This window comes from Gavia stellata, chromosome 2 (assembly GCF_030936135.1).
Source record: "Gavia stellata isolate bGavSte3 chromosome 2, bGavSte3.hap2, whole genome shotgun sequence".
Lineage (NCBI taxonomy): Eukaryota > Metazoa > Chordata > Aves > Gaviiformes > Gaviidae > Gavia > Gavia stellata.
This window is the reverse complement of record NC_082595.1, coordinates 105,234,350-105,337,825: the sequence shown is the minus strand read 5'-3', so window position 1 is coordinate 105,337,825 and position 103,476 is coordinate 105,234,350. Positions and strand designations below refer to the sequence as shown.

General features: G+C 41.4%; 3 protein-coding genes across 4 annotated transcripts in view; 2 read left to right on the top strand and 1 right to left on the bottom strand.

Annotated features, from left to right (window-relative positions):
• Positions 1-3,685: 3,685 nt before the first annotated feature.
• Positions 3,686-56,132, bottom strand: FKBP1B (FKBP prolyl isomerase 1B). 2 transcript variants are annotated; one of them, XM_059835580.1, is made up of 4 exons: positions 56,016-56,132; positions 52,024-52,071; positions 7,014-7,126; positions 3,686-4,384 (listed from the first exon to the last, which is right to left on the bottom strand). In XM_059835580.1, exons 1-4 carry the CDS (start codon positions 56,050-56,052, stop codon positions 4,256-4,258), a joined length of 327 nt encoding a protein of 108 aa, XP_059691563.1. In that variant the 5' UTR covers positions 56,053-56,132; the 3' UTR covers positions 3,686-4,255. The 2 variants fall into 2 exon arrangements, with proteins under 2 accessions (XP_059691563.1, XP_059691564.1); XM_059835581.1 differs by lacking the exon at positions 52,024-52,071.
• A 14,166-nt stretch (positions 56,133-70,298) lies between these two features.
• LOC104252192 (WD repeat and coiled-coil-containing protein) lies at positions 70,299-84,995 on the top strand. Its single transcript, XM_009811705.2, has 3 exons — positions 70,299-72,218; positions 80,992-81,112; positions 84,829-84,995. The coding sequence occupies exons 1-3, from the start codon at positions 70,299-70,301 to the stop codon at positions 84,993-84,995; spliced, it is 2,208 nt and encodes a 735-aa protein (XP_009810007.1).
• Positions 84,996-97,778: 12,783 nt separating this feature from the next.
• LOC104256336 (WD repeat and coiled-coil-containing protein) overlaps positions 97,779-103,476 on the top strand; it is a 9,557-nt gene continuing 3,859 nt past the window's right edge. Inside the window, exons 1-2 of the mRNA XM_009810722.2 lie at positions 97,779-97,798; positions 99,910-101,791. Of these exons, the coding sequence (XP_009809024.2) occupies positions 99,929-101,791 (1,863 nt within the window). The 5' untranslated portion in view covers positions 97,779-97,798; positions 99,910-99,928. The remainder of the gene's footprint in view (positions 97,799-99,909; positions 101,792-103,476) is intronic.

The window sequence follows — 103,476 nt, the reverse complement described above, 5'->3', positions numbered from 1 at the left end:
ACAAACCTAAGTTTCTCAGGCAAAAACCAGCTTGCCTTAAAAATGTTTAAATGAATGAAATCCTGTTAGCGGGTCTTGCTTCTATGTGAACATCTATAGCTTTTTAAAGGTTACAGACTGCCCCCCCATATATATGGATATGCCTTATGTATATATATATGCATGCCATGTATATACATACACGTGCCAAACACTAGGATAACTGGGGCCATTTACAGCAGTTGTTGGGCATTTAGAAAGCCCCTTGCTGTAACAGGAACTGGAGGTGCTTGTTGCCATGCTGGATTTATGCTTCCGATAAATAAAAAATACTGATAATAAAATATCAAAGTGCTCCTGATGGTGCCACATTCTGCCAGCCTTGTTTAAAATCATATGCAAATACCACATTGCTTCTGTCAATAGTGGAGAGCATGGTGCTTGCACTACAGTCTGTTTTGATGAGGATTTGATGCTGTTTGAAAAACATATATAAAAAACAATTCTTTAGGGTAATAAGATTAATAAAAATTCCTTCAGTGAATCCTCAAGATCAGCAGCTTTTGATTTCTCTGAGAGCTCAGCTGCTGCCTTTCATTAAATATTCCATTTCATACTTTTTCTTCTAGTGCCTGTTCAGGGCTTTCAATGTCCCTGCACATGTAAAATGAAATAATAATTTGTACCTGCAAGACAGAGGGAATGGAAATCGAATGCCCGGAGGATTGTTTTGATGAGGTCTGCTCAAGATTTTGTTTGAAATGTAATATCAAAGGACAGGGAAATGAGTTCAGTTATATGAATGGCAGAGGGGGCAGCAAATAAGGCAGATGTTACCAGCCTTGTACTCTGCATCTGTGCTGGTTTTTGTGTCTGCTCACTTCCCATTTAATTTTTCAGGAAGTAGGGCATGAAATTAAGCCTGGAAGGTCATTTTTTTCCATTGACGTTGTTTAGAAATTAGTAACAAGAGCATATCTGATTACACAGGCAATGACAGTAATTTTTTTCCAATCCATTATATAGTGGTAATAATTTTATGTACTGTGTTGATCGATGATACAATTAAATAAATTAACGCATTTGCAGTCAAATAAAGAGCTGAAGATTACATTTCCTTGAAGACTTAATTTCTCGAAGTATCACAAAGCACAATTAGTTTTCCTTTCAGATTTTTTTTAATGAAATTGGCATGAAAAATGTAATAATCTCTGCTTCCAACAAAGGTCTCTGCAGAGAAAGGGTGGTGAGGGAGAGAGCTTCATCAGCCAGCTGTAATAAGGATTTTACAGACTCGATAATGGCCGGGTTGTACTGCTGAGGGCAAAAGGAAAGTGCACAGCAGCTCTGCAGATAGAGACGATAAGACGGAATATGATCAGCTCTTAAAGCCCAGCAGGAACACGTTTTTCACTGGTGGGAAACCTGGCAGAAGTGGAAGGGCAGAGCGATGCCCTGCCTGTTGCTTTAGACACAGCAGAAGCTTGCCAACAGCAGGACCAAGAGATGGTGGAGGGAACGTGGGGAACATGTACGTGTTCCAGGTACACTGAGTCAATCCTTCGCATCGCTGTTCGCTTTCGAGGCATTCAGGAAAGGTCCCAAAACAGATCCTTTATGTTGTTTTTTTTCTTTTTTTTAATGTGCAATTAAAACCGGGCCGTCAGTAGGAGCACCTTTAGACCAATGTGCTGAATCAACCTGTGTTTGACAGGCGTGACAGGGCTACCTTACATTTAACCGAGACATCTATAGGAGCTCACATCTGCAACTGCCGCAATACAGCCTGCGATCTGTAACCCAGTGCTGCAATCAAGACCAGTGACAGAGGCCAGGGCAGTGGCAAAGCAGACTGGGACCTTTGAAAATAAATTTTTTTATTCTTTTTTATTGTGTCCAGTTCTGGGCTCCCCGGTTCAAGAAGGACAGGGAGCTACTGGGGAGGGTACAGCAAAGGGCTACGAAGATGATTAGGGGACTGGAGCATCTTTCTTATGAGGAAAGGCTGAGGGACTTGGGTCTTTTTAGTCTGGAGAAGAGAAGACTGAGGGGGGATCTTATCAATGCTTATAAATACTTAAGGGGTGGGTGCCAGGAGGATGGGGCCAGTCTTTTTTCAGTGGTGCCCAGTGACAGGACAAGAGGTAACGGGCACAAACCTGATCATAGGAAGTTCCACCTAAACATGAGGAGGAACTTCTTTACTTTGAGGGTGGCAGAGCACTGGAACAGGCTGCCCAGGGAGGTCTGGAGATACTCAAAACTCGCCTGGACGCATTCCTGTGTAACCTGCTCTAGGTGACCCTGCTCTGGTGGGGGGTTGGACTAGATGATCTCCAGAGGTCCCTTCCAACCCCTGGCATTCTGTGATTCTGTGATTTGGGAGAGCTAGTGGGCATCACACTGGCAGGTCTAATTCCCTATTTATTAACAGGAAATTAGCTTGTCCTAAATAAAAGAACTACTAGTGAAATGTGGATGTGTAATCTCGCTGCTGCAGTGACCCTAGATTTCCACTAAAAAAAGGGTCCTGAAAGGCCTTTCATTTCTTTACAGCGAGGGGAGCAATAAAAACATTTACTCCACCAACCCTCGGTGAATAATAGTCTGTAAGAGATGGGGTTTATGGGCTTATTAATTAACAAACTCAAATGCAGCTTTGTGGGTAAAACGAACATCTAGGGAAAGAAGAGGGTGAGCTGTAGTCACTGGCCAGATTGCCAGTCTTGCTTTTCTGTGCTCCTTTTCTCCCTCATCTCCAGGAGGTATCACCTGAAGATACCTACGTAGCTTTGCGGTCTGTCTGCTTGAGCTAGGTGTGTTCTCCTTACACAGACTCAGAAGAAAATAGCGCAACAACTGTTTGAACTCCTTCCATCAAAAAATCCATTAGTTGAAAACTATACAAATAGTTTACAGTCAAGTTAAATAAAAATAACATTGTGACCCAATGATGCTCTTTTTTTTCTACAGCAAAGGGGAAAAGCAAGCCAAAATGTGAGAAATCAAATTTAGAAAAACCGAAACAACAGCACAGAGGCAGCTTCGCTGATCAGGTCCTGCTCCTAAAACCAGGTAAATGACAGTCTATGCATCTTTCTGTCTCCAGGGGAGGAACCAGCATTTCGTGAATTCATATAACCATCACATGAAATAAATATTGCTCAGTCTCGAGTGCCAGGAGCCCAGCACACAAAGTAAGCTTGCAGCCTATGTAAGCAGCATGAGAAGATGCAGCCTAAAAAAACCCAGTGTGTTCAGTGGCCACATCATCCCACAGTTCAGATTTGTTTTGTAAGGTTAATTCTGCTCTTCTCTAGCCTTTCTCTGCTCCAGTAGAAAACTTTACACTAGTTTTACTGTTGTAAAGGCACAGAACTGGACCAGCACTGCATGTCTTTGAGAAGCATCACTTTCCATCTCTTCAGCAGCCAAATTTTGGCCATAGTTGAGGGGCCACCAGCAAGGCAGGGGAGATGGAGAGTCAGGAACCCTCTCTGTCCCAGCAGCCCTGACTTCCACATTCCTGGTACTGCTGGTCCCGCAGAGATCTTCCACTGTGCCATCTATAACAGAAGCAGCACATAGAATTACGTGTATTTCATATAAGAAGAGAAATAACAAAAAATGGGTTGATGATTGTTTGAAGAACTTATACACCAAAAAGAATTCCAGTGGCCAGAGGAGAAAAACAGGAATCAGAAGCTGTAAAGTACCAAGATTTTATTGTTTTATATATATAATTCTAATTCTTAAATGAGACAGTATTTTTTAAAACAGCAGCAAGCAGAACGTACAAGTTGAGAAAAGTGGCAGCGCAGGTAACTCTGTTTGGCTAATGCCCGTTCATGTACAAGGCGTACATTGGATTTTTTTTTTTTTGAGCACCTTTTGTGGTTTTTTTTCTTGGTTTAAGTGTACAGTAAGGCAGTGGTTTTTCAATAAGGAATATATAGATATATTTATATTTATATATATATTTTCAATCATCACTGTGAATTCTTCTTACATGCAAATTAAATAAAATGTACAACTTGAAAATGCCACAAAGGTAGACATTTTTCCAAAGCAAAGCTTCTAATAAAAGGCAAATACGGACACCACAAAGTTAAAAAAGAGAATGAAGGCGTAAGAAACCGAACGGCAGGCGCTATTGACAGGACAGCTTGAGCAGGGAAGATTGGGATTTCCAGTGACAATTTCTCCCACTGCTGGCAAGGCGAGAAAGAACGGATGGTTATTAACAGACGTCTCCAGCCAACTCCCTCGAGAAGATTCACTCTAACCTGAGAAGCTCCACATCAAAGAGGAGAGTAGCATTGGGAGGGATGACCCCAGGGTGGCCTGTGGCTCCATAGGCCATCTCAGGTGTGCAGGTCAACTTTGCTCTTTGTCCTAAGCTCATCTGGGTTTTGGAGAAAGAAAAAGAGAAGACAAAAAAAACAGTATTAGGAGGAAAACAAAGAATAAATCACTATGTGGCAGATTTATAGAATCGAGGACAGTTGGGACCATTGGATTCATCTTTCAGCTTCAAGCTGAAGCTGCCACAAACAGCTCAGATGAAGGTCTCCTGACTCCTCTGGCTTCTCACAGCACTTATTTAAATTGCCAGAGCCAGTCTGGGAGTCACACAGAGGCTTTTTAACACATACTTCAGGCCATACTGCCTACGCTGGAGCCAGCTGTAGGTGTGAGTTCCTTCTGCAGAGAGCAGGGCGCATGTAACACCATCAGCAGGCGTGAGAAAAAGGCTCTCAGCAGCAGATAGGACTGGAGCTTTGTATTCATGAGAGATCAGTGCTGAAACGCAGTTAGGTTCAGCTTCTGAAAAGCGTTCAGCAACATTTTTCTCTCTTCAGCCACTGCCAGGGATGACTTCAAAACCACTGCTCAAATGCTAATGCTGTAGGCACCCAACTTTCTGCTGCTGGGCAGGTGCAAAGCAAGCACTGATGCAATCCTAATTAAAAGAGGTACTTATTTCCCTAAACTCAGCCCAAGCCCGAGGGCAGACAGCTCACCTCAGGCCCTGCTTATTCCGGCAGACAGTCCTTGCCCCTGGGATGGACAGAAATGCTGATTTCTCTCACTGCAGACTAGCTCCGGAGGTAACTGTGCTCACTGAGTTTTGGGGTATCAAGATTCAAACTCCTGCTCTTCCAACAGATTATTTTGGGGTGGAGCATTCTCAAACTGCTGTTCATGCACCAAGCACTGGTGATTGAATATTCATTGGCCAAGAAACAATCCCTGATTTGAAGCAGTGATTTTAACTCAGACCTCTCTCCCAAGATCGGGCACATCACGGGACTACAGATTACGCAATATCTTTGGTTGAATTTTTGTCAGGTCCTAGAGAATATGCCAAAGCTAGAGCTTTCATCGCTTTAGATAGAAGGAAAATGTGAACATGAACTTTCCCACATTCTGGGAGTATTCATATGATGGGGCTGAGGGTATAAGAGCAGATGACCTCCCCTGGTCCCTGCAGGGCTTCGCGTGGGGCAGGCTGTCTGCTCCTCTGACGAATCCCTCCACGCCAGACAGCTGGTAAGCCATGCACAGCTTTTAGGCATGGGGCAACCTTGAACTGCCAGAAGTTAAGCAAAGAAATGCAGATGCTGCTGACACCTGACAGTCATTAAACCAAGGTTTGAAAAATCTGTGTGCTAGACATAGCGAACCGCCTTCTTCCAAGTGCCTTGTGTCAATCACACTCCCAAAACCCCTCAAAACCCTGGGGTGGAAGGAGACAGCCGCAAGCTCGATTCCAGTCAGCGACCCACTAGGAGGAGCAGGAGGGCAGCGTGTGGCCACACGGATTGCTGGAATGGCTTTCGGCCACTTATTAATTAAGGGACAGGAGTCAGGGGGCGAGAACTGTGGAGGAAGGGATAAACCGATTCACCCAGCGCTTGTTGCCGCTGCTTTATCTGCACAGGCTTCTGGTTTCTACAGCACACTGGGGTCCTGAGCTGCTCTTAGGCCTTATGGCAAAGCAAATAATAAAGAGTCCAACTCAAATCCTTGAGAGGAAGGTGGGCGTTTTTCAGAGAGTCTAGGATTCCGCAAATGGACTTCTCCTTCTCTGGCTGGAGAGAGAGGGGAATGCTTGCATTGCTTTCTCCATAGGGCTGGAAACCATTTTCTCCTCCATCCCTCTCTGGAAAAGCATGGTTACATCATTCCTCAGTGGATTGTTTCTCATTTTCCATTCTTCCCTTCTCTCTATTTAAGCATAAGAAGTTGTTCCTGTAATAAAATCTGAGCAGTTTCCTCCTACACGGAGCTCTAGGATCCCGGAATGGGGAGTCACGAGGCATTTGCACCCTGATCTCATTCACTCTTGCACTCAAGCAGCCTGACCGCACTCCTCACGTAGTGGGCCCTCAGAACACCGCAGACAAAAAGCAGGAGTTGGCAATGAGTTACACGCTGTGTCTCTTTTAGGGTTTTAGTGTGTTGGCACTCAATCTGTAATTAATGGAGGGCAGTTTCCTTTTTCTCAGCATAGGGTTGGTCAGTGAATGTTAAATTTTATAGCTGGGAGCCTGAAGTCATAAAAATTTAACCATGCAGTTTGGTACCTTATTCAGTAAGGGTCAAAATCTGTAGCTCGGTCATGGATGTCATAAAAAATGGCAGCTTCCACTTTTACGGAGTAGCTGAATAGAGGTGACTCCATAAAATGCTGCCACCTGGAACATTTTAGAGGCCACTGTTGTCTATTTGTGGAGCTGCCCATGGGAAAGGGACAAGGCTTGTGTGGCACCTTGGCACCCAGGGAGGGGACTTCACCTCTCCCCTCCCAAACGCATACCACGTGGAAAGCCTCCTGAGCGGAGGATGTCCCCGGATGGCCGGAGGAGAACTACAGGAAATAGTGTGCTTGAATGGACCACGCTTTCAGAAAACCACTCCGCACCCTACGCTGTGATTTCCACTTGGTCTTGTCACCATTGCACTGGACATTGCTGTGCTCACACACCCTTCAGCCAGCTTGAAGTTCAGCCAGAATAATTTCTTTGTACCTGTGTAACACCTTCTTCAAATCCTTTAATGACCTCTTGCCTGCCAATCTTGAACCTGAAAGGCTTGTTTCTGTCTCTGGAGGAATCAAACTTCTTTCCATTCTGTAGCATTCCTGCCAAAACAAGACACACAGTTTCAGTCTGGGCTACATCTAAATTTAAGTGCCGGCGGGGAGGGAAGGAGTGAGAAATTAACGTCTTGGTCACATCAGCTGCTCATTTCCATTTTCACTTTCAAGCCTCATCCAAAACAGATAAGGCAGGAGAGTCAAACGCAGTGGTACCATATTGTTACCTTTGCCTTCTAGTAATTTAGGCTCTAAAATGGAAATATATTCTTATTATTCTTAATGCAGTAGGTTACAACTCATACCGTACCAAACGTTGCACAGACATACAGAAGAGCTGTTGCTTGCACAGTGGAGCTTCCTGGCTAAGTAGATAAAAGCAGGCAAGGAACAAGTGGGAAGCAGCAGCAGAGAGAATCCCAACGCAGGTGCCTGATCCAGGCCTGCTCCTAAACACGAAAAAGCTCCCTAAAACAAGCCTACAGACAAAGAAACCAAATTTAACATAAATTTGACTAGGTTTACTTCTCGTTAAATACTTACCGTTTATTTTAAGGTGTTCTTTTAACAGCGTAGCTAACTAAAGGGAATAGTCCTCGCGGAGTACATGGAGACTGTTGCTATGTGTGGCCCAAAGCTCACCACAGCCAACAGGAGCTTTCCACCCACTTCAGAGGGTGGGGACATAGATTCAGGTTTGGGAACTGTTGAGCCAAATTTTCTGCCAGTTAAATGTCTGCAAGTACAGAGCAGCTCCTTTGACGTGTTCCTGCAAGTTTATACCAGAATACCTAAAAGGAATATTTGGTACCTTGGACTGTTTACCGTCCCTACTTGATTTACTCAGGAGTACTCGAATAAGGTGCATGACACAAACATGGCCATCCCACACCATCCATGTGAAACTTCTACACAACATTACGACTGCATGTGTCTCCTTCTCATACAGAAAGAACAGGAAAGACTCTGCATTCAAAAATACAAAAATAGCAAGGACATTTATATGAGCACTCTACTACCCCCATTCTTTATATTTGCATTCAGCCACAAGAGACAGTCACAGGAACACCTTACTCATTCCTTTTGATGGGCACAACACTGTTTCAACCCATGTATTATGAACACATGCCCAGATTCTACAGCAAATGAATAAACCTTCACAGACCACTACGTGATTAGGTATTCTTATTCTCTTTTCAAATGGTGGATAATTATGGTAGCTTTCAACTTTAAAGTACCTGGTAATTGCTCTTTCAAAATGCTGTACTCTGGATATTGCAAGGTTGGGCTGATATATTAGAATATTAAAATATAGACTATTAGAATATATATATTAGAATAAATCCTTTCTTTGTAATGCTGTAGTGCCAGTGTTCTGGGCATATACCATGACTCTTCCATGCAAGGTGCTGTACAAAGAAAAGTTCATTAATAAGCAAATACCTGAGAAAGTTTCTGGTTGAAAACAACATTAACAAACACAGCTTTGACAGAAAATGCTGAGAAATACTGCCTTTATGATCCAATATGAAAAATACAGTCTTACGAGTTTCTTTTCATTAAAGCAGCTATACTAATAGAGCAGCTTGATGCACAAGTTTTATTTTTCAGTGAAAAACAACAGTCATTGTCCAAACAAACAAACAAAAAGCATATTTTGCTTGCTTAAAAAGTCTGTGTCATGAATCAAAGGTAAATATAAAGCGATGTGCCAGAATGAAAACAAAGACCAAAAGGGTAGGATTCATCTTACCAACTTTTATGCTTCTAGGATGTAGCCAGCTACTTTTGAGCTAATTACTCTGCTTTCCTTTATAATCAAGTCAGAGAAAAATGCTCTTTCAGGGGGCAATTCATCTAACCAAATCTAGGGTTCTACATTAGGACATAATGAATTGCATCCTAGCAGTGCCTAGTTCTTTGCAATGAATATAAGGGAAGTCCAAACAACTAGCTCAGACATAGAGGTCTCCAGATTTATTAGTAGTTAAATCAGTGGTGATGGCGTTCTGGCCTTGCAGTAATGAGTACACAGCATTTGATCGTTCCAGTGGGGTTCTGTGTCTAGATATTTTACATCAATATTAAAACCAAATGCCATATTAAGGCAAATTAGCTGTTGACCACGTCCAACATTTGTCAAAGTTGGTACTGGAAAGATGTGTATAAGGCCTTAGGAGGAAAATTATGGAATAACCTGCCCATAAGGTATGTATCATAACCTTCACCATTAGCGCTTGTCATATTCCTTCAGTTTTTCACAGTATAATAGTGACGTATTTTATGTATGCTCCGATGCAAGTACATACACATATTATGCAATATATTCACAGAATCACAGAATCACTAAGGTTGGAAAAGACCTGTAAGATCATCAAGTCCAACCTAAAAAAAAAAACCACAACAAAAAACCAAAAACAACAACAAAAAAACACCCACAAAAAAAAAAAAAACCAAAAAAACAAAAAACCAAACCACAACACACCAAAAACCAACCGCCCAACACCACACAGCACCATGCCCATCAAGCCACATCCCACAATGCCACATCCACACGCTCCTTGAAAACCTCCAGGGAGGGTGACTCTACCACCTCCCTGGGCAGCCTGTTCCAATGTTTCACTACTCTCTCAGAAAAGAACTTTTTCCTAATATCCAGCCTGAACCTCCCCTGGCGCAACTTGAGGCCATTTCCTCTTGTCCTGTCACTAGTCACTTGGGAGAAGAGACCAACACCCACCTCACCACAACCCCCTTTCAGGGAGTTGTAGAGACGGATAAGGTCTCCCCTCAGCCTCCTCTTCTCCAGACTGAACAACCCCAGCTCCCTCAGCCGCTCCTCATCAGACTTGTGCTCCAGACCCCTCACCAGCTCCGTCGCCCTTCTCTGGACACGCTCCAGCACCTCAATGTCCTTCTTGGAGTGAGGGGCCCAAAACTGAACACAGCATTCGAGGTGCGGCCTCACCAGTGCCGAGTACAGGGGCACGATCCCCTCCCTACTCCCACTGGCCACACTCTTTCTGAGCCAGGCCAGGATGCCGTTGGCCTTCTTGGCCACCTGGGCACACTGCTGGCTCATCTTCAGCCGGCTGTCGACCAACACCCCCAGGTCCTTTTCTGCGGGGGAGCTTTCCAGCCACTCGTCCCCAAGCCTGTAGCGTTGCCTGGCGTTGTTGTGGCCAAAGTGTAGAACCCGGCACTTGGCCTTATTGAACTTCATCCGGTTGGCTCAGTGATATCCCTAAACCCCTCCACACAGGCTGGGAAGTCACACCAGCTGCCTGCAAAAGGCTTTCTAGCTACAGACAAACATGGGTTCCTCTGTAATATAGAAAACCAGCCTGCTTATGGAGGAGGGCAGGCAGGGAGAAGCAGCTCGGGGGAACTCTCAGGCATATCATATAATCCTTTTTGAAGTATTTGATCTTAAATTTAAATGGCAGTCCTTCCTCACAGCAATTTTATTTTTAAAGACATCATAAAACCTTATGATTCTATGAAATGGAAGGAGACTATTACAGAATCCCAATATTTAATAGTTTTAATAGTAAAACTTAGTATTGTCATTACAGTCTGCATGTTCAAAGCAGTATGCAAACAATAATTATTCTTCACAGCTGCCCAAGGAGGTAGAAGAAGATATTTATTATAAAATAGCCTCAGTCTGGAAGTTCAGATTCAGGTGCAAAGTTCCACAAAACTTTAGTATGCTTTCACTTCATTTTGTAACTAAATCCTATTAAAATACTTAGCTTAAAGGTCTGGTGGTTTACTAAATATTACACATCAAAATGGTGGCAGAACCAGAATTAACTCTTCCAAGATCCTGACAACAGCTACTGGACAATGTTTCCTATCTAAAATAATGTTTCTATCTGCCCATGAGCTTGCTAGTCTAATATATATATCATATAAAGCCTGACTCCCATTTCACCATCAAAAGTCTATAGAAGATGTGTTAGGCCTTGTAGAAGAAAACAGGCTGCTTCTCCTACGTTTACAGCATCATCCTATTTTCAGCAACGGCTGAAAAGTCATCAGGTGATGAATTCAGGAATGTAACCTCCTCTGTCATCACCCCACCTTATTGCTTTTGGAGGACAAACTGGGATTCAAAGAGTCAGATGTGTCCATATTCGCCGAAGCTCTGGCAGGAGGGTCAATTTTTATATGACTGCCCTTTAAATGCACATCTAGTTTAGAAATGAGTCAGAGTCCCCACGTGCCCTGGAGAAGTTCCGATCCGGATTTAGATCTGAACTTTAGATATTTTTTATCTCTCTATTTCTGACAGTAAGAGTCGACTATTCAGACTCCCGGGAGCTAAAACAGCATAATGTTTTATTTTCTCTCTTGCTAATGCATCAATTGATTTTCTTTTTGTGAAAAAATTGATTTGGTTAATATTCTTCAACAAAGACAGATGCCCGTCTTCGGCCTGCTAGCACCTTTATTTATCTAGCTAACAAGAAGGAGAAAAAACCCCACAATCTGGAACTGAACAATGACATTGTTTTGCAAAGTCAGAACAATCAATAAGAGTTTTGACTGAGCAAGGAGACCTAGATGCCTATACGCTTACTTGTTATAATAACCTTGCATTTGATTCTAAAAGGTAACAACCATTGCATTATTAATTGTACAAACTCAATTATCAGAATATTGTGCGGATTTGAAAACAGTCTGATCTACAAGGTGTCCTAATTAATAAGTAGGTTTTAAAAATTAGGTGGCTGCAGAAAAGGAGATGTTTCAGATCATGGGTCATGCTGAATCATTGAAGTTGAAGATCAAAGAGTAGACGAATCACTTGGTTAAGGAACATGACTAGGGATCCATCTAAACTGCCAAAAATACAATGCCATTTGGGCTAAAACAGCTGTGAAAACAAAACTTCAGTCTAGGTTTAACACAAGCTATTGTTTCTTATTAAAATACAGGTGTGTCTGCACTACTCTTTTAACATGCAAACTAACTGAGGTCAGTCAACCTCAGCTAAGATCACGTCATTTAAGCCTGTTTCCTAAGGGGAGAGGGCTAATGACACTCTCTGTACTTGCCTAATAACTTTTGAATCTTTTAGCCAGTTTCAACCAAGTTTGACAGAGGAGTAGCGTTCACATGACATAAAGATCCTATGCATGTAATGAAATCTGTGTAGGAAGAAGATCCTGTAATTGCTTCTACCAAGAGAAAGGCTCAATCTTTATTTGTTAACAGAGAACCTATATTATTGAGGAGAGGTCAGGAACAGACAGACATAAATGCTGCAGCTGGATCACAGTCTTAAGTTTCTTTTTACCAGAGGGTTCCTTCACCTGAGAATGATGAATCAACCAACCACATAACACAAATCCACAGAGCCAGCCCAGCTATTTAGACACCTAACTTACACCTATGGTCCCAACAAAACCATGCCCCAAACCACACCCAAACCATTATCTATACAAAAGATGGATGGAGAGACAGAACACCGAAGGCCCTCCATAGACAGCCTGTCTAGCTTACGTGCCTGAATCTGGAAAATTTATGTGTGAAATTCCACTGCTAACGTCAGCCATCTCAAAGGTAGAAACTGTGTCTCAACCTCTCATCTAGGCTACTTCTACAGTTAATGGAGAAAGAGACGTATCTCCAAGAAGGATTCACCCCACCTAGATTTAGATGTTAGGACTGCAATAACCTCCTGGAATTGTTTATCATTCTTCTCAGTCAACTAGCTTACAAAAGTTAAAAAAGTTAACAACATTAATTTTAAATGTTAGACTGCCAGTTTTTTATAGGGCCCTAGTGAGGAGATATTAACTCATCCATCCATACCTAAATGAAGTTGATCAAATTGCATCCCAGGCTTCAGTGGCTCCAGTGTTTACTGAATTATTTGTCTTTGCAGTGTTGACACGTTCTGGGAAGCAGAAGACGGACAAATCCCTTGATTTCACTAGTTGCTCTCCTTTTATCCTGTACAATGGAATTCACTTACCTTACGAGTATTAAAGGGATAAATTGAATAGATGACTTTTAAAAAACAGCAACATTCATCTGCAAAGTACTCCATTACCTTATTTTTTCAAACTGTAGTTACCTACAGAATGTAAAGGCAATACATACACTTGAAGACAGCTATTTTCTGAACATACGTTGGCAGCAGAAAGAGGGGCAGATATTCAGAAGGTGTTTCTAGGACACTAACCTCTTTCGTTTTATGTAGACCAGAAGTTCTTCAGGACAGGGACTACATCTGATGCCCTTTAATGCAAGCACCTTTCCAATTATGCCTTTTAATAAATCTGTGCTGTTACAAACTTGTCATTCAGTTTGGTTCCTAGCACTCTTGGAGGCAGCAATTGCTGCAGTTAGTGTTGCTGTGGGTTAAGAATTTTTGATCTCAAATGCTTCTTTTTTTCCTTAAAAAATATTGTTTCTATGTCAAAATACGTCAATCTTCTGTCAAGATAAAGTCACAAAGGCTGGAAATTCTGATTTGCCCCCCATTTACAATCTGTAACTATTAATAATATCCACTTTTAGTCTGGAAAATATATTACTGGGAAGTTTCTAGAAACTGTACAAAAGCCTTTGTGTCAACATTGACACCTTCACAGTGTATAGAGGAAGACACAGTTCAGCAAAGCAAAGGAGTTCAGCATAATTGCATAGGAGTGGTGGGAGAAACACATCCATAAAGTCACAAAGCACATCCCAGATTGTTTTACACCAGCAGAACTCCACTGATTTCAGTGGTGTTATTCGCATTTTACATTAAAATAGGTCAGTTCGCTTCAAGACTCAGTTCTGACATACTGCGGTAAAGCAGAACAACTCCTCTGCGTTCAGTGGCATTCCTCCCTAGCTCGTGGCTGAGTCTCGTGCTAACGCACCTGAAAAAGAAAAACTTGTGGTTTCCCATCAGGAACAAGAACAGTTCCCGTATGTCTTAGTGTTAAATGGAGAGATCTGGGCAACGCTTTTCTAGGCAAATACAGTCGGTGCCTTGTGTTTCTGCTTCCCAGGGAATTGCCTAGAGGACCTAACATGCCTCAGCTCCCCAGCTCATTCCATCAGAATCCAGATCTGCGTAAGCCAGATATCTCACACCTCTTAAATCTTCATGTGCCATTTCATTATTACCTCAAAACGCAGTTCACTGTTTTACACCTTTTCATCAAAACTACAGCTCCCAGTAGTCTGTAGTTCTACCTGGCCACGAGCCTCCTTCCAAACAACCACGCAGTAAGTAGCGTACACCTCTGATTTCCTTGATTTGACTTCCAAAGCAAACTCTTTTCTGGACAAATTTGGCGTCGCATCAATTTTACTGATGAAAATTGTTTTCATCAGAAATGATGATTGTTGTAATGGAAATAAAGAGTGTTGAACATGAGCTGCAGGATGTTTTCATTTCCTATGCTATGTTTGAATAGCGGGCCATCTTACTGTGTCCTGTACGGGGACTGAAGAAGGGAAGTGTGGCTTTTCAAGGGAAAGGTTCAACAACAGAGGCTTAGTACCACTGTAAACACAAACTCAGTTTTTCCCTGCTAACTTTTCCTCTGCTTAATATAAACAAAGCCTTATGAGAAAAAAAAAGGATTTCCTGGATTAGACTGGATTTTTCTGACAGTTTACAGTCACTTAAGAAAAAATTATTCATCTTCTTAGGTGAATTTTCAGTCTAGAGGGATAATAGTTGAAGAGACTGGGGGGTGCATCTCTGCAGCATATCAGCTCTTTACCACAATTATTTTTTTGTTTTAAAAAAAAAAGGCAACAGCAACAATTTGAATGTGCCATTTGTTGCCATGACAAACAATCACTGACTCAAAGTATAGAAATGGGAAATGGATAGTGGTGGTGGTCACTCCTTAGTTCCTGTTACCACAGTGCACTTCAGTAATGGTTGATCTTTTCAACACAGGCAGCCTTGCTGCTTCATTTTCTTCATGTATTATATACTCATATATCTTTAATGTGAAGTAAGAGCAACACAATCAATTATTTATTACACAGCTGACAGCATGCAATGAAGACACAACAGCTATTCAATAATGCATTACCATGCACTATGTATCAGTGTTGCGTACAACTACAAGACAATATGAAAGAGCCTTGCACTTAGCTTGACTACACAGCCAAGAAAATTACATGCAATTGTCTAGTTCACTCTACTGAAAGGCATTATTCTGTCCTAACGGCTTTATGGATTTGTATATTTTTAAAAGAGAAGAAAAAGTAGATTTACCCTCAAGGCAGATATGAGGCTCAATAAGCATATTCTACATGAATGGTAAGGAGACCAAACAATTCCTCTGGTATCCTGTTGCCTTAAAACAGTCATTTTATTTTAGTGTTTGATTCTGTTACCACTACAAAGTTCAGCTGTAAAATACACGTGCTCTGCAGCATAAGGCAAATTTCATTTGAATAAGCATGGCAGAATCAGGTCAATTTAGGTATGCTAATGAGTAGGACAATAGATGTCTACAGCAACTTTTTAGAGAGAATGTATTACTAGAGAAATACTTTGCATCTCTATCCTTAAATACCATGTCCTATCACACAGGTTTTGGAGGGAGAGGGAATGTTCCTGACTAGGCTAGGTCTTTCTGTCCCTGCCCTCTGGCACCAGCCAAGAAGCACAAAAAGCAGTTCAAGAGCATGGCTGGAATACAAAGAAGACATTTTCCAAGTTTTCCCACCTGAACACATGGAGCAGAGCTTGGCCAAAGAATTCTGGCCATCTAGGGCACCGAGATAACAGGACAATAAAATTAATCTCTTTTTTTCCTTCTTGGTTTCATTCTCAGTCTCATCCTATGTCACAACACACACAGGTATTTCCTTCCCCCCTCATTTTTGTTCTGTGAGTGCCTGTGCAATGGTGGTATGGATTTGATATTTTAGCCTGTAGCACATGTATGAATGTGCAGATGACCTTCCACTGAGAAGTTACAGACTGCAGTAGGGGTTAAACCTCACTGAGATAGGTGAACATGACAGTCACCTGTTTTTCAGTGTACAGCACAAGAAGGGCCCAAGCTAGGTCACCAAAGCTTCTGAATATAGATCTGGGTGCAGGAAGCATGGAAAAACATCACAGAAAGCAGAAAAGGATTTTCGGACATTTCTTGGGAAAGCTCTGAGCATGGCTCCGAGATCATGTGAGAGAGGGGTTTTGGGAGCAAAGAACCAGCTTTCCCACTAGTTAATTCCTCCTCTGCTCAGGGAAAGGGGATATTGAATGACCTGCCAGAAGAAACTCCTTCCCAACCCAATATGACAATACTGCATCAGCGGTTAGGTGTGCTGTAATGATGAGCTGTTCCCAGATTAGGCATCCTTTCATTTTCAACTATCTAGACTTCCAGTATGTGCCTCTGTTTCCTTCTGAATAAAATCTGTGCTGAAATCTTAATTTATCAGTGCAATACTTCAGCTTCCCTTGGCTAGAGCTAGCAACAGCCTAGTGAAAAATCTACTCATCTCTAGTAGAGCACTGCATTAAGAGGCTGTGCATGCCAAGGACAATAAATCTGAACATGGAAAAAGTATATTCTTAATGTGTTACCACTTAACACCAAGATGTTAAATGGCTTTTGGGGCATTTGGAACTAAAAAATAACATTTCTCCCCACATGCCTTGTGAATGAATGTTCTTTCTCTCCTGCAGGCCCCTGTTTAGCCCTTTCTTTGTCACATCCAACTTTCTTAACACTTTGCATGGCCATACCTCATTCACAGAGGAGTGTTTTACTGAAACTCATCTTGACAAACACAGCAACCACCTAACATCGTGCAAAGGACTTAGCAACTACTCTGTTCTCAAATAAGAAGGGGAAAAAGAAAAACTTTCTTGGAAAAAGAGAGACACACACGAGATGCAACCAGAGAAGAAAACAGTTTATACAAATGGGTGTTGACTGAGCCATGTAAGAAGGCACAGTCAATATGCCAAGATTACATATACTCTAAATAAGTCAGAGGCAGACACTGCCGTTCCATCATGATCTCATATGTACATAAAACATACATAATGCAGAATTCAAACGCTTTTTATTCAGGGTATCCAACTTTTTGATCCAGACTGGTCAGACATTCCTGTAATGTGTCTTATTTTAGAGATGCGGTATAACCTTCCTGGATAGCATTATGCAATATCCCCCTCCCTTCACAAGTGTTCGGAGAATTTCTGGGGAATCATCTCCTCCCGCCTGCGATTCCATGTGGGAAAATGAGACATGACTTCACTGGCACCAATTTGGGGCCGCCATGGGGCCTCACTTCAGCGTAACACTCACGGTTTCCAGGATAATCAGGTGAAACACACTGCTGTTTCACTCAAGGAACGAATCCCTTGCTCAAGAGTGGAGAAGGACAGGCTTCTAGATGCGGCGCTCTCTCCATTGACATGGACAGACCATAAACTTCTAGGTAGCTAAAGACAGTTGAGATTAATTCCACCCAAAATGACTTGATCACAGTCAAGATGATTAGTGAAAAAATGCAGTTTAAAACCAAGTTGGTTTTGGTTTGCCTATCAAACGCCTTCCTATGGATTATGTTGCCTAAGGTCCTTTAGACTCGGTGACTGCAGATCTACCTAGTCGCTTATTGTATAGTAATACATACAGTAAACATGCTGTAGAAATAACAGAAGACAAAAGCCACTTTTAGTCTTTGAATGAACTCTGAGAAGGGTTTATTAACAAGTTACGTGTTGGGTAACCCTCATTATGTTGTCAGAAGTTCAGCCTACTATTAAGATTAGATAAACCCAGTATTTTGCCAAGCATTCTTTATCATTGGCTGCAACAGCTCAGTGGAAGAATGTCTTATTCAGACACCATTATTTTTCTAGGCTGTCTTTTTAAAAGGTATATGAGATACACTCACCAAAGGAACAAATCTTTCTATAGATGTACAGTTTGTTCTTCCAACCTACTAGGAATGCACTTGCTTTCACAAAAAGGAGTATTTTTGTAGTATTGTTTTCAACGTAACCAGTGTCTCACGCACTCCAAGGCAGATCCGAGCAGTGTCATAAATATCCCTCTGCCTGTAAACTCTGAAAGTATGTTCTGAAATAATATTAGCTATGAAATTCCTCTTTTGCCACATTTGTTTCCTAATTTTGTTCACCCTTCTTGTTGTTGCAGATCCTCATTGGTGTAAACTAGCACAGTTCCCCTGACAGTAACAAAAGCACAAAAATATATGTAGCAGTTTAAGACCTGGATCACGGTAATTTAAAACTAAGTTGAATGATGCACTCGGGACTATTCTCCAGAGCATCCTGCAAAAATACAGAACAGTGTAGGTTTGTGATCAGCGCAAAATGCTGGATGTCAAAAAGAACAGGTTCTGTCACCAGGCAGCTGTGTAAGTATAACTCACCTTCATTTTATTCCCTATGAAATGACAACTGTGGTTTCACCAAGGTCAGAAAGAGAGCTGCTAGCATATCCAGCAATAATATTATTAATTAATATACTTTGCCTTAGGTATCTTGAAAGGCTTCATTCAGTAAGCCTTTAAAGTATCTTCAGAGCCACAGTGGAAAGGAGCTATTAACAGCACAGTTTGTTAGTATAAATAGGTCTTTTCCATCTCTAAGTTTTGATCTCGGTGATCTTATAAACTAACTATGGAAAAAGTGGCAGCTGTTATCTTGACAGATGGGTCTCAGGCATTGCTCTGCTGGACATTAGACAGTCGTCTCTCTGGAGAACAATAGGAATTTCCAAGTGCCTGTATCTATTTTCATCTATTTAACAAGCCGCTCATGTCTTGGGCTAGTGAAGGGAAGAAGCAAGGAGAATGTAAAATAAATGTTTTAGGGGAAACATCTTAGAGAAAGGGGTGAGATTCAGATAAGTATCACCTACTAGTGACTCTCCCCTTGAGTTTTACTGAAGTGACAGACAGAAAAAGAATCAGAAGTTTCTTAAAGAGGCAACGGAGACAAACAGGCACTTCCAGAAGGTGAGACACAGCAAGCCTGCGTGCTGAGCGAAGTGCAGCCTATAGTCAGCTAGCAGGACACGGTAAGTACAAGGATGCACCTCAGCTTTCAGCTCTTCCTGGAATTTAACATCATCATCCATTTTGGATGTAGATGTTTGATTCCGATTTTAAGGACAAACACAAGCCTGAGAAGGGTTCATCTTTCTTAAAGGGTGCTTGCCAGAGAGGGTGCAACTGCCCACCTTTTCTATCATAAACACTTGCCAAAAGCACCAAGAGTTCAATTTCACCTCCAGCCTGAATTTAAACCCATGCCCTTCACATTTTCTGATGGTATTCTCATCATCGGACAACCAAACACTCCTCTGCGCTCCCACTAGAATCTGTATGGTAGCTGGAAATGGAGAATGATGAAGTTAGGAGAAAACGAAGCAAGTAGTAATTAGGGAGGTCAGTGGGATCCCAATCCTTGCTCCCAGGACTTGTTGGCTCAGCTGTGCCTGACGTTGTGTAGGGTTTGTCCCTGCATTGTTTTTACAAAGTTCTCATTGACTTCAGCAGGAGTCGGAGAATGGACTGCACAGAACATAACATTTTTCGAAAAGCAAAAGTATTTTCACACTCAGGACTGCTGCAAACAAAAGACACTGTAAATTAAGCCAGTTTAGATACTACAAATAGAAATAGTAGTCAATCCATAGACACAAACAACAAAGATAAATACAGCCAAAAATACCCCAATAGCACAACAGAGTGGAAAACAACACAAGCTGAGAGTGGACCTAACAGTGAAGCACTACATAAACAAATGTATTATTACACCAGCAAAGAAAAGCCGGAAGATTTCAGAGTCTACAGCAAAACGTGTAATATTATCACCTGTAAAAGCAAAGACAGAGATGGCGAATACATTGCATAACTCACAGGAATTGCTGTAGACCAGACAGCTCCCTATCACAGGTCACACTATCTTTTATCATCCCGTAAGTGTAACTGAAAAAGTAGCATCCTATATGAGTAACTTGCCATATGAAGTCAGTAAAAATCTGTTTCTAACAATCAAATGGCCAAAACATACATATCATGACCACACTAACAAAGGATGTTTTTCTGCAGAAAAATAACGGATTGTTCTGTTCAATTTTATCCAAAATTCTAAAGAAAATACAGTTCAGGATTGAATGGAATGAAAGAGTGAAACATTTTACTTTAGAAAATGAAAAAAATTTGCTTTATGTCCATCTGAAATGTTTTGTTCTATTGAGAATACATTGCTTTGTTTTCAGTTATTAATATGAAGTATTTAAATTGAGCTTCCATGAGGTCTAGAGAGTTCTTGAACACCACCACCTTTCCAATTAAACATCAAGTATTGTTTAGTTACATCCAAGCTAAAAGACACTGGAGCTATTAAGGAGAAAACATAAAAGGAAAAGAGAGAAGTTAAAATTCATAAGGAGCATGCTGAAGGGGAGGCATAGCAGATAAAATTCAAGCATCCAGACAGCCAAACTAGACAAAAGAAAGGCAGAACTGACCTAAAATTTGGATCAAAGAAGCTGAAATTTATGTGAGAGGGATACAGTTATCTGGTCTAAAATAATAATTCACCCCGACACTCAGAGGTATTCTACATCACTTTTGAAACTAATTGAACAGATCTTCCCTGACCAGGTAACATGGCTTACTCTGTAATCCATAATACATGATGTTATAGAACATGTAAAAGCTCCATTCATTTAGGCTGCTGCCTCCATTTTCCCATTTTGCACAGCAAAGAAAAAGGTTTGTGGGAGTTCACTTATCTCAGTTTTGTGTACCATTTTAATGCTTAAACACGTATCTGCAGATTTACTGGCTGCCTGCATAGGGAGTTCCAGTGATCCCACTCACAAGGGCAGCCATCACCCAGGCTACTGAGTCTTTCGAAATCATTCCTCAGAATTACAAGTATTCTGGCTGTTCATGTTATCAAACAGTTGCCAGGAAAAAAAGGAAATAAAATGGAAAATTACATAAAACCAATGAACTTAGGTAATCTAAGTTTCAAATAAATTAAAAAACCCCTTCTGATTCGACTCAAAACTGACATGGGTACAAATCTCTCTCCTGGGAAAACAAGTTTATTTGTGGCTTTTTCAAGAAAAAGGATGCCGAGAATTTAGATTTCTTGGTATATCTAATCTGTGTTCTCTAACACAACCGAATATCTGCGAGCTCACGTGACCAAAGACCGCTAAAGCCACAGCCAGGCATGCTGAAGCCATAATTCTATTTTAACAGGAACAAACCACATGAAAGCATGTTCTGCATCTCATTTCACATCTCACGTGCTCTGCACAGTCTGTGGGCTCAGGCAGTATCCTAGAGACACAGAGCACCATATATTGCATTCCTATTTTGTCTATTATAAGCATCCACCTAGCACAATAAATATCACTATGTAGTAAAACCACCATTTTCACCAAACCCACCTACCATTTTTGGCATCATTTTATTGCTTTCAACTTAATGATCTGCCCTAAAGACAGGGTACTTTGATTCATGAGAACCCCCTCATCATCACTACTTGGTCTTTACCCACACATAATTTGGACGTCCACAACCTCGGCTAATGCTCCAAATAAACCTGTGCTTTATAGCTTATGATGTGCTCCCAAATGATGGCTTTCAAATTTTTTGTGTCTTTCTTTGATACTGGAGTCTCTGTCGAGATCGTTCATTGTATTTTCTTGTTGATAAGCTGAAAGGCTCAGCTGAGTTTTGGTTTTGTCTTGTTTCACATCAGCGGTTCCTCTCTTGTACACATCATGGTGTGATGAGGGTGCTCAGGCAATACCTGCGGCTTTTCCTGACCGCAGGCTTTGCAACAATACCACGCAAGCTATCTCTCTGCTGCCTTGCGCAGCTACTTCATGCTTCCATCACATCCCGTATGTCAGGGAAAGCTCCGTTTCTGCTATGAGCAAGTTTTTCAATTCTGAAAATGCTCAGTGGAGAACTTCATGTCAAGCAGGTTGTGGCATGTAATCATGACTTCTGTTTCTGAGCTCCTTCCACCCTACTGTACAGGTTTCATGAGAGCAAGACCACTATTCTCTGTAGGCTTGCAATATCAGCCTCTTCTCCGCCTTCAGTAAAGTGTGGTAACTCACTAATGGATGGATACCCAGTCTTACATATAGGGCACTGCTGCTTGCCCCACACCCTGAATGTCAGCCTGAATACTTGCTGAAGGAGAGATATCTAAAGCTATCATACTATTTGCTGGATCAAAGTCTAAGCCAGCCATAACAATTCTGGTATTGCATTCTAGATCTATGCATATTTCTGCAATTTTTGTGTGCTTTGCCTTTTTAAGTCAAAACATCATTTGCCTTGCCTGCGCACTGTATGCCCTGGTGTTTACCTTCTAGCAAGAAGATTACATACCGCCTTCTGTCCTCATGGAACTTCACTTTTTTACTTGCTGTTCACGGCCTTCTTAGAGAGCTGGTCACATGTTTCAAAGCCCAATATGGTTTGTATTTAGGAGCCAATTCCCCCAGCAAAAAATTGCACATAAATTTTTGCACAGCTTGCAAATGAACCAGCGAGCCCTTCTGTGATCTGCCCTTTGTACTAAGGTGGTTTCCTTAATGTAAACAGCCTTTTCTGCAACGATCTGAACACCTGACTCTGGAGATTATGACACCAGACTCCTAGATACCAAATCTCAAATTAACATTTTGCTAAACAGTTTCAGAAATATGTCTTTCAGCAGTGCTTTCCCAAGGGTTTAAAATAAAGTAGTGTGATTTTAAAAAAGTGATTTTATAAACCAGCCGCGTTTGGATTGCAACATTGCATTAAGCAGAGAAGTAATTTTTGGAGCAAATATAACAGCCCGCTTCTGTTTAGTGTAATACTTTTTCTACTTCTGTTACAGCAAATTATGTGGATAATACAGGCACAGTGCATCTTGCAAGGAGCCAGAACTCAAACAGTGTTTAGTTGCGTCTCTGAATGGAACTGCTTTATAGGACCATGAAACCTAAATATTGGTGCATTGCAGATTGTCATTTTTAGCTGCTGCAATACCACATCTTGTTTTGGTGCCTACTGCCAGATGACATCATCTTGTAGCAACTTTTTCAGCGGAGCAGTCAAAGCTGCTTCTCCCAGGATATTGCTGACTAGAAATCCAACAATACCGTATTTTATTTTTTTTTTAGTCTTCCTGTTGCACGTAAGACTGGAAGGATGGGAAGGAAGAGGAAATTATAGAATCATATCAGCAAGGAAGATCACAGATGGCCCTGGGAAAGGCAGTGATGCAGATACTGTTGTAGTACAGTCTAAAGGTGGGTCACATCTACACCCAATAAACACAAAAGCAGTATCAGTTCTTCAGAACTGGTGCATGCATGGATACATACAGTTCTATTTTCTCACATTAGCTTGAGCTCTGTGCCAGGTTCTCTATCCAGTAATCTAATAACGGCTAGAGATGAAGCCCTAACAGCGAAAAAAAAACAACAGAAAGGCCTTGTTTGCCATGCTGCAAGGATGATTTCTGCTACAAATGCTTCGCAGGCTAAGAGCATGACATCAGGCTGTCATGTAACATGGACTACAGGTCCGGGCTGCGTGTCTGAATACATTTGTCTTGGCCTCCACGTCAAGTTTGAATTTTAGAGATGCACTGTGCATGTTCAAATCAAATACCAAACTTCCTCTGGGTGAGCTCCAAGACCTGTGCTGCCTCTTGGTATTGCTTAATAAAGAGGGGAGGCCAATTTAAACTACAGATTTTTGTCATTTTTTTCAGATGATCTAATGCTTTGCACAGCCATAAAAATGATGTGGATTTTCATACATGACAAGAAGTTGAGAGTGAGCATTTCTAGCTATGGCACAATGCATGTTTTTACTCTGAGGCAGACAGGCTTTGTCCCAGTGACCAGGAGAACATGTTATCTGATCCTTAATTTGTTTAACAGTCCATAGAACCTTTTTAGGCTGGTGCCCAGATATGATCTTTATTTCTGTCTTTGTGGTGACAGTGCTACCAGACTAAGTGCATTGGGCCATGTTTCAGTTTGGTTGCTTATATCGCAACCATTTAAGCTCTCAGAAGAGAACACAAATCAGTGTCACCTGTATTTTTAAGGTTACAAGAACTTCTAAACCTTGTTCCGATCTCATTCAGAGCAACTTCAACATCCTGCTTGCTCCACTAAAGTGTTAAAGAATGCAAAGCAGGAGCGCTACCTTTTTATCTGCTTCAGAAGCCTTCACGGAGATTAGGAAGTGTTGCTCTGATCTCTCCCAGTTCTATGCCACCTTGCTATCTGGACACAAAAGGTCAGATCTTAAGCTGGGGTAAATCAGTTGAACCTCAAAAAGGTCAATAGAGCAACGCTAGCTTATCCCAGCCAAGGAGAAATTCTCACTGAGCCATTCCAGAGATATGAGACTTCGGATACAGGGTTTTTCCCATCACACACTTTCCTATAACCATTTTCTGCTCTCCTACAGAGTTTCCCTAGCTCCCTAGATACTTCTGTTCAACTTCTCACTATATTTTTTTCTCAGTTGCTGTATTTAAAGACAATTTGCCTTCCTGGAAGCAAGAATATTAATATGTTCTAATCCTTGCACCAGTCACTTTTTCTAACACGGATTTATTTTGTTGGACCCAGGACTAATAAACCTTGGTGGGAGCACAAAGGATACAGTGAGAATATTTACTCAAAACTTCTTGTTCTTCACAGTAATAAATAGCACACCTGGATCCAAACTCTTTCTTCATTTGTCCTTGCATCAAGAGCCTTCTGAGAGGGTAGGAAAGAGAAATAATATAGTCTCTCTCAGTGTCCTTGCATATAGACTTGGAAAGGACCAGAATTCAAGAGAGGTCTTTGTGGTTTAATTTGTGTGAAGAAAAAAACCTGACCTGTGTATGAGGCACGAAAATAGCTAGGTTTCAACAATTTTCACTGCAAAAGCAGAACATCTGATGCTAGATGGTCATACCAATTGGGGACAGCAAGAATAAAGGAGGACCTTGTACAAAATTTCCCACCACAGACATAAAGACTAGTGTGTTGGCTGAGCACAGAATAAAATGAGTACGTTTCATTACTTTAAGATAATGATTGTTTTGGGTTTTGTTCACACAAATCCAAAGCAAACTGAGCCAGGTTTAGTTTGCCTGGATTTGCTACATTGGTGTGACTTTGCTAAAAATAGGCAAATCAAACCTGAGCTCCCTGCTCAAGTTTGACCCTATATGAATAGAAATATGCATGACCCTGAGACACTCCTACATTGAACAGTCTGAGTCAGGGCAGACTCCCTGACTCATCCAAATTGCTTTTCTCATTTTGGGTAACTTGGAAATAACAGTGGCATAGATGTTGCAGGAGGGGCAGCAAGCGATACTTGTATTAACACTTGTAATTAACACTTGTATTTTGGGAAATGCGGTGTGCCTGCTACAGACAGCTAGAGGAAGGAAGGCAAAAAATAAATAAATCAAACACTGGCTTGTATACAGAGACAGCCATCCTTCCCTGTGAGCGGGGAAAGTGCCAAGGAACAAATTGGATAGTGTGTACAAAAGGAAGAAAAAACCTCTCTATCCTGCTGTTTACTTGCACAGGCACATGCTCTTAAACGCGTATGCCTTGGGGGAGTGCCAACCTACCCCCAGGAAATTCCGGCCCATCTTGAAGAGAGTCATCATTTACTACTGAAAAAAAGAATTAGCAGGGGCAGTAAGAGGCTGAGATGATCGGGTTTAACTTTCGCTGGCCCAAAGCCAAATATGCAAGCAAAGGCTTAAGAGAACTTTCTTCTGATGCCTCTGTGCCAACAATAGATGCGGACAGGACAAATATTTACAGACCTAAAGTGGAGGGAGACTAAGTGGGGGGAGCCAGACTCTGCCTGAAGTGCTTATTATAACGATTAGCCCGTGGCGGCTAATCGTTACGGCCCTGAAGTGACTGCTGCCCACAGCCGCAGACAGGATGGAATGACTCAACGACGATGCCGCCAGCACAAGATGTCTTTTCACACGTACTGTACCATGCTGTCCTCCCTTTCCCTGGGGCTGTATTAATAGCAGTGTAATCGCACTGTACATACTACAGCGTAACCACCCCTCTCTGAAGTGAGCACAGGCAAGGCTGTCAGTAGGCTGCAACATGTTCAAAACAAACAAAATGATCTTGGAGATCTCAAGGTGTTGACTCTTGTGCTCCATGCCCTGAACACTCTCTTTCTCGCTGAGCATCTCTCTGAGGCCACCTCCCTCTATAAGAGTCTCTCCGCAACACCCAAACGTGTCCTAACATTATAGAAAAATGAGTTATTAAATGGATGATTTGGCTGAGAGATGTCTCTTGCTTTATTTACCTTTGAAAACATAGAGTAAATATAATAGTAATATATATGTGTGCATCTGACTGTGTCCCTTCCTGCTCTGTTCTTTGTTCTTTGCCTTCTGTAGCTGTCTGAGAATGAGTTTCTCTTTATCTGTTTTTTGCACAGTTAAGCACAATGGAGCTCTTGAATGATGCTATGATACAAACATAATCAAATTCTCTTTTCTCTGTTCCTGGAAACAATAACGACGCTATAAAAAAAATAATGGTGGGAACATCTATAATGGGGGGGAGTGTCTGAGAGCAGAACTTTGTCCAAAAGCACCTGCACTGAAAGCAACCAAAGGATCGAAATGGTTGTTTCGTTGGGATAACTAGCTAGCTCATTCCTTACTTATCCAGAGATGATCTTGTCACACCACCCTTAAAATTGCCATGGATAAATTCGATCTGCAGATCTCCCTAGCTTTGCCTTCCTGGCTATTTATGTCTGAAGCCCAAGAACTGCCACTGGTTGATCACTGCAGGATAGATCTTTAGCAAAAAGGACCTTGAAATAAATAGCCACATCCTGTAGCATCTGATTACAGGGGTTTAATTGCATTATTGTCAACCATTTAAAAAGCAATTATTCCCCTTCTTCCTACACACCCATGTTTACTAGACTAACTGGAAACAGAGTCAGAGATGCATGGAAAAATACAGAATTTTTCTGAAAAAGCAGTTATGTAATAACGAATTAAAGACGTCTCTTCACTGGGGGGTTAAATAATGAAGTACCTTCTGTTTCTCAGTCACCTTGAGCTTTAATACAGGAATCCTGAGGTCCAACTCATGCCAGGGTGCGCAAATGAATAATTTTCTATTTACCTTTTTTCCTAAGAAAATAAAATCAATAACGTAACACCACAAACCTCGCAAACTGCAGCAACATGCAGCCTCCAAGAGGTAGAGAAACATTCTTCCTACGTAGCCCTAAGGAGACCCATAAAGCAAACACAACCCAGTGTCCCCACAGATAAACCACTGTTTACCTTGTGTGACTCTCACATTACATTGCAGAGTACCAGGAGGGTGTTCCTTCTGACTACTCTACAGTGCCCATTAAATTCCTTGTTTTCTCTCCCTCTGGCCCCTACATGCAAGAAATTAGACGGGCATGTCCTGACCATCTGCAGAAGCTAAATCACAGAATCACAGAATCATTAAGGTTGGAAAAGACCTGTAAGATCATCAAGTCCAACCATCAACCCAACACCACCATGCCCATTAAACCATGTCCTGCATTGGTCATCACGCATTGGACATTCTTGTCATCAGGCTCTCGGTCTGCTCAAAGTGCGAGTAAATACAAGAAGAGACAATCTGCCCACTGAGGCCAGTAGCAAGCTCCGTGGTTGCCTCCAGAGCCACGCTTAGGCTTGCAAGTCGAGCAAATGCTCTGATACGCAGCCTGGATGCTGCTCCACGAATGTCTTATGTGCGGGCGTCAGGAAGCAGCTCCCAAACGCTGCATGCGTCTGTGGCATTGCTACTGCCAAGCCAAATGTAAGTGTTCTCAGTCTAATCCTAAAATTTTTCATTCTTTTCCTTCTGTTTAGAGCTCTGTTTCTATTGCCCAGTCAGAAATCTCTAAGCAGGAGCTGACCTGTCTGATCCCAGCTGGGGTCTGAGCCAACATGGATTATCACCAGTGGAGAGCTACAAAATCATGGCTGGGGCATGTCGAGGTCATGGATGTTTCCTCAGCTGAAATCGCTCTCTCTCTCTTCTTCGTAGCCATGTATCTTTGACCTAACTTTCCAGCTTAGAGAGCTGGCTATGCTCTGAGACGATGGGTACTTCCACATTGCATGCCGGGGTCATCCAAAGGCTGCCCTCTGGATCAGACTTACTCTATATTCAGACAGGGAAACTACAAGCGCAACCCCAGGCACAGCCCAAGGGACTCTATGTCTAAGCCTGTCTGGCAGTTTAATATTCTGCCAGGCACCTTCGCACACCCGAATGGGCAGGCTGTAGAGCGGCTGCAGGGCAAGCCTGCGATCAGAAGCGGTGGCTCACACCACCGTCCTGCTCCCAGCCCTTGTCAGCTGTAACATAGACACAGCCTGGGGTGGTGTTCAAGAACGAGAACGTGCCTGTCTCCAACACAGCGATCCTCTCGAGCTAGAGGCTGAACGTGCCACGTCTCCTAAGCCTGTGAATCATGCACATATACATAATAAAAGGCAGTCAAAATCTGTATTAAATAAACTAATAAGTACTTAAAATTGCAAGCCAAATGGGACCAATCTTCATTTAATGTAGCCAGAAATGTTTACTACTCCCCTGTCTCCATGGCTCGTGACATCGAAAGCCCAGTAAAAACCGAGAAACACTTGGTGCCTGCTACAGAGCAGCACACGATCTTCTTTTAACTGCAAATGTATACAAAATGCAGTATGTATTAACCAGATTAAAAATGTCACGCCTACCAGGATAGAAGAAGGTAATATCTGGTCTCACATACACATTCTATCATATAAAAATGTTGGTTGAAGATAAAAGTTTCTCTCAATACCTCTGCAATGCTCACATCATACACACCAACACATTCATGCCAGAAAACACAACACTAGCCACAAAGGGCACAGTTTTTGCATGTAAACACAGCATAAAGGGCAGATACTTGAAGACAATTAGATGTCTAAAGATGCAGTAGTCATACTGTGGACACTTCAAATGCATCTGGGCATCTAACTCCTCTGATTTCAACTACATTATTTTAAAACCCTTTCAACTCTAAATATTTTCTTAAGTTTTCCCCAGACATGAAGTGTAATCGCCATCACTCATCACTAAACATCTAATTTAAAAAGTTCAACTTCCTGCAATGCTGTGTGAAAACACGTATGACATTTATCACTTAAAAACCCCCAACTCTTAAAAGTGAGGCAATGGATAGGCAAGAACATTGCAAAGTTTATCATGTCCACATAGTACAAAACATGTATTTTTATTATCTGGTACGAAGAACACACACTGCATCATAGCAGGCAGCCATAATTCTGATCCGATGATGTTGAAAGCATAATTCTTCTCAACTTTGGTGCATAGCTATTTTAAGAAATACTGGGTAGTGGAAAATATCAGTTAATATATGTATTAATAAGACATTTATCATTATTCATGCTTATATTTTGATAGGGTATTCATAAATACTAATTCTGAGTCAGCTTTGACCTGGCAATTCCCATGGAACAGACTGAGGTCCTACTTGGCTGAACTTGCTCACAAGGCACATCCGTCATTTTAAACCTAAATTTATTTCTGCCCTTGTCAACCTGCTATCTCATTATCTCACTACTCACTGACAAAAGAAATGATAAATCATGGACATTGGGGTACAGGGAACCAAATACACTCAATAAGATTAACCTCATTATGTCAGTTGTGCATAGGATGATGAAACCCTCCAGTGGGACCTCTAGGGGTTACTGTAACACAAGTAAAGAATAGTTGCGTTGTATTGAAAATAATGATGAATACATACTTCAAGAATAAAATTCATACCATGACTGGTGCACAGCAAAATCAGGGCTACAGGTGGATTTGCATTTGAGACTTATTGCTGTGTGATATTAACAGTGAAGAGAATTTTAATGTCTTTCACAGAGGTTTTGTTGCATATTTGGTTTTATCACTAGGTCTAGAAAATACACCAAGTAGGTATCATTTTCTACTTAAACAGAACAAAACTATTACAAAATCAAGTGAAAAGTCTTACACCCAAACTGTCTGTGGAATGAGGCTGTATTTTACCAAAATATAGGCTGCGAGGCTATCCATGCCGCTATTGTTTCTTGTAACATCTATGACGCAGGCCTACGTTGGGAAAGACATCAAGGTGCTCAGCATCATCATGCACAGACTGCACCACTTGCCACTTGCACTGCCCAAGGATGTGCAAGCAATCCCAGGCTCCTGCTGTGTCTGCACAGCTCCCAGCCACGTTGTGGCTCCGTCTACCTCTGCCTGCACGTTTCAGTGCAGTCATACCACATAGTCATACCACATACCACATAGGAGCACAGGTCCTCCCGTGGCCCCAGAATTTGTCCTCAGGCCACCTCCAGTGTTAGCAGAACTTTAAAATCAAGGTGAAATTCTGTGGTAGGTACGCATCATATTTTTAGATGGGATCATTTTATTTTACAGTCACTCTCTAGAGAATTTTTCCATGTTCTTTCCAGTGTGGCTATTTTTATTTTTACCATACACAGATGTCCTTGAGGTATGCTTAAAGCACAAACTGTGAACGCTGTTTGCCAACGTAGGGTTTTCCTGTAACACGATACAGTTCTGATTGATACGCATGCAACATACAGAAAGGCACAACCACGTGCCCCGTGAGTGGGAGCACAGAGTGGAATGAGTCAAGCAGTGCTCCTGCAAAACAGGGCAGAGCTGAAGGTGGGACAGGGCTTCAAATGGCCAACATTAGCTCCTGAAAATAGCTGCTGCAGAAACTTGCTTTGCCCATACTAAATTGATAATGCAGGGTTTTCCAGAATACTCGGTCAAATAAAGCTTTTAGAGAAAAGCAAACTAGTGGGATGTCAATTAAATGAGACGTGATGACTGCAAGGGGATTTGTGCAAACAGCTTTTGTTACCCTGAACAGCATGCTGGCTTGTCAATCTTTCTGAGCTGCAAATACTTCTGTGCATTGCAGATCATGATGGAAAGCCTCCCTTCTCGTAGATACTGCTGTCTTCTGCTGGGGATTTCTAATACTCACCTATTTTTATAGAAAGAGCCATTACAGCTATCTGGTCAGATTCACAGCACCGATCAAAGGTTTCTGCCCAGTAATCCCCACATCAAAGTCAAATACCTATCTATCTGTTTTAATGGAACTGTTTTGTTTTTCATATACAATAAGCACTATCTAATAAAAACAGTATCAACCAAAGCAGTGTAAAAACATAATTAAGACCTCTGGCTAAGTATGGAAAATTACTTTGAGTGAAACATGGTATTACGTTCTGTAATTGATTAGTCATTTTCTTAATCACCTTTTAATATGTTCCAATTACTTTTTAGAGAAATGACCAATTCTAAGGATGCCCAATGCAAGCTGATAATCAGAATGCAAGTGGATATAAATGGTATTATCTGTAAATGGATCAGAGCTCTGCACCAGCTCATTTTTCATGATATGGAGCATCTTTTCAAGAAACTGCTTGGAGAAATCCCATGGGTCAGGGCTCTAGAGGGTAGGGGGGCTCAAGAGAGCTGGGTGATATTCAGGTCCCACTTCCTCCAAGCTCAGGATTGGTGGTGCATCCCTAAGAGCAAGAAATCAGGCAAGGGAAGCAGGAGACCTGCATGGTTGAGCAGGGAGCTTCTGGAAAAGCTCAAGTGGAAGAAGGAAGTTTACAGTACATGGAAGAAGGGACTGACCACTTGGGAAGATTACAAGAATGCCGTCAGAGTATGCAGGGATGAAACGAGGAAAGCCAAGGCCTCCTTGGAATTAAACCTGGCAAGGGATGTCAAGGTCAACAGGAAGGGTTTCTTCAAGTACATCAGAGGCAAAAGGAAAACTAGAGAAAATGTGGGCCCGCTGTTGAATGAGACAGCTGCCATGGTGACAGATGATGTAGAGAAGGCGGAGTTACTGAAGGCCTTCTTTGCTTCAGTCTTTACTGCTCCGGCCAGCCCTCAGGAGTCCCAGACTTTGGAGGTAACAGAGAAAGTCTGGAGGAAGGAAGAGTTTCCCTTGGTTGAGGAGGATCAAGTTAGAGACCCATTAGGTAAACTGGACATCCACAAGTCGTGATGGGATGCACCCGCAAGTGCTGAGGGAGCTGGCAGAAGTCGTTGCTGGGCCACTCTCCATCATCTTTGAAAGGTCCTGGAGAACAGGTGAGGTGCCTGAGGACTGGAGGAAAGGCAAGGTCACTCCAGTCTCCAAAAAGGGCAAGAAGGAAGACCCAGGAAACTACAGGCCAGTCAGCCTCACCTCCATCCCTGGAAAGATGATGGGACAGCTCATTCTGGGCCTCATCTCAAAGCATCTGGAGAAAAAGAAGGTTATCGGAAGTAGTCAACATGGATTCACCAAAGGGAAGTCATGTCTGACCAATCTGATAGCCATCTACGATGGTGTGACTGGATGGATAGATGAGGGGGGGCAGTGGATGTTGCCTACCTTGACTTCAGCAAGGCTTTCGACACCGTCTCCCACGCCATCCTCACAGGCAAACTTAGGAAGTGTGGGTTAGATGAACGGACCGTGGGGTAGATTGAAAACTGGCTGATAGATAGACCTCAGAGGGTTGTGATTAGTGGCACAGAGTCTAGCTGGAGGTCTGTAACAAGAGGTGTTCCCCAGGGGTCAGTGCTGGGTCCAGTCCTGTTCAATATATTCCTCAATGACCTGGATGAAGGGATAGAGTGTGCCCTCAGCAAGTTTGCAGATGACACAAAACTGGGAGGAGTGGCGGACACACCAAAAGGCTGTGCTGCCATTCAGCGTGACCTGGAGAGGCTGGAGAGTTGGGCAGAGAGGAACCTGATGAAATTCAACAAAGGCAAGGGTAGGGTACTGCACCTGGGGCGGAATAACCCCGTGCATCATTACAGGTGAGGGGCTGCCCTGCTGGAGAGCAGCTCTGTGGAAAGGGACCGAAGAGTCCTGGGGGACAACAGGATGACCATGAGCCAGCAACGTGCCCTTGGGGCCAAGAAGGCCAATGGCATCCTGGGGTGCATCAAGAAGAGTGTGGCTAGTAGGTCGAGGGGGGTTATCCTTCCCCTCTACTCTGCCCTGGTGAGGCCGCATATGGAGTGCTGTGTCCAGTTCTGGGCTCCCCGGTTCAAGAAGGACAGGGAACTGCTGGAGAGGGTACAGCAAAGGGCTACGAAGATGATTAGGGGACTGGAACATCTTTCTTATGAGGAAAGGCTGAGGGACTTGGGTCTTTTTAGTCTGGAGAAGAGAAGACTGAGGGGGGATCTTATCAATGCTTATAAATACTTCAGGGGTGGGTGCCAGGAGGATGGGGCCAGTCTTTTTTCAGCGGTGCCCAGTGACAGGACAAGAGGTAATGGGCACAAACCTGATCATAGGAAGTTCCACCTAAACATGAGGAGGAACTTCTTTACTTTGAGGGTGGCGGAGCACTGGCACAGGCTGCCCAGGGAGGTCTGGAGATACTCAAAACTCGCCTGGATGCATTCCTGTGCAACGTGCTCTAGGTGAACCTGCTCTGGTGGGGGGTTGGACCAGCTGATCTCCAGAAGTCCCTTCCAACCCTTGTCATTCTGTGATTCTGTGATCTCCTACAAAATGCTGACTGTCCTCTGATGTCAGTGAATTCCACCCATGGCAGACCATTTATTTGACCATCATAAAACCAAAAAGTTGAAAAAGCAGGTAACATGTTGATTGATTCCATTTTGTGGTTGTCATCCATATCTATACAGGAAAACACATTAAAGATATGGACACACAAAAAATGAAATGCAAAGGAAGAAAAACAATTGACATGATTAAACCTAGGGAAGCTCAAGTTCAAACGTTGGTATTCAGGGAGTCAGACTAATTGCCAGCCCAGCCCTAAAAGCTATGAATCTAGGAAAGATCTGAAGCCTCTAGGACTAATCGACATGAGGAAAAGACCATTGAACGAGAATGCAACCAAAGCTTCCAAAATACATGACAAAACTATTAATTAAGGCACTTATATGCCAGAAGTGTTCCTTGCAATCTCTTCATCTGACTTCCTACTTTAATGCAGGCTGTAGGATTTTCACTAAATAATTCCTGTATGAATTAGAGCTGATTTAAAGATTTCTTGGGGTGATGAACTGACTGCAATTATTGATCGGTGTTCGCTTATAAATCACTATTTCCAGTTCAAATGTATTCCTTATTTCAAGGTGAACTTGTAAAATTTCACTTTCCAGCTATGATATCTTAATGTATCTTGGTGAACTAATAGAACAACTCAGTTGTCCTATCAATTTTTTGTTCCCCAAGTAAGTACCAAACCATCTCTTAACCTCTGCTGAATAAATTAGGCACTTCATCTTCAGGAAGGTTTCCCAGCACTTCTACCACCCTCATGGCTCTTTCCTGCATTGTAGACTACAAAACTGAGCACACTATTTTTTAAACAGCCATAGTAGTGCGAGGCCTCTGGACCTCCTCCCTTTCCCCCAGTGCTCCTGTTTATATATGCATGGATTGCAGTCAGCTTTCTGGCAAAAAAGCAGCTCTGGAACTCGTGTTCATTTGATAATCAACCACCACTTCCCATATCTTTTTCAGAGTCACTGCTTCGCATGACAAAGTCCTCTTATCTGTAAGCATGGGCCTCATTCTTTTTTCTTCCACCTAGGACTTTGTAAAGGGTTTTATAGAAACTGAAATGTATTACTGACTTTTGAACATTTTACATAGTGATCCCTATTACTCTGTATCAATGACCTATGGGATGAGAACCCTTATTTAGTATTTATTGTTAATTTTTATCACCTTGATATCTTTCTCCACTGATAAAAATGTCACTTACAGTGGGGCTAACACCAGTCCATTTTAAGGCCCACAGGAAAGTCCTCTCTCAAAAAGCCAATCTTATATCCCCTGGCATGTTTATTTTGTACCTTTTTTAGTTTCGTACTCAAAAGTATCATGAATTCCTTGCTGAATTTCCATGATGGAAAACCTTATGATCCTCTGTAAACATCGTCCAGTCATCCGTATACCTATTCTTGGAGAGCCAGCTTGACAACATTTGCCATCCATAACCCCCAAATTGCCTGTCAGTGTTTAAAGAGGCATTTGGACAATGCCCTTAATAACATGCTTTAACTTTTGGTCAGCCCTGAAGTGGTCAGGCGGTTGGACTAGATGATTGTTGTAGGTCTCTTCCAACGGAACTATTCTCTTCTCCTTCCCTACTCTTTCCCTTTTCCTTCTCCTTCTCTTCTCCTTCTCCTTCTCCCCTCTCTTTCTGCCCTCCCCTTCTGCCCTCTCCTAAATCAGAATTTTGCCACTATTACTGACCAAAAACACAGATGAGAGAGACTGGCTGAACAAGATATGGTACAACATAATACATTTCAGAACTCCAATACTGAGTGAAAACAAGGAATCATAATTAATTTTAAAATGTTTTGAATACGAAGAAAAACCCACCCACTTTGACCTGAAGTTTTTAACATTATAATCCAAGATCTTTATATTTCAAGAGCACACACATACACCTGTATTAGAGATGTCTTACTCAAGTATGTCCAAGAGCAGGAAAACAAATTGGAAAAATTCACACTAATCCCCCTTACATATATAAATGCTGATTCCATATTTAAGCTAATACAATATTCTGTTGTATCAATACACACCACAGATTAAAAATATTTGGTATTGGATCCTAAGTTGTCTCCCCAGCTCTTTGACAAACAACGGGTGGAAGACCATGCATGAGTTGTGGCTTCTCACTATTAAAAGGTCCTAAGCATCTTCCCTACATGCAGGCGCAGTCATTGAGTCTGTCCTCACTTGGCTCAGCCAAAAGAAGCATTTCTAAATTAGCAAACACCACTTCACGAGAAGCAGTAAAAGAAAGGTTCAGCAAAACAGCTTTTCTTGACTTTTAAATCCAAGAGCCATGAATCTTTTTTTTTTTTTGGGGGGGGGAAGTAAGTGGATCCTCTTGTGCAGCATTGCCACTATTTCAGGGTAAGGTGGGGGTCTTTAAATACTTCACCCTGGTAGGGCTTGTCATATCCAAGTTGTCACCGTTCCTTGATCAGGAACAAATGCAGTTCCTATGAATCCTGTTCAGTGACAGGTTTATGCAAGTCATGTTCAGAAGTTACCTTGGCTAGTGACATTGATTTATTTTCTGATAAGAAGATAATTATAAAGGCTTGAGATTTGCAATCGCTCAGTAGAAGGGCAACAATATTTCCTTTAAACAAAGTCATGTACACTTCATTAATAAACATATTAATAACAATAATTCTTTCCCCATGTATAGACACATTGTCTGCCTACTCAAGGTAAAATTATCTCACCGTGAACCATAATCTCAGCCCAGAAATCATTGTCCGCCCACCCATTAAACAAACTGCACCAAAAATGTGCTTTAGTCCAGAGATTCAAGTAGGAAATATTTTGTCTTTTTTTTTTTGGGGGGGGGGGGGGAAGTCAAACAAATTTATTCTGAGATCATTTATATAAACAAATAATGGCACCACTAGACAGCCCCCACCACAGCAGCATTAAATATACAAAGCATGCTAAAAAGAGAAATTTGTCCCAGTACATTATTGCAATAGAGAGATTGAGAGTGTGCTACGGGAGGGTCCCCAAACTGTACACTACTGGGAATTTTGACAGGTCAGAAATGCGACAAGGAAACAGAAATAAATATTCCCCCTCATTTCCACAGGCCAGTCTTCTCCCTTCTCTCCAACCACCTTAGTGCCTTGATTCCCCACACTGCTGCAAAACTCTGGACGTGCAGCAGTGCTGGATTACAAGTGTTGCTGTTGCTTTTTCCATCACCCTGCATTTCCACCCTGATGTCCTGCTGTCCTTCACAACCACTTCTTCCCTCCTTCCCCAACTTGCTTTTCATTCATGTCAGATTTTCAGCCCAGTTTACAGTGCAGCCACTGCAACATTTCTACGCACAGGACAGAGCGGTGCAAAGGCAGGAGGAAATAGCTGGCGGCGTTCCTGCACCTCCTGTTTCAGCCCTGCCTACTCACATCATAGCATCTTTGGTGCCTATGATGAGCAAGCTACGCTGCAGAACAAGAAACGTTTTCAAATGTGGGCTGCACTCACTTGTTCTTTTGGATATGTTAAAACTCTTCACTGCTTCATCCTCCAAGGATGCAATCAGAAAACAAGTCCCGTCATTTAATGTACTGTTAGAACGTGCTTAGAAGCTGCATGACAAGTAACACTGAAAACTGTAATAAAACTTGCATATGACCAAACAAACAGGCTAGAAAATTCTTCTAAAAGTCTATTACAACTTGTTGAAGTATTGAAGAAAAACTAGACGAAGAAAGGTGGTCCTACGCGTAGTAAGAGAGTAACAGGAGGGTGCAGCGGAAGGGCACTTTGGGGATACTCATTCATTCATTCGTTCACGGTGCTGCCAGACAATGCCCTGTTTCTCTGAGATGGCAGGCTCCTTGACATCAAATCCAGAGAACACTTCACATTTGCCTGGCTTTTATCAGCTGACACCCTCTTGGCCTGTATTGTACACCAGTTTCTCAAGGGAAAAAGAAGAGTTCAGATAACTACTGCCCTAGTACCCTCGCTTTTTCAGCACAGCTACTTGTCCACAAGACGTAGAGAGGTGTCCGAAATCTAAAGTAAATGTGGCAAGCACTGAAGACTGGGAGCCATTCTTATCTCACTGCCGTCCATAAACATGATGGCTAACCATGTCCCTTACTGCCTAATACAGCTGTCATCATTTAAATGCTTTGTAGTCTACAAATGGGCCAGTCCTATGGTGACAGAGAGAATAACAGAAAGATTACAGGTTGTATAACTCCATTACAGTATGGAGGAATTTTGCAGTCAGTCAACGTTTCTCCCCACACTCGTGCAGGGAAAAAATCCCAGCCCAAAAATTCATTGAATCACAGAATCACAGAATCACTACGGTTGGAAAAGACCTGTAAGATCATCAAGTCCAACCTGGGAAAAAAAAAAAACAAAACAAAAAACCACCACACAACAACAACAAGCCACAACCCACCCAACACCACACAGCACCATGTCCATCAAGCTACATCCCACAATGCCACATCCACACGCTCCTTGAATATCTCCAGGGAGGGTGACTCTACCACCTCCCTGGGCAGCCTATTCCAATGTTTCACTACTCTCTCAGTAAAGAACTTTTTCCTAATATCTAGCCTGAACCTCCCCTGGCGCAACTTGAGGCCATTTCCTCTTGTCCTGTCGCTAGTCACTTGGGAGAAGAGACCAACACCCACCTCTCTGCAACCCCCTTTCAGGTAGTTGTAGAGAGCGATGAGGTCTCCCCTCAGCCTCCTCTTCTCCAGGCTAAACAACCCCAGTTCCCTCAGCTGCTCCTCATCAGACTTGTGCTCCAGACCCCTCACCAGCTTCGTCGCCCTTCTCTGGACACACTCCAGCACCTCAATGTCCTTCTTGTAGTGAGGGGCCCAAAACTGAACACAGCATTCGAGGTGCGGCCTCACCAGCGCCGAGTACAGGGGCACGATCCCCTCCCTACTCCTGCTGGCCACACTCTTTCTGATCCAGGCCAGGATGCCGTTGGCCTTCTTGGCCACCTGGGCACACTGCTGGCTCATCTTCAGCCGGCTGTCAACCAACACCCCCAGGTGCTTTTCTGCGGGGGAGCTTTCCAGCCACTCGTCCCCAAGCCTGTAGCGTTGCATGGGGTTGTTGTGGCCGAAGTGTAGAACCCGGCACTTGGCCTTATTGAACTTCATCCGATTGGCCTCAGCCCATCGATCCAGCCTGTCCAATTGCTCTTTTTCTGCATGGCAAATCACCTCTCAGCTCTCTCTCCATCACCTCTGGCACATGTGTTTATAGCTACAAGCTCTCTCAGGTCCAGCCTACTTTGTTTGATATAGTTTTCCCAAACGCTTTAGAAACTTTTGCATCTGAAGAAGAGCTTTGAATGTGCTATGATAGCAAGTCTTATGAAAGCACTTCAGAAATGGCTCTACAGTTTTAGTGAATCAACGTATTGCAAGCTTTAGTTACTTTGTTGAAATAAAGTGAATCGTTACAATCAAATCCCCTATTATTCTTTATAGCAGGGAAGGATTGAGCCCTTAATCTGTCTGCAATGCTTATATAACCAATCGAATCAGGATTGGTTAGAGAAAGACAGAAAACCTAATAAAAACTAAAGTACATTGTGATTTTCCACCATTCATCTCAATTTAAATAGTTTGTTCTCAAAAGTTAAACACTTCTGAGGTCTGGAAAAAAAGAAACAGCTCTTCCACAGAATTGATACAGTCTATATATATACATTTATAAAATATATAGGCTGGTAATGTAATAGATAAATAGATACGTAAATATAATAGATAAGGACTTCAAAAGCACATGAATTTCTACCCCCAGCTTTATCAGAAGCTTGCTTTGTTCCCCGGACAAATAATTTTCTTTCTGAATTTCCCTGTCTTTTAAAGGGGAGTAAAAAACGCTTTTCCCTTTCCAAAGGGATTTATGAATGAAGGGTGTAGCACTTAGATCAGATTCAACTTTTTAAGTTGTCCACAGGGGATTAATGATGGCAGTTCTTCATGACTGTATCAATCAACCCTGAATTTGCATTTGACTCATAAGCGTTTAAAACTCCTACACTCCCAGACAGGAATCGGAATGAATGTTGAAAAGGAGATGAGCTATATAAATGGTTTCACATAGAATAAATCTTAATGGCACAGGTAAGGATGATTTTTTAATGAGGCATTTCCATCCTGTTCCAATGCCTTTTCAACACCTATTCTTAGAGTTACAGGCTCTGGAAGTCATAGAATCGTAGAATCGTTTAGGTTGGAAAAGACCTGTAAGATCATCAAGCCCAACCATAAACCTAACATGGCCAAGTCCACCACTAAACCATGTCCCCAAGCGCCTCATCCACACGTCTTTTAAATACCTCCAGGGATGGTGACTCAACCACCTCCCTGGGCAGCCTGTTCCAATGTCTGACAACCCCTTCCGTGAAGAAGTTTTTTCTAATATCCAATCTAAACCTCCCTTGGCACAAATTGTGGCCATTTCCTAGTCCCCAGCATTCAGATATAAAAGGTCATGACTTTTGAGCTCCAGCCAGGAAAAGGTAGGACATGACAAAATGGGCATGTTAGATGATAGCCCTCAGCTGTGCTGTGTAGAAGCACTGCTGACCTACCTAAGGAAGAGCTGTGAACCTGTCCCTGCTATTTATTTGACTGAAGACAATGTGCAAATGACAGCAGAAGAAAATTCAAAGCAGAGCGTAAAATTACAAGCTGTTGATGGGGCTGTCTGTGCACTCCAGAAACTCCCCTGGCAGGGTGGGACAGACACAGCCACAGTTTTTCCGGAGTTGATGCCAGCTGGCCACTGTGGGATACAGAGGGTGTGGGGACCTCGTCACACAGGCAGCATGACAGAGGAGCATCTCTGGCTCTCATCAGTGGAGAGAGACACTTCCAGAGAGTGATCTCAAGCCCAAGCCAAGGTCAAGTGTTTCAGCATGACACTGCAGAAAAGATCGTTCCTCTCCATGAATGACAGGTGTCATTGAAGAATTCTCCCTCATGGTTAAAGTTAGTCTTTCTGATTACTGTTCCAACTTCTGCCAGAAAAACAGAGAACAGTTTCAGAATGAGAGATTACATGTAATTCTGCTTTTACTCTGTAATTTAACTGTGTGAGGATAGCAGTCATGTACAGAGGTACTGCAGACTATAGTTGGATGCTCCTAATGTGGCTGCACGTGTGTAGTAGGGTGATCATCATGTAGTATAACTTTCAAGCAAGAAAGACAAGAAAGGGTTACAGCAGGGTCAGACAGAATAACTTCCTAATAAGAAAAAATAATTTTTCCTTACAATGAAAATGGGCAGAAACCATGTAAGACTAATTCAGATCACAACTGAAGATAACCCTAATCTGTCAAATTCAGATTCACAACTTTTTAAATACTGACACAAATTTTGGTTAATATACAATACTTTAGCTCAGACCAATATGACTAACCTGATGGCCTTCTACGATGGAGTGACTGCATTAGTGGCTAAAGGAAGAGCCACTGATGCCACCTATCTTGACTTTTGTAAGGTCTTTGACACGGTCCCACACAACATCCTTGTTGCTAAACTGGAGAGGTATGGATTTGCTGGATGGACTATTTGATGGATAAGGAATTGGCTGAATCCAGATGGACATATTCAAAGAGTTGCAGTCAACAGCTCGATGTCCAAATGAAGATCAGTAATAAGTGGTGTCCCTCAGGGGTCCATATTGGGACTGGTACTGTTCAATATCTTTATTAGTGACATAGACAGTGGGATTGAGTGCACCCTCAGCAAGTTTGCAGATGACACCAAGCTAAGTGGTGCAGCTGATTCGCTTGAAGAAAGGGATTTCATCTAGAGGGACCTTGACAGGCTTGAGGAATCCCATGTGAATCCCATAAAGTTCCACATGGCCAAGTGCAAGGTCCTGCACCTGGGTCACAGCAATCCCCAATATCAATAGATTGGGGAATGAATGGATTGAGATCAGCCCTACAGAGAAGGACTTGGGGATACTGGTGGACATGAGCCGACAACACGTGCTTGCAGCCCAGAAAGTCAATTGTACTCTGGGCTGCATCAAAAGAATCATGGCCAGGAGGCTGAGGGAGGTGATTCTCCCCCTCTACTCTGCTCTCATGAGATCCCCACCTGGATGGAGTACTGCATCCAGTTCTGGGGTCCCCAGTACCGGAAAGACATAGACCTGTTAGATCAGGTCCAGAGGAGGGCCACGCAAATAAATGGTCAGAGGACTGGAACAGCTCTCCTATGAGGAAAGGCTGAGAGAGTTGGGATTGTTCAAGCTGGATAAGGCTCCGGGGAGACCTTGTTGCAGACTTTCAATACTTAAAGGGGGCTTATAAGAAAGATGGAGAGACACTTTTTCCCAGGGCCTGCAGTGACAAGAAAAGGGGCAACAGTTTTAAACTGAAAGAGGGTAGGGTTAGACTGGATATAACAAAGAAATTTTTTACAATGAGGGTGGTGAGACACTGGAACAGGTTGCCCAGAGAAGCTGTGGATGCCACATCATTGGAAGTGTTCAAGGTCAGGTTGGATGGGGCTTTGAGCAACCTGATCTAGTGGAAGATGTCCCTGCCCATGGCAGGGGGGTTGGACTAGATGATCTTTAAAGGTCCCTTCCAACCCAAACCATTCTGTGATTCTATGATATAAAGTTGGCAGTTAGCCTATGAATTTCAGTCTCAGATCCTCAACCTTCAAAATAAATTTTGTGGGAAAGGCTTTTCCACCAAAATTACAGCTTTCACAACAACAAAATGTACTTCAAACCTTCAGGCTGAAAATTGTACGTTCTAGCCCGGAAATGGCAACACTTCATGGTGATGCCTCAGAAACTCATCCACTGTGTGACTCATCATCTATTTTCTTTTATGTGCCCTAGATATGGCTAGATTTCACCTCCCGAAGTATGAGGCCCTCCTCTCATCCTGGAAATCCCTCCTCACAGCGTAAAAAGAAATTTATCCACAGAGGAGAATGAAAGTGTAAGTTCCCATAACTACAATCCCTATATAGTATTATAGTGTAATTTCCAAACAACCACTTCTTTGTTTTGTGGTTTGGTTTTTTTTTTTTTTCTAATACAGGGTAAAGAATTTCAACAGAAACCTGCTACTTTTAATGTTGCAACAGCAGCAACTTCAATGGTTTGAAAGTAGCAAAATAGCATTCTTATTCAGATTATTTAAAACTAGACCGAACAAATGCATCAGGGAGTGTATTGTTTACAGAAATCATAGATTGGAAAATGAACTATTTAAGTGTTAGGTCTTTTCCTCTGTCCAGGAGGAAACCACCCTTACCAAACCAAAAGTCTCCAGTTTCTCACTGAGAACAAAATAAAAGAAGACAATCTTGCTAAATCAACGTAGTTGCATCATTAAATGTGCAAAAGGAAGAGATTTAGAGCAGCAAGAGACAACTACAAACCAATCACCATGCAGGATCAAAGGGAAAAGATCTGGAAGGGGAAACCAGGCTTGGGATACCATAAGCAGAGACAGAGGGAGAGCTATAAATCAAGTGTGCCTCACAACCACTGCTGTAACACTGAGTTTTAGAAAACCCAGGATGTTGGATGGGAGATAAATGACTACACCACCTGACCGCATGGATCTGCTGCTGTCTCAGCTGCAAAGATGCACTGGCTCTGCCTGATGACACCACGGTTATAACATTTAAGATCCCTCGCACCGAGTGCTGTGCAACGAAGTACAAACTTCTGCAGCCAGCAGTCTTGTGAAAAAAAATTAAGTAAGATTTACAATGCCCTTGAGTAACTAAAGCTAAATAATCTATCTCAACTGAGAGATGTCGCTTTCAATGTAAAGCCCCCTAACAGCCCCCTGGCGCTGGTTCAGCAAGACTCAGCAGAACGCATGCCAACGCCGAATCGCTGCTTCCCACTGCAGTATGCGTCTCCTCCGAGGCCGCCCATTCAGTTGCTTACCAGCGCCAAAAGACTGTACGAGCTCCTTGGCAATGGTCCTCCCCAGGGATCTCCCACGCACGTCACTGCAGCACTAGGACCAGCCCACCGAGCCCTGAAGATCACAAGCCTGCAGAGATCTCTGGCCACACAGCAACTGCTCGGGTAATGCACCTGACATGTGGCTGCCCCGTAGCCACTGCAGAGGGATGACACCGCGTGTTGTCTAATTAAGAAAATATTACCCCTTCCACAAACCCTGCCTAGCTGAGCTGCCTGACTTAGGAACCTTATTAAGCTCTTTATCTAATCAATAGAGAGGGAGGCGTATCCAAAGGCTAACTATTTAGGTAGCCTAAGGTAACTAAGCTCTCAATTTAGACTTCTTAATTAGGTAAATATGGTGATGTCAGTTCTATTTTGTCAATAAGGGGAGACAAGCCTATCACTGGTGCTAGCTGATAGAGTTTCTCATTTAGCTGATGTAGTAACCATTTGTACATGTTACACTAACAAACACTATTCACTGCACAGTTGTTTCAGCAATTGTTTGATTTTTTGGGGCATAAATTATTAGAAAACAATGTTATTCTTGTCAGGACCTGGAACTCTAATGATCAAGAATTGATGCAAACCTTTCAGGTCCTAGTCCTTAAATGTACATATGAGCTGTGAGTAGGCAGAGTGGCACACTGGGATCATTGACAATAAGTGCAAAGAGGACCCAGCAAAAATATTCTGTTTGAAAACAGAAATCTAATTTTCGAAAAGACGGCACTGTTTTGGATGAGTTCTAAGCTTTTAAAAACTTGATGAACAGAGGCTATTAGTTCTCTGGTACTTTACATAATCTGCTTTGTGAACTGTTTTTTAATACCTTGAAATCCAGTTCTTCAAGGCTTTTGTGAGGTAGGAGTAGGAGGTTTAATTATTTGCTAGCAGTTTCATTTCTATGCACAACAGGAAGGGAGCATGATGCTACAATCCCTCCGTGAAAGGAAATCCTGTGGAGGTTAGCAGGTGCTCCAAAATTGGAGCTAGCAGTCACCAAATCATTCAGCACGTTTCATGTCAACAGAGAAGTCTCTGTCAGGGGAGGAAGTGCCCGTGTATGTTATCTCGAAGAAATGTCTTTATAATCTTTACTTTACAAGAAAGAAACTCATCCTGCCTTTTTCCTAGATGAATATAAGACAGTGTTTACAAGCAATCCGGAAGTCTTCCCTTTGTTTGCACCAAGCACGTCAGCAGCTATCCAAATAATGCCTCAATGCCATGGGGACCACTTTCAAGGGGAGAGACTTCCAATTCTTAGTCAAATCATTGCTTCTCAGCTGAGGTTGCCAATAAGAATGCTGTTGGATCATTTCAAGCGCCTCTTCTGTTTCACTTACCCACATTAAATAGCGTCTAATACCACAGGTAATTTCAGTGAAACCGATGGGCACAGTACACAGCAACGCAGCGTTCAGTGCAAAGGAAGAGCAACTGGGAAACTTGAAGCTACATTTTATTACGCTGATCCTTTTCCATCAGGCAACAATCTGGTACGTTCAATTTAAATCCACTAAATTCCTACAAATCTCTGAACCTTTTTTATTCATCAAATAATTTTTTTCACGTCAATAGCCTCTTCTTACAGCGAGTCTCACAGTACTCGCAAACATGAATTTCATGAGAATTTTGAGAGGCACAACCCCCTTTTCTGTCAAATTTAAAAAATGAAGGAGCAAGTAATACACCTGAAATCAGTCACTAAGCTGGCAGCAAAATGCATAGGAGAAATCTCTTCTCCTCAAACTTTTGCTTCTGGACTCTGATCACTATCAGGCTGAAGTCACTGCTAAAATATTTCCAGAGGTAACCAATCTATACTAAATAAGGAAAGATGAGAATTTTACTCCTTTTATCGAGAGAGTTAAGACTTGCAAATCGTTTCTGAGGGGCAGCAAAAGACCCCATTCTTCACTGAGCACTAAAACTACTTTTTGCAGTTATGATTCACCAAAGAAAAAGGATGCTTGTAAGTGCTTAGCTGCCACCAAGATCCCTGCAGAAGTAAAAGGGAATCAAGATTTAGCTGGCTATAATTCAAGGCTCAATTATAATGTCTGTTACAATACAATTCTTATTAACGATAACTCTAATTGCAGTGTTCACTATCCTCTTCCAAACCCAGCTAGACAGCTTCCTGGAGACAAAGAATTTTGATTAAATTCCTTACTTAGTTCAATTTTCCTCTCAGATGCACATGCACAGCTGCCACTGAAGTGGTACAGATGTTTCTGAAAGTGGGACCAGAGAAATAACATACTCCTGTACTCACCTGGTACAAAGTGCTTTCACACAAAGCTAATGTACATCCAATCCTACAGATACTGAGGCTCATAGACAAATATATGACACTCTGCAAAGTTATTCTGAATTTACGTTACTCTTTTTGAGAGCATGTCAGTATAGACAAATCTCTGGCTATTACTACATACGCTTAAGACTGGGTTGATTTTGATCCAAGAAAAATAGGCAGATCTATTCCCTTTTTGGCAAGAGTTATTTCAAGGGAATTACATTATACCTGTATTGTGTTAAATGGAAAATGCTTTTTTTAATCATGATAAATCAAGCGTATTCTATAAATTACTGTTAATCTGCATCTATGCAGTATGCTTTTGTTATAAAAAAAGGTAAAAAAAAAAGGCTTTCAACTTCACAGACACAACCATAACTCTCAACACTACACCACTGCCAAAGCTAAAGAAACAATATAAAGAAATTTTGGTAATATACGGGAAAAGAAGATGATATGAGTTTGCCCTCAGATCACTAGGAAAAGAACAATTAATCATTTGTTCTGCCTTAAATAAAGGCCTGCTTCCTCAAAACCGAATGAATTTGTACAGCTCAGCTGAAATAAATGTAGTAGCATTCATTTATTTCAATAGGGACTTTCACTTTAAGCATTTAAAAAAGAAGTTCAAAAATCAACTGGAGGTGCTGATCTCTTCTCCCTGGTATCCAGCAACAGGATGCATGGGAATGGTTCAAAGCTGCACCAGGGAGGTTTAGACTGGACATTAGGAAGCATTTCTTTACCAAGAGGGTGGTCAAACACTGGAACAGGCTTCCTAGAGAGGAGGTCGATGCCCCAAGCCTGTCAGTATTCAAGAGGCATTTGGACAACGCCCTTAATAACACGCTTTAACTTTTGGTCAGCCCTGAAGTGGTCAGGCAGTTGGACTAGATGATCGTTGTAGGTCCCTTCCAACTGAACTCTTCTATTCAATTTCTGTTCTATTCTATTAAAAATGTATTTGGTGCAATTTTGTGGCCATTGCCCTAGTCTAAAAGGTCTATGGAAAATCTTCTCTGATAGAAGTCCAGTTTAATAAGTAATTAATGATTTAATGTGCCTTTATAGTCTCACTCCAACAAGTCTGTTCCAGCATGCTACAAATACTGAACATCATCAGATCCTTAAAAAGGGTCCTTAAGGATCCTTAAAGTAATTGTATTACTATCACAGATTTACAGGTGGCCAAGGCAAAAGATGAAGAGGTTAAGAATTCAGCTCTGCCACAAGCTACATGAGACAGCACAAGAGAATGTCACCTCTGAATAACTTGGGAAAAAAGCTGCCCTCTCACTATTAAGAGCAGATTTGGGACCAGTATACACAAAGCTTATTTGAGGGCTCACCATCATCCATCCAGAGGGCCAGGAATGGGACTCAGCTTCCTGGAGTGCAGGTTTTACCCCACAGTCTCTAGACAGAGCATTCACAACCTCAGCAACGGTTTTGTTTAGGGGCATTTCTAACTGAAAGTCACATTTTGTATAACCTTCATAGATCTTGGAAAATTCTGCACTGCTAATTCCCATTGCCAGAGTCAACAAATTTAAATCACAGGAAACAAAACTGCAGAAAATGCCTCAATTCTGTTGATACACTCCGGGACTAATGACACTGTAATTTGTTTACTTGTATTACTATCAGTACTGCAATGTAACCTGAAGACCCAAACAAGATTAGGACACCATTACGTTAGGAATGAAGAAGGAGGCAGTTCATATCCCAAATTGCTTGCAATCTATCTCCACGAGGCAGACAAAGTACAACTATCATTTTGCAGATGGAAAACAGAAGGAGTAAGCAGATTGCCAAAGGCTTTCAGAAGCTTGCTCAATGAAATCTCTGACAAAAACATGACATAAAACATTGCTGCTGGAAATGCATTTTGGTGCCAACGCACTACCTTATCTATTAATCCCATTACTTTAATATCGTGTCAGGTAACTTTTGAGACACAACATAGATGCTGGATGATAAGAAGAAATTACTATATTTGTTATATTTCTTAACAAAGATAAAACATGGGAATCTGACCACATTCTTCCATCATATACTAAGATCAGGACTCAGTTTCATGTTCTATCACAGTCCTCCTATCTAATCTTCTGCAATGATCTGGAGCATCTATTTGTGTACCTAACTCAGGCTGTGCAAAGCTGAAAAATTAGCAGGTGATTTACAGTACCAAAGTTAGACACTAAGGTGCCTTATGTAGTCAGAAAGGGCAATTAGGTACTTCTGAAGGGTAATCCAAAAATCCTGCTCTAATTGTAAAGCAGCCAAGAACTATTTTTTTTTTCAGGTTGGACTTGATGATCTTACAGGTCTTTTCCAACCTTAGTGATTCTGTGTGATTCTGTGATTCTATTCCTTAGAAAAAAAAAAAAAAAAAAGAAGAAAAGATTTGCTTAAACTAAGAGTCTCCTTCTAAACTGTTCCCTAGTGAGGCTGCACCTTAACTCCTGCTGCCACTGGAACTGTCCATTAAGGCATCACGATGCATTTGGGAATCAGACCATAAAGTCTGGTCCTGAGATTATGCATCTAGTTGAACAAGGAGAGAAAGAGGCAAAGCTGCCACATACAACAGCCTAATAGCTGGAGCACTGACAGCAGAGGTGTAAAACTTGATCACAGTTCTCCTTCATCTTGAGGAGATTCCAGTTCTCACTTCCCACTTCTCGGGAACACGTAGGGCCGTCAGACTAGAAACTACCCTGCTGAATCCCTACCTCGGCAATGCATGAATCATAAGATCCTGGAGGATGAGCAGACAGGACTCTAAAGTTCTGCCAAATATCTAGGGTACCAGCCTTCGGTCCTCTCTGGACTTCTTCTGCATGGACTGCCAGGACAACACATGCAGACACCTTGCTCCTAAAACCCCTTTTCCCAAAGACACTTCAGAAGCAAGCTACAGGCCTTTTACCCCGGTAGTGCCAGCAGTCCCCTCCTGTCCATGCTCTCTCTGCCATCACTCCCTATCCCACGGTAAATGCACATCTATGAGACTTCTGGAGAGGGAAGGCAAGATGGGGGGAAGTAGGTCAAAACAGAGCCCACAGCCCGCTCCTCATATGTGTCCTTAAAAATTCTTAACTTGCTCTGGCAGAGGCAAGCCCCTTCTAGTCTCCTCCTCTTTCTGGAGGAGGAGAAACTCGAGAAATTAATAACTAGTGGACAGGCAATGCTTTTTCTATGCACGTGCAAAAACCCTAGCCCTTCAGGGAATCATGGAACCAACTATGTTTGTGCTAAGGAGCTATATTGCCACACAGTGTACGCACTGGTATGAGAGCAGAAGGGTCATGTCAAGAAGTTACATGGCCTACCAAGCTGTCAAGACCAGGCATCACCGTATGGGAAAATCATTGGATTAAAAAAAAAAAGTACAAAATTAATCCTGAAGACAGGGACTGGTATACAACTCCTCCAATACTCCTGCATGAGTGCCTGAATCAGTTACTCGCCCTCTTGCCTGCTCCTTTTCTTGCCCATGGCTCTTGCATTCTTCACTGCTGAATGTCCCAAGCTAAACTGGAAGGAGCAGGGAATTTCAGCTTTCTCCTCCCCAAGAATGTCACGGTTGCAGTTAAGGATGTGGCAAATAGAGATATGACCCTCATCTGTTGGAAAAGGCAACTGAGCATAGGTTTGCCATGTCTGAAACAACTCTTTGCTTATTATACATAAAGTGGGCTCCCACAGGCCATGTTTTTGACTGAAAGTGGCTGTCACTGCTGTGCTTGATGCTGGATTCAGAGCTGTGCTCAGAGCACTCCAGTGACGTCAGGCTCCTCTCGGGACCCAAATGAGTTCTAGATCTTGGTGGAGTCCAGTCAGAGCATGGTTCCCTCCCTTCCCAGACTGCAATGCCTCCGTCTAGGTATCTGCGCCTAGCTCCAGAGTAACGCAGAGGCTGAGCATGGAGACAACTTGTGAGTTTTACATGCTCCCAATATTAAGCAGCTCTGGAAAGCAGGATTTCTGGATTGTTTCCTTGCACCTAGGTGTCTTAATTTTTCATAACTCCCATTTCAGGTGATAAGACAGATGTTCTGGATATCTCAGTGGACATCTCGGTAACTTAGCTACCCACTTCTCAAAGCAGGACTCGCAGGAGTACAGTGCTCATGCATTAAGTACAGTGAGGTCTAATGAGATAATGTAAATAAGACAGAGATAATTTCAAGATGAATCCCAGGCATATCTGGAATCACATCAGTATAAAAAGAAGTTATATTGTATTCAGATAAAATAGTTTTAAATAAAAACTTGACATTCATATTTCATCTTTCCCGCATGACTACAGACCACTGGAAGTAAACACTTTATTCACTAACCGTGGGCTCCCTTTAAAAATATTACCACCAAAGGCTGCTTAAACATTGCAACAGTGCTGGAACTGAGGCGATGAGCTTTTTCTGGTATCATCTGTTCTAATCTGGGAGTTAGAGAGGTTGCATAGCACCAACGGCAAGATATATGGAGGAAGCACAGTTTACGCTGGAGATGATGATTGATTTAATGAGTTTTCATAAAGTCTTTTATGTCAAAAGCCAGGCTATGGTAGCCTCATCTAAGATGGTATCTAATATCAATAAGAGTATGCAGCATCTTGTTATCTTTCCACGTTTACTATTCACACTCTCTCTGAAGTTATCCAGCAAAACTGTGCTTTGCGGGAGCCACTGGTCTCAAATTGTTTTGCCTATTTCAGTTCTGACATTTAAATTTATCTGGAACTAACTGTGGGTGGGAGGCGACAATTTTATTTCAAAATAACTTCTCAAGTTTGGACCAGAACAGAAACATCTCTTTCAGCATCTTCACAAAAATAGTTTAAAAACATCTCTTTTCAGATCTAAGTTACAGAGGAAGGTCTGTAAGAGCTGAGACTGGCATGGGAGACCCATGTGTTTAACTTCTAATTCAAACTAGAACTCTTCATCAGATCAAAATACTCTGAATATACAAACGTATAGGAGCTTAAACCCAGACATCCTATATTCCAAGCCAGTGCGCCAACTCCCATATAACCTTCTGAAGAGTGATATTATTGAAACTATTTCAAAAAGCTTCTTGAAAGTACAAAGAGCTTTACTTCATTAGTTATATTTACTGGAAAATGTTCCCACCTTGCTCCAGCTGTAAGCTACAGAAGCAAGTACAAAACTGAAAGAAATCAACAGTTACCAGTGAGAAGTTCCCTGTAATACTGAATGCTAGAGGAAAACATTACCTGGCAGATCTAGGCCCAGATCAGTAGCTGTCAATCTCCACATCACCTATGTTCTGCCTTCTTAAGGAAAAGACCACATAAAATGGCAGCTCTTGATGTGAACTTCCCAGCGGGGGACTCGGGCTGCAGAGGTCTTTGCATTCTTTTGACAATTTACATAACTATATACAAAACATAATGTTACAAACTGATTTGAAGGACATTTTCCCTCTGTGCAAAGATGCAGCATAAACAGCTCCATTAACTAACCCGCCACTTGAGATTCGTACAAGTCCATAAGGCAGGTGTTAAATAGACCTTGTATTGATCTCCTCAATCCAGAAAGAATTTTACTGCCAATACACAGACACATACTTTTAAGATATACACAATCATTAATTATCTGTATTGAGATCAGAGGCTGGAAAAATATGAACCCAGCATTTTCACTGTTTCGTGCTTGATTTCATTAGCTAGTATAATGGCTTAAAGAATCAGGTCCACAGCTTCATCTGTTAACCTCTCACCGTTGAATGCTACACTTAGCAAATCTACTAGCATGCACATCTAGATATTATAGCCTGAACTGCTTAGCTAGAAGTGAAATATTCAGGAAACCCATCAGAATATAATCAAATGGATTATGAGTGACAGAACAAAGCAAAAAATACAACAAATGAATTTGAAATGGAAAATCAGTCTTGAACACAAGGCAGTTGGTATCAAGAGAATATTCAGAACATGCCTTACCTGTGTAGTGCACCACACATGTCTGACCCTTCTTTGGAAATGTCCGTCCTGTTAAAATTATAAAATGTTATTATTTTATTTTCTCTGATTAATCTGTGTGGCTAGGCAGGTTTATCTTTCAAGAGGAAAGTGCCAGACTGAGATTTGTATTGACTATGCTTTATCAAATCACTAATATGCAAGACAGGAACAGGTATGGTTTAGGGTAGAAGGTCCCAGCTTGGCTCCTATTTAGTTGTTAGACCAAATAATATTTTCCTTATGTAATTTTCCCTGTATATGTGGGCATTATATATGCATTTACATTCTGTAAGTGTAAAAGGACTGTCAAAACTTTACGGATTATAACCTTAATATTCTCAGAATGTTTTTGCCATAATTTTTCAAATAAAGTCTTAGTTTGACATTGTGAGAAATTCCATTTGTATTCCCATTTCTAATGCCTTTCTCTCGAGACAGCTCTAACAAGGGCATCTCTAATTAGCAGGAAAGGGTTTTAAAACATTTTTCACATACAAAGGCAGTTTAATTTTGTAGCGTTGGGCAACAGTAAAGCAGTGATACCCTGAATTCTTGTAAGAGCCTGTTAGCTCCTCCTAAAATTTTCATACTGAGAGGAAAAGAAGGCTTAAATTATTTTCTTGCCACTGGAAAACAGAATTACCATTTCCATTTTACCTGTTCTAGGTACTGCCAAAGGCACTAAAAGCTAGGGGAAGATTTTCCAGGCTCAGTTAGGTGCCGATGGTGTATTAAAGCAGCTAACCTTGATTTCTCAAGTAATGTTGGCCAGGGGAGGGCCCAGGCTCAGAAGAACTTAAAAGTATGAATGAGACCAATTATTAAGGAAAGCCAGAAAGCTAGAAACTGGGGATTCAGATAGAAACTGAGGCTCACATCTTAGTTGGCTTTCTGGCCTCTTTAGTCTGAATTAACGTGATAACAAGTTATGCATTACAGGGTGCATCGCAGGGTATAAAACATCAAGTCTATCTAGACTCTAGTAAAGCCTTTGACACCATTTCCCACAGCATTCTCCTGTAGAAACTGACTGCTCATGGCTTGGGTGGGTGCACTCTTCGCTGGGTACAAAACTGGCTGGATGGCCGAGCCCAGAGAGCTGTGGTGAATGGAGTGAAATCCAGTTGGCGGCCGGTCACAAGTGGAGTTCCCCAGGGCTCAGTTTTGGGGCCAGTTCTGTTTAACATCTTTATCAATGATCTGGATGAGGGGATCGAGTGCACCCTCAGCAAGTTTGCAAATGACACCAAGCTGGGAGGGAGTGTTGATCTGCTGGAGGGTCGGAAGGCTCTGCAGAGGGATCTGGACAGGCTGGATCGATGGGCCGAGGCCAATTGTATGAGGTTCAACAAGGCCAAGTGCCGGGTCCTGCACTTGGGTCACAACAACCCCATGCCACGCTACAGGCTTGGGGACGAGTGGCTGGAAAGCTGCCCCGCAGAAAAGGACCTGGGGGTGTTGGTCGACAGCCGGCTGAAGATGAGCCAGCAGTGTGCCCAGGTGGCCAAGAAGGCCAACGGCATCCTGGCCTGTATCAGAAAGAGTGTGCCCAGCAGGAGTAGGGAGGGGATCGTGCCCCTGTACTCGGCGCTGGTGAGGCCGCACCTCGAATGCTGTGTTCAGTTTTGGGCCCCTCACTCCAAGAAGGACATTGAGGTGCTGGAGCGTGTCCAGAGAAGGGCGACGAAGCTGGTGAGGGGTCTGGAGCACAAGTCTGATGAGGAGCGGCTGAGGGAACTGGGGTTGTTCAGTCTGGAGAAGAGGAGGCTGAGGGGAGACCTTATTGCTCTCTACAATTACCTGAAAGGGGGTTGCAGAGAGGTGGGTGTTGGTCTCTTCTCCCAAGTGACTAGCGACAGGACAAGAGGAAATGGCCTCAAGTTGCACCAGGGGAGATTCAGGCTGGATATTAGGAAAAACTTCTTCACAGAAAGGGTTGTCAGACACTGGAACAGGCTGCCCAGGGAGGTGGTTGAGTCACCATCCCTGGAGGTATTTAAAAGACGTGTGGATGAGGTGCTTAGGGATATGGTTTAGTGGTGGACTTAGCAGGGTTAGGTTTATGGTTGGGCTTGATGATCTTACAGGTCTTTTCCAACCTAAACGATTCTATGATTCTAAGTAACACATAAGCTATGTACTTGGGGCTTATATGCCAAAAACACCACGAGCAGTAAATGGCAGGAGGGCAGGCTAATGTGATGAACCGAGATTTATAACATGAAATTGAGAAGATGGTGCTTCCAAGTGTTGTCTGAACAGCCTTGTTCATCAGCTTGGCTGGCTGGAGTATCTCTAGCTGTGGGTTGCACAAAGCGCAGTACAATAGGTATCGAGTCAGGGCACCACTGTAACCTTAAAGTGGGATTCATCTCATTTAACTTTAACCATCTAGAACACAGGCAATTATTGTATGCCAGTCTCCTGGGCTTCCCCTATTGACAGTGGAGAATTAGCAGTGCTTTGAAAGAAACCCAGCCTATCCAGAGGGAGGCAAGACAAATTATTCTCGGGAGATGGCTACAGAAAAAACCTAGAAGACCGCTTTAGACTAGCCACCTAACCTGAGAAAAGCTATGTGCGATGAATCCTACCCTTGGCAAAACAGGTATTATTCAAATGATGAGCTATTATATAGCAAGCTGAGAAAAGGAGTATCAAACTTTACTGACACATATTCCGCTGTGTGAGTATAACAACAGCAAAGTCGATGAACCTAATCAAAGCTGAGTTAAAAGCAGAGATTCTCAAGACCACTGACTAGCCGTGGTTTTAAGACAGTGTTTAAAGTCAGATGATTTTGATTAAGACTTGCAACCAAGAGAAATAATCCATATAACCTTATTTGGAACAGCATATTGCTTACAAAGACAGCCTTGATATATTTAATAGCTAGAAAGTACTATTACAAGGTTAAGTTCCACCCTTCTTTCTACTCTCAACCCAGCAACGTTACTTATACCCACGTAAGTATCCTGCTTTTACATCTGTGCAACCAAGAGAAGAATTTGAGACCCAGAGCTAAACCGCACTGAGGGAGAAGCCAATTTAAAAGCATACACAAAGAAAGAAAAGATACTGGGCCAAGAAAGTTTAGCCGAGATCGACTTGAACAAATTATTTACGGTTGTGCATCAGCCAAGGATGAACCTGGCCTATTATATAGATACATATGGCGGTATGTTAGAAATGACGTCCTCTTAAAAAAACACCCCCCATAACCTTATGAAATGCTATTACAACGCCGCAGAAGAGCAGAACAACGGGAATCGGCTCTGGAAAGGCGAGCCTGCGCCAAGCAGAGGTTATCGCCGCCCGGGCTGCACCCCAGCGCTCACAGCATCGCTCGTTTAACCGGGAGGAGGCAGGCGGCCCGGCCGGAGCGGGGCCCCCACGCCGGGAGGGATGCTGACACAAACGGCCGGTGGCCCCCGGCGAGGCTGGGCGGGGAACCGGGAAAGTTTGCGGCAGGGCGCGCTCCCCGCCCGGCGCCGCGGCCCCGGGACGCGCCCGGCCCCGCCGCTGCCCCCCGCGCCCGGCCGGCGGCACGGCGCTCGGCTTCGTGCAGCTGTCAGCGGATGCCAGAGGAAAATCCCCGGCCCCCCCGCCGCCCCTGCTGCTGCTGCCGCCGGGGGCCGCGGCGCTGCCGCCCGGGGAGCCGCCGGCTTCCCCCGCCGCCGGGACCCCGGGCGGCCGCCTCGCCCCGCTCCGCTCCCCCTCTCCCGCATCGGGGGTACGTGCCCGCGGTGGGGGGGCGGGGGGGGGGGTGCGCAGGCGGCCGCGCCTTCCCTCCCGCGCCCCGCCGCCTCCCCACACCGCGGCCCCGCGCTCCCTCCTCTGCCCGGCGGCGGGGACGGCGGCTCCCCCCGGCCTCGGAGACCCCCGTGAGACACCCGCCGGGCCGGGTCGCCGGCCGGACCCTAGCGCCCCCGCCCCCGTGCCGCAGGGCTGCTCCCCCCACGGTCCCGTACCGTCTCCCGGAGAGATGGTCTCGATCTCCACCCCCATGGCGGCAGTGGCGCGGCGCGGCTCGGCTGGGTGCTGCACCCCTTGGCACGGCTCGGCTGGGTGCTGCACCCCTTGGCACGGCTCGGCACGGCCCCGCTCCCCGGCGCGGCCGGACCCCCAGTGCAGGCATGCCCCTCCGCGCCGGCTGACAGGGGCCTCCCCAGCTGCCCGTCAGCCGCCCGCAGCCAATGCGGGGCAGGGGCGGGGAGGCCGGGGAGGGGAGGGGGCCGCCCGCCCGCCCCCGCCCGGAGCGCCCGGGGGCTGCCGCGGCTGCGGGGCGCCCGGCGGTGGCGGTGGCGGCGGGTCCGCCCGGCGGCATCCCGCCCCCGGCCGTGCGGGGTGTGCTGCTGCCCTCCCCCGGGCAGGGCTTGCTTTAGCGGGGGGCCCCCGCCGGCTCCCCGCGCGGTGGTGCCCGGCGGAGCGCTTCCCCGGGGGTCTTGCCACCGTTTCCCCCCCCCGTCCGGCCGTGCCCGCCGCGGAGTCTGAGCGGCGGGAGGGCTTAGGGCGTGTGCGGGAGTTGGGGGCACCGGCGGGGCAGGCAGGGGAACCGGGCAGAGCGCTCCAAAGCGCATCCAGCGAGCAGGACGGGTCTGAACGCGGGTGCGAGCGTCGGCACGTTCCCAGTTACAAACAGCCACGGAGGAAAGCATCCGTACCTGCACCCCATGTGTGCAAGCTGAAGCGAGCGTCCACCCGTTTCTGTTGGGGGAGTAGGGGCAGTGATGTGATGGTGCCCCCCACACATCGGCAGCAGCGGCAGCTCTCCAGCGGGCCACTTTGAGGTACCTTGAGTTTCACTGTGCAACACAATTCATAACCTCCTGTCCTAATCCGTGTTTTCAGTAAGAAAATCTATGTACGTGTTGCTCAGGTGCTCCCCTGATGTGAGATTACAAATTCAAAAGCCTGTGCAAGAGCTACAGCTACTTCTGATGAGTGTACCCAAAATAGATGAAAAATACTTTTTCGTCATAAACTGTTGTGTACGTGAACCTCACATTTTCCACTGACTCTATAGTTCTGCTTACAGTTGCGTGTGTTCTGGGTTAACAAATGAAAATCGAACCTCAACATAATCAGTTTTCCAACTGAAAGAGCTGTCTGTGTCCACCTAATTCCAACCTGTACTTCTCTGACATTGCTTCTTCAGGAATTTTATCTGTTACAAACCAGATTCCACTCAGGGAAAAAGATCTTCATCTACACAGGGCAGCTGTCAGGATGATGGAACTGGGGAATTAGTGTGTTCTTTTGTAACTGTGATAAAGTGGCCCTTGCATCCACGCTCTGAACTCTACCAATCATCTCCATGCTGCTTTTCACACTATTCTGGTCAGACTGTCAGTTCACCCGCATGCTTTACTGTATATATGTTTTGTTGTGAGTCAGATGCTCCAAAACTACTGGAGTTGGATGAAGCACCCCCAAAAGTGAGCCAGTGAGGAAAAAGTGTAAGTTCACACGAGTTCAGAGGTCGTAATGAGGACTGGACAGGGATTACTTTAGGCTGCCTCCCATCCCAGTTAATTCTGCATCTGCATATAGCATATATAGAATAAGCAGGCACTTACTTCAGTTCATCAGAACAGGTCTGTAACAGTGCGAATTCTGAAAAGGGATTTTTTTCAGTGCAAATCTCAGAATGTCATTTGATTTCTGATAAGTAGAAAGACACTAAAAATGCATTTGAGAAACAGGAAAATGCCAAGCAGGAGATAAGTGGCACAGAAGTATTAAGAAGACATGAACATTGCTAATTCCAGATGTGCCTCAGAGTCATTACAGAGCAGCAAGGATAGCACAGCAAACGCTGAGCATACAAGGGGGGTTACGAAGTGAAATGCTAGGTACACGGTGTCCTAGTAGGGCCCTTGACTTTACAAGGAAGTGCTGCTTTCATCCAGGCTCCAGGTAGATGTCTATGTCCTCTCAGACAATCAAAACATCAGAAGGCATAACTCTGGTGAATAAAAGCCATTTATACTTTGCTGGGTTCCCTTTAGCCTTTGTAAGTACATGCTTCCTTTGATCAGGGCTACACATCTCTCCATGATGGTGGAAGAATAGCTGTTCCCGAGTCGCATTTTGTGGCAGGAGGAGACTGGACTCAATCACATAATAGATACAGTTCAAAGGGACCACAGAATACCTACTCCAAGTGTCATCACAAATAACAGGCCTTAAACACAGATCCCAGCATCCTCAGGCAGACTTACAACCAGAACAAAAAAGCAAAACCCACCAGCAGCAAAATGGACAACCCATAGGAAGGGATTAGGAGGGACCAAGAAGTGACCTAGGTCTAAACCTCCTGTATTTATAAGTATCCTAACCCACGGACTCTTGCCCTGTGCTGGGTCCCTAAACGCAGACTTAGAGCTTCTTTTGGGCACAGCTAATTAGATCCCCTACACTCGTATTCCCAAGCACATGGAAAGAAAGGTGAGACCAAATTCCAAGGCAGAAAGAAGGATCTGTGGAGGGAGGGTATCTCGGAATTGTTGGGTGAATATTTTTTACAATCTTTGTCACCACAGATAATGAACAACAAACAATGTTATTTTTTACCTTGTATTCACCTGAGGCATCGAGGTCCTCAAAGACACTGTCGTTAACAACTACACAGCATATGAAGATCTTGGAAGAGAAGGCTGAAACAAGGAATGTCCCATATCTTCAGGAAAGCCTCTGAAATACAAGGGCAAGTGGTTTAGGATTGGCAGAGAATTGGAGGAGAGGCTAAGAGGACAAAGGGGCTAAGAATGTCCATGACCAAGGAAATTGCTAAAACCAAACTATCAAAGCAGACCAGGAGATTAGTGTTTTAAATGTTCTTTGAAAGCTATTGCATGACATCCACCTCCTCCCACTTTGGGATCCAGCATGTCTGTATCAAGGATAAAGTCCGTTAGTCTCAGCTTTCAAGACTGTGTAGAGCTCACCTTCCTGAACAACGGTTTACCACAAGACCTTCCCACAGCACGTCTTTCTCTCCTGGCAACAAAAACAGTGGCCTGGAAAGGCGGGGGGTTCTTTGAACCCTCCTTCCCAAATGTTATGATGGAACCGCATGACTCCAACGTCTAAGATTCCTCAGTGGTCACAAAGAGGACAAGTTGATCACAGTGCAGAAACCCAAAACCTCAAAGTTCAGCAGCTGAATATCTCATTCTTTTTAGTTAACCCCCCTACAGCCTGCACTGTTTACAAACTATTTATGCATTTCCACTTTAAGGAAGACAAACAGTTTTCAAATTTTTAGGGTGCTTTAGTTTAGTTCATCGTTTAGTTCATAGTTCCTATATTGTGAAATCCCATTATTCACTGTTTTTTAAAATTTACAAAGGATCTACAAATCATGTGTAATAGATTCCATATGCACACGAAGAACACCCCTGGAAGGCCAAAGCACTAAATTGCCCATAAACGGAAAGCACAAATTCTGCAAATGTATAAATTCATGGAGGCCACAGAAAAACTCAGGCAATACACATTTTCCTCACCAGCATCCATGGAGAAGGACTCAGCATTACTTTGAAACCCAACCACTGTTCTATGAACAAATAATGAAAGCAAACTAAAAATATTTTACAAATACTCACCTTTCCACGCACTGAACCAACATGCACCATCAAGCAATTTTAATCCAAAAGTGTACAGAACATGCAAAACCAGCACCACACCGGAAAAAGATGACCAAATACACACCAGCCTGCACAGCTCAGCAGGTCATGTCACTGCGAATGTTCCTGTGCATCACTAGCCTTGATAAAAAAACCCAGAGAGTCAGGCCAGAACCAATGATTTCCTTCAAAGCAGGTGCCCAGGGCAATTCCGGTAGTGTACTCGCAGTGACAGCCATTTGATGAACGGATCAAAACATACCAAAAATCTCAATGTGCCTGTCGAAGGAGGGCTGTCTCGCTGCTCACCACTGCTGGTTACCACAGGTCTGCAGCACAGTTGCATCCTCCCAACTGATACTTGTTCCAAATGCCCCAAAACAGAATAAAGCTTCCTCCTGAAGCAATTATTCTGAATCCTCATCTTCCTCTTGGAACTTCTCATCCGTGTCTGCATCCGTAGTTTCCTCTTGCAGCTGTAGCTATGAGTGCAAAACTGCAGCCAGAATTTTTCAGTAGCACTAAAACTGACTTGAAAGCTGCCACCTCTCTCTGGCATTCTCTTCTGCCTCACTGGGCTCTTCCCAACTCAGGTATTCACTTACTCTCTATCACAGCACTCATGTGGGAGTCATTATGCAGGTTTTTGTCCTGATCTTCACAGCCACCTAGTCCTGTAAAAGTATGCACAGGGAAGAGCTGCAGATCATCAGGATATACACCACCAGCTGCTGGAGCCATGATATTGGTAGCTTACACTCAGGAATGGAGGCAAAAATTCCACAAGACCAGGACCTAACTAATGGAGCCCCCTTCCAGAAGAGATTTAAGCAGTTTACCACTTGCAAAAAAATGTGGGGTTAGATTAATGTCTTCAGGTGGACTCATCCTCTCACAAGCTTCTGTCTTCCCAGTACAAGAAAAGACACTGACATAGCAGTGCCATGAAGGGCCACCAAGCTGGTTAGTGGCTGGAGAATGTGGAGAGGATGGGAGAGCTGGGTTAGTTCAGAAGACAAGCTAAGGAAGGATCTCAGCTGCTGTCTATAACTACCTAATGGGTGGCAGAGAGGATGGTGCCACACTCTTCTCAGAGGCACCCAGCAAAAGGACAAGAAGTAATGGACACAAGTCAGAGCAAGGGAAATTCTGACTAAATATAGGGGGAAAGTCTTCAGAAGATGAGTTATCAAACAAAGCCTTGAGGAACCTGATTGAACTTTGAAATTAACCCTGTTCCAAGCAAGCAGTTGGACCATATGGCCTCCAAAGATCCCTTCTCCTAAATTGCTTTATGAGTCTGTAAGATTTTTCCTACAGAATGAAGAAGAGAAGGAAATAAAGAAGCGTTAGTGAGATTAAGCACAGTTCTGAAATTGACTGCATGACCCTAAATCACTTTTGTTCTGTTTGCAATGCATAATGCTCCAAAGTGGGTAATACATCTGCTGGGCACTGCACAATGGTATATGTAAAAACTAGCTAACATCTCAGATGCAATATAAATATGAAATTGCAGCATCCATCCAGGCTAATTAGCACACATGCAGATTGCTGCACTGATATTTGCTTCACTGCCTACCATTTTGAAGCCAGCTTGCTGAACTGAAGATATGCTCTGAATTGCTCTGTGCCTCAGTATTTCATTTATATAATGAGAATGATTATTCTGCCTTGTCTATTTAGATTTCAAACAATTCAGGGGCAGAGGTCCTCTTTTAGTATAAATAAATGTAACACATTGGGGCCCTGAGCCTAAACTCAGGATCCTGCAGTATGGTGTCACAAATAAAATTTCCAATAATAACAATATCATAAGTAGACAGCCCAAGAAGATTAGATTTTCTCTTCCATCCAGTCTTTCATAGCAAAAAATGGATTAAAAATGTAAGTAAGCCTATCTTTCAAAATGAACAAAACAGTGCTGGAATCACATCTATAAACAGTAAATTATTCTAGCTCTGTCATGTCCTTGCCATGGAAGTTAGAGAAAGAAGTCAGTGACTTCAAGAAACTTTGTATTTACAGTGCAACACATTTGCTGCTTTCTCCAGTAAAACTCTTTTCTCTGTAGTTTTGGTATTTATTCTGCTTGGTGAAGAAATGTCACTGGCAAGACGTATTGGAAGCAGTTCAAACAACAGGAGAAAACCAAACAAACCGCAAATATTAGCTACAAGCTTCTGATTAGTCTTTCGATGATTTTGGAATATGTAACTGTGGAAAAGAAATTAACTGGCATTCTCAATCCTCCAGATAACTGAATCAAGGGAGCTGGGTAATGGATTCAGAAAATTAAGGCCGTATTTGTTTTCCTTCATTCTGCATATGCAATTATAACACTATTTAATGAGTTTCTAGAACCTCTGGACAAAATTTATCTGAAGTTACAACTAAAAGATCAGCAGGCAGAGAGGCAGGTTGTACACATACAAGGACAGCTACGAGTAGGACAGCACAGAAAGATTGTAAAAAGACGGGAGGTTTTTTGCATGTTACTCCAGGGGCAGCTTTAACTCCAGGTAAGTGACAACAGATCAACAGCAGCCACTAAAAATCACAGGCTTTTTACATTCATCTCTAGGACAAACACTAATCTTTCTGGTATTCAGCTCCTCATCAGGGTTGACCCAGCATTTGGCCTTTAGCTCTTTTAGAGAAAGGCAAGGCTGAGTCAGCTGTTCTGGGTTTTCCACCTATGGAGTCAAGGTGGCTGGATCCTGGAGAACAGCTATTTAGGCTTAAACTGATTCTCAAGTGGAAAAATTTCTAATCCTTCCTCCTAGTGATGTAGGACAGTATTTTTTTTTTTCTTCTAAATTAAGGCCTTATCTGAGACAAAACAGAAGGCCAAAACAAAGCCATTGCAGCCTTTCAGTAAAAATGTAGACTCCACAGGACCTTCAATACAGTTCTATCTAACAAACTATCTTAAGGGTTATGGATTAAAATTGTCGTCCCCTACGGGTCTGTTTCAGCCTACACAGAACGTTATAGATGAACTATTTAAAAAAGCAGGTGGATAGCAGCACAATGTTACCACTGTTTCATTTTAATTATCAGGTTTGTGTTAGAACGCATTCACCAATATATTTGTCTATATCATGGGGGGAGAGGTAGGGAGATCCTGCTAAGTCTTACTAGCAAGAACATTTCTAGGGAAGACAAAGTCAAAGGTGAGTTGTTATGAGAGTTTCCAAATACAGCTGGGCGGCAGATCTCTTCAAATACTTCTGAAATTGTCCCATAATCATCCCTAAAGTGGGACAGCTCTACCAGTGACAGCAACAGCAAAACTATTCACGTAACCTGACCATCAGAAGTGTTATCATCATACACACCTCATACATCAAACAAAATTAGATTCAGAGAGAGACTCTATGATCTTTCTCAATCAATATTCTCCACTGTGGTTTAACTGCTTGAATAGATACTAGAATCCACATGTTTCAGAAGCAACTGATTCTGATATACTTTACGAAATTTGCTTTCTAGTGCACTTTCCAACATAGATGTTGCTAAGAGTTTGACTCTCTACACTGTCAACCAACCAGTTTCAAAACAGGGTTACGTAAGGCTCATAGTGTCCTGAGTTCCTTTACAATAATAAATTATTTTCCCAGTACAGACAGTTTAAGTGACCTTTACAAATTATCAAGCTGGGATAAATTGGTATTTGCTAAAAATACCTATAGGTATAGGTATCTGCTAAAAATATTACTATCCTTTGTTCTTCTTCAGGTCACAATGGGCTTTCAAATCAGAGTGCTCTAACTGAGCATGCACACTATAGCAAAGAGCATTTAGCCATGCAAGAAGTTCCTAAGTTATCTGACGTGTTTGGTGCAAATGATAAAAATATCACTTCAAAAGTATCAACTTACCTCATCATGTAAAAAAGAAGGTACTAATAAGAGATGTCTTCAAAAACTAATACATTTAATGCCTATGAAAGAAAAAGACTGGTGTAATTCGGAAGCTGAATGTTGATTTACAGATGGAAAGACCTATTAGATCATTCATTCCCTCTCTTTGCCAAAACAGGAATGTTCCCTAAAGAACATTTCATACTCTTCTGTCTAGTCTAATTTTTTTAACATAAGTACTGGAGTTTCTATCACTTTCCTTTATGATTCTATTCCACACAAACCCAGCTCAAGCTCAGGAAATATTCCTTTTTAAGAACACCATCGAAAACTTGATTGCTTTATAAAGCAATCACAGGAGACTGGCATATACATATGGGAGTATTAAGTCACAAAATAGTGGTTTGAGACAGAGAGGGCATTCGGCAGTGGGAAGGATGTGGGTAGGAAGCATGTAGCTCTAGAAAGAGCTATCAGTGGGCTGATCATTGATAAATGTGCTAGTTATAACAGACATGCCTGTAATGACTATGCAACCATTCCTTGGCATTCATCTGTCCATAACCACGTCCTATCTGAGTACTTCAGCTAGACTCATAAAGCAAGAGTCATTTATCTATTTTAGGTACTTCAGGATGGAATGAATCATGCCCTAAAAGTGTCTGTTTCTCACCACTGACTTTCAAGCAAATCAATAAGCAGGGTCTGTCTAAAGTGTGTATGTCAGAGATATGTTACAGAGCTGAGGCTTAACTCTGTTGCCCAATGGGAGCTTGGGTACTACTTTCATGTAGGCAGCCATACATATGTATATATCTCAACGCAGAAATGTTAATTCGTGAGATGAATCCCACCCCTACAATTAAATGAGAAATGAGTCTCATTCTCTGTGACCATGTTTGCATAACCACTCTTTGTGTGCTTTCCTTCCTAATTCCTCACCTATTTTGCTTTAGCATTGTGAAAGCCAGAAAAGCATTGAGCCGAACAGTCTTGCTGGGAGCAAGAATGAAGTGGCCTTCTGAAAAGATTTGGTTCTCTTCTCCCCACCCCAGTGAACCACAAGAGTCTCACTCTAAACCACAAAAGGGAAGGCTTGGGAGATTAACAAATGCTCTGCCAACTCTACACCCCCAAACTTGCTGGACTGCTATATTAGAATTGCATGATAGTTGCCTTTCTGTTACAGAACAGAGGGAGTTCCAAGAACCACAAATATCAAGAGGACTGGCGACAACACTCCTGCATGACTGATGGATTGCTCAGGTTGGAATCATATCATGGAGCATCTCTGGTGGCTTCCCTGAGATCCAGGGGGATTTCAGAGAATTGGAGGCTACATGTCAGAGGACTCGCAGTCAGTCATATACTTACGACATTTGGAAAGTTGCCGCCTAGCAGCACATCACAGAGCATGGAAGTGAGTTCACAGAATTTATGAACTTCTAGAAGAAGCTGCAAAACTTTTGTCTGTACTCCAGCAGTGTCTCCTCCATCATACGTGTCCCCATACTAGATGCCTCTATTTAGCAGATGACAGATCAAGCTAGCCTGTTACATTTGGCCCAGGCAGTCACGCCAGAAGGGTAAGACCACAGCACTGCAAGAATAAAAGAAACAGTCTTAGAAAGAAGCTGTGACTTTCGTGCCTTCAGTAGTCTTAGTCTGAATACAGCCTGCATAAAAAAGATCAGGGCCTTACCTTTACATAATAATTTGCATGTTTTTTTTAATTAACCTAACTTCTTAACAGTTTTCTTCAATATATTTATGTAAAAAATACAGTCTTCCATTAGATCTTTCCCACTTTATGTGACATACATAGAAAAATGTGCTAGCTAGTGGCTTAAATCCCATTTTGAGAGCAGTAACAGCATACAGACATATCACTGTCAAAAGAATGCTGATTTACATAGTGTGATCAGTAGATCTGCTCTGACAGATTACGTATTTTTTATCTTTATTAACTGTGCATCATTTTTACATTCTGTTCCAGTTAGCTTGTGACAGATAACTATTTTTTTAAATCAGATCTCAAGGCAAAGAAATGTCAATGTGGAAAAATAAATATATTACTCAAGCTTCTTGAAAGTATTGAACTAAATGACACATCAACTTAAACTGGTGAAATCATGGTGAGTAGCTTTAAATAGAAATATTTTTTAAGTAAAAATACCACAAAGCATTAGACATTTTATAAAGTCAACTCAAATTAGTATTAGAAAAATTATTACTCTTACGTTTTTATTACATATTGAGCTGGATCTGTCTTCCTCTGAAGTCACCAGGAATATTAACATCAATTTAATTAACTTGAAGTAAGATTTAGCCCAGAAAGAGTTATTTTACCACTAATAAAGAGAAAATGAAGTCTGAATCTCAGCTTTTCCAGCAAGGCACTGAACTCAGTTCCACAGAGATATTTAATTACCGATCTCCCACTGGACAAGAAATTGACAGGTAAATATATTTAAGAACCTGGAACTCATTAGCTCTGATCCATATTGAACACAAAATGTATTCACCATTTCCCAAGACAGGTGAATAGTAAGTATAGCAATGGGGGAAAACAGCAATATAAAATCAGTATTATAAAAAAGGGTAGCTCAATGTCTGCAGTGATGAGGGCTGGATTAATTTTCCAACATTCATTACGAACCACGGGAACTCATGGTCACTAACTAACAGCTATGAGCAGCTTGGTGGGTGGTGTTCAGTTTTGGACTTCGTATGCTACTTCTAACAACCATCTCCTCCAAAGCGACAGACACTGGCTGGCTGGAATCACTCTGCAGGACAAAGCCAGCCAAGGTGCCACCAGCTGAAACACCTTGTTTAAACCACAGGTGACATTCTGATCTGAGTTATACCAAAGTTAATCAGAGGCACAGAGATGCTAATAGGATCAGAATCTAGCTCAGTATCAGTGTAAAGACTGTGGTTGCTCACTGGAGTGTCTCAGATTACTATCAGATGACTCCTCGCATTGCTTTCCTGGGTCTTAAAGGAAAACTGTAGTATTGCCAGGGCAGTTTTCAGTTAGTGGCCTTTATTTTGAATGTATGCTATATAGATCTGTGCATGCCAAGATGATACAGAAATCTTATTTAAATGTTTTACCAGTTTCCGGAAAAAATATGCTAGCTGAATGAGGGGAACTTCTTTTTTCTCTGCTCTATTTTTATCCTGTTTTTAAAAATGAGGCTGTGACAAACAAAAGTTCATTGTCTCTTTCATTCACCTTGTGCCTGCATCTGGAATTTGCTTTGATCCCAAGTATAACTTATTTAAATTCTGCAATCATGGCATAACTTAACATTTTTTTCCCTTTGTATATTTTACAAGTCTTCCATTATTTACATAGTTTTTTAAAGATACACTCTGAAAGGTAATTTTATCTCAAATTAGTTTCCTCATGTATAGTATTTATGGAGATACTAAACGATTCTGTTCACACAGAAGTTTCTTGCCCACATTATTCTCTCCCACCGAAAAAACACAGAATGAACCATGGGTGGAAGTTTTCCTTGAGATCCTCAAGTGTTATCCCAATGGAGTCTGAGGGTCAAATTCAATTGCTACAGAATAGGCCTTGTGATGTGTCCAAACCCTGCAGATTCCAAGGAACACTGGGCCTTAGAGAATTAAAAAAAAGGCTATAGCAAACTCGTCAAAGGTTTTGTGTCTCTCCATGAGTCTGGTTTCTAGTGGGCATCATCTCACATTCACTGAAGTTGTATTACAAATGTTCCTTGTAGTCAGAGATCTCTGAACCTCCTTTGCTTTAAATGAAGAGTGTGACTCCTTATCTGCTAAGCACTTTTATTGATTTGCTTCAGACTTTCTAGAAAAATTTTACCATAAAGATGTTATGTGATAGGATGCAGGAGGTAAATAATCTTGGTGAACTGAAGGTGCTAGGGTTTAGGGAAAAAAAGATCTTAACGCTGGACAAAGCAGAAATCAGCTGTCAATATACCATGCCTCACTACCTCATCACCTCACTACCATGCCAGTGAAACTTTGTGGATGTTGTCATTTTTGTATCTGAGTATTTTGGAGAATTATCAAGAAATAAACATAAGTACATCAGATGAAGTACTATTTCCTAATGCTTTCAGAGCTAGATGAAAACCTCACCATGGCTCTGCTACAAATATTTTTCAAGACCTCAGTCTTTGTGGGGCACCCTTAATTCCAAAATTGAGGATGATTCTGTTACTGGCAAATCTCATAGATTCAGCCTTGTGTTGCCCTCTGACAATGTCACAGACACTGCTGAAGAGCAGGTGCATGCTGTGAGAGATGATGAAGTGAAAAAAACCAGCAAAGAATGTCCAGTCTTCCACACAAGTAGTCCATGATCTCAAGAAGTCTGCATAGCTGGCGGAACACACATCATCCTTAGCGAAACATCTTCTGAGCATTTCAGTCATACTGAGGCAGAAATTTCTGCATCCAAAACACATTTTAAGTTGCTAGAATCCAGCTGCAACACAGTTTTGTTCTGGTATTTAAAGGACCATTCAGAATGTACATGAGATGGCTGTGCTAAAGAATAGCTTTATCCGTTTCAGTAAAATACATCCAGAAGACAGCAAAGCAGCATAGCAGCGCTATTTTAAAGCAAAATAAAAATATCTTACACAGACTCTGCAAATCTGTAAGAGCTGCTGGGATTGTATTTTAATGTAATCTAGTCATTATAACTACTATGGGTAAAATGTGACCACTAATATATGAAAGAAAAATCCTGCTACCACTTTAATGAAGTGCAGAATAGTTAGAGCTCCTAGTGAAATAGGTATGGCAGTGTGGCATCTTAAGCATGGCCCGGGCATCTGTGTCAGTAACAGGTAAGGTAATATCACTAAAAAACACGGTTTCACTCCAAGCACAGACAGGGGCCAAAAATTTAGGAGTCTTGCATAAAAAGAGATCTTACAACCTGCATATTTAACTTTTTAATTTTTACCTATTCCAGTCATGACTGCTGACTTGTCCTTAATGAATATAAAAAAGTTTTGATTTTGAATGTAATCTTCATGAAATAATCTACAAAAACCAATTAGCTGTGAATGAGGATATGGTATGATTGCTTTACATAAATTTGGAGTTCTTTATTGGTACTCACCACCCTCAGTAAATACACACCTGGAAAGAGGATACTAAAAAAATTCTTACAACAGAGGTCCAACTGCTTTCAATAAGAGGTCTGTTTTTCCCAGGTAGTACTATAAAAATATATAAAGTATAGATCAGCCAAAGATGCAGAATGTGTATAGTTAAGTCTTACATCTTTAATCATAGTGATTATATTGATAATTTGTAAACCTCTGCCCCAGTCTCAGTTATTCACATTATTTTTTTTATGTAAACAGCAAGAGACACAGGTTACATCAAAGCAGAAAGGAGATGCTGGCAAAACAAGAACTACAAAAAGATGCTGAGGATGGGATTCAGTTACCTGTATATAAGCTTCTAATGCCATCTTAGACAGTCCAGGGACTATCTAGGGATCATCTCTGTTGCCAGCTGCCACTCCAGAATGGCACTACTTTTCTGTAAGTCCTATGCCATATCTGCCAGCCCAGCATGGCTGTCTCGGATATCCTAGGGCATTGAAAATAGTCATGGTTGCTTATATTTAAATAATGAATCCCACCCTCACAATTTATGTTCAGCGATATGCAAGCTCTGTCCAAGCTAACCCCAGAAAAGGATGCACTGAGGAGGGAAGAATGGAGACACCCAAGGTAGTCCATCTGAATCAGCTCTGGTCCTGAAACAATACAGCCAAAACAAATTGGCGCATCTTCACACAGCCCAACTGTATTACATGAGTTTGTTGGTTGGGTCTTTGTCAACTCAAGGATCTTTGCATGGTGTTATGTTGTTATGTAGAAACTGCAGAGTTTATGGAAACAGGAAAACTTTGGTTTCCTCTTTGCATTTTGGCTATATGAGGAGGGAACAGTCCTCAGATACAGGTGGCTGGGAAAACCAAGAAAGAAATCAATATGTATGTGTAGGCAGGAAATCTGTCCTGGTAAAATGAACACTGATCAGTTGTCTTTGCTTCTAGACTATTTTGCTTTTTTTCAAATCTCACCTTCCTTCATTCTCTTGTAACTACTAACAGAACAGAGCATGATTTCCTTTTTCTAGTTTTGTTTCATAGCCACTTAGGATCTTGTATCTTTGAAAGATGCTGTCCATCAGAGATTGCAATCTGCCTTGTACAATTCTCAGGTATGTTTAAATCTTCTTTTATCCTCCAAAGGCTGGCTGAAAGAAGTGTCAGGTCATTATTTCAGGCTGTAGCTTAATACTTAGGCTTAACAGTGTGTGATCTCTCTCCAGCCTTCACCAAAGACCTTCATTCGCTGAAGGTCAAGGTATTAGAGTGTTATTTTTAAATATACTCCCAACAGTGAAGAGTTAAAAATAGACTTCTACGAAAATGTACAGTAATTGGTTAAACCTTGTTAGCCATCACATGAAGATGCTAACTCCTCCCAGGAAAAGACATAGCAAAAGCAGCTTTGGCATGGATTTATACTTAGAAGAGCAGCTGCAGGCTTACTGGGAAGGAGTTCACAATATAGGCCCTTGGATTATTAGCAGAAAAAACAGCTTGATTCTGGAAAGGAAGGGAAGGAGATACGAGAAAAAAATTTCCTCATTGTGATCTGCAAGCAAATTCCATGGATTCTCTACTTTGGAACAACCACCAGTAGACAGAAAGCTGTAAAAGATGGAGCTGGGAAAGGCAAAACTGCTGAGAACTGGCCTCAACGCTTTATATCAGGCCATCCACCCCGTGCATGGAATTGCCTGGACAGATGGGAAGCAAGTGATACTGACTGCTTTATACTATCATAATGGAGAGCTAAAGTTTGGAGACTCAAGTGTTGTTGGTCAATTTGAACATGTTCATGGGCTTTACTGGGGCCCATGTTGCTCTACAGACAACCCAGCTCTGCTCGCTGTGCAGCATAAAAAGCACGTTAGTGTTTGGCAGCTGTGCTACAGCACTGCAGAGAAGAACAAACCCTTGATTTCTCAGACTTGTGAAGTTGGTGAGCCATTTCCACTGCTTTCCCAGGGCTGTGTCTGGCATCCAAAGAAGGAAGTCTTGGCTGTGCTTACAAAAAGAGATGCTTCAGTCTTGCATGCTGTTCGTACTGACAATACTAGAGTTAAGGCAGATATCAAAAGCAGTGGGCTTATCCACTGTGCTTGCTGGACTAAAGATGGTAATCGTTTAGTAGTTGCGATAGGCAGTGCCCTGCATTCCTACATATGGGATGATGCTCAGAAAACTCTAAATACCTGCTCCTTTTGCCCAGTCTTTGATGTGAGAGGTTATATCTGTGCTATAGAAGCCACACTGGATTTTCAAATCGCTGTAGCTACTGAGCTTCCTTTAGATAGTATCTGTGGTTTGAATGCAGGCATTGCATTTGATATGCCATCTGGTACAGAAACTTGTTCTTTAATCTCACAGTCTGCTCTGGTGCTTGGTGATGAGGAATACTCCATGGACCTGCGAAGAAAGTCCACAGATTCAGATAAATCAGGTGTTGATTCAGTTGCTTCTTCTTCATCAGGTCCTGTGGATTTAACCCATATCCTTGCAAACCACCGTCGGTCTGATCCCAGTCCTCTTATTACTCTGAGACGCAAAGACTCTGCAGCATCAAATGGTCAAGATTCTTCTCACCTGATCTTGGTGACTTTTGAGAGGAAGGTAACCACCACCAGAAAAGTCACCATCCCAGGTATTCTGGTTCCTGATATAATGGCTTTTGACCTTAGAGCTCAGATTGTGGCAGTAGCCTCTAATACTTCCAACATTGTTTTAGTGTACTCAGTAACCTCTTCCTGCATGCCTCATATTCAACAAATCCAGCTGGAAAAAAATGAAAGACCAAAGGGCCTGTGCTTTTTGACAGATAAACTGCTATTGATTCTGATTGGCAAGCAAAAGTTCCCTGAGACTAGTCTCATTCCATCTTCAAGTTCAGACAGGTATATAATGCGTCTGATGATCAAAGAATTGATGCTGGAAGAAGATTCTTCAGCACTGCCTGAGACTAAGCAGAATATGTTTTATAACTTTGAATCCTCTGTTAATATACCTGGAAAAAGAAAGTTCTTTGAAAATCTTGCTACAGAAGACCAACCTCAAAGCAGGGAGCTATTAATACCAAGAAGCGCAGTTATTCAATCTCCTAGTGGCAGGAGAAGACTCATCGAAGAAGTAAAGAGCCCTAGTTATGAGCAGAGCTCTTCATCAAGTGTGAGTGACCTGGATGAAAAAAGGCTCCCAGGTGACCTCTCAGTGGCCTTGGAAACGTTGGATACTGAACCTACCAATCGTTCAGTGTCTCTCCTTGGTTTTGGAACACCTACCAGGCTTTCCAGCACACCGACTTCCCCTAAAGTGCAGTTCAATGTGATCCAAGAAACATCAAATTCTCCTAAAAACAACAATTTGCCAAGTGAAAGAGGAATGAGTCACATATCTAGAAATTTAGAAAGACTTTGTGGCAGCTTCAATGAGTTACAACTGAGTCTTTCTGAAATAATGGACTTTGCTAAAAATGGGAGGAGGATATCTTTAGCCTATCCATGTTCACAGGAACCACCCGTCGTTCATATCACTTACCAGGTAACTTTTTTCTTAGCTTAAAAATATTGTGATAGGACACTGACATTTTAAACAATCTTGTATTTATTTAGCTTTAAATCAAGAGGATGCAGTTTAATTCTTATCAACCCATGAGAAACGTAACTTGAGTTTGGCATCAAGCTTAATCTAAAATGGTATTATAATTTGTCATTGAAACAATAACTCAGGGTGATGTGGGTAACTTAGAGGATACTTCACATGGGAGAGTTGTGTCTATTGAGTCATCTTTGATTATGTACAACTGTCTTGGATACTAGCTGATTTTGTGTCCATCTGCCAAAGAGAGAGAACAGAGCCAAACAGTTGTTAATATACAAAAGGTTTAGTTTAGTGTAGAGATGAATCTATCAGTAGGGTGGTACAGAACATAATAAATTCAAACCCAAGCTCAAATCCAAAGTTTGAAGATAGCTAGACTTTCATGAAGGCTGAAACAAAGTATTGAATCTTCAATTTATGGAAAATTCAGATGGGCATGACATGAAGTTGTCTTATTTCTACTTTAATTTCTCACCACTAATCTTCACAGAGCTGGACATACTCAATTTGTAAAACATATTACCACTTCAAATTTTCTGAAAAAAGAAATCTGTCAATATGTAATTATAATTTCATTAAATAAATAGATGAATGTCAAATCATCATGTTCCTATCCCACCCATGATTTAGCAAAATTCCTACTGGCTTCAATAAGAATTTCAACTAAGGAATGTAGGGTGGGTAATTATGTCTGGCTATTATTCTTAGTATTATTTGCAGTAATACTAACATTATACTGATAATATTTTTGGTCATGCTGATGCTAGTGATATTGCTGCTAAAACTGGGGTCCCTTTCAGGATGTAGATGCCAATTATAAATGCATTCTTATCTACTGCAACATAAGCAGCATTATGTCAAAGTAATACATTACATTGTGATGATGCTGAAGTATGTACTTATCAAACAAATTTGACTTCCTTTTACTTTAAAGGAATCCATACAGACATGTAAGTACTCCATTCCCTTAAACACTCATTAAGGGAATGGTGACTCAATTCAATCATATGCATTACTTTTTAGCAATTGTTTACTTGGTATTTAAGCAGATTCTAGTATGTTAGGTACTCTGGATAAAAGCAAAGCTTTTGATCTGAATTAGTCAATAATTTAACTTGAATACATTATACAAATTCTGGTGAAAAAAGCCACATGTCTATTTTAAATAATTTAGGATTTTATTTGCCAAGAAGCAAGCCCTTCTGTTCTCCAGCATGTTCAAATTAATTCTAATTTCTTAACATAAATCAACTTATTTATTTAGCAAGCAGCCCTATCTCTTGGATTCAATTGGATTAACCTTTCCAAAAAGAAGTTTTGTTTGTGACACGTGACATTAATCTAAGATCTGAAGTCACTGTGCACGTTTGCTTGTACAAGGAGTACGAATTATTTATCCTGTTTTTTTCTTTGGAAGCAAAAAAAAAAAAATTAGTGCTTCTAAAGTACTGCTAGACTAACTACATTTAAAAAGGAAGAGTCTTATTTACCTGACCAGGTTAGTTTCACGATGAGCCAGCAGAAAGCACCACTAGTACCGCATTATAATGACTCAGAAAAAGTGCCACTTAATGTCTTTCCGACACACATAGCTTTTCTGTGTAAGTCTCAACTAATGCCTTGCATAGTTCAGCCCCTCTTCTGAAATCTAACAGGATCACAGCATGATGCCAAAAAATAATGAAAAATAGACTGATGGCAAAAAGGCCTCCAGACAGACAGGGAAATATTTGCTTCATAGGCAGCTAATAATTTTCTCAGAAAATAGTTGTTTTGATTACTTTGGATTCAGACATCTGAACCTTGTTCCTCCTTCAGGAGTTGATTAGCGCTCTGTGAGCTCAGAGACCAGCTGGGCTGTGGGTTCCAGCCAGGCTCTGTGTTCACAGTGCAAAAAGTCAGGAAATAGCTTTATTGCCTTATGATATAAATATCAGCCTGTGGAAAACATTCTAAGCTTTAGGAACACTGCAGTCCAGTCAATAATATGGCCATTATCTTTCAGCTTTTTGTGCCAAGTGCATGTCTTCTTAAGTGTTTGTATAATCCCCAGCACGGCAGAGGCTCAATCTTGATTGAGAAATCTATTATACTATAAAATACAATGATCAGCACTGCATAACCGTATTTATGCATTAATAACATAAAAGGAAAGTTTAAAACATAATAGTTAAAAATGTAGTAATAATTAACAGACAATTACGAACACTGTTGTACAGAAGCATTGACGTATTTATGTGGGTTTCCAGTTCTGCTTAGAAAACCATAATATAAAAGAGAATGTATTACTTAATAATTCATAATGTCTGCTCACTAAATAGTCTTTAAAACCTTTGTTTATTCTGCTAGTGCTAGCCTACCTATAACTCCTCTGAAGTCATGTCCATGCAGTACTACCAGAATTTATATTCTTTGTAGCGCATAGCCATAAAAGAAAAACATGATCACTCACACTTTGGAAATGTCACTGCACTATCACTCGTGTAATAGCATTCAGCCACCAGAGGTGACTTGATCATTCAACCCTGAAAAGCAAATATTATTGCTCTTTCATCACATACAGACTTGTGAATCAGGATAGTGTGGGAGGGCAGACAGACAGACGCAGTAAGAGGCTATTATTTTAAAAAGAAAAAAAAAAAAAGAAGATATGAGGAGCTGTCACAGATTTGTTTCTGTTTCATTTTGCAAAATGATACTTTTATCACCCTTTTCCCCCAGAAAAGAAACAGCTGCAGAATATTTAAACTAGCCTCATTCAAAAGCTAATTACAGTGGAAATAAAGCCAATCTGGATTTGAAATTAATGGCATTGAGGCAAACCTCTCTAGGAGGAATAAGATTCATCTTAATCTGATGAATTTCTTAAAACTCCTACATTTTGCTCACAAGCAGTATTATGTCAAAAATGTATATCACTGAGAGCATATATTGCATAATTAAACAGGAAATAAATATCTTTTCAGCAATTAGTCACGATGATTTCCTTTTCTTAGCACTTACCAATAATTGTATACAAGTCAATTTGTACTTTTATAGCATCTTCATACAATTTACTATGGGAAACTTTATTGCCAAGGTCAGCTATAAAATAAACCATTTTTTTATACAGAGCTGAGAGATGAATAGAAAGGATCCAAACATATGGCAAATAAAGTTCTTCTGATAGAAATACATGAAGTAGAGATAAAGAAGGGGGGTGTAAGGGTGGCACAGTAAAATGAGCAAAGACCAGGCTGCAATGATCAGCTGTAATAAGATCATGAACCTTTCTGAAATCCAAAGGGCAATTTTGACTCGGGTTGAGCAATAGAAAGAAAGTCATGAAAATGATGGAAGAGGAAGGTGATATGACTGCTCCCTGGAGTAAGAAACTAGTCAGCCATCCTGAAGTTTAGAAGGAAGAGATTTAGGATGACTGTAAAAGAAAGACCTGCAGTAGTCAAGAGAAGATGTGATTAATGCATGGATAACATTTTGAGCAGAGGTTGAGGAATTTGTTAAGAACAAATTCTAACAACGTTCTGAAACTGATCAATAGCAGACAAGCAGGGTTTGTAGAGGAGACACAATACCTTTTATTAGACCAGATGATTTGTTTGTTGGATACATAGACGCAAAGGAAAAGGAATATGTAATGTCAAAACTGAACCCAAGTTTTTGTACTGTGCAAAGGAAGTAAAGATCTGAGTTAAAAAAAACCCCAGTCAAAACATGAAGATCATGGAAGCACAAGCATGAGGACAGAGGGTATATCTTAGATGACAATATACCTGAAACAGTAGTTGCAGAACTATTAACAGGGAGCCAAGAGTAGAGAAATCCTAGTATCTCATAATCTGAAATGCTGATGTGCACTATAAATGCAAACTGCACTGGGATTTAAGCACCCCTGAGCAACTCAGATCTCTTCAGACGTAAACATCTTACAGGCTTATGCTTCTCTGACAGGTTAATTAGGGTTGCAGTTGGAATGTCCCACGTAAGGGCAAGCAAAGGTATTAAGATCTCCACCAAAATAAAATCAGGATCTACCAAAAATCGAACAGGAATCACAGCAACAGTAGAAATCATGACAGGAAAGGGGAGCAGTGCAGGCTGCCAAACCTAATAAATACTACCTGTGGCAATGTCGCACAAGGCTTAATGAGACACAGTACTTCGAATGTCAAAAATCATAGTTCTCATTCCTCTTCAGTGCTCTTCCTTAGCCATCTAACTCTCTTTCCATTGCCTTCTGGGCCAGAACCCCCACATCTATTTAATTTACTAGTTGTTTTCTCATCCCACACAATTAACGTGGGGGCAAGGCAAAAGAAAGCTGACTAATGGGTACTAAGGTATCAAAACTGAAATTACCACTGAAGTACAACACAAACAGCTGAAATCAAGGGTCTAAGAAAATGAAAACATAGTTCTAGGCAACTACAGCACTATTCATCTTACAATGCAGAGATGTGACTGACTAACCTGACACCTTTCCTTTATAAAAGAACAGATTATTAACACAAAGGATATGAAGAATATTTAAAATACCTGTAATTCAGTACAGTACCTGAAATCATGCCACAGGGGAAATTATTTGTTCAACAGCAGAGAATAGGGATTAATAGAAGAAATGTAAGATGGTTGGGGAATTAGCTGGAAGGAAGATAGTAAACAGTTACATAAAAGAAAATGGAAGAAATTTACTAGTGGATTTTCTCATGATTGATCTTCAGACTAATCTAAAAGTTTCATTACTGGTCTGATGAGATATGCTAATAAAATCTGCGTATGGCATAACGTCAGTAGTATTTTCAATAGAGGATCAGGATATCGCACCTGTAATTTGATGATCTGAGCATCTAGAATAAAAAAAAAATGATTGAAATGAACTAACATGAAGTGCATAGTGATACATTCCAGGATTAATAGAAGGAATTTCTGCTATAAACTGGATATTAATTAGCTGGAAACAACCAAGGATGACAAAAGCTTGCACGTGTTAAGTGACTACAAGATGACTATGAATCAAAAAATGTGATACATTTATGAAAAGAACAAAGGCAGTCTGTAGGTACATCAGTGAGGCACATCCAGTAAGTAATGCAATACTGGGCAGCACAGCCGTGGGGCCTCATCTGGAAAACATTTTACATTTCTAGACATCCGTGTGCAAGAAAGACACATTCAAACTGCAATCAATCACTACCCCAGCATTAGTAAAAACAATTCTGATGGGTAGCATATTCTTATTTACCTCACTGTTTCATCAGTTGTTGAATTTAAGTTCATGAAGATGATCGTAGCATCCAGGCAAATGTAGGCAGTGCATTAGGAAATACAAGATAAACAGTGAAAAAGGTCAAGAGGCAGAACTAGCTGACTGCTTAGTGGGGTTCAAAAAAGTGATAAAAGAAGTGTTTATTTATTGTGCAGACATACAGTGTATACATCTAATCCAGGAACCCTTTTTTGCCTTAGTAAATTATTTTCTTCTCGTATATATTTGCATTCCAAAACATGAGTTTTGAAAGACAGTTTGGCAACGCTGCGATGCGCTGGCTGCTGCCCAGAAGACCCTGTATAGGCTATAAAATCTCATCAAGGGGCAGGCTGACACAGATGAAGGAAAGCAATTCTTGAATTGATCGTTTCTTTCTGTTGGATTTTTGTTGAGGAAGAGTTGGACTTGACATACTACAGGAAGTTGGCTAAAGAAACTTAATCTGAAAATATCCACTCATCTATGTGGAAATATATTTGTTTCTTCTGTGATTAATATGTTCTTCATCTACCAATAAACTTTGGTTTAGGATAAAACAACTATCATTAAGGGATTTTAATCTGAGAATGGCAAGTCCTCTGGCTTCAACTGGAGATAAACAGCAACACAGCAAAAACACAGATACATATTTTGGGAAGAGGTGAATTAAATTTAGATTTGACTAGAAAATGGTCTTTGGGTTAAGGCATGAAAATGTGAAGTACTGAGGTGAGATTTTAATTGCATTTCTAACTCCGTCACAAATTACTTGCATGACCTTGAGTGAATCTCCTAATCACCATGTGTAATGATTTCATCATCTATAAAAATGGAATACTAACAGTTACCTACCTCTCAAGAAGGCATGGGTTTAAATCAGTTAATATATGATATGACGTGTGTGAACATATTCCTCAAAGACAAGGCATGCTATCATCACTTAAACTAAACATTAAACAAATAAGGCTAAATAATTAGAAGATTAAAACAGAGGAAGATTATTGACCTGACAGAATTTGCTAGCAGACAAAAATAAATGTAAAGATGATTAAGTTTATCATTATAAACAGAAGTATATGACAAAGACAGAGAGAATGGCTAATATGAATGCTCACAAGTGATGAAAGACAAACAACTCTGAAACTTAAGCTTTGAGCTCTGTACTCGAAAAACTGGTTAGTATAAAAGATAGATGCCATGTAGTTTTGTACATACAAAAATGTCTTCCACTTCCAGTGGCTGTTCCAATAACAACTTTTAAGGCTAAGTAGAAAACATACTAGAATGAAGTCATCCTTAGTATACATTTCCATTCAACTGATTTTAAGTCAACAGAGGCAGAGCTAGATTGTTTTCTGGTTATTCTTGAGTTGAAGTGTATCTATGTGAAAAAATGAACCACTCATGTCAAGGCAATGTGCATGTCTCATTTACAGTCTACATTTTTCTGTAATTCATTAACTGAAGTACAAGTTTGAATAAACTCTGCTATTTCAACCTGAATTCAGGAAAATGAAGTAGTTGTTAGATGTACTAATCCACAATATGCAGCAATGAAAATCTTCACACAAATACCTGTACAGGCAAATAGTATCTTTGCAATGTAAATGCAAAGCACATGCTCATTGCTGAACATTCAGCCCATTGAGTTTTAAGTGTATTTAGGTTCAATAGAATATAGTACTATATAATTTGAAGAGACCTAAAAATGACAAAGAAGTTCTGTTATACAGTTACAGCAGTAATAAAAAGTTACTATAGGTTTATGACTAAGAAAATGATACTTCTTTGATGCATTCCTTAGGTATTTCCCTATTAATTACACAGCAACAAACTTCTGGCTGTTTTGAATGGGGAAAGAGATGAGAAGACCTTTAAAATTGGAAAGTTTACGTTTCTAACGGAAAGATATTTTCACAGTTCTTACATCTTCAATCAATCATAATACATAAATAAACAACAATCAGCCATAGACTATCTGCATGGCCAATTTATGATAGAGTGGGGAAAAATACTTTTGCAACTGTCGGTAGACATTCTGATTTATAGAATCCAATGTGGTTGTATGACATCATACATACTATCTACCAAAAAATGAAAGTGATTGATGTAGAAAGCAAAAAAAGCACGTGTTCACTGAGAGAGCGACTGAGTCAAAAGACAGACAAGGATTAAAAGAGACATTTATTTAGTCAAAGGTCAGATTACTATGCACAGAAATAGAAGATGCAGTTGTGAATTCATTCAACTGTAAGTTTCATATTAGCAAGATTCAAGGCTATGAAGTAAACACGGACAGGGTAGGACTAGAACAGGAATTAGGATAGATGACATCTTTTCAACCCATTCTAAAACGTTAACTTGGATCCCTTCTGAATGTACAAAACAGAAAGGTCTAGGAAATGGGATACATACACAGACTGTTCATTCAAATAACAAATATGTTAAATCTGGGGGTATTGTAAACATAAGGGATGCCAAAGGAAAAAAAAAATGTAACACATGGGAACTACACAGGTGGAAAGTATGGAGAGGAAAGAACAAAATGAAATTCACAGGACAAAGTATAGCAAGTTTCTTTAGAAGAAAATGTCCAAGTCACATATATTTTACAATGGCATTGAGTCACTGGAAAATTTTTAATGCTAAAATTACTTTCAAATGATAGCAGATAGGAAGATGTAAATGAAAATATATATCCACTCCATAACCGTATTAGCTCAACTATTTTGTGGTCCTTGCACTTTGCAGTAATCAGAATGACAGAACACAAAGGTGTCGATTCTCAAGGCCAGCTAAACTTCATGAAGCACGAATATGACACCTTTATATTAAAGTGTGTTCTTTTAGTGAATGTTAGAGCAGATTCCAGGGCTGTGAGTCCATACATTCCCTCTCTCTCAAAGAAAGTCACAGGATTCCCAAGCTACCTTGTTATGACAGCTTTTCAGAGAGACTATTGCTATGTCCAGTCTCTGCAATTCTCTCTGTGCCAGAACTGAGGTTATTTTACTGGGGTGGAATAGCTAACCAATGACTATCAAAACCACCCACGTGTTCAACTGAAACTGAGCAGCGTACTCATTTGCTCTGGTAGCATCTTGCACAACTTTATTCCAGGCATGATATATTCCCTTCCACTGAATTGACTCTTCAGGTAGAAAGGCCCAACGGACACATATATGCATGACCTAATACATTATATATACAGGGCTGATGGAGTTTTGAGCTGCATAAGCACACAAAGCAAAAAAAAGAGGCATATTCCTCTTCACATGGGACTATGAGATTGTGCTTAGAATTGCACTGCATGATGGTGTCATCTATAAATTGTAGCACAGACAAAGAAAGAGCAGAATGTCTAAAGAACTGAAAGGAGTAAGAGCAGAGGAATGGTTGAAAGAACTCAGGCACAATGTCTAAACCTTTAACACGATTTTTTCTTTTACATGCATGCATTTGAAGAAAAGTTTTTCAAATGGAGCAGTTACTGAAGAAACAAAAGATGTTCTCCTCTGTGATGGCAAGATCCATTTGAATTTAGTCCAGCAGCTGTTTGATCTGCCTGTTATTGAAATGAAACATGGTATGTTCTTTTTATTTCTGGTATCTGGTTTCGCCTGAGATTTTTAGCGTAAAAGAGGCATTTGTGGTATAATAATTACCCCATACTGTAGTAAACTGAGATAGCTAACTTTTTTTGATAAGTATGTGTCTTCCTTTGTCTGAAACATGGCAGAGTGTCTCTTGAAATCACTTGAATGCTAAGTAACTGCAGGACTACCTATTACCAGAGTAATATGTTAGATGCCTCTACAGAGGAAGGCTGAGAAAATAATCAGTATGCTGTGTTACCTGCAAACAGAAATGCTTCCTTGAGACCTTTTGGCATTTTGCTTTGCCCACCTTTACAAGCATGTCCCAGACCTGACAATAGAGAGTACATTGGAGAAAAATTCATTCTCAGAATATGATATGTATGTATCACATAGCATTTGGGATTATTTTAATGTAAGATAAACAATGAAGCTCAATGTTCTAATTTGCCAGTCTCACATTTCTACCACCCACCACTGATTAACTTGTACGGACAGAAGCAGCTAGGGAAATCCTAGCCCCAGTCTGGTCTCTGAATTATCTCATCCCTGCCTGTTCATGTATGCCAGCTTCTCAGCAACGTACAGTTATTTTTTAGCCATTTCTCTATAATGCTTCTGATGGCTTTTCTCATCACAGTCTAAGTATATTATGATCTTATGCTACACAATAGTTGTCTGTAATTATGATCTCCTTGCATGGTTTCCACACTGAGAAATCCATAAATTACTCTCTGTCTTCCCCCTTGTTTTAGCCCCTGACCGGCTGAGATACATTGGCTTAATCTGTATACTCTGTGTGAAATAAAAAAGAAAAGGAAAGCAATAATATAAGCTATAGTTTTCTAAATAATGACCGTTACATACCAGACAGCTGTATAATAGACTTATTGATGAAAACCAGGCCTGGGATGTTACTGGTGCTAGCACCAAGGACAGTGGGAAAAAGAGATGTAAAATATGCACCATTCTGCCATTAATATTCTGCTTATCTCCTTGTTGTTGATGAGACCACAAGAATGAAAAAAAAGGCTACAAATACAACACAGACCAGGGGAACTGCCTTTATCCAAGACACATTGGGCCATTTCAGTTTTCCCCTGGCTTACAGCAGTTTCTGAGAGTTGTACCAGAAAATAAGGATATGCAGGTTTCATATCTTTGTCAACAATCTCTCTTGACTGTACAGTGCAGTGGAGGCATATATGAAAAAAACACCACTTGCTGCAGATGCCTGAGCTATTTTCCAGCAGGCTTCTGCCCTTGCATGGCACGGAGGATGCCATTTTTAACCTGTACTTCCAGTTCTTGATTTAGGGAAGAAATGCCCATAATGAAAAAAAGAGGTTTAGAATTCAGTGTGAAAATAATAACTAATGGGTCTGAGAAAACCTATTTTCAGCTCTATAGAACAGTTGAATATTTAATATTTAATTAGCAGAATACCACTCCTCAATTTCCTGTATTAGACTTCAGAGATATCAAAAAGACAATGTCTCAGAATCATCCTAACATGTCCCTCTTTCTGTTCAATGTGGTGCTCGGCTTTTCTGAAACTGAGTCTGTTTCTTGACAGCAAAAAGAAAAACGGAAACAAGAATCTTTCTAAAACTCACCAAAATCCTGCAAAATTAAGAAGTAGTTATGTAGCTTTTTATTCAGTTCTGACCAGTACAGGTTTATATTGCTAAATCTTTCCTTTGCCCACAAGGCATGAATATTAAATGTGATGTTTAAAAATATCACTCCCATCCTTTAATTCTGTATAATCAAAGGGAACGTAATGAAGAGCATGCTTGTATCGCAATGACAGCCTGGCATTTTTTACTATGAATAAACACTTAAACTGGAATATATTGGGAAAAAGAAGTTCAAAGCTGTAAGCCAAATTCATACCCACAGCAAGGCTATTAAGATCATCAGAGTTCTATGAGCAATGAACTTGGCCTCATCATGTGCACTTTAAGCTCAGGACTATAATACCATTACCTGTACTAAATATAGCCTGTCATATAGTGCCCTGGTATTAGCACACAGAAGTCTCTCTTTTTGGCGGGTCATCATCATAATAATTTTGCATAGCAAAAGGGTACTACATTCTGCACAAGGTATTTCCACCATTGAAATATTTTGTGGGATATGCTTCAAAGCAAGTGTTACCAATGACACAGAGAATTTCAAACATTTCAATGGATGAAAATAAAAAGTCCCAAGAGTGGGACAAAAGAGTATGCTTTATCAATTTGACCAACAATGTAACTATCAATTCAGACAGCAGAATTTCCCCTTTCAGGCCCACTGCTTACAGAATCTGAAGTCTGTCAAGAATTAGAAAGAAAGTATTAATAGTAGAAGATTAAAGATTCATGGTTTGGAATGACAATCTTCTTATGATGTAACAGGTGACATGACAACATGCAATAAGAGTAGCAGCCTGGAATACTGCTTTGGTAATAGTATAAGGAGGGGAGATTTGACCTGTCCTGGAACATGCTTTGTTGTGACTGACAACAATTAAACATGGTTCTCCTGGATTTTATTCTACACTTCCTTTTTTCACACTCCTTTTCAAAACACATTTTTACCTCCCAAAATTAAAAATTTCAATAACAGAACATAAGAGGGCTTTCTTTACCTCAGATCCCAGCTAATGCCCCTGCTCAGTAATGACAGTATCATATGCTCTAAGAAAAATGTGTGATACAAGGGCTCCCACAATGCTTTTCAGTTGCCACAGATTTTTTTCTTTTTCATAAAATGTCAGACTGAAAAAAAGACAAATAGAGAATTTGCTATTTTCTATAAGAACGGCAATATCCACTCCAAAAGGAAACAGATGAATCAGTAGAAAAATATATATAGTACATACAGCTTCATTTTCAAGCTGACTTGCAAAGGAAAGTAAAAAACAAAGGGTGGGGTTTTCTGCTTCTATGCAATATAGAAAGTGAACCTGAATGATTTTGATGTCTTCATTTTTTAATCTTGCCTCTTTTTTTTTTTCCAGAAAAAAAGGATTAAAAATGTCGTTCACATTTTGTTCATTCTCTTTATGAGAAGATTCGATAAATAACTAAAGGACAGGAAATTTTATTCTATCAGCTGTTGTAAACCATCTTTTGTAAATCATGGTATCTTTTGTAAATCATCCTCAAAGTGTAAATTCCTTCCATTTGCTATTTGAATTTGAAAACATACTGAACAATCTTGGCTTGACAGCAAAGGAGATGGAAACCCCTACTTCCTTCTAGAACAAATAACAGCACAATCATTTTCTTTGCCAACTTTTTCAGTTTTTATGATCTCTTCATCATTTGGGTAGAGCAGATGAGCAAAAAGGATAAGCAGAAGTAGATGTCACTAGAACAAAAGTCAGTATGGAAAGGCTGGCTGAGTTTTCAGAAAATGGAGATACTTACAGTTTATCAGCACTAGCAAAGATGCACCTTGTTTTTCACCTTAATTTAAATAGGGGACAAAATGCCTCAAACCTTTCAAGACGTTTCATTCAGCCCCCCTTCGCATTTACACAAAGGTGTGTTTAGCATGGATTGTCAGACCTTAATGTCATTAGCGTAATAAGGCTTTAGTGCACAAAAAGAAAGCCTGCTCTGCTCCTGTGCTGGCTGACTTTTAAAAACGTGCTTGTACATTTTACATAACCAGAGCAGTACACTCATTTTCTTTTTTTGCTTAATTTTTGTAGGCTCTTCTTGGATTGTACTCACTGCAGACAAGGACGGCTTTGTGCCATTAATATTCAAAGCAACACAAGAGATAATCATAAGGGATGGAACTGACAGTTCAGAAGTCTGTGGAGGTCACTCCTACAAAAAAAGCATTCCAATGCGACCACCAAGCAGAGTGACATAATTTCTGAACAAAGAATGCTAATGACCTTCTTTTTTAACACAATACAGAGACACTCTGCAGTGTCAGAAACTGAGTGACTAGAAAGCTGTCTTCACTACTTTCAATGTATTTTAACTGAAAAATCTGTGGCATGGTTACTCTATAGCTAAATCCTAGGGTTGGCTGGACCCTCATGATTTCTTCTGAAGGATGAGACCTAGAGTGAAGTTTACCACACCTGTTGTTATTAATGGCTGCCAGTGGACTGGAGCAGAGAGACTAACCTCTACTTTAATTGTGGTCAGGATGTTCTTGGAGAAAAAATATTATGCTAAAAATCATGCAGTAACAACAAATCTAGCTAATACATGTGTACAGTCCACAAAAAAGCTGAAGAAAATACAACTAAAGAGCATTTATATTCATTAAGGAAAACTGGAAAAAAAAAAACCTGCTTCAGGCTCTCTTTGCTTTTCCAGTTGGATCCCATGGAAACCTGCAACGTTTTCAGAGATTTTATATGAAAATGTTCAATTACTTAAAAGGCTGCATCACTGTCTCCTGTCAGTGTCTTACATGGCATGTAGACTTACACATGCACATGGAAGAAAAAGAAAAAGCCTTGCAAGGTAAATTAAGGATCAAAGACATTGAACGTAAATTTCATTTGGCTAAATGCAGGTGTCTACACTGAAGTTGTCATCTAGACTCCTGTATTATCAGTCAAAAAAAGAAAAGCACTTCTACAGCAGATTACTCATGCCCTAACATAGATTTCTAAAACTGATTGAGGTGAACCATCCTTCTAAGCAAGTAAATAAGTGCCTATTCCTTTCCACTGACTGCAAAAGCAAGCTAGGGTGACTAGTTTAAGTACAAACATTTACATTTAGTCAGATGAACCTCACCCTCAAAGACAAGAGGCAATACAGATACATATGAGAAGCAGGCAGAGATTCATGAAAATTAAACTACCATGATTATCGTGACAGAAACAGGCATAAGGGAAGAACTCTCTAACTTTTCTTCCTTTAAATGCAAAGAGATGGGTAAAGTGTAATGAGTAGCCACATCTGTGAGGCCTAGCATTTTGTACTGCTGGACAGGCCCCAGCAGGAACCATGGAAAGGCATGCCTGCTTCACCCTGTACATTCGTGTAAACATAAAAGGGATGAGACTTATTTAAGCTACTATTAAGACTTATTTTTCATACTGTGTGTTTTGGGTCTTGTTAATACTCCTGGAAAGTCTTTTTTCCCTGCCTGGGAGCCACGGCAAGCCTGTTTATAGGGCACAGATACGCTAAAATTCAGTTACAATACTTCACCCCATACCAAAGCTGGATCGAGAAGGTAGATCTATGGTCTTAAGGCACTTAATGGGTTTGGAAGTTTGGCATTAGTACCATTCCAGTGATGCAGCCACAAATCTCATGAGGAACAGTTTCAATTCCTGAAATAAGGAAACAGTTTCAATTCATTGAATTAAATAATGTCCTTCTCATGCAAGTATCCTCCCAGAGACAAAGGAATCATCATTCCAAATCGCCTACAACCACAGGTATGCAATGTAGCTGCGTATATTTGTACTACCTTGTTTGCAAAGATCTTTTTAAGCAGCCTCGAGGAGCATTCCTGTTTGTAAAAAAAAACAAAACAAAATAAATCTGACCTTTTAACTATTAAACACATCTATTACTTTAGTTATTTGGTTAATTGGATTGCCTGCATTAAAATTGTGTTCAAAAAGCTATTTGTATTACAACTGCTTTAAAAATTTGGCTTAAGCTGTGCTTTCCTTCACTGAAATCAGCCCAAATCATTGAAATCAAATAAGTAACACAGAAGACACTATCAGATTTCTAAATGACATAGCATATTTTGAAGCAGCAGATATTTCTAATCTTGCAAATACACTTGAACAACATCCTTGTGTCTCACAACAGTATCTGGTATTTACAATACTTATGCTATGGACAAGTAAAATAAAACTTAATTATAACTACCTAGAATGATGGGAGGATATATTTTAGAGGACTACTTAGGCTCAACTAAAGGAAGAACTAAAAGACATTTTTTCTCACAAATATTATCTTCTATAAGTGGTAGTCCTATAGTTTCGTCCACTTGAAATGAGGCTAATGAAACACAAAAAATACGTTACATGGAACAGTCCTGCACTCTAAATTTATGAACTTGAGGAAAAATGGGATTGAACCTATAAGGTTGATAACACACCAAGACACTTTTGTTTGTACCGTATCGTTTCTTTGAGTTCATTATATAAGTTATTCATATGGACTTCCTTGTTGCTAGAGAATACTCACGTTCCACCTTTTGTCATCTTCATGCCTTAGTGCTGTTGCAACAGCCAAAAGGGGAATTCTGAGAAGGTGAAAATCTTAACTAGCAGAGATCAGCGAGTATCTAGGCATCAAAGATGCCTCAGAACTTATAATTTTAACTAGACATTTCATTGTCAGTCTGTCACGCTACCATTTTAATTTTTCATGTATTACTCTTCTACAAAACAATCTGAACGTTGAGAAGATCAGAAGTGAAAGGAGCTTCTTCGAACAGCTATCAAAGTTTGGTTTGGTGGAGATAAAAAGAGGCAAATAAACTTTTAGATGACAAAACAATTAGTTTCAGGGAATAACTGGCTGTAAAAGTCAAAAACTTAGTTCTGTGATGCTTAATGAACTTTTGGATTTGTTATACTTCGGTGACATTGTTTTCCCCTGCTGTACGATTCAAGGGTTATTGAAACTAAGTAGGAACTAATCTGCCTGAAGCTGCTACCATCACCCAGCACAATTAGTCTGGTAACAAATGCGGACCCCAGTTCATCTTGTTGGATGCTTACAATTTTATAGGAAGGCTTAGGAAAAATATACTATATATCAATTAAAATTGTATAATGTTAAGGAATAGCACTGCCCCCCCCCCCCTTTATGAACACACTATTATGTACACATATTTGAAAATAAGTGCTTAAATCATATACATGCACTTAATAATGGAAAACAATTGAATGAAGAAATATTTGTTTTCAGGTAATGATTTAGGAGTGCAGTGCAGTGCAGAACTATCTTATATAGTGTCTACCACAAGGCTGTAGAGTTAAAATTTAAAGTAATAAAAGCACTGGAAGAAGTGCTGAAGAGATTTATGCAAAGCAGAGGATAAATTTTCAGCTTCGGTTTGGATGGAGAACAGATGGAGAATCAGTGAAGTAGAGAGATACAAGATGACTGTTCTATTAAGCACAAGCTGTACTGAAGATTTTTGCACAAACAGTGATAAGGGCATGTAGAAAGATAGAAAGAATTTGTACTAAATGAGCTGAGTAGACAGTAGGCTGTGAAAAGGAGAAAAGCATAGATCGAGAAGCATTCACCATCCTCCAGAAGTGCTATTTTATAGGGCCAAAATTGATCGGTTTAGAAAAAGGGGAGTTGTTCAGATCACTTGAATTTCATGAAACCACTAACCCCCTCTTTTAGGCTCCTTATTTCACCAGCAGAAAGGACAGGCTCCTCTGGAAGAATAATGAGACTACTGGTGCGAGGTCCCTGTCCAGAGTCACCCTGTAGGGGAGTCTGTCTTCTGTAATTAAAACAGAGGAAAGCTAGGAAGACTAGGAGTTTAAATTAGAAGTCAAAGCAGAATGACTACACTCAGTATGCCATACCAGTGGTGCTCAGAAGACTAAATGGTGTACCAGCTCACCCAAAACACTTCCCCTGTGGGGAATAAACAACATACCAGAAAGCCTAAATTTCCATTTTAATTACTCTGCATCTTTATCCCGCACATTTATATGTATTCTAGTATAATTTTAGGAGTTGGTATATCCTTACTTAAAAGTACAATCTGCTTCAAAGTAAAGTTAAAACTTACCTTACATTTTCCGTAACTCTGTTGCTAAGAATGCAGCAGTCTGCTTCACTCTTCATGGTTTCTTGTATTGACCCACTTCTTGAGAAAATGCTAACAGCAGCAGTTCTATATGCCAGAAAGGCTTTTTCTTTTTTGATTTTGAAAACAATTTTGTGAGAACAATAATAAAACAATATAAAAATTAAATGCAACAAAATCAACGTCAGCTGAAATGCTGCTGGCCAATCTATGATGCCGACTTTGCACAATGAAATATTACTTTGATATTCTTCATAACTGTTAAAAAGTGAAAGATCACTGCAGGCAGTGTATAAATTAGGCTCTGCATAACCCTCAACTAGTTCTTCTCTTTTCTCCTCTAGTACTCCAGAATAGTATTATCTATACTCATGTGAAAAATCTGAAGTATCAATTCCCTTTAATATATTTGTAACCACTGAAATAGTATAAATAGTATCACCAAGCCTAACTTCCTTTCCCCTGATTCTCATTTTTTTCTGTTTTGTCAGCTTAGACAATGAACATATTTTTAGCCATTTTTATTTCCAGGTTTTCCTATCTTAACAGAAAGCGACAAGCATTGGACCATTCTCCCCATCCAATATGTAGCTGAAGAGTCCTTCTCTCTAACCCAAGGCAGTGCCAATTATTCTTAAGTAACTCCTGACAGATGTTTATCTAACTTTTTCTTAAAAAAACAACATACAGCAACAGACTGCAATTATGAAACAGTTCAGTCCTTTAGACCTGAACTCATCTGACCTAACTTTTAAGCATGTGAAGTCAGGTGAGGTAAATCCCAGAGGTTATGCAATTTCACACCTGAAAGTATGACTTTATTTTCTGTTGTCCCACACAACAGAAATTAACTTTATGCATTACTGTTTTATATGTTAATAGTCATTTTATATGTTTATGTATATGTTAATCAGTCAATATTATGGCTTCATTTTTCTAACGGACTGAGGCAATTCCACAATCTTTATGTTAAATGCAAACTCACTTTGCTGAGATTCAGTACTTCCCTGCTGGTGCTATTATCTAATAGACAAGTAGAGGACTGCCATTATCTCCCAGCTAATGACATTTGGGTACCTCTCATATGAGTTTCCAAAGCGCTGAGTGCAATTCAGCCTCTGCTCGCAGCGAGCCAATACCGTCCTTGAACTTTATGCTCCCGTTTCCTCCACTATTATTTGACACATATGTGTGAACAGCCAGGTGTGATCAAATGTTTAGAGGCATGTGGTGCTAAAGTTCAGTACTGGCACAGAAAGACTTCCTGCACAGGAGATGACATTTGCAGTGTTACATAGACTTGCCAGTGAAAACCATTAGTACTCGACAACCTCTGTCCTTTGGCAAGGATCCACCCCACTTGTCAGCAGGCACCATGATATCTTAACAGACAAGGGAGTACGCAGCCAGCAGAGCAGTACATCTGAACACCACAGTGTAATACGACAGACAAAAATGAACCAAAATTCCAGACAAATGCAAACCATTAGTTCAGTTTAGAGGCAACAGTCATTTCCTTCAAATCAAACATACTTAATACATTTCAAAAATATAAAAGGCAGTAAACAAAGAAACAGTCCACGAACATTATTTTAAAAATTAGTACAAAATTCACAATAATGTACTAACTTCAGCAATCAAAACCCAAACTTTTGCCATGTAAGAAGAGCTCTGGTGTCCTATTGAAATTTAGCTGTGGGATGCTGAGGTGAAGTTTTCCAAAGCAATACTGGTGAAAGGCCTTCTCATTCTCCATTGAACCCCTGTTCATTCATCCTGCAGTCACTGGATGGAAATGTATGGACCCAAGAATTTATATGGCTAAAAAGACCTACCAAAACACTTTTAAAGTGGACCAGTTTCTCAATTCAACCTACAGCTCAGCTGCACGGTTGTGCCAGCACAGTGGAGAAGGCATCATGATTCTTAAGTCACACCAATGAATTAGTAACATGCCCATTGCTATCATATCTCATACCTTTTATCTGTCAGAGAATTCTGTGTCTCTGTAATTATCAATAAATTTCTTTTTAAGTTTAACACTTCAGTGTATTTTACAATAAGGCTGATTGCATTTCTTTACATCTTACCTGCCACAGATAGCATAACCAACAATTAACAAACTAGTCACAATTTGATTTGTAAGTATGATGCTAATTGTTTCCCTTGTTATCCTTCCCTCAGGAACTTAGTTCACCTAAAAATAAGTCAAGTAAGTAAAAAAAAGTATAAGTCAAAATACTGGCTCCACTGCAAATTACTGTCAAAATTTCCCTTGAACTTCAAACAAGTCACGATTTCACGCTCAGTTTGTAAATATTCTTATGCTCATGCAACTTGTATACAGCTGTCATCTCCGTTTCCATGTCTACCTTTCCTTATTAACATTTTATTTAGATATCAAGGATATTGTTATCAACACAAAATGTAGCTACACTGATCATCACTGATACAGAGTTATCTCAAAACACTTGTACCTGTTAAAAGCATAAAAGAAAACTGCATGATAACAGTGTACCTGAAATGCAGGATAAACCTAAGAAGTAGCAAAGATGAAAGTAGTGCTTGTGCAGATTAATTACATGAAAGGAAAATACAAAATGCAACAGTAGGAGATAGGAGTATCTAGGACCAAATTGTTTACTGCCACAGAAAGATTTACAGAGAAGAAGGAGAAAAGGTGTCTATATACGGTGGCACAAGTAAAAGGGAACTCCAGGTGCCTACTAGAAAGACTAAGATTTGAACAATCTCTCTCACATGATATTGTTAAATATGTGATGTGATCTGGTGATTTGTATATTAGCTTGGTTCTGGACTAACCACAGGTACAAGGATGTGTAATTTAAAAGAAGGTATTATTTGTTCTGAAGAGGTATGCCTGAAAATGTCCTTGGAAAGATTATTCCAAAGAAACATTGTCATATCAAAAATCCTTATTTACAACATCATTGTTTTACCCAAATGAATTTGAAAACAGAAAGACTCTCAAAAGGCTATCTCATTTTTAATACACATGAAGTTATTTTGGTTTTGCATGTTATTTATGGTACACAACAAACTGTGTGACTAGTCAGGAGACTGATTTTTACTTCTTAGCACTTTCACAGCAGTGCAAGTACATTAGTTTGACATAAAGCTTTATGCTAGTGGACTGGAAGGTCCATTTTCCTGCCCCAAAGCAGATATTTTGACTATTCAGTTTATGTCCTTTGTCTTTTGCAGCTGTCTGTTAAATACTTGAAAACTGTTATGTCCATTATGTCTCCCTTTAGTCTTCTTTTCTGCTCCTTCAGTTTCTCTCATAGATATCCACCCTGGACCTCTTGTTACTCTGCCCTATGCTACCATTCAGTATCTCTTAAACTGCAGCAGAGTTAGCAGAATTTAGTTGAAGGCCTGTTTCAGGCATAGAAAAAGCACTGGTGTAGGTTTTTACATACAGAAAAGGTAGGCCGTCACAGCGTGAACAACTGCAGGGGGTGACAAAACATTCCTGTACAAGTCTTCTACATTGCCTATGCCTTCTTCCTAGTGTAGAGAACAATCAGCTGTTTGAAAACGAATTTAGACAACAGCCTGTGTCTCCTTTGTCTCTAAAACAACCAGCAAAGCGTTGGACCTGCTGAAGTCCAACGTGCTGAGGCAGGCTTCTGGAGACGTGGAGTGGTAGCTGCTTTAGGAGATGAGGCGTGGTAGCTACTGCTGCAGAGAAAGGCAGCAATTCCCACTAACTTTGTCGCTGTCCTAATCCCCCAAATTTTCACTGACCCTCTCCATTCCTCAAAGCCTGGAGCCACAAGGAACCCCCTGCAAGACCATGACCTACACAGCACAAAATTCAGTTTTGCCTACACTACGGAAACACTGTGACCCCTTCTGGCTTTACTCAGCCAAGTAGGACAAACAAGATACTCATGTGTCACGCACGCAGTGATCCTGTTCACACACCCCACAGCGGTGTCTGCCACCTTGTAACAGCATAATATTGACTCGGGTCTAGCTAATTTTCTGCAGAATTGCTCATCTTATATTATCTTTATTACTAATCACCTCCCAAAACTAAGAAGAAACATTTTTAATCTAATAACAAAAAGCAGATACAACATCTGTACCTTTTAGCTACTGATCTTAGGCTCTACCACATCATATTTTAGGGGTCTAAATTACCTGACAATGCCTCATTAAGTTTTCCCATTAAGAAATACGATGATGAGATCAACTTGCTCATTCAGTTGTGTCCATAACCTGGATTAAATGTATTTTTTTAAAAATGATGCTTATGAAGTTAACAGGAAGTATCTTCAACTTATTCTTTTCCCTTATAACATTATGTTCTTTGAATGTGTACATATTCAATAAGAGCAAAGAAAAAAAATCTAGAGTGCATAAATACATCATGTCTCCCCATCACATCCATTTCACCGTCTTTCCTTGCCATTCTTTCCTTCTAAATCTTCTTTCTCAGACTGTCCTATATTCTTATTAAGGTTGTGTTTCAAACTAATTTGAAAAGCAGACGCCCAAATGATACAACAAATTAAGTTATGAGAACACAAATCTGTTCTCAGTGCAATATATTTGTGAGACTGTTCAGTGTTTAAGGATAAGCCCGACTCAATGTAAGCACGTATTTTTAAAAGACAAAATGTGTGCTTTAAATGAGCATGACCATAGGAAACGATTTCTATAATTTCAGCTTTTTAAATGCTTTTTCTTGCACAATTTCATTGCCCCACTTTCTACCTTATATACATGTCCTAAGGGGTTCTGCATCATTTAAATCCCTGATGTAACAGACGCATCACATATATCAGCAGTAAGCAGCTTGAAAAGTCTGGGGAAAAAAGAAAGAAAACAAGAGATGTTTATTTTCATTACAGCCTCTGAGAAATAACCACTGTGGCTATACACATCATGGCTGTGTGACTAGCCATGGCTAGTGGCTGCTGGCCAAGTAGCCTACAGCGATTTTCATGCTGCTCTACATCACAAAATAACAAGCCTGTGGTTATGCAAATAAGATACACACTGTTGGGCATGGAAATAAACACCTAGGTGTAATAATAACCGCCTACACAGCATCCTGGCACTCTGGTAGGGTGAGACAATTCAGTTTCAATCAAAATATTATACAATTGACCGTATTTTACAGATTTGCAAATAACTGCAAGTTTTGTTGATATTTTCAGTTCATTTGTAGAACTCAATTAGCATTTATACATATAAGAGAATTTACATGATGAAAAAAAAGTCTTTAAAAATACTTACTTGTATAATTATAGGCACAGGAAACAAAAATAAACATTTAATGTGAAAATACCTTCTGAGGCATTCTTAAATTGTGTTCTCTGCACCTGATAAAACAATTTTTAAATGTTTATTTCTGTATATTAATATGGATGGTCGGTTTAAGTTTATATGAAAAGAGAAAAATGTGAAATCATTACTGTTAAACAAGATTCTTTGTGAGATTACAGGAATAAAATTATATTCAGCAAACTGTTACTGTCTAGTAAAGTCCCCTGGTGGCTCAGGTTCACAGGCACTGTGTAAAAACGCTACACGGCCAGCCTCATGGCTGAAACACATCCCCAAAAGTTTTCCTATTTATGGATGGCTTGACAGCACTTTCAAACCACATCACCATCAATCTAAAAAAATCACAGGGCATATCATTAATGCCTTAGGAAGTGTATTCTTCCGTCACTCTTATTTGTTATCCATAGGGGAAACAAGATTGAAAGCACAGGCCCCATCCTACCCTCTGCGATGCACAGGACCGAGCTCTCCAGGCACCTTCTATGTCAATAGCTGATGTAATACAGTGTTGAGTGTTCAAACATATGCAGTCCTCTAGAGAGAAGGGAGTTGAACTGGAAAACTGGAAAACAACCCTTACCAACCCACACAGGCGCAGGGCTCATCTCTGCTCACCTCTCTGAGAGGCATAATATAGTAAGGCCCTAACCCTGAGAGTATATTGATATACATTGTGAATGTAAGAGTAGATTTTTCCAGATTTCCTTTTCAATTCTGGGCTAGTTTTGGGTTGTTCTCTCTACAGTTGCACCCTGTCTGTTGTTAATGACAGAGAAAAAGGAAAATACAGAGGAGAAACCAAAACCGTGTTTGTTCATTTTCTGGTAACTTCTCATACACCTGAAAGTGTGTATTTGTGGAGCAACACAGAAAAGCTGCCATTTGGCTCCACTGCTTATCTTTCTAAACTAAAAATGTAACCTCGGAAATCTAAAAATTATCTCAAATTGGTTTTTATTTATTTATTTACTAAAACTCACCGCATCAAGTGCTTGAAGCTGGCAGAAAGACTCTCTCTCATTTCAAAAATACTATGGTTCAAACAAATCATATTCGCCACCTCTAGCCATCCCTGTCTTTATCCCATGGCCTTTTCTCCTTTGCTGAACAAGCTTCCAAAGGAACCTGGAAACTATCTTCTTTCCATTAGAATGGCAGGAATTTCTCTTCCACAAACCTCTTCCAGTATAGTTACATAAAAGAAGCGTTCTTACTCCTTGCAGTCTTCTCAAACACACCAACCTATCTTTCGGCATCTTGCAGGTGCCCTGTCAGGTATAAAAGAGTCGAATTATGTTGAGCTTCTTTTGATAGAGACAGAACATGGAATTTTACTTTGTAACCCACAGATACATAGATATCCTCACCCATAGTGCATCACAGGCCATTGAATTTAATCTAAAATCCATTTATTGAGCTCAGAAATTTGTCTCTGACTGAGGCAAAATCTGCATTTAGATTACATGTCCCTAAAAGTCACCAAGTTTTCACTTGAAGATACACATAGAGGATCTGGTCTGTCAGTAGTTTGTTCCAGTGATCAATCAAACTCACGCCTGTGTCTTACGTATTTGAATTCATCCAAGGCTCTTGTTAAACCTTCCTTTACTAACTTAAAGAACTCTTTAGTTCTGATTTTTTTTTTTTTTTTCTGTAAAGGCACTCATGCAATATAGCCAAGTCACCACCTAGTGTTCTTCCTTCGGTAAGTTTGAGCTACTTGTGTATTTGACCTTGCAACCATTTCAAGCATTTTTTTCACATCTTTGGCAGCTCTTTAAGGCACCTTTTCCAGTGTTTCAACATCCTATGAAAAGAATGGGTTTCAAAAACTGTACGATGATCAGACTGTTCTGCAGTACTAAGTAGTGACAAAGTGACACAGTCTTGCAATATAATTACCTTCAAAAAGGCCTCAGAGACTTGTAAGAAATTATGCCCGATACGATAAACCAGGACCAAAGAAATTGTATTGGAGTAGTTCTGTATATTTATATGCTTTGTTCACTTAAATGTGCCCTCCCAAGGAAAAAAAAAAAAACAAACACAAAGAAAACCAGGCACGTATTTAATTTTGCATCCTTATGTTGCTGAGAAGGATGCAAGTAACTCCTGAAACTTGCAGTCTTCGCGTTCAGACCAGCATCCTACCTGCCGGGCCGTAGGAGGTGTCTATCTTACAGCCTCCGGCCCCAGGGCGGGGGAACTGCCCCTTGCTAGCAAGGCCAGGCCTGTCACACTGCTGACGGCTGGATCACCAGGCTCCCCTCACGCGACGGGACACTCCACACTGGGGACTCAACGTCCTCCCGCCTGAGGGGCCGCCTCTCTCCTTTGGTCCCTTCCCAGGCCTCACCGAGCGCCACACGGATGCGGCCACGCCAGGGGGGAGTGGGTCGGACATGTCGCTCGGTACGTGACCCCCCCCGGGAGCGACGGAGCGGACAAGTCCCTGTCACCTCGCCCGCAGTCCCCTCAGCCGCGGCGGCCGTTGGGGCGCCCTGAGGAGACCGCTCGCGCCACCCGCGGGATCGGGGCGGGGGGGGAGGGCGGGGCGGAGCGGGGCGCGCGCACGCACGGAAGTGCCAGTCACCGCCCCGCCCCGTTGCCTCCTGGGAACTGTAGTTCTAGCGCCCGCCCCTTGTAGGCCCCACCTGCTGGGTCATAGAGCTCAGGCGTCCCCGGCTAGAGCGCCGCTGCTGAGCGTCGAGGCGGAGGGCTGCTGCCCGCCCCCTGCGGCCGGGCGGTGCGGGGCTGGGCAGGGCCGAGCGGGGAGGCGGGGCCGGGCCGGGCCGGGCCGTGGCCGGGGTGTGCTCGCCACAGCCAAGCGCTGCGCTCCGCTGCGCGGCCGCGGGGACCGTGTCACCGTAGCTCGGCTGAGCCGCCGGGCGGGTGAGGCTGCTGGCCGTGGCTGGGAGGAGAAGGAGCGGGCGGGCGGCTGGGGGAGATGGGGAATATCGGTGCGGGCGGGCCCGCGCAGGGAGCGGCGGGTCGCTGGTGCCGGGGGTGGCGGCGCGGGCGGGCGGGTTTGGGCGCTCTGTCTCGCCCCCTGCCGTGGCCGCCGGCTGCCCCGCCGCGGCGGCGGCTGCCGGAGGATCCCCCGCAGCGTCTCCTCGGCGCCCCGCCGGCTGCCCAGAGGCGCTGGGGACAGGCGCCGTGTTTCACCGAGCATCCCGGCCTGCCCGCAGGGCTGTGGCAGTGGCGTGACACCTGCCCCAGGGGAGCTCGGCCTTCGCTGGGCCGGGGAGGGTGCGAGGGCGTGAGGCGAGGCCCGGGGCGGCTGCAGCGGGGCTGTCCGCCGGTGAGGAGGCGGTTGGCGGAGCCGCGGCGGCGGCGGCACGCCTTGACGCCCCGAGCGCCGTGGCCTAGGCAGCTGGAAGCGGTGGTGGGCCGAGTGGTGGGGTTTGGGCACGAGGCGGCTGGGGTGCAGCGGCCAGTGGGTGTCTGGCTGCCTTGGCTTTTCCAGGTCCGCTGGGGAGGGCGTAAACCGTCTCTCGTATCGCAGGGAACTCTCCAGATGGCCCAGGAAGCATAGTATCTTAGCATATCTTACGGGGCACGTTATCATCTCCCTTCCATTAGTAAGTATTGCCCAGCAGTGTACGTGTGATTCAGAGTACTAAAGAAGGAACAAAGAACATTTTGATTTTCCTGCAAGTGGCGGTTGCTTAACAAGATTGAGTTTGGTTATACTGGAGTTTAGAGGAGAGCCAGGTAGATGGTGGAGAAGTTTATTGGGAAGTATCTTGAGTGCTTTCTTACCATGAGGCAGGATCCAGTGTACTTAAACTTATCCCTGACAGGCATTTACTTAATTGGCTCTTACAGATTATGAAATTCATGGGATGCCTTCTCCCCTTCCCCAAGGTAACCTGCTTCAATGCTTAGCTATCATTTATAGTTAGAATTTTTCCTTAATAGCTGACCTAAATCTCCTTTGTTGAAACTAAGCTGATTATTATCTTGTACTATCCAGAGTAGACCTGGAGAACAATGGATCAGTGTTCTCTTGTCAGCAGACTGGTGGGTGTTTGCAAGTTTCTACTCACAATCTTCTCCAAACTAAATGAACTCACTTCTCATGTTTCTACAGTCCCTGAGCTCTGTTGTTAAGCATTTCCATCATCCTTGGACTGTTAAATTCAGAACTAGGCGCAGTACTCCAGTGGAGATACTGTTAGCTCTGAGGAAGTGGGGTAATTATCTCCCTAGTGTACGGCATCCCTCTTCAAAACATTCCAGAATGATAGTCTTATTTGGCAACATTCTGACTTTACTGAAATACTCAATTTGTGACCCACTGTAAGCCAGATCCTTTTTTGCTATCTGCTACCCAGGGAATTATTTCTGAAGAGATATCCATGTTGTTTTTTTTTTTCTTTGCTAAGTATATTATTTTGCACTTGTTATTGGTTTGAGAATAAGTTGTCTTGATCATTATAACATAACTTTTTCTATCTGACTTTAGTCTCCGAAATCTGCTCTTCCAGTCCAGTTTTGAGGTCATCCACAAATAGTTAATTAAAATACTGAGTAGTGCCAGGCCCTGCACATTGTGATAAACCCTTCCAGTTTGACTTTCTCAAACACTTTCTTCTTGTTTTTCATGTTTCCTACTGACGCTGCAACTCATTCTGTGCCATGGCTTTGCAGCTGAGCCAAATCCTACAGAGAATCTTAAGTGAGGAAACCATCAATCCATTTGAATTGGCGTCTGTGCACAGAGTAGGGATTGTCACAGCTCAAAAACTAGAAACTTGTAAAATCCTGAACCCTTCTGAAATTTTGGTGCCTTGCATATGGCTTCTGGATGTCCCAGACACCTGGTTACAGATTACAGAGAATAATGATGGCTAGCAGTTTCCCATTCTCCTTCTTGAAGCTGTTATGTAGAGAGAACTGAAAAGGCTTCTCCTTCTACCCAACAAATAGTAGTGATCTACAAGGTGGTTTGCAAACTTTGACAAAAAAGGTGCTGAATCACTTTTAGGAAAAGAAAAAAAATAAATAAAAATCACTGCATTAGAGGATGTTGAAAATTTGTGAGTCATTCATACGCAATCATAGTACGGCTGGTGCCTGAGGTAGATGGGTCTGTCCCCCTCTTGTGTTCTAAGTTCTTCTAAATTATTTTCTCATTCATTTCCTCAGAAAATCTGCTTTGATCCTAACTTTCTTCAAAATTGCATTTGCTTTTTTAGAGAGCTTTCTGGAATAACCATACAAATGCCTCATTCTCACCCACTTAATACAGGATCAGATTTGTAGATAATACACTAATGCTTGGTTATACTTGCAAGGGATTACTTTATCTAATCACAAATGGTCCATGAAGCTGAGAATGAGAGGCGATTTTTTTGAAAATTTTTAATACTGAAGTACTTTGAAAGTGTTCTGAGAAGCAGCAACCTGTCGATTAGAATGAAAGGACTGGTCTTGTGATGAAAATGCAGCAGACTAAGCCTATGTAAACAGCAAAGTTTCATTCTCTTAAAATTGCATTTCACTGTGGGAACATCATGAACAAAAAATTCTAGGGTTGGGGATTAAGCATAGATGAACATTATGCATATATTGGCTTCACTGGAAGGAAGAGTCCAGCATTGGCAGGGTCATAAGCTAAATAATCGTACAGATATTGTCCTCTGTCCTGTACAATAATTTTTTTTTCTTTTCATTCTAATTTGTTTAGATGTCTCACTTTAAAAATCATGGAGCTAGGAAAGGCAAAGCTGCTGAGAACTGGCCTTAATGCCTTACACCAAGCAATTCACCCTGTGCATGGTATTGCCTGGACAGATGGGAAACAGGTGATACTAACTTCTTTACAACTTCATAATGGAGAACCAAAATTTGGTGACTCAAGTGTTGTTGGTCAGTTTGAACATGTCCATGGACTCTATTGGGGCCCCTGTCCCCCTGATGCCCCAGCTCTGCTTGCTGTTCAACACAAAAAGCACATCACCATTTGGCAGCTCTGTTTTAATGTAACAGAAAGAAATAAGCTCTTAGTTTCTCAGATATGCGACATCAGCGAGCCGTTTCCAGTGCTCCCCCAAGGCTGCGTGTGGCATCCGAAGAAGGAGATCTTGGCTGTGCTAACTACGCGGGATGCCTCTGTCTTACACTCTGTTCATCTCAACAACTCCAGAATTAAAGCAGATATTAAAGGCAGTGGTCTCATCCATTGCGCTTGTTGGACGAAGGAAGGCAATCGCTTAGTAGTGGGAGTAGGCAGTGCCCTTCATTCTTATATTTGGGATGATGCTCAGAAAACACTGAATGCTTGTTCTTTTTGCCCAGTCTTTGATGTGGGAGGCTACATCTGCGCTGTGGAAGCTACTCTGAATTTCCAGGTTGCTGTTGCCACTGAGCTTCCTCTAGACAAGATCTGTGGCTTAAATGCTGGTGTTGCATTTGAAGTTCCAGCGAGCATTGAAACAGAGTCCTTCCCCTCGCAGTCCAGCTTATGTGGTGAGGAAGAGTATTCCATGGATGGGGGGAAAAAGTCACTGGACTCTGAGAAGCCCTTGCCTGTTGTTACATCTCCTGTGGATCTAACTCACATACTTTCTAGCAAGCAGGGTGCTGATTCCAGTCCTCTTCTTCATCTGAGGCCCAAGGACTACCTAACGGGAAGTGGCCAAGATTCTTCACATCTCATCTTGGTGACTTTTGAAAGAAGGGTTACCTCTACCAAAAAAGTTAGCATCCCAGGCATTCTGGTTCCTGATATAATGGCTTTTGACCCCAAAACTCAAACTGTATCGGTTGCCTCCAATACTTGCAACGTTATTTTAGTCTATTCACTGACTTCTTCCAATTTACCCAATATTCAACAAATTCAGCTAGAGAAAAATGAGAAACCAAAGGGTTTGTGCTTCTTGACCAATAAATTGTTACTGATACTGGTTGGAAGACAAAAATTCACTGACCCTGCATTTCTTCCCTCTTCAAGATCAGACAAATACATGATCCGATTGATGATTAAGGAACTAATATTTGAAATGGGTCCTTCCACATCTGCATCGGTTAATGGGAGCTCCAGTTTGAACCTTTCAAACATACCTGATGATCTCTCTACAGATGTTCACCCTCTCAGCCGTGGACTCTTGATACCAGATCGTGCTGCCCTTCGGTCTCCTACCAGCAGAAGGAAACTTATTGAAGAAATTAAGAGTCCTGTTTATGAACAAAACTTGTTGTTGAACATGAGTGACCTCAAAGATAAAAAGATTTCCATGAATTTTCCTCCAGCTGTTGAGTCTCTCGATGCCGAACCAGTTAATCGGACTGTGGCACTGTCTGCCACATCGCTGGCGTTTTCTAACAAGCCAACATCTCCAAAAAGGCAGGTGGATGCAGCTTCCAAAATACCAAATTCTTACAAGAATAACCTATTAAGTGAAAAGGAGGCAAATTACTTTTCAAAAAACGTAGAAAAACTGTCTGGTAATTTCACAGAATTACAGCATCATCTCTGTGAATTAACTGAGCTGCTAAAATCTGGGAAGAGAAATTTTGCAGTGTACCCATCTTCTCAGGAACCCTCTTTTATTAACGTCACCTGCCAGGTAATTTTAATATTGGAAGCCTTAATGATAAAATCTGTTTATGGATGTTCGTTCTTTGTACGGATTTAAAACACGAACTCTTGTCAGATTATGCAGAGGAAGGATAACATCCTGCGAACATTTAGTATGTGCAAATTCGATACATATGAATGATCTCACTGCATGCAGGTGAATCCGATAGTAGTCTTATTTAGACTTACTTAGGCTTTTACATAATCCTGGCTTGTTTTTGTTGTCCTTCATCCCTACCCTTCCTGTAATTGCATCTCAGTCCCTATTTACAGTTCTTTTAAAACTACATATTTGTATTTTTCTCTGATGGGACATAAAATAAGGGAAATATTTCAGATAATTTTTTAAACTAAACTTAAAGTAACGCATTTTAAGACTAGAATTATTGTCATTTCAGGAGGATGCTGTAGTAGTGCTTTCATTCTTGCACAGCTATCTATACCAGTGGTAAAACGAGAGCATTTCTGGAAAAAAAAGGCCATTATCACGTAATGGTCAATAGGATTGGATTTCCATCCTGTTCCTGTAGGTGGGACTAATGTTACAAGTCCCATTACTCTGCAGTCTTTCAGTGTTTTTAAAGCAATGTAGTATTTGGGAACGTGCAGCTCCCTGTCCCTGCCTTGCGCTGGGCTGAGCGCGTTGGCTCTGACCCTGGCAGGCGTACCTTCTCCTTCTGCACAGAGGCTGGCGGGACTCCAGAGAACCCACGCGTGACAGTTCAGTTGCAGAATTAAAGACTTGTATGAAGTTCTAGGAAGGTAATGTTTTTCCTAGGCAACTTCTGAAGCTTTCTGTGTAGAAATTTAGACGAGTGAAAATTTCTATGTATGGGAATTGGTATCAATCTCCTGTCCTCCTGTGAGGACAACTAAAATAATGGAGACTGAAACAAAAGAAAAATGCTTTGGCTCTGAAACTGCAATGTTGCTAATTAGTACTGAAAGCACCATCTGAGAAGGAAAGAGACCCTTAGGGACGCAGTAGATAATTCCATTAACATAGCGTAAAAATGGATATAAAATCAAATTTCATGTGAAAGACGCTTCCCTTGGCTGAAACAAGGGACTTCCAAATCTCACACTAGAAAGTGTAAATTACCTGATTATCAAAACATGGCACAAATCTACTAGGTATCTTCTAGAATTCAGATTAATAAATCTCAGTCAGTATTCAAAGTAATTTAAACTGCCATTTTCCTTTCAATAAGCTCTTATTTTTCAGCATTATTACTGCATTATTATTCTCAACTTTTGTAGCATTGAATTCTTAGGTCCTGGATCATATTCTCTCACTCTCTTCACTGTTTTCCATTGTAAACATTTAGTAATTGTAATAACTCTAATATTTCTAGCTCTCTTAAATCTTAATTATATATGGGGCATTACTCTGAAAAGTGAAAGTTTCCCTCAGCAAGTCTGGTGTCTGGTTTATCTGAGGTGTCTGTTTAGAAGCCTACTTTAATTTGAGGTAGCACAGATTTTTGGTATGTTTTTATATTCAGCTCTCTTTTTACATACAGTTTGAAACTGAGTTAGTTACATATCAGCTTGTCTTGGTGTTCCAAGAGCTTGGTTAACTATACGTTGTGGGGGTGCTTCGCAAATTAAAGTAATGCTACAATTCTACCTACATATTTTGATCACTGATGATTTGTGGCTAGAAAAGCGCTT

Excerpts from the sequence above, each read along its gene's own strand:
- LOC104252192 (XM_009811705.2), top strand. The coding sequence starts at position 70,299 with ATGGAGCTGGGAAAGGCAAAACTGCTGAGAACTGGCCTCAACGCTTTA. Across the intron at positions 72,219-80,991 it reads TCGTTCATATCACTTACCAG|AAAAGTTTTTCAAATGGAGC; the intron begins GTAACTTTTTTC and ends ATGCATTTGAAG. Across the intron at positions 81,113-84,828 it reads TGTTATTGAAATGAAACATG|GCTCTTCTTGGATTGTACTC; the intron begins GTATGTTCTTTT and ends TAATTTTTGTAG.
- FKBP1B (XM_059835580.1), bottom strand. The coding sequence starts at position 56,052 with ATGGGGGTGGAGATCGAGACCATCTCTCCGGGAGACG. Across the intron at positions 52,072-56,015 it reads GACCATCTCTCCGGGAGACG|GACGGACATTTCCAAAGAAG; the intron begins GTACGGGACCGT and ends TAATTTTAACAG. Across the intron at positions 4,385-7,013 it reads TTGAAGAAGGTGTTACACAG|ATGAGCTTAGGACAAAGAGC; the intron begins GTACAAAGAAAT and ends TCCAAAACCCAG.